This window comes from Anticarsia gemmatalis, chromosome 23, assembly GCF_050436995.1.
Source record: "Anticarsia gemmatalis isolate Benzon Research Colony breed Stoneville strain chromosome 23, ilAntGemm2 primary, whole genome shotgun sequence".
Lineage (NCBI taxonomy): Eukaryota > Metazoa > Arthropoda > Insecta > Lepidoptera > Erebidae > Anticarsia > Anticarsia gemmatalis.
Window position 1 is genome coordinate 5,767,393 of NC_134767.1, and position 144,179 is coordinate 5,911,571.

The 144,179-nt window shown below is 32.8% G+C and overlaps 1 protein-coding gene across 1 annotated transcript; it reads right to left on the bottom strand.

Moving 5' to 3' along the window:
- Positions 1–10,930: 10,930 nt before the first annotated feature.
- On the bottom strand, positions 10,931–115,490 carry LOC142983241 (uncharacterized). Its single transcript, XM_076130153.1, has 8 exons — positions 115,252–115,490; positions 52,881–53,223; positions 44,308–44,774; positions 40,558–40,659; positions 30,302–30,410; positions 29,200–29,346; positions 19,444–19,578; positions 10,931–14,047 (listed from the first exon to the last, which is right to left on the bottom strand). The coding sequence occupies exons 2-8, from the start codon at positions 53,095–53,097 to the stop codon at positions 13,914–13,916; spliced, it is 1,311 nt and encodes a 436-aa protein (XP_075986268.1). The 5' UTR covers positions 53,098–53,223; positions 115,252–115,490; the 3' UTR covers positions 10,931–13,913.
- Positions 115,491–144,179: the final 28,689 nt, after the last annotated feature.

Here is a 144,179-nt window from a genome sequence, read left to right on the forward strand (position 1 = left end):
CGTATTCGCTCTACTAGGTTAGTGGTAAAAAAAGTAACTGGGGCTTAATAAAAATGATAGGTATATAAGACAAAATCCGAAACGAACAGGCGAAAGTTATCTGTGTCTCCTTGCCACTAAAGATATTTTTATGAAGTTCATCTTCACGTGTTCCACACACTACTGCCTACACCTTTGGTTATAACTGGCATGATATATGTAAGTCAAGAGACAAAATATAAACAGATTTACTTAACAAGATCCGATACCGCAATTCCCTCGAGTCGTTAGGTCTATAAAACCTATTTCTAAGAATCTGTCGTATCTATAATGTCAGCTACTCTTTGACAATTAATCTGTCAGTGATTGTTACCCACGGCTTGAGGTGTTAAATATTAGTCGGCACTTTGATTAATATTCGCAATCAAGTTAAGAAACGAACCGTATTATTACTAGGTTTATTTGTTATGAATATTAATATTATATTTTATTAGACTATTGCTGGGTATGGGACTCCAGTAGATGGGTCATGAACGCGTTTAGCAATTATGTTAATTGCATTTTTAGTAGTATTATATAACTACTAACAAATCAAGAGATAAATCGGGTCGTTGGTACTGTTTGAGATATGTCCTTTTTCAAGAACTCAAGCATATTATGTGGTTTCATCAGCGTAAGCATATCATGTATTAGCAATTCACTAATAAGGTGTAAAACTTGGACTTTGTGACAAAAGGAAACAATCTTTATATATATAATTCTTCTGTAAGTGTGTATGTCACTGAACTTCTCTTAAACGACTGGTCCGATTTTGATGAATTTTTTTGGGTGTGTTCAAGGGGATCTGATAATGGTTTAGATTCACAATTTTGTCCGCTGGACAATGTTTTTTTAATTAATTTTTAATTTATTAGACAGGACAACGTCTGTCGGGTCCGCTAGTCTCCTATAATAATACACATTTGTATAGTAACATACTCGTTGCTGATTTGCATCGATCTTTGTTGAAACTAGCATAATATATGTGTTAAGCCTAAAATGTTATGTTACTTCGTAATTCAAAAAAGATTTTTAGCTTAGTATTGGTACTAGTATGTATAATTACTCAATTTACTCAATATTGAAGGAAAATGCTGACTAGTTATCGCATTTACTAGGTATATTTTTTGCTATTGACCATAGAAAGCCTTCATACATATTAACGTAGTGATTAATTACAGGTGACTTAAGTGCTAAGTAGTAGGTACAGTTTTTTTATCGGCGGCGTGACGTTTTAGTCGTACTTTTTGCTGTAGGTACTCAAAGTGTTTGATCTATGAATACTCAGTATTTACATTGGAAAAGTACTTAATACCAGAGTATCAGATAAGTGTCTATATACATTTTACGTCTTAATAATTAATTAAATATAAATGTTTAATTATGAAAAAAAATAGACATGTATTTAAAATTACACAATGATGATGATAATCTCGACAAACATAATTTGATAAAACGTTGTACAGTTGTAGCCAAACATAAAAAAATATTCGCTGCAAGTACTTTTACATCCACCTAAACCTACAGTAATTGTGTACCTCTCGTACTCAACTTAAAGTTTTTGTCTAAAATTGTTTTAGTGCATACATAATTTTGTCCCAATTATATAACACTAATAAAGATCTTTACATAAACAAGAGAATCAACCTCACATTATATTTTATCTATTTCAATTATCAAGAGTTGTCAGCCAAAAGGGTTTTAGTGCGCATTAATTAGAACTGTATGAATTTACGCTCGGAATATTTCCATAGAGAGAACCCTACGACCTGCGGCCAAACATCTCAGGTGGGTTGATAATGTACTCAATTTATACGTAATAGTGAGAGACCCTGAGAACGAGCTGTGTTAGGCGTAGATGATTTATGTTGGTAAGCCGGTATATATTTGTATTTTAATATAGTTGCTTTTGTATTTCTGTTTCAAGTGTGTGTGTATTACTATTTATAGTCTTGGTACTGCTTAAAATTAAATCGTTAAGAAGTAAATATATTATATAAAAGAAGTCTACTTGTTTTTATGAACTTTATAAGAATGTAAAATTAAGTTTTAAACCCAATTATGTTTTGCTAAATGAGCCCCATTAGCAGCATAGCCTAGGTTACAATTAGATTATAAGCTAGGCTATGCTGCCATATGTATCAAAGACTATTGGGAAATAATATATATTTCCCATTGCAATCGTCTTTATAAAAACATAACAGGCAATATTCATCTACCCTTAAATTAGGTATACTTAACATGTTTTTGCATCAAACAAAAACACGGTTTACGAAAAATCTTATCTCACGCCCTAAAAACACCAAAAACCTATTCAAAAATCTCCGTTTATTAACAAAATACGAATCAAACCACTCCATGTACCGCAGAGTGAAAAAGAAAATAGACGAGTCAAACTGGTAGTGACAAATTGCTCGCTCATCACGGGCGGTCTAACAAGTCATTTCCCACAATCAAGACTACAGCCTCTACGGAATATAAAGTAACTGGTACACTAGCTTTACTGTTTATTATTTTACTGTGGCACAGTTTCTGTGGTAAAACGGGTTGATGGTTTAAGTTTGGTGGGAAGATTTGACACGAGTGGCACAGTGATGGGTAAATTGATACTAGTGCAAATATGAATATTTTAGATATCACTTTCTTTAATGTCTAGAGGAGTTTAAGAAACTGCTAGTTCTACTTGCTTTAACAATGACAACCAGATATCTTAACTCATATATCAATCATATATTTTAATGTTCTGAAGTTAAACCTTACAACAAAGATGTTATGAGAAGAAAATTTCTTAATTTTTTTTTATTATTTGTCATGTTCAACAATAAAGGATACATTTTCAAAAAAATTGCTAAACTGCGTAACAGTTTGTTGACGGCATCAGCGCTCTACTTCAATTCTCAAATATTTTTGTTATATATTATTGTAACTATTAAATAATTGTTTAATATGGAACTTCCATATTCCAAGCATATAAAACCACAGGAGGAGTAAGTCCTTCATAAATGAGTTTGTTTTGTTCTGCTTCCACAATGTAATGGATCCAACAATTTCCATAAGATTTTGCATAAGCTGTGCGTATGTGTGATGGTGTATGGTTTTTCTTTTTTATTACATCGAGGCTTCATTTACAAACATACCTACACATACGTAGAGGGATTTTAATAGATTTCTTGATGCCTTATTTTGTGCTCTATGTTATGTTTTTTACATAAGTGAAAATTTGTTTTAGTACAGAAATTTTAAAATGAATTGATTCAAACGAACGTGTTCTCGTAGGAACATAACATATATTTGAATTATTAAAATTATACATTCTACTATTAAAAAGGTGATATTGACTTATTACCTAATCAATAAACGCAGAATAATCACTTTCGACTAAGATCGAAATTTTCTACGAATGAAAAAGATATAACGTGTCACAATTAAATCAAGCTTACACAACGTTTTTACAGTAACTCTCTGCTAATGTAAAAGGGTCTTAACTCGAACTAAGTTAAGTTGCCGTAGGTGGGATAAGACGAATACTAAGTTTGTCGCATCTTCTTGTAGGCTTGAATGTACTTGTAAATCGTAAAGACGTATTTACAATCGGAAAATTGAAATATTCATTCCAATTTCGGATTTCAATAGTTAACTGCTGGTAAGCGCGACATAATTTTATTACGATAAAACTGGAAAGTGAAAACTGTATTTAATTTAAATATGTCGTTTTATATGGCTTTTGTTAATTCGTTTTTTTGTAATCATGAAATTCGAACATGGAATCTTTATTTTTCTATCTTTACACACATTTACAATGCAATGATCTCCTTAAAAGAAACAAACAAAGGAGACTTAGATTTTTTATTTTATCGTATGGTTGGTGGTTGACCTAGTGTCATAGTCGTTTAAGCCGCCTAAACGGAATTTAACAACTTTTATCTTCATAAATAACCACCGGGATTAATTTTTACGTGCGTTACGTTTAGTTTTACCTCCGACGCACGGATCGCTCAGGTCAAATACCAACAACCATCTATAGAATTACCGCGTCAAGGGTTGCTTACCAGCCTGCTTACCCACAGATTATTTATTGTGCAGCGAACGCAACTGGCTATAAAGCCTATTTGAATGATATATACCCATATTACTAACTATAACGGTAGTACAGAAATGTGTGCATTCAAGCAATTTAAAAGCAAAATCCCATCTTCAGCGGGAAAACAAGTTAAACGTCTTCAAAACTTCGTCACCATACTTTATTTATGTTTCTCCTTGCAATAAAACGTTAGTATCTATCTTTTCCGCCACATCGTCAGTCGTTTTACGATATTTAAGAGTACTTAAATTAAACGAACCGAACCGACTTCAACTCCGACTTAGATTGTCTTTTTATGGTTTTGTAATAAATTTAACCCGTAGCGATTAAGTTGTAAAAAGTTTCAACACGCCCGCGCCCGTACGTCGTAACCTTGTATCGTCGACTTGCCAATAAATTGAATGGAGAAGTTATAAAATAAATTGCTTGAATAAGCCGATCTGACAAGCTATCTGTATACAAGTTTAGACACATTAGTGCCTTAAAATTATGTGTATTGAGATTAAAGTTGAATGCAGCTATGAATACTGTATATTTATTTTATCTGTTTAATGTAGTTGAACTTTAAATGGTATGTTACATTTAGAAAATATATCGAATATTATCAGATATGCATAAAAGTTGAACACACTCAACTGAACACGTTTTAACCGATTATCTAAAAAACGTACGCCTCCTATAATAAGCATTTAAAATCCATAAAATTTACTTTAAAAACATACTTCACAATGTTATAAAAAATATAAAATTAATTGCTAAAACAATAATGTGCAAAAGTTCAAAATAATATTTTGAATGAAACGTGATACCAATTCCGAAAATTATGTTTTACATTCAGCTTATTAAATAACCTATGGTGGCGAGTAAATAAAGGTGATTAATTTAACTAATTTTCCAACACCCTCGTAAATTTCAAAATAATATTTATTTAAATTAGCAATATAACATGGTACTAATGAACCGACTACTGTATTCGTAGCACATGCTACAACGGCTACGAAAGGCTACGAGCGCTATGGACTGCTACGTACCGTAGCTATTGCAGTTATAAAATATTAAATATTACTTTTTACAGTGTATTGTGTATTGTTTTTATCTGTTATCTTTAGATTTGAGTTTAACAATATAAATGGAGTTTATCTGATACAGTTTAGAATATTTATATATCAATTTAGTCTAGACAAACCTCCTCCATTCAAATTATAGAATAATTTAATCAATACTAGCTTCTTCCTCTAATTTATAAAAAAACCTGGAGTTGAACAATAATAATATTGAGAGAACTGACAATAGATTAAATAAGATTACATGAGAAAATCACTTGATACGTTGACCCATGCGACGTACTTAAAAATCTTACCAAAACTGACAAAACAAATCAAAACATTCTACAGACAACTCGTATGGGCACAAAATCCCTGCACTTGGAATACTCGAAATGTAGTTACTTTATTTTTGGTTTGTTTAATGGATACAGGCCGACACAACATAATAATCATTAGATAATATGAGGCAACGTCACTCAATACGTAGACCGATATGACGTCATGTCAAAACAAATCAAAGCATTCTACAGACAACTCATACGGGCACAAAATCACTGCACTTGGAATACTCGATCCTCAAAGAAACAAACGAGGCGTCAGTCAATCATAGCATACGTCGGTGACAGAGGACTGGTGGACACTGGACATCGCTCTAACGTTCCATCGTCCGTTCCTTCATCTGTTGGAAAATATTGCGTTTGTCTTTTTTTTTATGTGTCTGAGTTGATTGTTGGTTGATGTGAGTAGTTAATTTTGTGGCTACAATTTATGAGTGAGAGGAGCGGGTGTTTGAGTATGTGAATGAAGAATTAAGAATTATGTTCGGGTAGAATGTAGTTACTTTATCGTTGGTTTAATTAATGTATACAGGCCGACACAACATAATAATCATTAGAATATATGAAGCAATTTCAGTCAATACGTAGACCGATATGACGTCATGTCAAAACAAATCAAAGCATTCTACAGACAACTCGTATGGGCACAAAATCACTGCACTTGGAATACTCGATCCTCAAAGAAACAAACGAGGCGTCAGTCAATCAAAGCATACGTCGGTGACAGGGGACTGGTGGACACTGGACATCGCTCTGACGTGCTATCGTCCGTTCCTTCATCTGTTGGAAAACATTGCGTTTTGTTCACGAAACAAATGACTGTCAATCTGTTTGTGTTCGTATTACTTTATGGTGTTTTAGTTGATGGTTGATTTCGAGTAGTTATTTTTGTGTTTAAACTTAATAAGTGAGAGTAGAGATTGTTTGACTATGTGAGTAAAAAAAATAGTTTTTGACAATTTATAAGAAATGGCTGATTGCGTGGCTATAGGTTTGCCACTTAGTAGAGAGTCTTGCATGCAAAGTTTGCGGCTGACTGACATATGCAAAATTTAGATTTAAAAACATTTGTAGTGGTTAATTTGATACAAGTAATTTATATAAAATAACACCGATTTATTTATTGTAAATTAAAATAAGTCCTGCACGTCAAAGCTTTCTTCAAATCAGTTGTCAGACGATAATAATCAAACCTCCTTATTTTAAGCCCGAATCTCCCATTAGGCAAAAAACTCACCCACCACTTTCGAGTATATAAACAAAAACTAGTTCTTATTTTGTAACTAATCGCTATTTACTTAACTTCACACTCACAATAGTCCAATTACTTGGTACACAACTAAACCGTTAATTACTTCAAATTATGTGATTGTCACGTTACGCTTAAATCAACAACTGAGTAGATACAACATATTATAATTATTTGTACCGTCAACGTTTCGTGTAAAACGTTAATTAATCTTAATTAAATTAATTGTTATATCCGTGTACATTATGTGGTTGTTACACAGTTGTTACATTAGTAGAATGTTTTCTATTTTGTGTTCGAACTAACTCCATCTCGCTGTTCTACCTGTTTGATTCAAAAAAAGAGAATAAATTGTTAAAAATGTGTAATATTTTAAAAGTTTAATCCCTTTTATCTATATAGAAACTCGTATTAAAAAATGTGTAATATTTTAAAAATTTAATCGCTTTAACTATTAAACTTCCTCAATACCATGGATTCTTTGCCAAAATACAAAAAAGAGAAAAATCTGCCGCTTCCCACGATCCTTTTAAACTTATTTTGCCTTATTTATACTTTTTCATCGTTTTACTCTCACGCGATTTAATGTATATATGATTGGAAAAAAATATAACTTTCCGATAATAGAATATAGTGTACAATTCAAAGAGATTGAGTAAAATTCGTGAACAAACTGACAGACAGAGTAACATTCATGTATGACTGGGCCGCGTACGTGATGTTCATCCCATAAACGTAGTCCTGTCATCGCTTGTCAGCTTGTGTCCACAGCCATTGCAACCTAGTGTAAGCAAACCTAGACACATAATACATGATCGGGTTAATTTGTTTATAATGCTCGATACTGTAGCGCAATTCTCTACAGTCGGTACATGTTAAATATCAAGAGCTTGACATTTAAAATGTACAGCCAAAATAGTTCTTACGGAACCCGGTAGAGGCGCTTAACAGATTTTCGTGCTAAATTTCTCGGTAGCTAGCCGGTTGTCGGTAGTCGATAGTAATGTAGAATCGGGCTACAGCACAGCTGGCTACACCGAGCATCCTAAATTGCATTTAAAAAAAGAAGTATAATGTGCTTGATTCCAGGTTTTTTACTGTATCTATGCTTTCATCGAAACCAGTTCACCAGTTTAGCCGACAAAACCATGATAAACAAACTTTCACATTAATTAATAGTATAAATACGAATAATAATATGAAACCAAAGCTTCCATGAGAAGGAAACATTTCGACAACGGAGCGCATTCGAGCGCAGTAGAACGTAACGTTAACGAGTGTTGGATTACAGATGAACGCTAATTGTTCCTTGTCTGAAGAGCTATTGAAACGGCTTGGTGTCCCGTTTCTACGGATTTGTAATTAAAAATGGTTGAAGGAATTTTTAATTGTTTATCGAGTAGATAGATAGGGATTCACTACCTTTGTAGCGCGTATACTACGGCCACGTGGATATCTCGAATTTGAGATAGTCAAAATATTTAATTTAAATATATTTTTCTGTCAAAAATCTTTCAGTGAAATCTTGGTATTAGCAAGTTGAGGCGATAGATTCCCGTGGCTAAAATAGCACGTAAAGCGCATTGGTCCTGCGCCTGACCTATCACCGTCCCACCGGGTTTTGGCAGTAAGCAAATAAAGAATGTATATTGTAGACACTCTTGGAAATAATACCACGCAGACTGCTGTAGCCTAACATTGGCTAGAAAACATAACTTATTGTAATTCTAAGCATTCAGTCAAGTGTAAAGACCTACAAAGTGTAGTAAAGCACTCAATAAAGCAATAACAGCATTCAATAAACGAACATTATCACCGAGAACGGTGACGTAAAATGGATCTATCGTAGTGCAATAAAGGTTCTACGTGAATTTGATTGCAGGCAATATTCGATAATTACGGAGTTTCCCCACAAATGCAACTGTAGCGGTTGTACAATGCCGGTTGTTACTCGTGCAATTGTGAACTTTATGTACATTGGCTGGCAATAAAATTGATATTCCGAAATACTCGGAAAAATTGTATTGTTATTTTATTTTGTAATTACCAGTTTTGTTAAATAAATTAAATTGTTTTTCTTTTTTATTGTGTACAAAGAGACAGACTAAAGCTTGATTTTGTGTTAATTGATTTTAAAAATTGTTCTTTCTGTGAATTGAAAAGCTTGTTATTGAGTAATTATAGAGCTCATGCACTGGTGCATCATGCGCTCCATCAAAATAAATCGTTTATAAAATAGCTCAAACATTTTTATACACATTAACTTAAAATTTCGTGTGAATTCGCTGTACTTTACAATACTGGGATTTATTTAGCAATTATTTTTTATAGCATATAATATTTCATTAACTTTAAAATAAGCTAAAATTATATACTAAAATGTTTAGTGGCATTTTAAAAGTTTAAGTTTAACATAATGTATTCAACGCGATGCTCCCTAATCAATACAATATGTATTTGTGGCTAATTGACTATCAAACTATATCTAACAATAATACCCTTCATGGTTCTATTGACTTGAATACAGTGACAAACTGGAGTCAATGATTCCTTTGTTCATTTGTTTCTGTCGGAAATCTGGCTCAAGTCAAAGGTGAAATAACCAATTGTCTTAGTAACCTATAAAATTGACTCAAAATACTGTCTTTCATAGATTTTTAATACATGTGCTTTAACACACTGCATACGTTGTAATTTCGCTTATTCAGTTGTTAGTGTAGAATCTGAATTTAGTTACAAACAAATTAAGATCAACAGCTCTATTATCTACTACAATCTACTACAGCTATCGAGAATTATAATACGAAAATCTGTTAAGCGCCTCTACCGGGCTCCGTAAGAACTTATGGCACTATATTTTAAATGTCAAACTCTCGGTACTCGACAGTACCGACTGTAGAGAATTGCGCTACAAAAGTGTAAATGACCTAGATTTACCTCATAATATTAAAACTGAATGTCTGACCGCCATTATTACAAACGCAACGATGATACATTCATTCCTCTCAGAAGTACAGTCCACCCACTCTTTCCAACTAAAGTTTGGTGACAAAACGCGTAGGAATCACGACAAAGGCTACCCGTAGATTAATTATTAATCTATTTTTGGACAAAGCTGTGGGGCAGGTGGTCTGATGTTTCTTTGATGAAGCAAAGTATGTGCCTATATTATAATAAAACAAGAGAGATAATAACTGAGTGTTTTATACTTGTTAATGTTCTTCCTTCTGGCGAGTAAAGAAAGGAGAGTTTTAATTTAAAAATATATAAAATCGGTACACCATTGGATTTCCTATCCTAAAAGTCACCATTTTAATGCGTATGGAATGCATATATTATAATACTTTAGCTAAACCAAAAACGTCATAGTTTTTTGTCTAATTTTGAACTACCTGAAAATAGATTTGTGTCAAAATGAATGGGTTTATAAAATTATAATATTCTTTGACATATTATTACATTAGAATAAGTTCTTACAGATCAACCTTTCTGGTTACACAAGTGACTAAAAATCTGCTAAACTACAGCACAACAACACCCGTTAACTATAATTTGTGGTATCAAATCTTCGCAGACCACCAGCGACAAGGCACCAATTTCAATCATCTTCCAAGCGTAAATCCTTTGAACAATCCCCTATATTATGGATATTCGAAGCTTATTGCTCCAATATGCAGCGATTGCTTAAACCTACTCATGAGACAAAAGGCTAACTAACACTCCACCTGTCTTCAACAGACGCGGTCACCTAGAAATTTGCACAACACAGATTAATTGGGACATACCGTGTATATTTGGGACTTGATTTTCGATTTGCATTTAAACCTTATTATAATAAGAAAATAGGTAAGAATTTATAACTATATAATAATATATTTTATACAAAAGGCAAAAAATACTGTGAAGAAGGAAATACTAAAAAAATGAGTACAGTTAGAACAAAAATACTACTTATTTTTTTATTTTGACACCAACATTCCTAAATCTTTTTCCTTCAAAAAAATATTACAGTATATATTATTATGAAATGTGAAAAAGAAGTATAGTATGATGGCTAAACTATATTTTTTTTTATCAATCTGTACCTTACAGTAAAATCCCTTTGGTATTTTTTCTTTTATTATTGTGGTGACCTAATGATAACCTGTGAATGAAAAAGCAACTGGGTAAATAAAACAAGTAGACTTGGCACGTTAAATTCAAAATCGTTATTTATTCTTAAACCCAAATGACAGATAATTACAATTTCTTATACATCACTTACATATGAATATATTTCACATTATATTTATTTACAATTAACATTATTGTACTCGATTGGTATACTTTTTATTTTAATTTTATCAACTGTGATAAATTTCAACTTTTAAATCAGTATTTTCAGCTGTAGACAGAGAATTATGGATGTGACTGTACATTGTTGAAATGAATAATATATTAGTATGCCATAGATTATAATTATAATAGTTCTTTTAACAAGCACATAAATCTTATAAAGTAGACATTTATATCAACACAACATTTTACAAAAAAAATATGGCAATACCTTTAGACTTCAGTTTTACAATTTATAAACTAAGAATATATGTACGTAATTTAAGACTTCGTACAGTAGCTCAATTCTCTGTTACTACCGACTACCGACAACCGACCTGTCATCGAAAAATTTTGTATGAAAATCTGATCAGCGCCTCTAACGGGTGTCGTAGGAAATATTTCGCCAGTACATTTTAAATGTCAAAATTTCGATAGCTAGCCGGTTGTCGGTAGTCGATAGTGGTAGAGAATCGAGGTACAGGACATTATGACATGTTATAATAAAATATTAGAGCCAGTTCACACTAGCGTTTGTCCAGGGTACACCAAACATGCGTCATGTGGTCATGGCATCGTGCATTCATTCAGCAATCGCCTACATCGCACAAGCGCTAGTCTGAAAGTGTCTCTAACTATATTTATAACTTCAGAATATATGCGTATATAGACAACAATTCATCCATAAAATGTTTATTATTAAAAATAAACTTCTTTGCAGTTGTTTTAAACAATAAACTCGAACGTGGTTGCGTATTTCCCTCGAGTACCAATGCATAAAGAATATGCATCAACAAAAAATACCTGCTGTATTTTGCATAAAACATTCGAGAAAATTATGAGAGAAATACGCAAAGAGATAAAGAACCGTTTGCGACTTTATGATTAAGGTTTTAACGTGAGATGTCGGTGTGTGTTTGAAGAAAACAATACGTTTTAAAGAATCTTAAAATAATATCGTTACTTACGATTGAATAAGATATATAATTGAGTCATGTTGACTCAATTATATTTGTTTGTAGCACTAGCAATTTCGTCCACATGAAAAGATTTTGCTGGGTAAAAAATATCACGATTATGTGTTAATCCACCTGCAATAACACATAATTATTGTACAACCTTGTAAGCTGTCAGTGTACCAAATTTCATTAAAATCCGTCCAGTAGTTCGTCCGGAAAAAGTAACAAACGAACATATATACATCTTCCGTCATCATCCTTCTTTACAAACTTTCGCATTTACTTAATTAGTAGCATAGGACAATACAAGTTTTTGTCAATTTCAAATACATTAAGGTGATAGAAACAACTTTAAGTATTCATTTATATACGACGTTGAAGTACTCGCGTATTGAGCGAACGAAAAATGGCGCATAGTCGTGTACAGTAAAGTTCACACACAATACATTTAAAAAAACATCGAGTGCGTTACGCTTTGACAAAACGCCGCGTCAAAATTGGGCCGTGTGCGGATTAATCAGTAGCTGTTCCAACATTCTGTACTAACACAGGTACAGCCATATAACTATTTGCGAAGATTATTTGAAATTTTGAAGTACTTGATTCATAAGTTCTGTCATTATTATGTTATCGACACTTTTCGCAGCGCGATTTCCTAGCACTATCGACTATCGACAATTGGCTGGCTATCGAAAAACTATGTATACAAATTTGTATCTCGATTCTCTACCACTATCGACTACCGACTACCGGCTAGCTATAGACATTTTGACATTTAGAATGTACTGCCAAAAATGTTTCTACGACGCACGTCAGACGCGCTGATCAGATTTTCATACAAAATTTCTCGATGACAGGTCGGTTGTCGGCAGTCGATAGTAGAAGAGAATCGAGATACTGATCAGGCAGCGCTTCTAGCTGCGGCTGTAGGGATTATATTTGAAGTACATTTTTTATGTCATACTCTCTCTATTCTCGATAGTACTGACTATCTGAAATCGTGCTATAGTATTGCAGTAAAAAATATCAGCGCCCCAATAGTCAAATTTTGTCGTAGAAAATCTCGCTACAGTGAGAAAGAATGAGTTCAAATTATTCTACATATTTCTCAATTTGAAGTTCTTCAATCATGAACATATTTGTATTCATTCACATTTTCAGAATACAAGAATAAACTTCCTCCACAGCAATATGAAATAGATTTCGCAACTTTTTTATTTGAATGAAAAGTTATAACTGTGTATTTTAAGACCGTAATAACTTGGTCCAATGAAGTTGGTTCAAACTTTCAGATAGCTGGAACTAGTTTAATACACGAACAAACTTGAAGTTCCCGTGGTCACTTACTTAAAGAGAATGACATGGTCTAAGATGTTTTGCAGACGAAGTTTCTGCTTTATCTATTAGATAAAGGATCTTTTGTGAGGAACTTAGTAAGGAGTAAATTAACAATCATAGCTAATTATGAATTTATTATTATTTACTTCAATTTTGCATTAATTCAAAGATATATTAATTATCAAAGCTAACTCCATTTCCAAAAGGGCACGCCTCATGTTACAAAGATTGAAATATGTGCCTTTTTCGAAATGTCGTTGTTTGATCGTCGATTGAAGTTGACTGATAGCGTCAATAGATGATCGACAATTGACATATTTTATCAAAATTACTATTTGACATACACAAAATTTAAGTTCCCTTGTACAGTATATGGACTCTACAAGTTTACAGTTTACTAACAAAATTTTCTTTTAACAGTTTGGAACCACAGAATGACTTAATATCCAAGAAACATAAATCTTAAAAGATATTGCTTCTCTATCTACAGCTGAAAACCAAAATTAACATCAGAGAGTATTGTTTACACAGATTTAATTACAACAATAGAAAATATACTTATGAACAACGTTATCCGAATTCTTGATGATGGGTGATGAGCATCCGAAGTGATACGAGAACGATGAGAGCGTAGATAAACGCGTGGGTTTGTTGTGAGGCCGCTGATGAATTGTTGCCGTGCTGCATTGCTGCGGGAGTCTCACCTGGGAACAAGAAAAGGATGGGTTAGATCATGTTAAGGCGATTTTTTCCTGCTTGAATTTTAGTGATAGTGTACGCGTAGCTGATTACGATAGCTTATGTTGATGACATGCACAAAGTATATCAACGGCTTTTGTACTGCAGTTTATTTTAATAAATACACTTTTGTCTATACATTATGTTATTGCAAGCAGGAAGTTTGAAAAATGTTCATGTAATGTTGTTTCGCGACTTAATGGCGATTAATTATTATTTTTTAACCGCTATATAAAGAAGCCAAAGAACCAAATATATTTTTAGATTGAAAATTCAGAAAATGAAGTCCCAATTAATATTTTCAGAAGCAAAACATTTTTGAGTTCCAAAGACGTTCTCAGTACGTAACTATTCTGTAACAGTCTTATAAGCATACGAGTCAAACTTATACAGTCGAAGTTATCAGTCACGTTTCATCTTTATTTAGCATGTTGAATTTCAATTCAGGTGATGAAAGGAAACTTATCGATTTCTTTATAGAGATAAATAAATTTTAACTTTCATCCCAAATTTTGAGGCATTTTGGGAGTTTGCTTAAGGAATTTGATAGATATTATTCTGTTTAAAAAGAAAAACCCTGTTATTCATGAACTAAAGTCAGCGGAATATCAAAATACTAATAATACTATGTAAAAATATTATTTTGAATTTTGTGCAATGTCATTAGTCGTCAACACTTAATCGGTTTGCAACCGTTTGATAGTAACTCTACTTTCTTGGGGTCAAATAATTTGAAATTTGGTATTTACTTAAGAATTTCTATGAAATCGAGTACAATTTCATAGTTACTCTATCGTCCATATATTCTTTAGTCCCCGTTTAAATATTACCAGTAACTTTATTGGTAATAACTTTACGGTGGTGTATAAGAAATAGTGATTGATCCTCAACAAATTTTCCTTCTGATGAATCAGGCTTAAAGTTATGAAAAATATGCAAAATATATTGCTAATATACTAAACCTCTATTTATTTTTCTTTATAAAATTGAGCAACGGGCTCTCAAGGGCTCTTAGTTTTTGCATAAAAGTATATTACCGATACATCAATATCTAAGTAAAGAGATTTTTGAGTACTTTAATCTCCAGGGTAGTAAAGTAGCTGAAAGGATTTTAGTAAAGCTTTCTACGTGAAGTAATCCATTTCAAACTTCAGTAAGTCTGTTAATACTAACTGATACTTTGGAACTAAACGAAATATCTTGATTGTATTTCCTTCGAAACTAAATTAAGCTTAAAGCAGATTTATTTATTCGGCACTAAGTTTTTGAAGTTCTCTGTTCAATAATTTATTAACGCTATAGTCTCCAAGCGAATTATTTTCTAGCCTAAACTTTTTACAAGAAAATATACAAGTGTGCATATAAAAATCGTTTATGAATATGATAGGACTCAGTATACAGGAACAAACAATTTATTGTGTACCTAAAATACGAAGTTTGCTGTCTCATAATAATTAAATTAATTGCGCCTGTCACACTAAACACTTAAATAACAAATGCTCAAAGAAATTACACGGTTAGAATAACAAACAAAAACTTTGTAATCATTAAGTATCTAATTTGTCTTTCTAAGAATTGAGTGTACGTTAAAATTGGCTAATTTTTTACCTTTTTACGAGTTCCCTCAAAGAATTAAGGCCTTACATAAAATCCAATTACAGAGGGAAAGGACTTGTTTCTGTGGATGTATTCTATCTCGAAAATGTCATTTTACCTTTTGTCTATTACATTATATTCATTAGCCTTTGTCGCGACGTCGGCTAAATCTCGTAAAGTACTTCTAGCAGAAACAGAATTATGTTTATAAGATGAATTTTCTAATTTATCATTTATGCCAAGTATTTAATCAAGTTTGCCAAGACCCGGGTTGAGGGTTATTCAATAAATTCTTGATGGTTGGACTTTTCGGGTGGATTTTTTACTTGGTTGTTATTTTTAGGGCGGATAATTAAATCAATCGTGCACATTCTTAAGATTTTCGGCTCAAAGGGTTCGGAATAAGTGGGAAATTTTGTTTCGACAATAAAAATAACTGTTCTCTTTAATCTTTTGAAGGCTTGCAAAAGTTTTGTATCTGTGAAGTTGAGGATTTATTGTATAAAATATTTTTGAATTTGTAATTTTGCGAAGTAAAATTATTGTAGACATGAAAATTTGAACTTATAATTATTAAATCTGTTACGTTAGATAGGTCAGTATAAAATAGTTTAAGTACCAATAAGGCCCCACACTAAGAATTGCTCTTGTGTCGCGGGGACTTTTACAAACATACAAACAACGGACACAATGTACAACCAGATCCGAAACTACTATTTGTGGATCGCACAAAACATTGTACCGTATGGGAATCGAGCCCACGACCTTTCAACACAATGGTAGTGGCGTGGCGACCACTTTAACCACTACATTACGGAGACCGTCAATTGAAAACCTCTATCACATTTCAATTTTTTCCTTCAATTTACAGTATCTAACGAAAAAATAACCAGAATTTTCTTTCAATCATACTCTACAGCAAAACTGGAGCAGATAAATAAAAATTCTAAGAAGTGCATCAACTATATTTCAAGGAAGCTCTTTTCAATACTATAATCTTTAAACCTGTTACGTTAATACCTATTTACGTGAATCCAATCCCAGCTTACTTCAGGGCAGAAAATTGAATCGAATCTATAAAGTCTACTTTAGTATCTTCTATAGAATTGATTATACCATCTCCGGGATACTAGATCGTATTTTGTCCGTTTCCTGATGATACGAGCTTGATTAAAACGGTATTTTTCGTTGTTTTTCAATTATTTTGACTTCTATGCAGACCATACCTACGCTGAAACTATTTTCTTTTATTTTATTTTATTTAAAAAAAGACAACTCCCGCACTAAGAATTGCTCTTGTGTCGCGGGGACTTTTACAAACACACAAACAACGGACACAAAGCACAACCAGACCCGAAACGTGCGTGTGCGATCCACAAATAATTTGTGGATCGCACAAATAATTGCTCCGTGTGGGAATCGAACCCACGACCTCCCGACGCAGTAGTGTTGGCGTGGTGACCTAAACCACTGCGCCACGGAGGCAGTCAAATTTTAAATATACACTATTATATAAGTACTCTTACTATTTCAGATAGTATAATTATTTTCAGTGAAAGTTAAGCTGCATTGCATAAATTGATTATAAAATTTCGAAACTCTTATTTCAGATTTGTAACATATTTGTTTCTATAATTAGCGTATAAAGAAAGAGGCTTACACTTGCAGTAGGTCAAACAAAGCTCTACTACTGTGCTTATAAAAATGATTGACAAAAAACTCTTTAAATAATTTGGTAACTCGGCTATACGTCTATCAATGTCAGAATGTTAGTACCTAAAAACTAAAAAATATTAGCTTAAAGTATGAATTTTCAACATACTAGACAGACCAGAGCCAGAAAGGTTATTTCTGCAAAGTGTTTTTAAATAAACACCTCCCACGTACAAAAGTGAGTTTCGTGACACAATTTCACAAACAAATAACGAACCAAAAGACAATGAGGCCAGGAATTTGTATAAAGTATATGATATAAGGACCATTTTAATTACAATTTCAATTGTATATACTTTGACCTTTTCAAAACAACCGTCTTGTAGGTTATATTAAATTAGAAGCAGAAAAATAATACGGGAATTCGCTTTGTATATGTTTTCGTTTATAAAGAGGGAAGTACGTTTGATTCTTTTGAGCGTGCTGATAAGTAGCTACCAGCGATCTTTTAAGTACTCAATAGCGTTTAAATTCATAAGCCCTATATTAGCTGAAACGCAATGTACGTACTTTTTTTTACATACACATACAATTTCACGCCTGTTGTACCCGAAGGTTTAGGCAGAGATGTAGAGGTACATAATACACCCACGTTTTGCCAATTACAATGTTAGTCACATGTAATAGGAGGCGAGCGTTTCCCTATATACTAGGCATATTACCCACTTTCGGGTTACTTTTGAAGATACCAAAAGCACTATGTCCTATACGGGAATTGAACCCGAAACATTATAGTCAGCGGTCGTATGTACTACCACCCAGACCGCTAATTATGCTTAAATACAATGAATACTACTAATTGTTACTTACAGTACCTACCTCGTTTTAAGAATGTTGAGAAATTAGGTCATTGTGTCATAAGAAGCCCTTCGGCCAGTTGAAAGTCTTTGCGAGTTTCAACAACTTTGATACAAGGTTCACCACAAAGCGTACAAAAACTTATTCAACTGTTCAATTCTAAATTTGCTTATCTTCGTGACTGGTGTTTGAAAACAATAGATTTCATGCTTTAACAATTATTTTAAATGAGACCTTTAGTCAAATGTAGTATTGGGATTAAGGTTTTTGATACTAATATGAGTACAAAACTCAAGGATACGAATTATAAGGATACAGATCCTTACAATTCAAACACAGTGACATGAAAATCATAATAATATGAAAATTTTAACAATATATTTGTCCGCAAATTTATTAGCAGTAGTTAGAAAAGCAATTTAGTCATTTTATAATACAACTTTCGTTATAGATGTGACGCTAACGTATCTGTTGCGGAACTATAAAGATTGTTCAAGCGTTATTAATGCTACTTGTGCAATTTATTCCTCACGCGTTTTAAACTCTTGATTACCTATACTAGCTTTTGCCCGTGACTTTGTCCACGTAGTTTGTGACTTAGGACCGAATTTCCATATAAATTTTAATCTCCTTGGGATAGAATTGATCAAAATCCACCCATCGTACCAAAGTTCTTCTTAGCGGATGCCTACGTCAGATCATCATCACATCGCAAAATTTCAGCCTAATCCGTCGAGTGGTTTGGGCTGTGCGTTCATAGATCTCTATGTCAGTCAGTCAGTCACCTTTGAGCTATATATATTTTGTTTCTAAAAATAATATCCGACTGTATCCCATCTGGCCCGGTGACTTGGCCCGGCACCGGGCCAAATATTGTTATTATGTTTAAATTAAAAAAAAACTACTTATAATAGTCTATTTTAGGTTGAGATTTATGACACAAGTTGATATCGCGTCATTCACAATAAAATCTGATTATTTTATACTAAACAGTTTGATTTATAAGTTCAATCCCTTTCATAGATGCATGTAGTTAGTATTTCACAAATTACGAGGCGTATCCTCTATTCTCCCCTTACCGGGGACGATGGCACTCGATTTGTGTCAACTGGCCCGGTATACATAGCACCGGGCCAGTTAAAACTTTTTTTTCCCATGTGGCCCGGTGCCGGGCCAAGTCACCGGGCCAGATGGGATACAGTCTAATATCCACACAACATAAAGCCTATCCACATAACAAGGTCAATGAACTCACTCTGTACAACATGCACGGTGACTGAAGCAGCTTTAGCGTTAGCAGGCACGCAGGTGTAGTTGCCGGCGTGACGTGGCTCCGCCTTGCCGATCACCAGCTCGCTCGTCTGACGTCCGTTGTGGACGCTCACTCCATCTGTTAAAGGAAATAAACAATTTAGCGTTCTGTTCTTGACAGACAGGTTTGAAGCAGGTAAACTTTATATCGAGACAGTGTGATCTAAAAAGACTGCGAGTATCGTCAGCTAATTATGGGGCATTGTTTTTATATTGATATATGATTAAACAGAGGAAAATCTCTATGAAGTATTTTTTCTCGTAAAATATAATATATTTGATGGATTAAAAAAAAACAGGACGATTCAAAATCGGGGCCACAGTTTTGTTATAAGTTCAAATTATGTACGTATACAGCAAATTATTGCAATCTACATAGTCGTTTCGAGTCTGACAGTACTGTTTAAATATTCAAGTATGCTCTAAAAATTCGTTCTTTGTATTTCTATAAATTAAAAGCACTAGAAGAATATGATGTTTTTATAAGTGAGAAATGGTAGAAAAGTATATGACAGTGGGCTCCGACGCGAGACGGGATAAACGGTGTAAATAAAACATACTCAAAGCAGGTCTTTGTTTTCCACGTATATTATGGGATATTTTCATTCCCTTGTACGGTAATCGAGAAAAGGTGTAGAAGGATTCGTCTCGTCCCCGAGAGTGACATAGGATATGATGTGAAGTGACAGCGAATTCAATATGGAGGACCTTATTTTTAGATCCCAACATTAGCTGGCTTTTGTGATCGTCGTTCCAGATTCTTCTTGTGATAAGATTATAAACATAGATAGCTGGGGTTAGATAGTAACTGCAATAATAACTTTTGCATTAAAGTACTTTGAATTAAGGCTTCTATCATTTATTTTAATGTTCTAATCGTAAAAATACGTAGTATGTATAAATCCAAAATATCGTGTCATTTTCCTGGAGAGGTAGACAGAGCCCAAAAAAACCTCTTGGTAACTACCTATTTGAAATTTCTGATTGTACCTATATAGTGAAGAACGTTTTTCATTAATTTCTGATATTAAATAGAGTAGTCTTTTCAGATTAAAAATGCTTATGAATACGAGTTTTCTATATATTGTGCTGTTTTGAGTGTCATAGGCTGTAAACAATAATATTAATTTACACCTAAAACGAAGGCCGCTTGGTAACCGCCATAACCACATGCGTCTTTGTTTACATACTCAATGTGTAATTATATTAATAGTCTCTAATTATTATGGCTTTAGTTATTCCTGGTCTGAATTCACGATCGTTTCGTGGAATTGTTTGATAACTATTAATGCATGGTATTATAATAATAATATTATATATACATGTGCGTGTTATAAAAAAACAATTGAAGTTATACCTAAGAATCAACCTACTGTTTGTAACCCATACACATCAATTAATTGGTAGTAAAAGCTTGTACTAACAAAAATAATTTTATTTACTTTTCGAAAACGAATTTCAGAAAACATACCTAGAATTGCGTCTCAAAACACATTTGAACATATGTTCAACAGTTAGAACGTGGGAAAAACAGCAGTTGACAACATTTTTATAACCTCTCCTTTATAAAAGAAACCTAGCCGTTTATTTATTTACTCTCTTTATTCTTTCAAACGCAATAAATGTTACAACAGACGTACGGAGCGAATTCTCCGTATTGAACTGAAATATTTACTGAGTAACACAAGGTGAAGTGAAAAACATCCATTAAGTGTTGCTGTATTAGTGCTGTGTAATGTTTGATGAAAGTATTGCTTCGTTTTTAGTTTATTATGAAGGTAATTTTAGTAGAAATGTGTGTTAGGTTCACACATTTTATGTTACGTTAAGAATTTAAACTAAGTTAAATCGTTATTCAATCAATTATGTAGTACTAGCTGACCCGCGCAATTTCGCTTGCGTCACATAAGAGAGAATGGGTCAAAATGTTCCCCGTTTTTGAAACATTTTTTATTGCTACTCTGCTCCTATTGGTTGTAGTGTGATGATATACAGCCTACATAAAACCTTCCTTTATAAATGGGCTATCTAACGGTGAAAGAATTTTTCAAATCGGACCAGTAGTTCCTGAGATTAGCGCGTTCAAACAAACAAACAAACAAACTCTTCAGCTTTATAATATTAGTATAGAGTAGCACGATAAAACGGGCCAGTTTTACAGTTAAGTCATAGGTGCTAGTAATCATTTTGTCTTTTGTTTCTGCTAGACACCATGGTAGAACTCATCTATCATTGATTTGGTACTGACTAAATTCGGTGTTCTAAAAAAATCTAAATTTGGAGGATGCAATAGTACGATCCATACAAACTTCCCTTGCCTCAATCACATCCATACATCTTGTCATACAGGACCGGTTACGACTACTACGCACGTCACATATGTTAATTTTTTTAATATTATTGGTATTAATACTTAATATTGCACACATTTTATTCTCCTTAAAAAACCATTAACTTTTCTTAAAAAAAAATGTCGTAAAAGTGCGTACATTCTTTATTTATTTTCTACCTGTTATGGGATGTGACACATGATCTTGTATATAAATAGGCTATCACAAGGTGTCTCTAAATGAAAGGTCAAATCAGATGGATGAGCGATCTCATCAAAATTACATTACGTGTAGGTGTTAAGATATATTTGTAAGCGTCGTTTTGTTATATAAAAGTGACAAAATATGTGTATTTTGGGAACATTGTTACGTCCTTAGTAACAAATACGATTGTTATTTTTTGATATTGTATAAATGATGTGTTTTTGTTGTTTGTTTATTTTTAGTTCAAGGCTTGTTTTGTTTATATTTAAGCTTTTTGTATGCTCCTGAAAGTTCAATGTCAATTATATTATAATGCTTTTTTAGTTATTATTAGTCTCAATGCAACAGTACAAGTGATTTAGATAGAAAAAGAAAGGCAGATAGTAATCCAAATGCAGGAAAATTATGCCCTGGGGAGAGTAAAGAAAATTTTATAAGAAAGTGAAGTAAGTTTACGCTTGGAAATACAAAGTGAAGAAAATTTTACACATCTTTCATATTTATTAAGACCTATAATCTTAAAAGATTACTCAAATCGCGACCTTACATTCCAAGCGATCTTTTACAGTAAATAAAAAGAAAAACTAAAAATATTTTGACTGAAACGATAACTTTCTATAAAAAGACGTTTTTGCCAGTTATACACAAACATTTTTGTTATTCAAAGTTGAATGGAATCCCCCGGCCCTACAACCTAAATTCTAAAAATAAAAATATCAATGAAAGTTATACTTTATTACAATTACGTAAAACCTTTTAGTCGTACTAATATTTCGTTTTGAAACTGATACGATCTACAAGTACAGTCGCGATCAAAAATATGTATACAATATACATTATCATATTTACAAAAATACTTTTAGTAGGAAAGTAACATCTACGTAAAGCCCTTTAAGTTCTTACAATAAGGCGTTTTTTTATGCAAAATATAGTAAACTATAAAATCGCTGTATTACACGGTGATCTACGGTCCTGATCACAACAAAGGTGGCAATTTTGCTATTTTTGTTTCCAAATGTTGAGTCAAAAACATAACAATGCGCACGTATTTTTCCATCATACTGTACCTTACACAAGGAAAACAAAAAGCTATTCAAACGAATATCTCGAAATGTACAGAAAATAATTTATTTATTTCGAAATAAAATAAAATGGAATACGGTACTCGGTCATCTCAAGATTTCCTTATCTAGGTCACCAGTTTTTGTTTACATTTACTTCTAGGAAACTGTTCAGAATTCTCTACATTGATATAGTCCAACGACTTAGTTGAGAGACAACAATTTGAAAGCAACTATGCTATACATTGTTTGATCCCTTAGATAATAATGATAAACACGTTAAGTTAAAGCAGTAATGTACTGAATAGTGGCTATCAATTTGACGTAGGTACACTAGTTGTCAACTGAGATACGCATACATACATATAAGGAATGGATTGCGGCTGGCAAAACTATGTATACAAAGTTTTGAAATTATAACACCAGTAACTCGCATGCTTATGCAGCTTGCGGCGGCCTGTTTGTTACAGCTATCTTATTTTGGAAATATACAGAATTGATTACACTTTTAATTATAATCTAGATAAATCGTGCATGCTAAGCCTATCTACAAAGTAGTCGAACTATAGTAAAACACGAAGTAGAATAAATAGCTGGGGACTGCAAATCAGATGGCTAGTAATATTTCACTTCAGAGAACAGCTTATTAATATAAATTTCTATAATAAGACAGTTGAGTTATTAAGAGTCATTGCAGTTGAATAAATTAAATTCGTAGTTTATCTATTAAATAGCTTTTTCTATATGAGTTTTAACGCTATTGAATAGATAAACTACCGCTAAGTGTGCCTCAGAAACCGGGAGTTAGACTATCAAGAGCAGAGCGGGTGTGATTTGGAGTTGGAAAGAGTATTTTAACAGGTTTGGGCCCGAATCTTCAACTGTTTTCGTGCTTAATTCATCAAAAGTATTCTGTGGTTTTGCCGTGAAAGCTTAGACTTTACATCAGCATGAGTATAATAACTGGGTATAAAACACTTCAAATATACTTATCACCCCAGTAACACCAGTAAAACCACCAAAAATATGTAGGAAAAAATATGAAGCATGAGAATATTCTAAATTTTAGGTAAGAGGAAAATCATAAAAGTCCGTTACTACAGTCTACATTTAAAAGAGGAATACGTTCACTAGTTTTATAAGTTTTTTATATGTACAGTAAGTTAAAAAAAAAATTCACTTTTGTCACAAGTCTTATTTACGTTTACCGCAAATATCCAACTATTTTTGCTTACATCACTTGGGAAATGAAACACTATATTACTTTTTACTTCTACCTACCTGACTACTAACGAACTACGATGCTCTAGGGATTACTAGAGCTAGCTTTGAAGACTTTGGCGAAATACTAAACTAAAAGGAATAGTTTTTGCTCACATTTATTTATACTGTATCTTGACAGTATTACGTGACTACTATTACTATGCAGAATAATGCTCATAAAATGTATAACAATTAATGCTTGTTTTAAAAGATGATTTACACCTAAAGAATTGCACAAACTAAATACATAATATCGCGTTATACCCGAAGGTGTAGGCAGAATCATACGATATATTAGGTCGGGGAAAAAGTCTTTTCGCATTATAGTATGTATAAACTAGTGATAAAATCTCTTTGGCTTCAAGAATCACAAATGAGTACACGGTTCATTAGGTTTTTTTCAGTGAGCTCGTGAGGTACCCAAATATCGAGCTTTTTTGTGTAGAGAAAGGATTTTATTACAAGTTTATACATACTATAATGCGAAAAGACTGTTTCCCCGACTTAATATTATTATGTACGTTTCGTCATTAACAATGTTTGTCCCATGTAATAGGGGGCGAGCCTGTTGTCATATACCCGTCGTTACCAAACCGGAGTACTATTGAGAATAATCTAATACCATATAAATTAGAAAAAGATCAATAGCACTTTGTGATAATCTTTATATATATAATTCTTCTGTAAGTGTGTATGTCACTGAACTTCTTTTAAACGACTGGACCGATTTTGATGAAATTTTTTGTGTGTGTTCATCTGAGAATGGTTTAGATTATTAAAAAAAGTTTTAAATTTTCAAATTAAAGACGTGTAGACAGGAAAAAGTCTGTCGGGTCCGTTAGTATGTATATAAAACCTGTTTTAAAGGGATTTTCTCCACCATGCTGGGTACTTTAAAAAATACACATTTGTTCAGTAATTGTCGCGCTGTAAGGTAATTATTGCCCGACAATTTATTAACAAACTGACAAATACTGCGTCAATTGAAATGTAAATAATGATTACGCATTTTCCTTTTATTGAATAAATATTTAGCCATAAAATCTCTTATAATTAAAATCAGTGACCAATTTGGTGTGCAATAATATCAGCAAATTATCGTGATGACTAAATATTATAATGATATTGAATGTAATTGTAAAATTTGCACTGTTATATGATAATGGTTTTAAGCAATTTCTGTTAAAATGTTAGTTTCAGTTAAGTATTTATGTAATATAACGTCTTTATTATATCCTATGGTGTAGGCAACTTACTATTAACCATTAAAAATATTAATCGTAAATTACAAGTGGCGAGCTTATTGCCATAAAGCGGGCACGAAACCATGTTCAAAACTCAAATAGGATTTGTGCAATCTCAACCGATCAAACCTTAGACCTCGCGGTTAGCAGTTGCATATTGTATTACTTAAAGCACAGTCGAATCCATAATTTTATATAATTGTATATAATTTGATCAAAAGTTATTGGTCATCGGAATAGCATAAAATCAATTGATAGAGTATAAATGAACTAACATCATGAATGAAACACTAATTAGGACAGGTAATTAACGCAATGTGAAAACATTGTGTCAAGGCATTCTATACAATATAGTATTTGGTTCATCACGTTTTGATTTATTTTTGTCTCACAAATATATACTATTAAATTGTGTATTTTATTAATTTAGTTTTTTTTTTTATTGATTTAGTGAGGCGCTCATAGCCAGTTGTTTTCACCGGTCGGTAAACGATCTGTGGGTTAAGCAACCGTTGGCGCGGTCATTCTTTACATGGGTGTCCGCATAGTGGTATTTGAATCGAGCGTCTCCGTGCTTCAGAGGACACGTAAAAAATCGGTCCCGGTTATTGTCAAATAAGTTATCAATCATTAAGCCATGTCAAAGGCCTTTCGGGCGGCTTGAAAAGCTTTGACACCAGGTTGACTACTAAACATACGATATAATAGAATAGAATATAATTAATTTTAGTAAACAAAGAAGTACTAATTTTGATCGTCATAATATATATCTCATTGGTCCGAATGTATTCGGTTTTGTGTGTAGCATTTACATTAGAATCTCCATTTGGCAAAGTGACTTTTCTGAGATGCCCAACTGGCCAAATGTCACAATTAAGTTGTGTGTTAATTATTTGTTTATGCGTGCATCACTGCGTGATTTGCGGCTATCAATAGGTACTTCCATATCGAGCATTTAGCATTGAAAAAGTTCTATGGAGCATCGTTACTAACGCATTACATTTCGGAAGCTGGCTCGTTACATGGGTAATTAAATACATTTGTATTTATAAGTCCCTGCATAACACTTTATCACGAAAAGCAACATTGTTATCGATATCAAATCAAAATATTCTATACAAGCTTGTTTTGTAATCAACCGACAAATTATTATAGCCGTAATTAATCTCTTTGTTACGTTAGCTCGTGACGTCAGCTGTCATAAATATTTGAATTGTTAGCGTTTGATTGGTCGGCTGTTTGCGTAACGATTTAGTTTGTTGGTGGGCTTTTAAGATATATTTTATACAGCAGTGATTATGAATAAACTAGTGAATCAGTAACTGACTGAATATTTTTGTTTGATATACGAAAGCGCCTCTACCGGATATAAAGGGAACTAATTTTGTATTTTCGTATTATTGACAATTTGTGATTCGAATGTGACAATGTAAAATACATATTAAACGTACATAAGTTGTGAAAGCTCTGAATTTTAAAATAAATACAAGTTCTTCAAAGTAACCTAAACCAAGCATAAAGCTAAAATTTATTGTGCTTCGATTGACTATCTTATTTGCTAAGTAATATTATTCTCATCTTAAAGAAAAAATCTCTTCATTCCACGGATATTCGAGCGCAGTTTAGTTGCAGTCCAATCAAGAATCTCACCTCCGAATACCCGGTTAAATAGGTTAGACCTATCTTGATTATACAACAAATTGAAACAAACCTCACAACGTACCCTAAACAACAGTTTCAGTGCACCACAATACACTATTACGTAAGCCCTCGAGCGATGTACACAATTAACTGAAAGGAGTATCTATTACAGGCCAACAACTTATTAGATAGCCTTGCATGGATTTCGCGGCCCATATGCTTATTTAACAGACAGTTGATACAGTTATTTTATTTTAAAATTACAAAGAAATCTATATAAATAAAAACGAATCACCGATATGTATGTACGCTTATAATTTTTGAACAACTGTACTTAATTGGATAATTCTTTTTTCAATATGTTTGTGACGGTCGGGATGGTTTGTGGGATCGATGGGATCAAAATTCCCACGGGATCGGTTTAAAATTGTAGTATACCTGGATGAACTCGGTACAATCAACGCACAGGCAAAACACTGCACGGAATGGGCTGATATTTCGCATTCAGGTATATGTTATAACGTAGGCATCAGCTAAGAAAGGATTTTAATAAATTTTACGCCCAAGGAAAGAAGGGAAAAATAGGAGAATAATAATTCTTGTATCAGAATTCTGTCTTAAGTCACAAATCTCGCGGACGGAGTTGCAGGCAAAAGCTAGTTCATCGCGAGCCAGATAAATTGTTAATGCTGAGGCTCGCTACTAAGTTGTTGGACTATACATACTCGTGTTAAAATCCCTAGTGACGTGAACTCCGACTGCACACAAATCTTATTAGCTTCTTATGTACAGAACTTAGCTAGGTCTCTAGAGATTTATTAATGAGCCTAAGGAAGACTTACCCTCTTATTCATAAACACACTATAAACCTATTTTAGTTAAAAAGCTGCTATAATATGTTTTCTCGTTTTAATTTCGCTAAGGAGTGAAAGAAACAAAACACTTTATAAGCCTTTCATAACTTCATATATCTTTATGAATAAGAGGGTTAAGATACAATAGTTAGTGAAGAACTGTATTTTTATGTGATCACATGGAAATAACGAAATTATTTTTTTCTGTTTACTGTCCTGTTTCTAAGCACGTATCTCCAATAGTATGATAGGATTTAGTAAATCAAGTGCTAAGAACTAGAATATAATGTACTTCTGTAAATTGGTCAAACAAACAATGTGAAGTGACTTATTTCGTTTCCGACAAAAAGAAACAGTTTTGTGTTCAAGAAATCTAGAATTAAACTCCAAAGTACACTAAGTGTGAGGCACAATTGAAAATTCTCGTAATCAGCTGTAATACTCGTATTTCTTCGAAAAATAATTTGCAACAAATACTTGGCGTATTTTACTTATCCTTATAGCTATACTAACGGATACCTACAGGTCAAGGAAAATGCGACAAAACTGAAAATTCCTTGAAAAACTCTTACCCCAAGTAACAGTTTTTCAAGGAAATGTAAAATACTTTTAAAAAGTAGCGCATTCGCTCTTCAACCTTAAAGTGCTTCTTAAGAATATAAAAACAAATTAAACTTTAATGCATATTTTAAATTCTTGAAACATTTTATTTGGAACGTTTTTAAAGAATACTTTAAGAGCGCTTATGGACTTGCTAATTTATAGTGGAAACTTGGGAGGAAGATGAAAACCGCACTAGTGAATGTTAATTACAGAGAAACTTCATTACTAAAATTGTAAGGAAAGAAACTGAAATTCCACTGAGAAAAGAACAAAAAATATAAAATGATTGAACATTACAATCGAGAGTACGTAACGACTGTTAGTGTACGCCGACTATTCCAAATCAACTGGATTGACTTGAAAAACAGAGCAAATCTGTAAAAAAAATCTGTCACTGAAAAAATTGGGCCAAAACCGTCAATAGGACATTTTTTCTTTAGGATTTGTATCTGTTTCCAACACAGGTTGAGAATGAAATAAGTTAATAAAACAGTACTCACTCAAATCATAGTTGATCATCCTGTTCTCGAAATACCAGAACACGTATGATGGTGGTTCCGTGGACCTCTTCACGACGCAGACCAATCTTAGCATGGAACCCTCGTGGATTATCTTCTCTGATTCACCCACTATTTCTGCGTAGGCCGCTGTTGGAAGAAAAACAAAATGTATCACAGATGTAACATACTTATATAGATAAAAGTACATTAAGTATAAAAATATTAGAGTTTTCCATCATGATTGCTAACCTAGTTGCTTCAATTTTGTTTAAATTAATAATCTCTCATCTCGTCATGTCAAAGCAGAATTTCTGTTTCTAATAGTAACACAAAAATCTTATGCAAACTAGAATTTGGTATTTTATTAAGTAGTTTATTTGACATACCTAATGTTCTGTTCAGTAAATTTTTTATGATATTGTATCAAGCAATCAATTGATGATTTTACAATACTTATAACTGTTGTTAATTGTATTATAATACAGAAAACTCTTTATTATTGTTTAATGAAATATCAACATCCCCTAAAGGTATTTTTGCGCTTCAAATTGTCGTTTATACCTCAGAAATTAATTCCGTTGTATGTTTCGTAATTTGGTAGCTCAAACAATGAATTTATAATAGTTAATACGGAAGGCAATTTAAATTGACAATTTTAACTTCCAAAATAAAGTTTTGTAATTATAAACTGATAGGACGGTACACGATGGTCACGAATTAATTACTGCAGAATACAATACCGAGCCATCATTAAGGTTGTATGGTGGAGGAAATGAACAGAATTATCGTAAATGGTTATTATAGAATAACAACAAGCAATTATTTATAATTGTTTAATGCTCATTTTAAATCATTATCCTCGCCAATATCAATATTGATATTACGAAATTTATAACATTGTGATCTTTTGCATGCCGAACTATATCAGGAATGAATAGCATTCTTCCTACTTTCCGATTTTGCGGCGAGATATTAATATGTATATGATCTTTTTAATCATAACTCTATTAAACTTAATAAAACTTTACCTGAAGATTATAAGATTGTTATTAAACATACTATTTCTAAAGAATCAGATATAAATAAAGCTGTAGATACATACCAACAAGAACAAGCTTGAAGAAAATACTGGTAGGCGGGTGCGTGGGGACCTGACACTCGTAGTAGCCGGCGTCCGCTGACGTGGCGAAACGTATGTGTAACGCCCAGTCCTGGTTATAATAAATCACATTAAAAGATTTCCAAAAACCCTAAGACCCGTTAAGAAAAGAAAGACAGGGAAGGAAATTTTGGCAACAGCGATTTTTGAGAATTGTATAATATTAATTGATCTTTCAAATATTATTTCAAACATTATAGCACCACTTAACGATGAACTACATAATATGAATAATGAAACAACAATTCATAAATATAAGGATCAAAAACAGTTAGTGACATTTCACCTTTTTGGTACAAACAAATAACTTTGAGGCGTAAATCAATTGTTAAATGATGATAAATTGTTATACTATCAGCCACTTAAAGACCAGAAATCGAAACAAATTGTCCGATAAGGCAAAGAAAAACAAACAACACCAAACACCAATAATTCTTAGATACAATTCCGAAAGATTTAACCAAACAAATCCAAAACAATTTTCGATTTCAATCCGAATCCAGTGAACTGTGTTGTAATCAGTAAATTAAACAGTACAAACAAGTATAGAAGACTTGAAAACAAACCGCGAGGAACAATTCAAAGGAATTTGACAATAATGGGTCTTCTTAAAGTAGAATTCGTTTCTAATGTTGAATCTACAGCGTTGTTGACTTTGTACAGTTCATGTGTCTTTTTGCGGTACCTGAACAAATATTGAGCACTTTCTTTAATAGTGGAACGTTTGTCTTTCACGAATCTTTGCCTTTCGTAGTTGATGTTCGAACTCGATTGTCTTTTAGGGTTTCAACTTCATGTTCGGGCACTTGTTACTGTTCGACTTTAAGTATATTAGTTCCAATAACAATATTACATGTATGTATGACTTTCACAAAATCGATAAGAATTTGTTTTTGCGAAACAAGTGATAAAATTTCACAAGTTTTTCTATAAAAATGAAATCCAGCACCAGACTTTACAATTAGAACGGCTTTGTTTATACTATACAGAAACAAACAAAGAAAAACACAAACGTGAATACTGTAGAATAATGTATGTTAGCTAAAGTCCTAACGGATTTGCCGTGTATAAAATGAGAATTTCTCGTACACAATCAGTCCACATTTTCCTTACTTATTTACCCAGTAATATTTCAACATGTACTTTAATTTTCGCACACTCTGTAACTAAAACTTCATGCATATTATCTTTAATTTCATAATCTCGTTTATCACAAACAACATTGCATACATTTAAATTTCAACCAACATTTTTAAACTAAAACGGGAAACAAAGACTTTGTGTAAATCCCGGCTCCTCATTATTTTGGTGGAAAGAATGGAGAGGTGGAAAACTCAAATGTGTAGGTAACTTTTGAAATGGCTGGAGCGAGATCGACGTATGAAGATTAATTTAATCGCGAGTACTTCACTCCGGTTGTTGAGTGTGCTTGTACCTACGTTTATGACACGAGATGTTTGAATATAAAAAGTGTGTGTGTAAAAGGATCCGTGTTGATGATTTTAATCAGGGTGAATGGGGTTGGGTGTGCGTAATTATGTACGCGGACGACAATGGCGTTGTCGGTGTTGAGTTCCGAATTGTTTGTTTTATGTACTTCAGTTTGTTTATATTGAAGCAGTAAAATTCCGGAATCATTAGTTTTAAACACACATTCATGGAAGTATATAAAATTTCAGAACGGGATAAAACGGTTTGAATAAGAATCGCAAAATAAGGAGAACGCTTTTGCCCTGCAGTGAGTAAAAGAAGAGAAAGTAATCGCCATTTTTATTTTATTTTATCTTAAGTGTTTGACTTATTTCTTCAACAATGTAATTCCTGAGCTACAATATTGCATAAAACAGGTACTTTTATCGCAGTATTTTATACATCATGATCGTCTCTTTAAGTTCAGCATAGTTCTTAGAATATAGCCTTTGTAAGTTAATAAGTTTAAGTATTTGTATTACAAACATAATATAAAAAGCTAAGCCAGTGCACTTTTGCTATTCTATTCCATGTTTATGCACAAAGGAAACATGGATAAGTTTTATATTTTAATCCATGCGAAAACAATTTTTTGTATATCTATTTTCATTCTAACAAAATCAATTCTTGTCACTTCACATTCCAATCACAATTCTGCAACTAGGTGGTTTCAAATGTTTATTATCTCTCAAAAAGTACTAAATGTCTCATAGCGTAAATTTAAAGAGTAAGCCTAGCGATATGATTCCTTTTTCTTTGTTCTGGGTTTATTTTGTATTCTAAAATAAGTAAAGTTATATGTTTCTGTGTTTTAACATCGCTATCTAAGTTCTCAAAGTTCTTACAATCTGTTAAGTAAGCGTCTTATTTCAATTGTAAACTTACTGAAAGGAGGATTTTGTACATCAAGGTATATCATATTATAACAAAAAAATAAAGATTCCATCTTCGGTATTTTCGCTTGTGACTTCTCCAATAACAATCCATCCAACCAGAAAAGTATCGCAAAAACCTGCCTCATAAGGTTTCACTAGAGAAAGCCTGTCAAAGCTAAAGTAGACATCCTAACGCAATTTCCTATCCATAATTTATACAAAAGCCCGTAATACAGCATTTTATTAGACCAGATAGACTTCAGTACAAGCTAGCAGAAAATTGAATCAGTCGCAAGCGGATCATCGGAGATAGACAAAGACACTCTATAATGTTCATGCACAAAGGACGTACCGTTTTATACCGGTAAATAAAACAGATAGACTTAAACTCGGGTTTATTATGGAAGGTTTAGATGCTGTGTCGTATTTGTATATTGTGTAAAATGTACAGTTTATTTTATGATGTTGAGGTTGGTAACAAATTTCACTGTATATTTTGTTGTCAAAATTTTGTATTTCTGCTTAGGTATGCCGTTTTTAATACTCCTATCTTTGTTTAAAGATAGATATTAAAATTAACTACCGTTTTTTTCCTAATGTTACAAATTACCACATAGGTATAGAATCTTTTAAAGTTAATTATCTAATTTTTTTTTTGTTATAAAAACCCTATAACGAATTCTTGCCCATAACACTTATCGATTGCACTGATCTACAAGAGAGGCAATGAGTATTTCTCTATTAAAACTTAAAACAATTGACTACGAGTGTCACCGTTATGTCGTTTTCTGTGAATTGAATGAAATGCATATTAAAGTTCAATAATATAGCATTAAAAAAACTATTTTTAGTTCAACGCAAAACTTGACTGTATTCATAATTAGTCGGTAAAGTATTTATACTGAATAACAAACAGCCTCGTTGAGAACCACAAGTGTATCAATATCAATTTGAAATGCACACTATGTGTTTGTTCAGTTAACTTAGTAGTGGTTTAAACAATCGATTGTTCGGTTAGAAATTCTATTCTGTTTGTGAAGCAGTGTTAATTTTATAACGGCATATGCTACTGAAATATTTATTCGTTTCCACATTTAGTATTTGAAAGTTTTCATTGGTTGTTTGTTAGAAATGTTTGATGAGTATGATTGGTATCCTACTCATATTATAAATGCGAAAGTTTGTGGGTATGTATGTATGGATGTTTATTACTCTTTCACGCAAATATTACTGAACCGATTAAAATGAAATTTGGTATGTAGGTAGCTGAAGACTTAGAATAACACATAGGCTACTTTTTATCCCGAAGTTTTTGAGGGATCGGAATTTACACGGGAAGGGTTTTCACGCAAACGAAGTCGCGGGCGGCCTGTTGTCTTATTATAAGTCACTTACTCACTTAGACTTTTATTCGCGACGGCGTCCACGAGTGAACATTTCCCGGGGTAAATAGTCTTATGTATTGCCAAGGATTCTAAAGTATCTATGTACCATCATTAAAATCCCTTCACTTCACACAGTCTTCTTTTTTGGCTATAATAGACGTGCTATTATGTGTGTTTTTAAACTATGTTTAATAGTCTATGTTTAAGGTAAAATAAACAATTAATTATACAAAACGGGACAAAGATATAAACATTTCAAAATTCTAATACAATTTTCCCTCACATAGCATGGAATGTTCGCATTAATTTCATATTCAGCATATTATACATTATACAAATATTTTTGTGTCGTGAACACGAGGAAACGCGTTGAATTTAAACTACAGTTTTAAACAAAACATACAATTAAGGCTTATCTACGCAAAGATATTCTCTACTAAGTTTCAAAGTGAATGTAACTAAGGTAAGCAAAGCGAAGAGTGAAAAGCATAGAAGTCTAAGCGAAACAAATGTTTTCAGTTTTTTTTTATGAAATGAACTTGATTTGATTTTGGTTCTGTATAACAAGATGTATGGATATGAATGAGGCAAGGAAAGTTTGTAAGGCTCGTGCTGAGTTGTGTCCTTCGATCAGTGCGTATCCCTTTAGGAAAAAGGCGTTATATGTATATGTATATTTGAATGTATGTATGTAGCTATGTTTGTATACATGTTTGTCTGTATGCTTGAATGCATATCCATATGTATGTTTGCATATATGTTTGAACGAAGGTGTTTTTTCAACTAACAAAGTCACTAGCTTTGTGGCTTTATTAAGATTACACCATTAAAACAGTGCGCGTGGGGATTTGAAGTCATCGGTATCTGAATGTACATTTTTGTGTCATATTTGTCTACTTGATAAAAAATGATTTTAAAGTGATGCAGTGTAAACAAAAAAGCCTTTACCTAGAATTTTATTAGAAAATCTACCACTTTATATAATTAGTAACAGTAATAAAACCAATTAATTTACGATGCATTGTAAACAACACGTCGTTTCACGAGCATATTAGAATCACATTACGTCTTGCCACTCTTGTCCGTATAATTCGAATGAGTGATCCAATTAAGCGTGACGTATCATTGCACGTGTGACGTGACGTCATGACGTATCATTGCTGGCATGAGTGACGTAAAGCACGCGTCAAGTTTATGAAAGCGTCGCGTTTTTCACCTGCATTAAGTTATACAATACTTTTGAAGAAATACTTGGAGCATTTATATAGGTATTATATATGACAGCTGCTCAGTGGTCTACCAAAAAATGTAAGCTAGGTTCTCAATTAAGAAATTCTACTTAATTTCTAGAATACGGAAGCAGTTAGAGTTAAGTCGGTCCTGTGGTTGATCTTTTAACAGTTCTGACAGCCACAGTCTTACCAGGTCATGAGAGCTTAATTATATCTGTGCATTGTGGACACCACAAACAAATAACTATAGAGTAGCTTTGTATCCATAAGGTTGGCCGCCGTATCCGACTATGGACTGGGATTATTTTTTACCATTTTTAATGTGAAGAATGTATCTGCGTAGACGAAGTCGCAAGCAGTAGCGCGATTTACCATCGACTATCGACAACTGGCTAGCTATCAAGAACTGTTGCATGAAAAATTTATCAACCTCTAGCGAGAGCCGTAGGAAGTATTTTTGCAATACATTTTATGAGTCAAACTCTTGATTCTCAACAGTGTTGACTATAGAAAATCAGGCTACAAAAGCTGTGACTATACAGATAAAATGTTATCACTCAACTTGTTTCATATTTCTACACTTTTCTATTTCAAGCACAGTGAAAATGGCTATGCCATTCACTTTTGCTTCCATTCTTAGGCAACGAGACGGTGTAAAATTGTATATCACTAGTCTTTGGCATGAATATTTTATACACTACCGTTCAGCTAAAGTGAACACCGGTTTTTGCTTTAAAATAACAGGAAAATATCAAAAGAGAAGAATAAGTACAGTCAAAAAGCTGGAATATGAACATTTGTAAAAGTATTTTGATCACTGAAAATAATAAAATTAGATACTACTTCCTTATTAAATCTATACTAATATTATAAACCTGAAGAGTTTGTTTGTTTTTTTGAACGCTCAGGAACTACGGGTTTGAAAAATATTTTTTTTTTGTTGAATATACCATGTATTGAGGAAGGCTTTAGGCTATATAACATCACGCTACGGCCATTCGGAGCGGAGTAGTAACGAAATATGTTACAAAAACGGAGAAAATTATGATCCATTCTTTCTTATGTGACGCAAGCGATAAGCAAAATATCACATTTTCATACAAAGAACGTGATTGAAAATTTAATACTTCACATTAAAAACAATACATCAACTGTCGTTAATATGACTTTGATACCACGTAAATAAAGCTTTATAAATAAGCCAGTAAGCGGAAATCGAACACTCGACACTTGATAGAGAAATAATGACCACCTGTGATTATTTACACATGAGAACAATAAATATTTGAAAACGCAATGGTTTAATATTTTCGAAATTTGAACGCTTTTGTCACATTATAATTTTAAACCGACTTATACTATAAAAATGCAGGCTTTGTAAGGCTGGATGTATTATTGTACCGTTTTACTCAAAACCTACAGAATGAATGTTGATAAAATTTGGCAAACCTATAATTTAAAACCTGAATTATTACATACATATAGAATACTTTTTACCACGAGATATAGTTGCGGACATAGTTGTAGAGAGAAGCTAGTCATATATAAATAGAAATCATCACCTTCGTTTTGCATTTACGTATTTCTATTACCATCAAAACTACAAAATATTTTCAACAACAGTATAAACAAGCCTTTACAAGTCAGAAACAAAACTAGGCTATTCGAAGTTTACCTGACATTACATAACGTTTCGTGCCGACTTCGCGTTAGGTGTCTGCGACAATTTTTATTATTTTGACGTCTATCGATTTGTTAGTCCCGGCCATTTAGGGACACGTGTAACTGTCTTGTTGGAGCTACTATGGAATTATTTGCGAGGATTTTTGTTGCGTATTTTGTGCTTCGTTGTTGAAGTAAGACGATGAATGATTTGAGATTTGAAATTTGATAACAGAAGTATGAAATTTTAAGCGTAAGGTACTACTTCTTATATAATGAAACTGAAACTGATAAACGCAAAAAATATATATTTAAAGAATAATTTGTAGAATAACTTCAATTCAAATTAAATTAGTTAAGCTCTTAGGTTGCAGCCTAAATAAGATTAATATAAGTATGTAGTATTGACACAGAATGTACAACTGCCACAAATACTTGCAGCGAATTATTATTAAGTTATTTAACCGTTGAGAGCTTCATAATTATAATAGATACTAAATATAAACTCCAGTAGTAAATTAAAAATCATGTTTCATAGAACAACGCCTTATCGTCTTTACAGCACGCAGTAATTTGACGCCTACGAAAAACCTATAACAACTATCAAGAAATTCCTTCAATGACGTAACCTATTAACAAAAATGACTCGTCCAACTAAACAAGGTTACATTTCCTCTATTTCTGGCATTCCGTGTCACAATTCTAATAGTTGGTGTAAAACTTCGACACTTAAACAAGTTTCAAACAGTTTTCAACTTGTCCCCATTTCTTATTATAAAGTACTAGCTGACCCGCGCAACTTCGCTTGCGTCACATAAAAGAGAGAATGGGTCAGAATTTTCCACGTTATTGTAACACTTTTTTACTGTTACTCTGCTCCTATTGGTCGTAGCGTGATGATATAAAATATGCTTTTTTTTCACGAAAAATATTCTTAAAATTATTTATATCTCTTAATATAACGAAGTCGCGCTAAGGCATATCCGCCATTAAAACAGTTGCCATGACAACGGAATTTTGTTAATTTAATGTCATTATAATATTGATTATTCGCGACTTCGGTGGCGAAACCTGAATTTTCCGGGAGATGCGTCATTTTCCCGCGGTAAAAAGTAGCCTATGTCCTTTCTCGGGTATCAAACTATCTCCATACCAAATTTCATGCAAATTGGTTCTGTAGTTTAGGCGTGATTGAGTAGCAGACAGACAGACAGACAGAGTTACTTTCGCATTTATAATATTAGTATGGATTGATTCCTGCTACCACTGAACAGACAACTGAACGATTCTCGTGATTGAAACTACTTGGAATAAAATATTACGCGGTATTCGTAGTTCTATGTATTGACAGATTGTTAAAAGTTTTAAACGTTTACGCTGAATAGGTCTGTTTGATTTTCTTCCAATCTTTTACTGTGTATGTTAGTACGATCCTAACGCAATATCGCAAAACTGATTGGACATCTTCTGCTGCAATCAAGCCAGCTGCAAAATAGTAACACAAAATAAGTCAGTACTACTAGTAGAAGTAACGAGAAATACTAAACTAAAGTTTACTAGCATTTATTATTTATTATGAGAGAAATAATGTTTGTCAAGTAATTTGAAATGTCAATTACTCGATACAAGGCGATACGTAGAGCAAAATAGTAATATTGGACATCACGCTGATGATTAGATATTGTCAGTCCTATTATTAATTTTGATATCAAATGGTAGCTTACAGTTCTTAGCAATAATTCTTACAAAAATAATATATTTCAAAGCAACACGACACTTTTCTAACACTATGAAATTAAATTATGACTATAATCAATTTATACAACAGTAGGAAGCAGGAAAAAATAAAACATAAAATTGGCCCAGCAAATAAAATCTCATAAGGTAACAAACATGAAAAAAATATCTTGTCCTCCTTTTTTTGAAAGTCGGTTAAAAATTATATTTATTTTACATTTCTGAATGTAATTTTTCATTACTATAATAGATTTTATTACACGTGTTAAAATTCAAATCCTCTATTTTATTCGCGTACCTTTAATTCTATAGTTCATTCTCAAACAATTGAACATTTTTCAGTCTACGATGGGAATTGGATTCATTGACCTGTAGTGAATCCATTTATTTGATTTATTTAATATTGACGTTGAGAACTTTTTATTTTAGATTGAAGATCGATTGAGAGTTATTCGTAAGTTTAGCTGTTTTGATTTGAAAATTGTATTGTTTTTGGAACTGTCAAATGTATTGGATAGATTGAATGCTCTTTAAACTAACAAGCTCAAGCAATGACAGAGAAAGGCTCCAAGTTTTTTTATTTATTTAACTTGAAAATAACAGTTGGGTACGTTGACTTAACAATGACAGAGGTTTTAAGTTTCAAGTATTATTTATTTATTTAGCTTGATAATAACAGTTGGTACGGTGTCTGGCTTCTTACTCATTTGCTTTTTTTTCGTATTAAGTCAAACTTTTTAGTCTATAAGTTTTAAATGTTCGACTACTTCAATATAAGTTGCATCATGTAGAAATGTAGGCTTCTAAAGTATTAAATATCATTTGTATAGAAGACATCGTAATCAAAACTCTTATGAACGGTAAATTGTCAAACAAAACCAGGAACTGTACGTTGTCAATAGAAAGATGAAAGTGTCCACTTTTGTCCGCGAGATTCAAGAGTCCTCCAAATTATCTAGACCGGACATTCCCCAAACAACAACCTACTCAAAGAAAAGCCACAATCCTAAATAATAAAACAGACAATAAACAACCATAATTTCTTCCTTTGCGTCCATCCGTAAAAAAAGAATAATAAAGTCGTTTTCACCCATTATTTTGGCGTATTCGACCACAAACGACCATTGCTAATGAATACCACGCCCTCTAGCGATGCATTCGGTCATTAACAAGTAATTATCATACATTTATAACCACGTAATTGTTTTACATACACAGGAAGTGATTAAGAGGCTTACGTTAAGCTTTTTTCTGTGAAAATGTGGCCTTTTGTTTTGATGTAGGGCACTGGATCAATTCGAACGAGGGTGGAAAACGAATATGAGAGTATTAAAAACCAATATTGAATGAGAAACAATGCATTGTATTGCTTTAAATACCGCAAAGAGCATTCAAAAAGCTGATACTGACCAGTTTTTGGTGCAAAAATTGCATTATTTTTGTATTAAAAAAGCGGAAGCTTTGATAGATGGATGTGCTAAGTACCTACATATAATCCCTATTGAAATAACTTAGAGACGTCAACTATGCCTGGGTTTTGCAAACAAAGAAATGTAAATATCGGGAGAGACTCTTAGAGAAGACATATTACACAGTAAATGGAATGAACATGATTACTCAGTCGAACAAGACGTTGAAATAGAAGCACGTTGAAAATAAAGCCTTAGCTGATTATGAAATCAGTTCAGGAGAATCTGCACTACAAATGAAAGGCAATGAAATGCAAATGTAAAGTACCCATTACACGTTCAATGTTTATAGTTGTAAACGCATAGCACTTGTCATATGAAGCTGCTTTTATTAATTGTAATTAATATGTATCAGGTACAAGGTCTTACCTTCACATGTCTTCCGTGTGCTGAGAAGAATCTGCTATCAGCGCTATACGTGACCAGACCGACTGATAACAGCGAGTAGTCCTTTCTTCTTATCCATGTCACCTGGGAAACAGAAATACCATGTTAGTATATTATATAAGCGTAAGTATGTACATGTAACATATTTATCATAATAAACATTTTTGTTGCAACTTCCTCATACTATCGACTGCCAACAACCGGTTATATATCGACAAATTTTGTATGGAAAACTGAGGGGCGATTTCCTACGACTACGACTGTAGAGAAGTATATTTAAAATCTCAAACTCGCGATAGTTGAGTTAAATAATACGTGATACATGTGGTTCGGTTAGATGTGTATATTAATATCTATCATAAGATGAGTAAATAAATTTTATCCATTACTGTCTCCTTGGGTAAAAGTCATCTCCTGAAATGAGGGAGGAGTAGGCCTTGCATCCACCACGCTAGCCAAGTGCAGGTTGGAGACTTAGCATGTCAAGAAAAGTGTTTTAGGCATGGAAGGATTCACGATATTTTTCGTTCACCGTTAGAACAATTCACAATTATCTATCATACGTCATTAATTACAAAAATACTAACAAACAACTTTACACCTAAATATATAACGATACTTAAACCAGTACTTATTTTCACAACACAAAGACATCCTTGATACATTGCTCGGAATTACAGTGTTTGACGGCACGTGTTTACAACAAATCAAAGTGTAATCGAACTATTCAATTTGTAACTTTTATTGTCTAGGGCCGTTGTTAATGTGACGGCCACGTGTATGACCGTTGAAGAAATAAGGCAATGTTTGTTGTTTTTCTAGTCCCTTGAGTATCCTAATCACTATTTAATTGATATAAATTTAAAAGGTTATAGACAGGTAGTTTACATTCCAATTGTTCATCATTATCATTGCTTATGGCATTTTCCTGTGTAAATCACATCCGCACATCTTTTGTAACAAAACCAAGAAAAGTATTGGACAGCTTTTGAATCTGATAAGTTGACTTAAAGTGATTTTTTAGGTTATTTTCAATTTAATTTGTATCTGAATTAAATTTATTTATGGATTGATAAAATTATGTCTTATAAAATAACACAAAACGTATTTTGAAACTTGACTTACTGAAATAGGTAGAACAGAAAGATACGAAAGCTTTACTTATATATTTCTAGTAGGCGGAAACATTTTTACAACATAGATATAGCAGTTTCTACTCCAAATACATTCCTTGAGTTTTATGCGATTTTAATACTCACAGCATAGTGAGTGTAGCAAACAAAAATACGGATACGGTAGGTTTGAATTTCATTGTGTATTCATACTTTGCGAGTTCAAAGCATATCAAAAGCAACAGTCCAGACTACAGATAGTGGTTTGAACGTATGCCAAAATGCCTAACTATTATATGCCTAAAAGGCGAAGCTTGAAATCTCGTGTATAGTAGAAAGGAAGCAATGGTAGTGTGTGGCCTGAGTGTGAGTTAGCATTGAGCGTACTGCGGTAAGAAAAAATAGATATTTGTTGATCTCAGCTCATCATAGTTGCCAGCAAATGGTCGGCGCAATTTGATTCAAATGCAACACAGGTAATGATTTATTTGTGATTTAGTTAATTCTCGTTTATTATGAGGTTACTGGCAGAGCAAAAAAAATAAGTTTCTATTTTTACAGACAGAAGTTTTGTGAGAAGTTTTTCCGACCCTACAATATTGATGTGGTCCATACAAACTTAATGGTATTAGGTGAATGCTTTGCAGAACTCATAAAATAACAGCCAATTCAACTCATTCCTGCACTTGGCCATAAATGAGGAGTGGGCCAGACTTTGAGCTCATCATGGTGGCCAAGCGGGGACTTTGCTTTCATCAGGAAATTTTGTATTCAAAAATACTCGGTTGTGGTTTGTATCAAAGACGACTATTCTTTACCGCAAGCTGAAAACTCGCTTTCAGTCAGGCCATGCGTTTAGGCTATACGCTTGAAATGTTTAGAGTAAACACACATGTCATATGCCTGTGTGGGTTCGGTTGGAATACAACCTCTTGCTTTGATATTATGTATATTAAAGTCAGTGATCTTGACAACTCTTGCGAAATATAAACTCGTATGTTATTTTGAAATAAATGAATTTATTAATATACAAAGTTCGCAGTTTATAGAGTTCGTGTTTTAATTGCTTATCAAAATATTGAGGCTTGGTACAATAGAAAATTTATACCAAATATGTATATCAAAACATTGCTAATACAACGAGAGTGGTTTAGAATTTTTTGTCGTTATCACATGTATTGTAATGTGTTGTCACCTAGAGTATTTTTTTACTTCAATTATTAATGGAAAGTTTTTTTTGTCGTTAAAGTTAGACTGAATTTACTGTAAAACAAAACATGAAATTCAACATTAAACAGTTTCACTATCCGAAAACACCAATTCACGATCAATTTGAAACCACAAACAACTTCACCCTGCATATACAGCGAAAGAGCAATTCTCCATAAAGGCTCAAACTCGAACACATATTTGTACCGGTTATGAATTTTCCGAAACAAATTTTTGTAATTTCCACGGCAACCGTAAATGGAACAACAAACATTTTGGCCGGAGTTTTAGAAGTCATTTGACAAAGTTACGACTCAAGTTCCATGTGTTTGTACGCGGTTTTGTTCTAAATAACTTATTAAGGAATTTCTCTTACGGTGTAAAGTATTGTGTGATAAATGAATGGGGGAAACATTCACGCTTAATAACATTTCTGCCTTACCAACTCGTAGTAGTATTTTTTTTTTAATCAGCTTTCTCGCGTATGTTTTGAACGGCCAGTTTCAATATTCTATCAAAGATTACAGATAGGTTGTTACCTTACATAATTACGTCAAAGTCATCGAATATATAGTTTGATATTTAAAATGTACTGCCAAATTAGTTCTTACTGAGCACGGTAGAGGAGCTAAATAGATTTAAGTGTAAAATTTCTCCATAGCTAACGGGTTGTCGGTAACCAATAGTAGTAGAGAATCGAACTACAGATCAGAAAGATTTATATTCTCAATCATAAAACTGGTTCGGTAGTTTACAAGTAACAATATACAGAACAAACTTTTGCATTCGTAATTTCGTAAAGATGATTATTGTGTATCAAGATTCTTAAGTGAAAAGTTTTGCTCAATTTGCAAAAAGAAATCATTAAGCGAAATTAATAGTAAAAAGCTTTTAGTTTTATTATAAAAATGTTATTAGATTCCAATGTTGAAATAAATTGTTGCACCTGTCAATGTTCTAGTGTAATTGAATTTTCCAAATGCTTGTTTGCCGCAATAAATTAATTATCTAATATTTTCTTGTGCAAAACATGTTATTATTGTTTTCTAGTATTTATTTTATTTCATATTTAATTAAATAAGACAATTTACGAGTTGCTTGGTTCGCTATTAACGTTTTGTTTCCATCAGTGCTGATAACGTTATTAATTGTCATTGTAATCTTATATTCACGTATCTATTTAAAATATAGATTGAAAATTTTCATATTGTAATTGATACTGGCTTTCGTCGATATCGTTCTGCTGTTGTTTAATGGTTTTTGCAAAGACACAAAGTGAATTACAGCACTCATAACCACTATTTGTAGATCACACATCTTCATATTGCACTTCGCTGCCCTATTACACATTAAAATTTAAAACCCTTATTTTAACTTAGAGCTAAAACTAAGTAACAAAACTTCCACTTACCGTATTCTCGGTGATATCACTGACTTCACAATGTAGTATCGCCGTAGTCCCTATTTGAGCTATAACCGTAGTGCAGTTTTCAGTCAAAAATATACCAACTTTCCCGCCCTTCCCACTTAACTTATTAACGGTTGAAGCCGCTGAATCTCTGTACATTTTCTTAACTTTATTCATAGACTTAGCTAGTGACGTTTCTTCTATTTCATGTATTATTTCTTTGTCTGTAATTCTATCGTGTTTGGAGTGTCTCCCTCTACCTATGATAACTTGATCAATAATATTATCTACGTTATGTACATTGTCGTATTCTTTATCTAGTGTGAGGCGAAGTGGTTTGGGTAGTTTGGGATATGTTGTTAGAACATAGTCTGTTGTTGTGTACGCTTCCGTTGTTTCTTCTGCTTTTAGTGTTGTGAAGGTTACTGTGGTGGGACTCGGTGATGTGGTTGTCGTTCTTCTTCTGTGACCTGTAAAAGAAAGAGTCTTTTAGTTATTTGTAACATTAATAACAATTTTAGTGTATATTTGTCAGCATTATGAAATATCATTCCCTATATTTTTATACGTCTACAAATAATGCCTCTTGGTGAACTTTTACTGATACTTTTCATTGATATATGGGTAATTAATGATAAATACATAAATGAAGGTTTCAAACATTATTGGTGGGAAGTTTTCTATCTATATCTGAACAAAAATATTTTGCTATACACGAACCATCAATGATAATACATGTTTTATATAGTGATGAAATAGCCTACAATCGTTCGAGATATAGGTACCCACTATCTACTCAAACCTTGCTCCAAACGATATTCATTTGCCGTAACAGTATCTCATACTTGAGATGAACTAAAACGACTATCATAAACGTCGTAGCACCGTGCTCAAAAGCTTACAGACACGAACAAGACTACACCTAGTATAACGGTTATTTGTTAGGCACTAGTCACATTGTGGACGGTCTAGCCGTCAGATTGCGAGTTCGGTATTCCCTGTTCACTAAAATGTATGTGGTGCCTTAGAATCCAAATTAGAAACAGGGCCTCTTTGGGTAAGGAACCCAAATGACACATATGTATATGTTACTGTAAAAGCCCGAACGGTGGTAAATCCTAAGATTTTCCAGTATAACCTAAGATTTTCCAGTATAACCTAAGATTTACCAACTGGCAATGGTAAAAGTCCGAACAATTCTTTTATTTCGAACTTTTACCTATATTCACTTGATGATGTCGAGATGTCACCGGCTCCTCCTTCTGGGTGGTTAAAAAAAAATAACCACGAAGGCTAAGGTGGGAGCTTCGCTTCGCTCGCTCCCACCTTAGCCTTCTAACCTAACCTACCCATGTCGCTTTGCCCAAAACTCCTTCTTTATAACTATGTCACAGTATATAATTATACCGTGAAATAGTTATAAACATAGTTATGAAGAAGGATTTTTTTATATATCGTAACATAGTTTTTAAACTCTGGCTTGTTCGGACTTTCACCATTGAGAGTTGGTAAACCTTAGGTTTTACCAGAAAATTTTAGGATTTACCACCGTTCGGGCTTTTACAGTAACATATATGCTCTTCAGATGCAAAATATTTTAATACAGAACTGAACCAACCGCCTAGCATCAATGAAAATCAAGTCGTATAAAAAAAATCTCAAATAAAAATACTTGACAAATCTGAATGAAATTTTATGGGATTACATAGAAAACTCCACTTTTCAAAATAAAAAGAGGTTATTCAAAGTATAAGAAATGCATTAAAAAATCTAACGAATTGTAAACATCCACTTTTTCCAAGTCGGTCAAAAGCGGTCCAACTGCGACGGACATCATGAACGCGTGATTAACTATAAACTCAAGAAGTCCACCGTAGAATGCAGAATGCAGTACCTCGATTCTCTACCACTATCGACTACCGACAACCGGCTAGCTATCGAATTTTGACATTTAGAATGTACTGTCAAAATGTTTCCTACGACACCCGTCAGAGGCGCTGATCAGATTTTCATACAAAATTTCTCGATGATAGTTCGGTTGTCGATAGTCGATAGTAGTACAGAATCGAGGTACAGATCGCCCCGGGACAATGTGTTCGACACCTAAAGAAGTGCACGTACAGCTTGAAGCCAGAGCTATTCGATATGCAAGTTTATTGAGTTTATAGGTTTATCTGGTTTTGTGAGAGTGAAATGTAGACTTGAATGTGTTTGTCTTTTATATTTTGAAATATAGAATTGTTGGTTGTATTTTTTTATCGCTATGTAAACTACATTGTATTTTTTTCAGTTCCTTTTAATTTTTTTCAATTCGAAGAAATCAAACATTACATAACCACTTCTGACTTTAATTCTCCACTATTTTATAAGGTGCTTATTAAAGCCGAAACTATATACAGAGGAACCGATAATAAACCACTATCAATTTACCTTGAAGAATTTTAAAGCACGTTTAAGAGAACTAAATTCTTCAACGCTCTATACAAAGGCATATAAAAATAGCACAAGAATTTGAGGTACAGATTCTAAGTTTAAACCAGTACAAACCAAGAAAAATATCATATCTGTCTATAGGTTTCTAAATCGGGACAGATAGATCAATATTTGCAGCGGCTATCTAACCTCGGACACCTGAAATAGGCTGCTCATACCGTGGTGATAAGTAATTGCAGCAGTTTTAGCATTCTTCTTCTTCTTATCGTATGGTCAGTGGTCAACCTAGTGTCAAAGTTGTTCAAGTCACCCGAAGGCCTTTGACGTGACTTAACGACTTATCTTAATTAACAACAACCGGGACCGACTTTTTAAATACGGAGACGCCCCGTTCAAATACTACTATGCGGTCACCCATCTATTAAATGACCGCGCCAAGGTTTGCTTAACCCACACTTTACCAATCGGTGAGCGCAACTGGCTATGAGTCTCATGTAGGTACTGTTAAGTAATTATGTACTTGATTGTTATTTGTGCTACTGTTGTTTTGAAACTGTTATACCCAATTAAACCTACACTGTCACGTGGTTAAGTGCGTTTTATAGCAGTAAAGTTAGATTATACTGATCCAGGCTAATAGAGTTGAACCTATTGTAAACATTAGACATATTTCAACCAAATTTGTTGGAATCCAATTGAACTGCGACTTTGGCGCGGTTGGTAGTGTATCCGACTGATAATCATGAGATTTCGGGTTCGAAATACGGGTCGATAAATTATCAAATTTGGTCTTTTCTAACTCATGTTAGATTTTATTAATAATAGCTCGCAGTTTGGTACCGTGCTCAATAAGCTCTCCCCCATATTACATGAGACTAACTAACATAGCAAACACCTTTGCCAATACCTTTGGTTGTAACAGGCGTGATGCTATGTATGTATGCATACTTGGATACCATGCTTGGATTTCATTTGTGGAAGCAAATTTCGATACCACTATTGCTTATATTTTATTTCATTCCTAACACTCGAATTAAAATCCACACAATACAATAAAAGCACAATATCGATAAATCACCAAAACAAACTCTGATCGCAATTTTATTACAAATATATTTATTTCGTAATTAAATATCAGCTTTGATAGCAATTACTTTATAATGATTTCTTACCTGCTTTTAATTAATCGCCCATACTGCCGAGCTTTTCATGTAATTGGATATAAGATACGGCTAATTAAATACAAATGAGCATTCTATAGGAAACAATGTTGATTGAGAGTATTCATTTTAATTCGTTTCATTTTAAAATTTTGTGAGTTCATTAGTACTTCTGTTAGTAAATCGATATTTTGCTTTAAGTCACTTTTGAAAAAGTATTTGCGAATGCCTGATTACATTTGCAGGTAATTCAATGTTATTGTGGTTTGGTATGTTGCTTAGAAAGAGAACAAAGACCCCTTGCATAAATATAATTTTGTATCGACAGTGTATGTACGTATATGCCGCGCAGAGAATTCCGGTTGGAATCGCGAGTGGGGCCTTTAAGTTGTTCCTAAGATTATGAGTGATAAAATACAAAGTGTGCCATTGTATTGTGTACACATTTGGAGTTTAGACACTATAAGTGCTGGATAGTTAGCCAGTTTAATAAAACTGGCAGCCCAAAAACCGAATACACAACGACAAGTCTTCTAACCAACTATGTCTGAAAATTACTGAATCCTGTATTATTAGAATATTCTTAATCTTGAAATAGTAGGTATTGCAAATAGCAACAACCTCTATTTCGAGATGACAAAATAATCCATCATACTCTGTTTATTACAACAATCCTAAACTTCAAATAAATAATTAGATTTATAATATTAGATGTTTCATTCTCAAATTCAGCATTGTCTTTCAAGTGCTTTGTACCCAAAGGGCTTAACAAAGCCTTAGACATTGAATCAGAATATTACCTTCTCTCATTCACGTGACGGGTGTCCGTCCTTCTATTAGACAGTGCCTTGTTACTTGTAAGATGTTATCAGTTTATCATTTCTTAAGTTATAAGATGATGTATTATTCTATGATTATGCTCACTATCATTGTTTCGTCTTTGATTTAAGAATTTGACATTCGATGGATTTTTTAATTGTTACGACATACCTACGGCTTCGCATCTCCTGAATTTTTAATAAGTCTTTAGTCAAGAAATTAGACTCATGTACGTGTATTTCTACTTTAACATCAAAATTGCCGTATAGTTACATACGTATAGTTTAAACTATAACGGACAGAGTCTATAGCAGACGCCTATTAAACAAAATCATTTTACACATAAAAAATAAATATGTATAAAATAATTGTACATAGTACCTATTACGGCAACCACTTCTTTAAATGTCATTTTGTACATCAGATAGGTTATCTGGCACTTACTTGGCCTTAAGACTGTTAAATATTATCAAGAAGTTCACTAAAAGCGAATGTATACATGCACACGAGTCAACCAAAATTGACAAAGCAACGTCAACTCTCCCGAAACTAAAACTACAACCAATTTACACGGCATAGTAATAGATTATAATCTCGGGGGCGGACAGGCTAATCCATGCGAACGAAGCCGCGGGGAAAGGCTATTAGCCCAATCCGTTATTCCCATATAACCTAAGGCTCATCTGTACCCGCTAATAGAGCTGTCGGGAGCCAGTAATGCGCTAAAGCATACCACTGGAACATCATTATCGTTATTACGTAATCCCCTGAATTACTAAGCTTGATCTAGATTTAGGACAGAGACAATAATGCGAGTCTTGGAAACAATTTTGCTGGTGATAACATAAATTAATGAGGATTTCAGACCTAATTTTCCCTTCCAGTTCAGTTGCAGAAGAATTTGAACTTGTTTTACTTAATATTTTTTAAAGTAAAGAATATTTTTTATTTTCGAATATACTGCAAAGCTTCTCCTCATGGTCGTGATGAGGAAACAAACGTATTGAGATATTAATCAGCTTAAATTGTCACTTTCATTAGACCTGTAAAATAGCCAAAATGATTACGGTAGACGTGTCAATAAAGAAACGATCCCTGTCATCAACTTTCTTACATCTACTTAATTCTAAGAAGATGTTAATAGCAGACTATTCAACAAAATGAAGAAGAATTGCCCTAACGACAACACTCATCAAAAAACTAAACATACATCAGAGAGCCATTGTTGACGGAGATTCCGTCACGACCTTTCCAAATGACGTCACTATACCCTAATATCAGGGCTTAATGGCATAACAGCATACAAAGCTACGTTCTCAGGTAAATCCGCCTACCAATTGGACCCGGATTACCGAAAGCTACGGTTGTATACGATTTAGACGTAGGTTATTCGATCCAAATTATTTGGACATGTTCAGGATCCTAAGGTTTATTTTCGAATTGAGAAATGATAGTTGTATTTGAATGTGAAAGAAATCGTTTTGGTGTCAAAGGATTTTGTGCTTTGTATCTTATTTTTATTTGTCGAAGATTTCCTTTCCTTTGGAGGATTGTTGAAGATATTTCGTCTTTATTTGTTTTTTTAGAGCTACAACCAGACATTTCTAGGCCTTTATCTTCTTATTTTAAAAAAAGACTTATACCTTTCAAGATTACGCGTGTACCAAAATTCATCAAAATCCGTTTATTATTTTTTACGTGCATAAGTAACAAATGCACTTCTATCCTCACAAACTTATGTATTTTTAATATATATTTGAACAATTGTTTATTTTATAAAAGTCCCACGCTACAACAGTTCTAAAGTTTTAATCCCAATCACACAGAAACCGTTTTGAAGCTCGTTCAATATATATGAGAAGACTCAATGAAAAGAAAACATAAATGTCTTGATAGATGACAGCCATTTGTTTTCATTTCATACGCTCCTTCAAACAAAATACTTTGGATGTGAATCGAGTTACGAAATTGGGACATTTGAGTGTTTTGTGGTTAGAAGGTAGGATGAAAACATACAATGACACCTACTCATTAATTGAACTAGAGTATAATTCAATGAAAATGCTATATTAAGAAAATAAAATTTATTTCTATGGAACTATTAAATTTTTTGTCGTCGCAAACTAAACAATAACAATTATTCAACTTAAAAAAAAAAATCGTCAAGACTCCAAACTACTATTGAACACTTTACATAACTTGGGAATAAAACCCGAGACCTCAAGATCAGCAGTCGTATACACTACCGGCCGCGTCGCAGGAGCAATCCAAATCAAATTTAGCGCGTGTATAGCTGTTGTTCTTTAACGGCCACTAGTAAAATAGTTAAAGCATTCTTCTTAAACATTTACAAATAGTTATAGCTTAACAAAGTTGTAAGTTCTAAGCACTTTACTGCACTTGGCTAATTTATAACTTTTATCTTAGATCGCTATAAACTTTGAAACTATGCAGCCTGTAAATTCCGTTCTTCCATTATAGCCTGGTATACGCAGTGTGGCGTTTTCAAACAAATTGCGACCTTATTGCTAAGGAGTTATGGATCATTTTTACATAGAGTCGTTGAGGTAGGCTTTGGCGTATGTTTAAAGGACTAATTGTTATGTACTAACTATTAGGTAAATCTAAAAGTCTATCGCTGTGGTGCATTATCATAATAGTTTTGAATCGCAGTCACTACATTTCTAATGTTGCAATCTTCTTCTAAAAAGTAATCTTCTTTAATTCTTTGTAAATGTTCACCAGTATTAAAGGTTATTTTAAAATATAAATGTTTAAAATTTTAAGTATTTTGGTAGTCAAAGGCGTAATTTTGTACCCAGAGCTTTGATTTATTTGGATTTTTAATGCTTATAATTATGTAGTGGTAGAGTTTTGTAAACGTTTAAAACTCTACAAAATAATAAAACGATAGTATTCAGGCTACTAATTATTAATGTGACAGACTTAGGCTTATGTAACTTTCAAAGACTTCAAACTATAATATCAAAGGTATAATATAATCTCTATTAATCATTACAAGTAGAAATGTTTATTTTATTCTCTATTTGTCTTTATATTTTGATAGTCCCTTAAAATATAACGCAAAAGATTTATTCGTCCAAACATTTACACTTTTTATTATTTCCCTGGAAAATATAATGAATGTACAAAAAGTAAAAGGCCTCCTCTAATCTTATTCCCTTTGCGGGTTTGAGTTACCTTTCCACCTTTTAAACAGAATCTCCTTAGCGTAGAACATTTTACTTGATTCTGACGATCAATATTGCTAATTAATAGTGTACTAATTTCGTGTAAGTCATCTTTTTTATATGTTTTGGTTAGTTTAATTAGAGGTATATTAAGGTAAAATTATAAAACATTGCCCCTATGCGCGATTATTGGTGTATGTGACTACCGCGTAGAAGTTTTGGGTTCGTTTCTCGGGTCGACCTAAGTACTAAACATATTTTTAACCCCCGACGCAAAAAGAGGGGTGTTGCATTAAAAAAATTCTCAATAGTATCCCGAAGTTTCGTCGCGTGCCCGGTAGATGGCAATAGGCTCGCCTAATATAAGTTAGGACTTAAAATGTTAATAGCGAAACGGGAGTGTGTATTTTAAACATATGAGTATCTGCTTTTATACCTTTGATATAAATAAACGCTGCGTAAAGGTTATTTGTTAAATTAAAGATTACGTAATTTACATTGTTTATTTAGCTAGATGTTTTTGTATATTCCTTTTCCTCACAGTCTTATTTTTAGACAGATAATAAAAATACAAATGTTTTAGTTATGTGAAAATAAACAATACTTGTTTTTTATTTAAGAAATTAAATTTATTTTATGTTTCGTCTTTGCCGTATTTTATTTACTTTTCAAGTTTTATTTTGATTGAAATTTGTTTGTTTCTTCCAAAAGTTAATCCATACTAATATAATAAATGCGAAAGTAACTTTGTCTGTCTGTCTGATACTCAATCACGCCTAAACTACTGAACCAATTTGCATGAAATTGGTATGGACATATTTTGATACCCGAGAAAGGACACAGGCTACTTTTTACCCCGGGAAATGACGCATTTCCATGGGCAAATTCAGGTGGCAGACGAAGTCGCGGGTACGAGCTAGTAGTATATATTATAATATAGCCCTTAAATAGATTAAAAGTAAAAACAATGTACCTTTTTTATGATGCCTCGTGAAGTTTCCAAACACACTGCCGAGCCTCTGTTGATTCCTCGTCGTACACAACTCTAAAGACTTCAAATCGTCCGCGTTCTGCGCAACCAAAATGGAAGACCTCTTCGACTCCATAGCACCTGTGTTCACTAACAACTCGGCTTCAAGTAATAGAACAATTGTGGCGTAGAGTAGTTTGAGTTCTCTACAGCAAAGCATTGTTTTGGCACTGGTATTGTTGATGGTCACATTTGGTATATTTCACTAATCGCACTTAAGTTAATAGTCATTGTTTACTGTTATCTTCTTTTGTTTTCTTCACGGTTGAAAGGGTGATGTCGCATTCTGGAAAAGAGGAAAAAAATATATGATTTTTTTATATTTTGATACTCTCTCGCTCTGCATCAAAATATTCGAAATAAACACTGAATTAATGAGTTGCAACTACAAAGACGTGAAATTATGTCAAGGTTATATCAACTAGTTTTCTCCGTCTTGTTAGCGCTGCCATTAATATAACGTTATCAATGCAATCAGTTTCCGTAACTGAAATAGGATTTTTTTTTATTAAAGTAACCACAGCTCCGCTATCATATCATTTAATTACTCTCTTAGAATCAAAGCGCAAATCGCATCAGCGCAAACTATCTTACAAACACTATCAATAGACTCAAATTGTATCTCAATCATAATACGTCCTTCAAGTCACCCATAAAATGTTCAACAACAGTATGGCGACAAAATTGCAGTAAAAAGTCGCAGTATGTCGCACTCTTAGCACACACTCATTAAGATCTTGAATGTTTGTACTACCCTTTGTCGCTGGAGTCGGCGTTTAATGAAAACGTAGAGCATCTCATGTTGTTTAGACGTCTGTTTTTATGGAAATAAGGAAGTAAGTGAGGTTATTTTGTTTCACCGAAGACGAGATTAATGTTTTGTTTAGTAGTATCTTGTTACGAAAGTTTATTGGAAGCAATCGGAATAGAGTTGGAAACGCGTTTGCTACTTTTCTGAATACGCTCTTTATTGGGAACAGCAGTAACAATACGAAGTTTAATAAGTGGTGTGGTAACTATTAACAGGTTAAGTGCTACATAACACTACGCATTTGTATCTGAAGGCACAGTCAGTTATCGTGACTTACAATGTTAGTGCCATATGTGTAATGCTTTACCATATATCGGGCACGTTACAGTAACACGAATATTGTAACATAAATAAAAACTATGAATAGCACTTTGCTTGACCCGGGAATTGAACCCATGACCTCGGGATTAGCAATCGTATATTCTAACCCTAGAGGCAGTCAAAACCAACAATACTTCAGTATAAATCGATACAAGCCAGTATTTAGGTATTCAGGCCAATCTCTACACCGTTTGTGGAGGCGAAGAAACCCTTAAATAATTTAAAAACAAAGTTTCTAAGAACTGTTAACAATGTTAGGTGTCCGTACGAAAGTGGGGTGTTCAAATTGAAATTGAATTGTTCCTTTGTGAAGTGAAGTCCTATTTACATGCTTTCGGTGTGAGATTTGTTTATTAATGTAAATAGAAATTAAATATTTATGACCTTCGAATATTCATTTTTGACGCAAAAAGATTTTTGACGCTTTACTTTTGATCATATCCTCTGAAATTTGATGTTCAAAAATAATTACATTCCATAATATAGTACCTACACACTCTACACTCACAAAAAAGCAACTGATTAAGTTGATACAAGATAAAAAAGTGTAAATATAAAAATATTTATTTGGCGTCAAGTAAAAGCCATTAAAGAAACAATAAGTTAGGCTTTGGAAGACTCATTTAGAAGCAATAAAACAAAGAAATATTTAAACAGTAACTAATACCAAAGAGTATAATATTTCAGTTAAAACCAATAAAATAGAAAGTAGTGAAGCAAAACCTTGGTGAATAACTTAATGTTTAATTTATACACGCCTTGCCCTTGAGATAAGCCAAGAAATAAACCAACTTAAAATAGTGCCTATCTTTGAGAAACGCTATAAATTTTGTAGACAGATACCTTAATTACTACTTTACAAAACAATCTGAATTTTCTTCGCAGTTAGTATTGATTCGAGCTGTTTATTTTGAACTTTGTCAGGCAAAGACCTTGGGATCAGATTTTAGAATAAATCAAGAAGTAAATTGTTATAAACAATTGTGTTTACGGATAAGAAATCTCAAATTATACAATCCCAGAATTTTCAAAATCAGGATCTCGTGGATAGGCATATAACATCTTTTGGTTCATTATCACTTATCAGGTTAAATAGAAGACAAATTTCTCGTCCAATATGAAAAAGAAGCATTACATGAATGGTGAAAATGACACTTTTTATAAATGGAAATTATTTATAATGTGACTAACAAACAATAAAACACATTTAATAGGTAACACAACTAACTCACCAACTCATAAATTAAACCAACTTCTTCTAGAAACTACATTTGTTGTTAAAGAACTAGAGAACAATTAAAATCAATATTCTCGTAGTATTCTATTTTAATGTCACAGATTAATTATTGAAAATAAATAAGAAACGAATGACCTTTCAAACCAATAACACACTTTCATTTTCTAAAAATAAACACACAATCTGACGTGAAAGGAGTACAATTTTATTTATACAATAGAAGACCAGGTGCAACTCTCAGGCGGGAACAGATAAAAACATTATTGCGACAATCGTATTTTTGTAATATCGTTATAAAACGTTGATAACCGTAAAAATAACGGTTGGGGATTTATTTGAAAAATCCTTTCGTAGAAACCTTTTGATATTGTGATTTACTCACGAATCGTAAATAATTTTAAGCTTTGGCTTTCGCGATGTTGATATATTGTCAAAGGTAACAATGACCTTATTTTGATGTCTCATGCTTTTTATATTTTAGAGTAGCTGTGAAATAAATAATGGTAGCAATGTGGAATAAAATTTACAGCGTAGCTAATATATCACATGTCTGAATGTCGTGATTATCAAAATATTGTATTTAAAAAAACGACTATGAATAAATATGCAACATTAAAAATATACGACCTTAATAAAATTATAGCCTTCAAAGTACAGAACAACAGCTGCTGTATCGATCAATAAATCTAGCTTTGCTTTCCCAGTGACGTCACACATCTCTGCACTCTGTCACTGCATTGTTTGAGCATCGCCATATTTCTATCACCGACCGCTATGACGCAATACTTCAACGTTCATACCTCCTACTCCAATTTCAGTCCAACCATCTCATTCGTCATCACAATTGCCTCCTATTTCACCGTTATCTTCTATTACACTATTCTTATCATTCATTCCATTCGTATCATCAAATTTTTCCACGCGAATAACAGCTTGCTTTTATTCCAATACCACTCATTTCGGTATTCCCATCACACGTCCATATAACGCCCCATTTAGACACCATTACGTGACGCATAAACACAAACATTAGTTCGAAAAACAGAAAAAAATTGATGCCGGTCTAGATTGCTTGACGTTGTCATAAAAATATGCGTGTGGAATAAAAATCTCTTGTTGGAGTTGTGAAAGAACACAATCTAGATTTGTATCAAGGTCGGAAACAACATCTTCGTACAAAAAATTGTCGGTTCTTGCGAATATCATGTTTTATTCATGCGCGGTAGTAAGATGAGGAAATATGAGTCAAACATATTCGAGTACCATTTTGTGCGTGGTACTAGTTGGGTCTCGGTACAGCCGGGGAAATATTGAAAGTGCCGGCGTTTTCCTTTTTCCATAATATAATTTGCCTTTTGTTGCAGCAATGACAAATTGCGTAGTTTAACAGCTGAATTAAGAATATCTTAAGCAAAGTTTTTATTTCAAAATATAAATCAATGTTATTGCTTATAAAACTTTCTACTAACTTCGCAAGTTGTATTACTTTAACAAAACCTTGTAATTTTCGAAAATTTCTCAAAATGTTTTCAGATTTGAAGCATTAATCTCATTAAGTGTGGCGTAAAGCCTGCAAAGTTGTAAAACTTAGTGTCAAAATCTTATTATAAGCTCGTCGATTCAAAGCAGCGACAGTAAGTAGACAATCCAGAACTTTTATCTCAACGAAATGAAGATAAAATTGCACAAAAGTGTGGATAGTTATATTTAATCTCCTAATTGCTAACACGTCGTAATTCTTCTAGCTAAAGGGATGAGCTTTTAGCGAAGAAAGCAATTTATCTAAGACGTTTTTTTAAAAGAAAACTTGGCTTTGCTTGCTGATTAGTTTTCTAGAATAACTGCTTTAGAAATGGGATTCTTTAGTAAATTTCTAACTTACCTGCGGCTCTCTCGCCTTATTGTTTAATACAAAAATTGTTTTGTTAAATTCGGAATGTAATACTTATTATTACGTAACAAATCTGAATAAAAGTTACTGGGTCGGCAATTACTTAAACGTTACTTAGATAAGGGAAAATATCTATCATCTTTTGGCCTGAAATAAACTTCGTATTTTTTGTTAAAAAAGCTGATAAGCAAACTAATAATAAACAGACGTTTTTAGAGATAAGCTAGAAAAATAGAATCGTAAAATGAATTTAATAATTTCAGAATAAATTCGCCTCTGTTTTATGTAATGAATATTATTTTGAACTTGTTTTGCGTTCGTTGTTCTAGTATCTGAACAAAGGCTAGGACAATGTGTCATTGAGACTTTGTTGCTAACATTTTATAGTTGAGACCGTTACACAGCTGCTAAAACTTGTAAATGGTGGGTTAAAATGTCAGTAAAACAAATAGTTTTGTTTATTTGAAAACATATATTTTAAATGTCAGTGAGCTTCAAATGATAGCGAGGTATTTGATGCGGGTATACGGTTCTTATCTCATCGTTTTACATGAGCGTTTAATGAAACGCAATCTGACATGACGCAACGCGACGACGTTTTACAAAAATGCGCCGAAAATATGGATCCTGTTGTTTTGATGGCGTTTGTTGCATTCGTAGTGTAGCGTTCATTACTCATGTAGGACACTCTTATATACATTAGAAACAGTTCTGTAAAGCGTGGTAAGTGCCGAAAACAAACCGTATAGCACAAGTTATTACCTTAATGTGCTGTGTGCGTTTCAATTATTAACTTGGTTACCAAAAACCTTCGCTTTTTACACGATTTTAGGCATAGCGGCCGGAACGACTTTGACACTAGGTTGATAACTAACCATACGATTGATCAATTTTATTCGATATAGTCTTTTTCTATAGGTAATAAGCAGACGAATCTTAGGATAAGAATATTGTCGCGTTTGGGAATAGTTGTAGTCATCTGGACTTAATCTGCACTAAGCTTGACCTACTAAAACTAACCTGCTGCCTGCTTTAACAAGAGCAGTGAGAAGTAAGAATTGTTTATTTAGAGAATACGTCTGACCTTATTTCGAATTCAAGTAAATATACAGACAGACACAATACACAAAAGGGTTAGCCAAAGGTGTATGAATACGCACATAACAATATTATACCGTGGTTGTTGATTTAGACTGAAATAGGTATAGTTCATTCTTTGAGCCCTAACGACTACTGTTAGTATTCACATTTATATTTTTCGGCTGGGTTCTTTGTTTAAGGTACAGTTATAAGTTTCATTGCGTAAGTAAATATGTACACTCTGAAGACTAGTTTTCACCGAGTAAAAATTAAACGTACTACGTGTTAACGAGTTAACTGCATAGAAACTCGCGCCTTATTACGTGTTACCTTGTAAACTGCATCAAAATTTGCGCCACAAGAAGACGACTTGGTAACTATATCAGTCGGCCCGCGACTACGATCGATACAACTCGGTCGAAACGTCGGATTATAATAAGGTACGGTTACATTTTAAAAAATCCATTGCGCATAATACACGATGTGCAACGTAGTATACGGTTCTCACCATCTACCAATATATTATCGGATAGATAAAGAGTCTGGAAAACTCTAAAATATCCAAAATATTCATGAAACTTGTTTACACCCAATGACTCAGAAAATCAATTTACTTTGGATAAAAATAGTCAAGGCTGAAAATAACTCCAAAACTCTTTTCCCAATTTAATTTATAAAACCAGGTCACTTCTATAAAACATTTCAAACTAGAAACAACCTTATTAAAAAGTTTGAAAAATCCAATAAATCCAAAGTTTAAAGTAGGCCTCACTGACGCACGGAATTTAAAAATAGATTAATTTAATAAACAACGTCACAAATATACGTGGGTAGATAAGCCTTTTCATAAATAAATCATAACTGCCTCTATTTGAAAGGTGAGTGTACAGTTTAAAATCTAAGCACTTACATTCAATCCAGATTCCGCAGAATCGCAGATTTCCTAGTACTATCGGATATCGACAACCGGCTTGCTATCAACAATATTTGTGTGAAGAACTAATCAGCGCCCCTAGTGTGTGCTGTAGGAACTAATTTGCAAGTTCATTTTAAATGTCAAACTCTCGACACAGAACAGCTATACAAATATTGAGTATAGAAAATAGGTATGCAAAATCGTATTTCAGATTTTTAAAAACATCTGAATCCTACTCAATCAGGGATAAACCAAAACAAAAATTAATCCGAAATCACGCAGTAAATTCTACATCAAAATTCAAAACAAACGGATCCGTTCATTTTATTTTTTATGCCGTATTAAAATCTGATGTGAACCGGAGCAAAAGCCAAACCTAATCCCGACGGTGGATGATAAATCGAAGTGAAGCGAAAAATATGCAGACTGGCGGATCTCATTGCAGAAGCTGTAATCCCAACGGCCTTATTCGGATATCGGGACACTGAATCAAACTAGGCTTGAAAGGGGTGACTAACGAATTTTGAAGTCAGTGGGTTACATTTTTGGTTTGTATTTAAGTGTAAAGTAATTAACGTACTACTGTTGCTGTGTTCACTTTTCTTTTTGTCAAGGAAATATAAATTTATTATATTAGTTACGTATAAAGTTTCTGTTTTTTTGCTTTGCTTTCTGCTTATTGATAACATAGGTAATATCTATATCATTTTATGTATACGATTAAAGGAAGAACCTAGTCAGGTATTCTTATACCTAAAATGAGCTGGAATTATCTCTAAACATTCTCAGTGATGCGACTTAAATTTCTGTGCCATATTATAATATTATAAAACTATTTTAACTAATCTAACACACTCAACTCAGATGAACGTATGAAATAAAACTAATTTTAAAATTTGTTGGAATTTCAGCGTTTATTTTATAACGGGTGCAGGAAATAAATCGTCTATTAAAATTAAGAGTATCCTTAACATTATATAAGTTCAGCGAATGTGTTCTGCGAAAAACTTCTATTTTAAATAGCCCACATTTACAATGACTGTTACAGTATGAGTTCTTAGAAAATAACATTATAGAAGATTTAATAAAAAAACCATGTATAGAATAGGTGCTGCATTCTCTCTAGGAATTCATTAAAATTGTTCTAAACCGCAAACAAAAGTTTCATGTTCCGTTCTAAGAAATGTGTGAAGTTTTGTTATCATACACTTTAGAAGAGAGGAAGCTATGATTTGTTTTCCTGACTTTGCGAAATCTCAAAACAGGTAGAACTCAGGTTATAATAAATATGTTGTTACAATATGCTGTGTTTTTCGCAGATGGCGCAGTGGTTAAGGTGATCGTCACGCCACTACCACACCACACGAGACAATTTTTTGTGCGATCCACAAATTGTTTTTGGGTCTGGTTGTCCTTTCTATCCGTTGTTTGTATGTTTGTAAAAGTCCCCGCTACACAAGAGAAATTCTTAGTGCGTGAATAGTCTAAAAAAACAAAGAAACCGTCTCATAGCAGTTAACGGTAAAGCTAACTAACAAAATAACTAAGTAAACATCAAGCGCATCGATATAACATCAGTATTTTGATCTACCGTGCCGCTGGTACATCCCTAATACGCATAAAGGAAACACGAACACAAAAGTATCGTGTTCCAAATTGTACCTTCTCTCTTACATTCACCAATAAACATTTTGTTTCTCCAATATAAATACTAATACCACGATGTTATTGACGTAATTCCTTGCCGATATCTCGCGATAAGCCCAGAATATGATTGTTCGACGTAAACGCTTACAAAAAAATGAATTCTTACCAAGTCCCCGGCTTGGATTCAATTTTTATATTCATTGATGCAAAAATTTCTTGTTCCGATTTCTATATCGAAAACTTATCGGACGTCCCTTCTTGTATTTTGCCAAGAGTTTTAACGGGCGCTTAGGATAGAACGCTTTGTTAAATGAGAATTCTTGGGAGTTTTCTTTCGTATTTCTTTGCGTTTTCCGTATTTTTTTGTATAGGTTTCTGTATGGCAACATTTTTTAAGCATTGTAGAGTGTCGTGCTATAGACTCTATAGTCGATTTTAAAGCTGTCATCACTAGACTACACACTAGATTATAACCTTGCTCTGACTATAAAGAGATTAATGTTATCTTACATTTAAGTCATCACCTTATTTATAGTATGTAAGTCCAAATATAAGCCTGAGCTGTTGTCGAATTACTCGCAAGAGATATCTATTAGATCAAAAAATCTTATATTTAATTACAATCTTTATCTCTATTACAGATTGCATCTTGAAGATGGTTATACAAGCCTTAGAGTAAAAAAATACAAAAGATACATTTGGAAATATTTACAAGATGGTATAAAATAAAGTCCTCATTTAACAAAAGTATTCACTTATAGTATAAGAGTACGGTTCATTAAATTTATCTTCAGAGATAAATCTATTGAAATGAATGTTGAAAATGTGTGTCAAAAAGTTCTTCGGCTCAAGGGTTAAGGGTACAAAATAATCTTATTAGTGTTACATTACTTTTGAACTAAATCTTGAATAATGATTTAGGGACTTTATTTAAGGATGAAATATGGGTTAGAGCGTTATTCGATATTTTTGAAAATATTGTTATGATTTTTGTTAAAGTAAATTAAGTGAATATTCGACATTTAAATATTATTGTAAAGTCAAATATTATCGACCGATGACTTTACTCCTGGTTGTAAAAGTTTTAAACTTTTTGCTTAACTCCGGAATCCGAACTTGAGATTTTATCGCAGAAATCACAATTAGCAGCCACTGAGGCAATCAATTAATTTGTACAATCAAGAGACACGACCTATCTACCTACTATTCTTGCCATAGTATATGTAAGAAATTAGAATAACAAAGTTCAGTACTGTTTCGAATCACTATGTTAATCCGAATCGTATTCAAAGCACTACATGAATATTGCAACCGGGCCCAATAGATGGAATTTCAGATAGATGCAAAAAGATGACTGTCAGACTCAGATATTCCCTTGCTTTCTGATACGAAATATCGAATTTTAATTGAAAATTTTCAAACACATTCGACGTGGAAATGGATGGCATATTTTTGCAGAGATCTGCTCGAAGGTACGAAATGTTCTGCAGATTTTTGTCGTTTGCTTTGATGTTGCATTAATCGAAGGTTTAAAAAACCCGGTTTGGGTCTTCGTTATCACTCCAATATATTTTAGACTGAGAGAATTTGTTGAAATAATACAATTATTTAGTTTTCTACTGACTTTGTTACGTTAAGATGAGTTAGCAAGTATGAACAATCGTGAATCACATTTTTGTTGTTAATTTTTTTCAATCATATTTCTGCGTATTCTATTTGATAAAAGTTTATTGAATATGGGCACTTTAAACACACAATAAATACTTTCAATAACCTCATATTTCCCTGTCTTTTATATTCTTAGAACAATTGCCAGGAAAATTTACAAAGACGAGTATAAGTAAGCAAAAATTAAGCTTTCAGTGTGAAAAGTCTAACGGTTAAGGTAGTGGTGCATCCTAAATAATCCTATCAGTTAGATAGATACATAACTAGATTTGTAAAGTGGAAATTCCATTCCATTAGATTTTTGTCCGCTCATGTATGCTTTGATGGGATCACAGTGGGCATGACCTTAATATTCTAAGTTTGTTCGATATTTGCGGAAAAGTCGCGATGGACGCAACGGTCCAGTACAAAAATATAGGTCAGGAATGCAAGAAATCAGTAATCTACATTAGCATTAAGGATTCTAAATGTTACAATTCCCTTCTATCCATATCCCAGATATCTTTTGTGGCCGTCTGTTATACCCGTTCGTTCAGGAGAGGTGTACAAAATAGCCTTTTATCATTATACCACTTAGTAAGCTCTGGGCCACCCAAAAAAAATCCAACATGAATTAGAAAACTCCAACAGCAAATACGTTATACACAATGGGTAATATGCCTAGGTAATATGCGTGGTCCGTTAATTCCCGTATTCTATTATATATTAAACATGCAACGCGAACGTTTAAAAGTTATGTAACTTAGGTATGATGAGTGACGAATGCAAAGCACTATTTTCTAAAACAGTATATTGTACCAACATTCTAGAAACAGTAACAATATTCAACATCATTACGCATTACTATCACGCACACTTTATTGATCAGTATCGAAACATAATCATAATTCCTCTCACATATCCTAATTTTACGCAAGTATTTGTCTATTATCCGTATACATTTCTTTCCATTAGATATTTGATACTAATATTGAAACAAGGATATTATGTCTGATTGTATTTGTGGCCTAATTTTTGTGTTACAGATGGTATTTTTTGTGGCATTACCATCTATTTCTTTGAATACTAGCACAAAATGATACCGCTAATAAGAAAGTCGGAATACTAGTGAGACTTATGAAAGTTATAGAAACAATCGAATGTTGCAAGGACTTAAATAACAGATTTAGATCAATACGGACATTTAATTTTAATGATAGTCAATAGATATAGTTAATATACCAGTTTTGAAAGTAGGGTTAATAAAAAGAGCCGGCCGCCAAAAATGTACAAAAATTGGTGACAAAGTACAACCATACACAAAATTATTACTTAAATGATTACGCCCAAATGTCGTCATTTTATAATGTACGAAAGGAGATTATAATATGTGTATTCTAAATTGGAAACTAAGCTGCCTTTGAGGACACATAAATGTTATATTAAATCCATTTGCCCGTCACTAACAGAATGTTCAATTTCAAGAAGTTTCTCCATCAAACAGTTCCTAGAAAAAAAGCTTTAATAAAGAAGGCAGGCATACGCAAAAGCGATCTTATATAGTACCCCTCTTATCCCTTTGGGGACCAAAACCCTTCAAAAGATATCGAACATTTTAGGTCACAATTTAAGACCTTAAATCTATTACAAATTCAAAGGCAAAATATAAAATATTGAACCTATTGAATCAATATTGAAACAGATTAAATTGAGGAGAAATATTAAAGGGAGAGTTGCGCAATATATTTATTTTAGAGTGGCCTGAAAAGGTCTGAAGACTAACGAATTCTAAGAGGTTTCTGCTCTGAAATGTAGCCTACATATCTTGAAGGGCTAATACTATAAATTGGAGTCTCCAAATAGCTTGGTTTTAGGTTTTCCTAGGTGCTTTATACTAATGAATTTTTAAGTTATCAATTCGCAAGTAGATACCTAGTGCTTTCAGTAGACTAAATGCTAAAAGGCTAAGAGAAAAAGAAATGACTTGCAAAATAAATTGCGATAAGAGTCATTAGTGGGACCATGACTTGAAGTTTTTTTTTCTTTATCGCTTTAAAGCTATGTACAAACTGCGTAGTTAGTTCATCAGTGTTAAACCCTTTGACCCAAATTTATCATACCTTAATGTTATAATGCTCGTCCATCTCATTGTTTGTTATGGCTATTAGATAAAAGTATAAGCCTTTTTTTATAAATTTCAGTATACTTTTCGATCGAATCGTTTTTTATCAATTCTTCTATGCTACACTTTTACGGCAATTATGCTTATCTTACTTAATTATTATATTAGCAGAGGCGCGTAACAACCAGTAAATCAATAATGAAATCTATTCCACAGAAATGCGAGAACCTAGAAGAGGACAGTTTAAAATTATCACATCATTGGCCTGTGTCCATCTATTACAGATGATTCAGATGGCGTCAGATAGAGGAATAGTAGAGGAATAGATAATAAAAAAGTATCATGTTTTTAGGAATCCAAACATACTATGGAACGTGCGTACTCTAAACATATTCAAATATTAGGCCTAGTTTTCATTCGGCAGTCAGCTCATTTACGGTACGTATTTTCATGAACAATCCTTCATAAAGTTTCATCGAGAGTAATGAAAGCAGTCCACACGTTTTAAGTTTGAGCTATAACATTAACCTCAAGGCAGTATTGTAATAATTGTATAAGACAAGATTATCCAGACATGACTTGCGTAGAGTTATTCAAGATAACATCTATTACTATTAATCATTATTATTTGAGCAAACAAAAGGCCACTATTGCTGAGATTATTGTTATCATTTACAGACGATGAATTATGAACTAGGCACGATAGAATTTACGACGGGGATTTTCTTCTAGCTATTTGTTCTTGAAAGCTATGATTGCGGGTTGTTGACCTCTGATGTGTGTGATTGGTTAATATTGTATTTTACTCCGGTAGCAGTCTGAAGGTAGATGCCATTACAACGACGCTGTCAGGAAAAACGTTTTAACGTTATCGATTCGAGAGATTTCGTAACTGTTAGGGCTTAGATTCTGGGTCGGACTGTAAAGCCAATTCAGTGTTTTCTGTTCCCATGAGATTACTAGAGTATAAACACACTTCTACGCTTGTTCCAATTAAACTAGACTCCTTTCCAGGCAAGAATATTTTATATAATTCATCATACAATATACACACATATATGTGAGTTATACTTAAATAAAAATTAATGCTAAGTAAATAAAAACTAAACAACTACTAAAATATTTAATTTCCTTTCCACCTTTACTGTCAAAGCGGCCTCATTTCTTATAATAGGACAAACTAATTATACTTCTAATTCTCGTTCATTAGTCACCCCCAAATTACTAAGGAAAACAACATTCTTTTTCTTCACCAAATTAAATGTACAGAAAATGTACTCTTATTATTGAAGCACCTTTGATAGAGCACGTAATTAATTAAGTAGGTTCTGTTAAAGCACGTACTTACACCTTTTTTGAAGGACCTACGATTGCCCTTGACCTTAGTCTAAAGGCGAAAGCAGGGGTTAATGGATAAGTTATTCACACGTCAAAATTCGTGACTTATTCAACAGTCCGAATGGTACCAAAGAGATGGCATGCCGTTTTATTTATTAACACATTTAGTTCTGTACTTACATGACCTGTGTGTTCAATTATTCAAAATCCCAACTGAATTACTTCTGTAATACGTTCTAATCCTACAATGTTGCCAATAAGAGCTCTCTGTATCTAGACTTAAAGGTATTTGCTGAGACGGTTCATATTTCTGACCTTTAAAAGTACGTGAGGTGTTTTGAGGCTGCCCAGAGATATTCAAGTAGATGTAAAATAGTGTTATTTATTTTATTATACGGTTTTAGTTAGCCGAGCTTATTTTAAGTATATTATGAGTACCCAAAGAATTAAAGAATACAGAGGAATAAAGTAGTTTAACATGATCCTTCTTTGATCTTGTATTAATCAACAATTCAAATACCTAAAGATCTATAATTGATGAAAAAATAGCGACACTTCTTCATACTTCTATAATTGTATGCACAACTAGTTACAACTCAATTTCTGAGAGAGCTCAAACGCGGTGCAGAGTTGAGAAAAAAACCGTAATAGTAATTTGATACCAATAGTATCTGAAGTTGTTCATGATGTATTATAAAATGTGTATTTCTAAGCCTACAGTTCGAATAATGTAAGTATTAAACAGTGACAATAAAAACATGAAAAAAGTAATAGAAACAGAACGTCTCCAAGCTGAATAATTAAGAATATAATAATAAAATCACAAAGGATTCTACGAAATTCATGCAAAACAAGACCAAGTCGAGTCATTAAAATATCAACACAGAATTTGGAGTCAAATTTCGTCTACTCCAATTACGCACCATGTAAGGAAACATGTATGAGTAAGCAATTATATTTTAATTTGTGTGTACCTTGTCGCAGAATATTATAAACTCTTCGTACGAACGCGAAAGTGGATCAGTTAACCCAGCTGATTTTCGGTTGAAACGTTTTATTTATAAATCGTTAGGGTAAAGGCAAATATATATCGAAAGGGTCAGACTTGTAGCAGACTGAAAGGATTTTGGGAAAGGTTTTAATATTTAAATGTAGATTTCAGCACTTTTTTCTATTATCAAGATTTATTCCGATTGATTTCACAATTTAATAAGTTAAAAGTTAATTTGTCGACTGTTCAATAACTGAATTATATAAATCAGACAGTAGAGAGATTTTTTATCACCGTCGACTATGGACAACCAGCACTATTGACACATTATGTATAAAAATCTGAAAGCTTCTAGCGAGCACCGTAGGAACTATTTTTGCAGCACATTTTAAATGTCAAATCTGTATTTGATAGTACATACTAAAAAAATTGCGCCACAGCTAAGCTTTCGACAATGACCACTTAAATCAAGAACTCATCAATATCTACATACATACATACAAAATAAAAGGATGCCTTCGTCCCATAGGCAGTAGTCACAGACCAGAACACACCATTTAGTACGATCCTCACAATTATTGCTTCATTTTAGTATATAAATATCTATTGAGTACTATTGACGTAAAATATGAGTTAGTCCATATTATATCCAATATTAAACGCCTTGAGCTTTTTGAATATATTTTGTTTGCTTTCATAATATTATATTATTTCAGAAAACTTTTTATTGAAGTTCTTCTAGTATATGAATGTAATATAAAATGTATGACTTTTGATGGTCAATATTTAGTATCAACAAACATTCGTAAATGTATTTTTGGTTTATTACATGTAAATATTATTTGTATGTATTCAAATATGCATTGTTTATTTCGATTGATTAATTTAATTCGTTCGTTTAATTCGTTGGCAGTCGATAGAAGTAGAAAATCGAGCTATTGGTTCAAAGTTGAATATTAAGTCATAGTTTTATTTCTACACGTCATGTCATCTAAGTTCTATCACCACTTAAGTAATTTTTCGACAATTTTGACATTTGATGTTATTGGCTAGAGAATGGAAAGACGAAATTGAAATTTATTTCTCCTAAAAGTTGCTAAAAACGACTTACGATTGTGATAGAACTTAAACGACGATATGTATAATATCAAAATTCCACAACATATTACGCACTAACACAAAACTAGACCGAATGACTCATGAATCGCAAACCTACATAGTTTTATTACAAACTTTGCATGCATTTAAGTGATGACATTTGGCATGAGTTATAAGTTAGGCATGTAATAAGACAACCTAACTGCAGAGCGGACGAAGTTGCCACGTTCTAGCAAAATATGTTCTAGTTTTTTATTTTAGCCTGATTTCCTTAGACTAGAATAGATGTATTAAGTTTAAAGCAATAAAAAGTCACATTATCTAATATAATTATATATATAAAATTCTCGCGTCACAGTTTTCGTTACCGTACTCCTCCAAAACGGCTTTACCGATTCTCATGAAACTTTGTGAGCATATTGAGTAGGTCTGAGAATCGGCCAACATCTATTTTTCATGCCCCTATGTGACACTTTTTTTTAATTTTTTATGGCAAAACAACGTTTGCCGGGTCAGCTAGTATAAGTATATTATTATATCATTCTCACTCTTTTTATTTAAAACTTGCATTGCTTCTCGAAAACTAGTATGTTAGTGTTAATACAGTATTCTTGCATGAAAGTGTTAAGTATTTGTTTTATGAAGTGTTATTTGTAGTAAACATTACCATCAATATCTACGCACATAAATCAGAAATCCCACAAAAACATCCTAAATTAAACTCCGCAAAAAGATAAAATGTAAATAAAGGGAAATTCGGAGATAACCTATCACGATCAAATCGGACGTGCACCGAAGATGTTGGAATCAGAAGTCTCCAATACTCCGTGCTTGGAATTCATTATCAGCGTTCACTTGATTCAGCTTCCTTCGGCCTTCCTTCAGTGACACAACGTCTCACTTTACCCGCGATAATTTCAAATGCGTATATCCGTGATATCTTTTGACAGATGTATTTTACGTAGAGGTTACGCTTATTGCTTTTTCAACTTGGGTTTTTTATTAAATTCGTATGTTTGTGTGTTATTACTTTGGAAATGTTTTAGGAGGATTATTTTTGTGGCGCAGGTTAAGATATTATACATCATATATTTAGAGATTGTCCTCGTTATTATTTGTATCGTTCTAATAAAAATAATGTTTATGAACTATAGATTGGTAGTTACAACTTATTTGAATGTTTTTAAAGCTGTATCATAGTTAAATATTAGAACTAAGCATACATTTCCCTACCATTGGACTTGTGTAACTTACTTGTGTAACATGTTACATGAAGTAGTTAGTTAGCTAGTCACATAAAAGCATTTTCTTTTAGGAAGTACCAATCTAAATCTATCATCTCGGACATTTTTATCATAGCATCGTCCCAAAATAACCATAAAACAAACCGCACAACCTTAAAATACCTATCAATTATCTGTTCTTTCTTTGAAAAGAACAGCTATTTCTTTTCCTCTATTTCGACTTTATTTATAAGTCGTCTGGTACTAAAATAACAATGTATTTATTTATTGAACTGAACAACCTTTACACGAGTTTTGTTAAAAAAACAATCGTGGCACAGTTTTCCTTTCAATTGAGCTTCTTTGGTGTGTGTTTGAGCATGTATATTAAAGGTAATGGGAGCGATGACAGTGTCGCAGAGGAATTCTAACATATCTGTCAATTAGGCGATCAGTATTTATAACGACTAGATTTTGCTATTTCAATAAAAAAAATACTACTCAACAATCGTTTAAGTTAAAAAATCGGCAATGAAGTCGTCGTGTTTATATTATTCTCATGATCATGGTCTCCTCCCGAACGACGGAGGGGTCCGGCTTTAAGTCCTTGAGGCCTAGCTTTGACTCAAAGCCTTACTCAATCATACTGGGAGCGAAACCATTGCCCAACAGTGAGACAATATTGAGATGTTTTTTTATAATCTATTTTTTTTATTTCATAATTCTAAACATGTTGTTTTTCTTTTATTTTTAATAAGTAAGTTATAGTAACTTAGTATATATTATCATAAAGTCTCTTGCATAAATTTTATAAAAAATAGAAGCTATAAACGTCAATGTTTTTATCTTTTAGATACACAAAAAATAAGAATTACTGAACAATCTCTATTGTGGTAGTTTTCTTTTCAATTGAGCTGTTTCTTTGGTGTGTGTTTGAGCGCAAATATAAGGGTAATTCCACACGGCGGTTGCTGGCTAAGTGATTAGATGGTTGAATGGGTCCTAGCAAAGGAATATACGTGGTGTTTGCTTGTATTGTTAGCGAACGTTCCAGTGCGTTAGTTCTCGCTTTGATACTGAAGGTGTGGTGAATAGTTTTTAGATTTATTTTTGTAGAAATAGTGCTAGCAGGATAGACTTTAAAGTTTGATTGGATGATGAATTTATTCCGCTATTAAAATACTTCTTACACCTTTTAGTTAGGATAGATTTCGACAATTTTTAGAACGATTATTTTTAATGTTTTATAACATTTTAAATAGCTAATTTTCTTTTTAAAATACATACAGGATCCAGTCAAAGATGCAATTAATAAAACTTTTTTTTGTACCCATGACTGTAACACTTCTTGGCAAAAGTTTCCTCCACCCGAACGAGGGAGGGGTAAGGCTTTATTAAACTCAAATATCAAAAATCTCTTCCAGAGATATGTGGGTGGATTTGTACCGTCTTTTATCGCAGTAATAAGACCTAGAACTACCCAAAAGCAAAACCCTTATTGCTTATTTGTATAGAATGGGTATAATACCCGTATTTCTATAAATATCTTCATGTAATCTGTAAAAGATTTAGCCTAAGCTTCCTCACGAGGTTCCGTTAAATTAATCCAAGCATTAGCGTAGACATACTCAGACAAATCGAGGAACGTAATCTGTTTCAAACAGGTGACACGTGTAATGACATTAGAACATTGCTAATTACAAGGTTTACGTCTTGGTTTAAGGTTCATTGAACTTTGATTGGATTTGTTTAACGGATTTAGAAAATAAAATGAAGAGCTTTGACAAATTCGGATAATAATAAAATTGAATTGTATTTCTTTTGAGTTAATTCTTGTTCACAGGATTATATTTATTGAAAAACAAAGGGTACGAAGTGCAACTAGATAATCATATAAAACAATTATTTCGGTATCATACTGTATGTTGTTTCTGGTATGAAAATCTAACCAGTTCAAGCTTAGCTAGGGACGGATTACTAATATTATGTATTTATTGTATTTATGTATTTTTCAGAATTAAAGGTTGATATTGTTTTATTACCATCGCATTGATTGCATTTTCTTTTAGGTTTAATCCTTTAGTTTTTAGGGTTTCCAAAAATAGGGTCTAAACATATCACGTCGAAAAGACCTTCATATAACTTTTACTTTTTTATTTAGCACTTATAAATCATGTTGTCGCATTTACTCATTCCAATAAATGGTAGTACGGGTAAGATGCTAAAGGAATGGTGAAATAAATAAGTAATCATTTTGTACGTGGCGCAATACATCAGCCATGAATCAGAAACACGTGTGGATACTGTGAATGTGTAAATGGTTTCTTATTGCTTTACTTTTAAAGCAATTTCAGGAGAATAAGGAAGGTTTTTGCAAATAAGATTGTAATTTAAAGAATGTAAGTTGAAGAAGAAGCTTTCAGTTTTGGATTAGACAAATGATGACATTACATGATCTAGACGCGAAGATCACGAAAAGCAGTAACTGACAGATAACCTTAGAATAAATGAAGATCGCAGGAAAAGCCTTTCAGTAAATGGTCAGTAATGGTCGATGTTCCTCAGTAAAATAAGCTAGGTGTGAATTTAATAAATAGATCAAAACTTGTTGTTAAATTACCCAACCTATCGTACCTTACACTTCCACAAAAGTTTCAAGCAAACAAACTTAACTAAGAATTTAATTCTAGATTAGTGTTAGATAAATTCTCAGACAAATCGTGGCGGAATGTAATCAGTATCATGTACGTAACACATTACAGTGTGTAACACACGGAGAGCGGGAGCGTGACGCTATCTTTCTTACTGCGTGAGTATTACCGCCGCTACTATTAGTACCGCATTTCTCTACCACTATCGACTAGCGGCAACCGGCTAGCTATCAAAAAATGTTGCAAATTCGGTTCAGCGCCTCTAGCGGACGTTGTAGAAACTATTTTGGCAGTATATTTTAATTGTCAAACTCTCAATACACGATGGTTTGGATTGCAGAGCCGAACAGAGTCGCAAGCGCGTGTGTAGTGCAGGCATACAATGTGATCGCATCTTTTTAGTAGTCCCTGCAAATATCAAAACTACGCGTGTCTTAATATTAAACCTAGCCTTTGCAGTGAAGGTAATAAATTAAAAAAAAAAAACTATGATAGGAGTGCCCCTGATGAAAACACAACAACGACGGCGTCCATCCGTACCGTCTACACTGGTTTTTTACTAGTTTTTTGCCTTTCTTGCAAATAAATTCTGCTATAATCAAACAGATACTATTATATTTGGCTAAAAATCTCTTTGCGTACCTCTTCATTAATGCAACTACTTTAGTTCAATACAAAATATTATTTATTCGGAAAATTAGTACAAAGTATTTGAAACTACATAATAATATGTACTTTCATATTTTGTTATAATTTTTTGGCTGTTTTAGAATATCTGGTTGCTCGTAAGAAGAAACGGCTCACGGCTTACTCTTTTAAAACTTGCAATGACAACCTCTGTACTGCCGCTCCATCCCGCACTCGCCCCGCACTCGTCCCGCAACCGCGCTGCGTGTGTGACACATATAAGTCAGGATGTTAGAACGCGACTAATTAGAGAGTTTCGTTTCAAAGCTTGTGAAGTACGTCGGTATTTTATGCGTCAGTGTAATTCAATATTGAGGACGTACGAGGAACACGCGTTGGTTGTTTTGTGATATGTTACGCATTTATGTTTTGTTAGGAAAATAATTTCGATTGTAGTTTAGAAAATTGTAGTTTTACTATGGAACTTTGTTCTATTGTAATATATAGTTTTATAATATGAAACGACAAATTTTCGTTGTTTTATGGCCTGGTGGTTAGATAAATGTTAGGTGTAATTATTTATTTCTTCATTTGTCGCTTTAAGGATATTTGATATTTCAAAAGTTTGATTATGCTCGTTCATATTTCGGTCGGAATATATTCTACAATCATACTGCTTACAACAAAGTTCGTAATTTTAATTTCTCTATCAACCTTGTTGTAAATAGAGCCTACCAATCCAAGCTTAAGAAAACAATATAAAAAACTTTCAACATAGTTTAGTTATCCTTCCCCAAAGCAATATAACCGAGTTACTTACTAATCTACCGGAGTAGCTCCAACTTTACAAAACTTAGTTATTATCGCAAAAACTTGAATAAAACTACGTGATAAATTTACTGAATATATTCCAATGAGAGTTTTGCATATGCAAGTCTTAAGCATTAAAAGTTTACGAGAATATTATGTAGTAGTTTAAACTAAGTGTGTAGTTGTTTAAGAAACATACAAGCATAATATCTAGCTTGTTATATCCGAAGATGTAGGTGGAATGAAATACACCCACGGTTCGCCATTAACAATGTTAGACCCATGTAATAGAGGCGAGCTAATTGCCATAATTATATCGGGCACTACTGAACCCCGGTCCCTTTTGACGGGTCAGAGCCCATTCGTCCCCTAAAATTCGTCCCCTGGTATAAAAGTTGTAGATTCGGCCCCTACATAGGTGCCCATTGGTCTCCTGGTAGGGGACCAATTAATATTTTAATAAAAAATATTATTTTTAAGGTACCCATTCGTCCCCTCTAATATATATACAATATAAGTTAAGGATTCGGCACCTATTCAGGTGCCTATTGGTCCCCTGAGATAAAATTGGCTATATTAAAATATAGCCAATTTTATCTCAGGGATAAGAAACGGTTAACATTATACACTTGTGAACAGTTAATTAACGGAATTAAATTGACTATATTTCATTTTACGTGAACGTAAGTTCTAAACGTAAACTTTATTTTACGATTAAAAAAAAATAAGAAGTAATTATTTACTGTTGATATGTGTTCTATTTTTTTCTGCATATTTTATATTTAATGTTGATTTATATGATGGTCAATCAAGACTGATTTTTGTAAAAGAGTTATATTTTGTTAGTTTCTAGGACATTGTGATTTTGTATGTGTTAATCTTATTTGAAATAAACATGATATCTACCGAAATACAATATTTTTTATTATAGCCTTTTCTGCGCGACTGTACCCGGACTACCAAGCTGCAGTATACACATATACATGTACTTATATTAGAAGAATGAATAAAAATAAATATTCTTCAGGGGACGAATAGGCCCCTCAAAAGTTCCAGGGGACGAGTGGGCACAGGGTGCGAATCTTAGGGGACGAATGGGCTCTGACCCCTTTTGACAGATATTTTAGATAATAAATTAGAGATTGCATTGTATTCTATATTAGGGAAACTAATAGCACTTTACTTATCCCGGAATTAAACTCAAGACCTATGTACAGCTAATATACACTACCGACTGCGCTGCAGAGGCATTCAAAAGTAGTGTAAAGATTTACGATGAGCAGCACATAAACAAACAATTGAGTTGGCATCACATAGCATCAGTAGCGCGATCTTTTACTCCTATCGCCTACCTACAACTGGTCAGCTATCGAGAAATATTGTATGTAAATCTGATATGCGCCTCTAGCGGGCTTCATAGGAACTATTATTGCAGTACATTTTAAACGTTAAAGGCAAACGGCAGGTTTATATGAAGAATTCGTACAGCTTATAAAATGTCATGTTTAGGTTTACTTTTTGTTTTAATTGGTAGCTAATATGATAGACAAGCTTATTTTTAAATTCTTATATTTTTAAAAGTTGGGAGGTAAAAGTTATGTCCATTTTTAGAAGCCCCGATAGTTCGCTAAATTGCTCAGATGCTGTCAAAACCACAATCCAAAACAACAGCAATTTAGCGGATGCGTAGACGTCAGACGAAAAGTGACGTCTCATGAGATTTTCTTTTTCTTTAGTTGTCAACAAATATAAGCCATAGAGCAAAAATTATTATTTAAATATACAAATACTTTCTAATTAATCCGGACTTCTAAAAATAATACTCCCAAATAAAAATAAGTGACTTAGTCCCCTTAATAAGTGGTACAAATTCTGTTACGAAACAACACAAACTTTAAGCTGTACGAAATCTGCCGATCTCTTTTCGATATTCGTTAGTACCGTCTGTAGAGAATCGCGCTACATGTGAAATTAAATAACGAATTGTATCGTCGATTTTTTTCAAAAATATCTGTGCAAGCAAAGCCATACATAGTTTTTATTTGAAGCCTATCTGACGTCTCAATTGTCAATAGAACCTTTGATATTCAACTCAAGTGATGAAAACGTGATCCACAAAGAGCGTTCACGTTTCATTGTTGATTGAAATATTGCATGTTGCGTGTGAAATATCAATTGAGGTCTATGAAACTGTTTTTGTAAATTGATTCTGGAAATATTTTTGATATTTACAATATAATTAGTTGTTTACTTTATTGTGAAATGTAGAATGTATGTGGCTTGCGTTATCAAAACAGATTTCTTTTTCAGATTTAAATACGTTCATAAAATTATTCCTGTAACAAACATTTAGTAATATTTATTAATTACAAACATAAAAGTAAACTCACTTCTATCTCACTTTTGGGGAATCGTCACCTTCTGGGGTGAGAGAGATGTTAAATCTAGAGTCCAATCAAAAGCGGCCATTGACTTGCAAGCAAGTTCCCATCACGACATTTTATTCCACCTCCAAAAACGCGCCATTCATGTATAATTTAACAAAGTCCCTACTACATAGCAACTACAAAATTAAATCTTAAATTACCCAACGAAAAATATATTACTTTAATTCAGACTAACGTTATCGTTCAATTTGCATATCTCGAACCAAACTTCAATTTCTCTTCGGTGTAGTCAAATAGCCTGGGGCTAAACACTTTGATTGCCCTTTATTCCAACCTACAGTATATTTTGTTTACATTCTACTAGTTTCTATGTCAATAAATGTCGTTAGATTGAAAAATATACAGAGCTGTAATTCATTGTTTAGTGGTTTTAAACCATTTCACAAAAGCATTTTTTATGTGTTAGGTACTTTATTACCAAAACGATCATGTTACAGCAACATTTATTTTTGACAGCAATTAAAAATGTACAAACATTACTCTAGTGCGATTTTCTACATTCGTACCAACAAAACTGTAGAGCGATTTTCTGTACTCGCTACTTTCGAGTATCTAGTGTTAGACGAGAAAAATGTACATAACCATTGGTTCTTATGCCATCGTTGGGGGCACTAATTTCATCTTTTTTATAGCTAACCGATTATTGATAGTCGATAGTTATAGAAAATTGCGCTACTGTTTACTAGTAAACATATTTTTTACATATTATTATGACGTGTGTACATAGACATAGTGTGAACAAGACGCTTATGAAACACAGTCTTACACATTTTTTTCATTTCTATACATGTCACATAAATACTCGATCGAGACACAGAACTACTAAGTGAAATTACCAGTAAAACAATATACTTCAGTCCCAAATAAGTATAAAAAACTCACGTTACTTCTACTTCTTTTACCACCTAACACTTCAAAATTATTTACTCCCCAATTCCTTTGAAATTACCTACACCCGTATATTCAAAGCTAAACAACGACAGCTGGCACTATCACAAACCGCGGAATAAAAAGCGACTAGTTGGAACAAATAAAAATGCTCCACTACTCGTCTCGACCGCAAAGTTTGAAAATCGTGAGGCCTTTGTCCAATGTGGAACTGCGAAACAATGAGAACTGACATTTAAGTGAACACCTGTACCACGTATGTCAGTTGACAACTAGAGTACGTCGCACTGGTGTTCATCACTTTAATCTTAGGGAGAAAACAATGTACAGCATAATGGCTTTTAAATAGTTGACAACTATATAACAAAAAGGTTGATAAACAACCTGAATCTAGAAATATCTCTGATTAATTGCGGTTCATACTTCTCTTCGAGGTATTTAGAACATGTTTAGATTCTTTGACTTTATGAGACGGTTAAACTTTTACATTATGAGATAAATAAACCCTGACATTTGCAAGACATAAACCTCCAAAACAGTTAGAAAATACTTGTAAAGTAAAATGTCAATATTTGTTTTACGACCAATAATATTAATAATTATAAATTAAATACCTTAAAATGTCAAACTCATTCACTATGGTAAGTGAAGTATACAAACACCCACATAGTACTAAAAAATTCCCACATAACCAGTACTAAGGATTCCTACTCAACAGGAAAATTCCTTGAAAAAATTATCCGGCCCGAAGCATAACTTTTACATCCCTATAAAAAGTCCATTCGAGTGTAAATCTGAACGACTCAATCAACTTTACACGTTGACTTTACACTCGAGCCGATGAAGTTCGCCTTAAGACTTTGTACGTAAACATAACTTATGTATATTATGTATGGGCCTTAATAAATTGTAAGCGGATTTCGCTCGTGTAATGTATGTAAGCTCATTATGGGATTACTGCGTGTGTACGCATTTGTTTTTAATTTGACACTGATTTGTGGGAACTACAATATGTGGTGTTGGAATTAGTTTGGTTGTAGGAATGTTAGTTGATTATTTTGTATGAAAAATGTTCAGGTTAATTGAACTTCAGTCTTTGTGTGATGCCTTTATTCCTTCACACAAAGACTAGACTGTAAGTAGACTTTTTTATGAAAAAGGCTGTGATAAAAATGAAGAGATTTAATGAAATTCGGTCTTAAATAATGTGTAAATTTTGTCATCATTTGACTTAAATGAAACAATTTGAAAGCTATTTTTCTAGTTGATAAATGATTACTCTTATTTTACTACAGAAACCATCAATTTAATACACATTTTATTTGTGTATGTTCAATGCATTACTAATGTTTGAAGTCAGCATATCCGACATCATTTAATAAACAACTATCGAAAGCAAATCAAAACCCTAATCAAAAATAAATTGTCCAATAATAATCTTAACCATTGAAGGGTTGACTCCGAATATCAAAACCCAATAAAACAATCATAAACGATAATTCGCTTTACAACCTTTAACCAATACATAATACAGTAAAACCTTCTTTAAATCAAGTCCACCTCAGCCAGCATTAAGGATACATACATAATTGACATATAAATCTCTCGAACATCGTAAAAGTCGTACAAGGAAAAGGGTTATGCTTCTTAAGGGCTAAGGGACGTAATAAACTGGGACCCGAGACCATTATTGTAAACTTTAAGTTAAAGGTTCCGAAGTCAAGTAGTACTTGTTTATTTCGGAGAAGTTTTTGGATGTTTGCTGTTAGTCTTACTGTCACTATCTGCGAAGGTTTGTTTGTATTAGGGAGTTTTAGTCAATATACAGTAAATGCAATATATTATATTAAGTTTTGGTTTTACGATTAATATTAGCAAAGATAACTTGAAGACCAGTTATCAAGTAGGCAATGATAAGTAAAAAAAAACAATTTTTTAGGTAACAAAATAATCAGAATAACTAATGAAATAATAAAAACTACGCCATTGAAAGCTTACACTAACAAGATGCTGATATTCTTAGGGATTTTAGCGAAATAATTGAATATAATACTTTTCTTCAAATTACCTTACGTGTACGGCGCTTAAGTTCTGAAGGTCCAAGAGAAAAGAATATTTCTACTAAGAAAAATGATGAAAAGACCATAAAAGGATAATACCATTAGTTTAATCACGCAGTAAATTACACAAAGAATAAAAAGCGCTCAAAATTATCATAATGTTTTCATTCCACGGAGGTATCTAGATAAAAGCCAGAATTCCTGGGAAAACAGCTTTATTACGCTAGAAAATAACGAGCTAAAACATTATTAGGAGGAGATTGAATAGCAACATTTTTTAGTGCATAATAAAATGGAAATTCTGATATTTTTTTAATTAATCGTGTAAAAATAAAGCTAACTTAATAGAACAATATTGTAATTACAACACCTTTATTGCTGTAATAAACTACAGCAGTATGTTTTAAACATAAGTAACTAAACAACTAAAATAATGTTCTTGAACCAACATCTTTGGATTCTCACAAAATATCATTTGTTGATAATAAGATCAAAGGCCTAATAACAAGTAAAATAATAGTAGAAATAACCAAAAAATATTTGCTTTTGAAAATTTATACGACAGCAAAAATGTCGACAAAACATAAACCATTCATTGTACACCATAAAGCTCGCAAAGTAAAAATAAAGGCTTTATGGCACTGAAGTTCCCGCACCTTATTTATGCCAACATACATGTTTAATGTGAGTACCCGACTTTTACAAACTACCCACTGTTTTATCTACACCTCTATTAATTTTAATGAAAATGTCAACTGACTCGAGACCTGAAATATTGCCGGCGAAGCCCCGAATTATAGCGGAAAGCGATAAGAAAAGGACCTAATGTTTACGCCTGGTTTTTGCTGAGCAAAATCACTACGGACTAACGAACTAGATAAGACCTAATACCAAAAGGGAAGGTTAGAATTTTCTCGTATTTTCGACGGTCTAATATAGATAACTAAATATCCAATGGTCAGATGACTTTGGTAGATTTTTGCCACATCATTTTTGTGACGTTGTCATTTAATACCTTTGAAATAACTGGTTATTTATCTTGCTATGCCTAAACACGTAAGTATGAAAAATAATAGACATTTTTCCTCATAAACAGACGCGGAGAAAAATGATTTAATATTTCACATGTTTATCTATACATTCGCAGTCTGGCAAAATTCGTGCCGCATTTCGAAATTTACTTGAAAATTATAAAACTGTTCCGGAGAGTGTTTCATCCAAAATTTCAGATATGATAGAATTATCACCTAATTGGATGTTGCACGAGTATATCGAATTACCTTCTGCTAACAAACTTAACTAAGGTGAAGTTAGCTTCGTGTGGTCGACGTATGAAGCCTGCACATTTTAATACGCTTCTAATCACCCGTATTGTTGAAAAATACTGTTAGAATTTAATACAGTTATTGCCAACTAAAAGTACAGAATATATGCAATTCACCGTTTTCATAGAGTTATTAGTGTTCATCTGTAGAACAATTGGGTATAGTAAATTAAGGATAGCGTAAGAAATTATATTATCATCTTTCATTATGAAGAATTATTATCATAACTTTTAAACTCTCGCGTTGCATGTTTAATGTATAATAGAATACGGGAATTAACGCGAACACGCATTCATTTTAAGGTAAAAATGCGTGTTTGCGTTAATTCCCGTATTCTATTATACATTAAAGAATTATTATCTTCTTTGTTTGTGTATTCTATTATAAGCTTTATTATTCAACCAATTTGAAAGTTGCAGTGTCCGAATAATATTCAAATAAACAAAGAACAAAAGGAAATCCATTTGAAATAGCAAAGCATGTGTCGCAAAACACAGTGCCGTAGTTTTAACATTAACTACAGCGGAAAATTCATGGTAGGAACATGTTCTGCCTAAGGTACATTACTTACTTAGTGAAATTTAAGACCGTTAAGTCGGCCCAAACTGTTTCAGAGTTTTGAGAACTCAAGTAACTGCCAACTTGGCTAACTATGTAAGAAACTTGAGCCTAATTTCTAAGAAGGTTTTCACCGTAATTTTCAGATTGTAAATGGTCATCTTGTCGAATCACCTTTTGTATGAAAACTGAACTAACAAAATTTTGTATGTTAAAGTTTTTGAAACAAAATATTTTGCATCCATTCCTCCATTTGGAAGCGTAGGCATTTTTTTGTTGAAAAATATGACGCAAATGAAAATTTGAATACCTACGATTTTCAGTTAGAAATAACTGCACATTTTAAAAACAAACCTTTTGATATTCGTGTAACAATTTTTTTTATTTAATATTTTTAGTTTTATAGTCAAATATGCTTGTATTTTACTTTGAACAAACATTTTTACGGAGTTGTTACGGTGACATGACATTTCAATAATGAACGATGATGTCTATAGCTATTAAAATGCATTAATGCCTGTGCAACATTTCAATGGAAAAGTAGCCCTTGTCTTTCCTAAAACACAATGAAACTTTCACTTCCATAATTGATAGAATAGTATAGCAACTAACGTGTACAAAGATCTCCTTTGTAATATTTGTATAAATAGGTAACTTTAACTTTATCGAAAGCAATCACCCTTTCCGTTCACTATCAAGCAAAGCTTTCATGTAATACAAGCATATTTTATTTTCGTTGGATAAATCCTTAAAGCCCGTGTGTTATCGTTTGACCCGAGCCACGTTTTACAAAACGTGATCCAACTAAATGGGACATAACTCCTCGTACTAAAATCTGTTCAGCATCCCTTGAACGATTCTACTGTACAGTCAGCTTCGAAAGAATCAGAACAGAATCAAATTTAGAAAACACCTGTACACAATAAATTGCCATAACTCATAGACGCGGTTAAGAAACAAAATAACCTTATCCTTTATTTAATAACTGCGCGTTTGGCGCAGTGGTTAAAGTGGTCCCCTCGCCACAATAACCGTAGCGTCGCGTGTGGTGGGTTCGAATCCCACCCGGGACAAATATTTGTGTGATGAGCACGAGTATCTGTTCTAAGCCTGGATGTCAATTTATCTGTATAAGTATGTATTAAGAAGAATAAAAGTATATTTATCAGTTATTTTATTAACAAAGTACAAGCTTTGCTTAGTTTGGAATCAAATTACCGTGTGTGAGTTGTCCAGTGATAATTATTTATTTACTTCCACCAGAAAGTTACAAAATTCATTGTACACTAGTTTCCCAAAAGTCGCTGTACACTCATTTTCCAAAAGTGTGTAAAGGTTATTTTGCTTCTTAGTCGCGACTATAACTTAGGGAATTTTATAGTGTCCAGGTATTTTGTAAATTTAATCTGTTCAGCGTCTTTTGGAGCTGACTGTACATACCTTAGAGCGAGATTCAGAATGTTGTACACTTGTACTTCACAATTTCATAGTTCGCTTCGGACCATTTGTATAGATAAATCGGATCATTATTTCGCTTTTCAACTTGAAAGGTTAGCATGTTTACTATTTGAGTAGATGTCGTCATTTTTATAAACTTTCGAGACGTTGACTCATCATAAGTTGAACCTAGTATTTGGATAACATTTTCAGTAGCGCAATTCTGTATAATCTGTGCTATCGAGTATTGAGAGTTTGACATTTAAAATGTACAGCCAAAATAGTTCCTACGACGCCCTTTAGAGGCGCTGATCATATTTTCTTACTCCCTAGAACAACAGCATCTACCGATATTAAAAAACTATAAATTGTTATTTATTTATGGTCTATGAGGTCAACTAATGTTAACCCAGAATTAATTTTCGATTTAATTTTCAACAGTTCAATCATAACTCACGTTGGAAACGACATTTAAGTTCGAATGAAACTTAAACGCTCTCAATAATTTTATAATTAAATAATTGATGTTTAGAAATAGTATTTCGGTAAAATCAAATTTCAGCTCTTGAAATAATTTTGTAGGTTTCATAATTAATTATATTTTAACAAGCTATTCACGTTTCGGGTATATTGGGCCTAGGTATACGTTTTTACATTCACGTTAGAACATATAAAACATCTGTATTATAAATTCTTTAAAACATTATTTAGTTTCAAATTATATTTAACTTGTGATATTTTATTTTTCTGCTTCATTAATATTATTCCTTCACGTAAAATGATTGAAAAATAAGAGAAGTAATTATGCAATAAAGTAAATCATATACCTAACCACCTCTTAAAATTTCCAAAGATGTACTAAGACCAAAATTACAAGCCCCACAATCGAAAATTAACTCATAAATCAAATTTGAAAGACAAAACACAAACAATGACGTGCATTCAAAATTGTAGCAAGACTTCCAAACATCCAGTTCTCAAGAGAAGCTATTAATCAAAAAGTTTGCAAGTACATTGAAAATGAAACGTCCAAATTAATTTGTAATATCACTTCGTAAAGACAAAAGGTGGGCACAATACTGTCTCAATCCCGTTTGTAAACTTTATTGAGTCACTTGCGAACTTTGCTATCTGAAGTTTTGCTGACAACTTTATATTCACTATTTTTGAAAGACTCAATAAATGTCAATATTGCAGTTAAGATTTTTTAAATTATTTTTTGGGATGACAGAGACATTTTATTTTACGCTATTTCAATAGAATATTGACTGCTGCAAGATGAAAAGGGTTTACAATATTGAGACATTCATAATAATATTATACATATGTATTTATAATGTACATAAACATACCTTTGTGTTTTCATAATATATTTGTTTGCAGATAATCTATATGTCTGTAAAACAAACAAGAATATTGGCACATACATAGAATTACTGTTCATAAATACAATACTAAATCTTTAAAAATAAATATAATTGGAATGTAGCTACGCAGAGTTTAGAATAAGAATTATTAACAAAAATGAATTTAATTTTTCATTATAATTATTTGGCTAATGCTCCCAAAATATTAAAATATTATTTTTTACATTTAAAAATCACAAGAACGATAAATTTAATTTTGCAACATTAATCATTCCACGAAAATGTTGATCACAAATGATTAAAATTCAATCATGATTTTCGTAAAAATAATTAATGAAACATGTCTAATGTAAAACTCATTAAGGTTTTAATTTTTACTTGAATGAAATTTCGCACACACGAGAGAACGTTGGAAGCCTTTTCAAAGCCGCTTCGGTTATATATTTTATATTAATTTGGAAATGTATTGTAACGGTAAACGAACGTATAATGTTTAAAACTGGCTTTGTTCCTAATTTAAAGCTTTGGGCAAAATTTATTATAATAAAGGTATTATTTTTGTTATTTGCTCTACTTGAAACGTTGAAGGATATTTAACATTAGAAATCATTCTTCCATAATTTTACTATTGTATTTACTTTATTGATTGGAGCAGTGATAGCCGAGTGGTATAAGTTGATACCTCCCACGCAAGTGGTCGCAGGTTCGAACCCGAGGCAACACACCAATGACTTTTAGAAGTTATGTGTGCATTAGAAATAATTATCACATGCTCCAACGGTGAAGGAAAACATCGTGAGGAAACCTTGCATGCCTAAAAATTTGTTTAATACATTTATTGAGGGCATGTAAAGTCGCAACCCGCACTTGGCCAGCGTGGTGGACTCAAGACCTAACCCCTACCTCATTACGGGAGGAGACCCTTGCCCAGCAGTGGGACATTAATGGGTTAAATTTATTTATATTTACTTTATTAAACGCTTTTATTTCATTTGTTTTTAATTAGACGCTTCTACGTATCGCTTAAGCAATTAAAGAGGTAGGTTTTCTGTGACCTGCGGTTGTTATACTTATAAAGTATTAGTGTATTTATAAAAAAGTTTTAATACGAGAATGATGCTCAAAGAATAAAATTACACACAATATTCAAAACCAAAAATATCTTCCCGAACTCAATATTAATATGAACCTCTAAAGGTTACTACTAAGCAATCAAAATCATTAAGCAATTAACATTTAAACCCTCACAATCCCTAACCTACATTTCTCTTGAAAGGAATATCAGAAACATGAATACGTGTATAAATTTCGTATAAAACGATTGAACTACAATATTTACTTCAAACGAAACCATATATCATTTGAGGCTCGCATTGATTCGAAGGCGAGGCATTGAGAATACTTTTGTATAGAGTCACGTGTTTCGAGCATCTGCGAAGGAATTCAAGGTATGTGTAGCGATAAAGGTTGTCTTACATCGAAATGTAAGTTTTTAGGTAGTCATTTCTTGTTAAATAGTTCCCTGTATGGAAATAGAGGGTCCTTTTTGAAGAACTTCTATAAAATTTAAAGGTTTTCATAAGATAAGTTGTGCTAAAAAATATTGTTTTACTCACTCGCGCTGATTTTTAATAAATAGTGGCCGTTCATAAAGATTCAACTATTATTGTACTTATGTATGTTAATAAATAAAAGGTCATTAAATAATGATATTTTAGTATTGCTCATACAACGTTTTTAATCAATTCAATAGTAATTATTACTCAAAAACCCTTGTCAAATCTTAAGGATAGAGAATAATATTTATGTTCGATCAACAAACTGTTTACGGTGAACTAAATCCTTTTAAAGCACTTTAGTACCTTTTAATTTATTTTATTGCTTAAAACTACGGCTGAACACTTCGCTACAACAAAATTGTTTTAGGTTCATTAAAGATAGGTGTCTAAGATCGTTTGAACAACTAAGTCTTTTTTCGTTACACTTACACCGTTTTTCTATATTTAGTACTCTATCACTACTTCTAGTGGACTAGGCAATCAATAGTTTGCTGTTTCTTAATCCGATCATCGTGCCATTCCCCATTTTCAACAATATTAGCCATATTTTTGCCTATTTACGCAATATCTAACACAAATATGTAATATGTATGTCTTTCTCAAAAAAAAGCATAGTTGCGCATTAGTTGAAATAAAACCTACCTGAAGAACCTTCTAGAAGCTGGTGCTTATAAACAGTGATTAAACTTGAGTTTCATTATCGAAGTGTGTTTTATATTCTCAAAACACGTTACTAAAGTGTAAATAATCTATGACAAGTGCAGATCTTCTCACGCTTTTTGACCTTTAAAGCATTCATAATTCATAGTTTCTAATAAGTAATTTTGTATGTACGTCCAAGGTGTACGGAAAGTCATTAATTTAAATATAGCGCAATCAATGGTTTTGTTTGTTTTTAAGTCTAAATAAAAATATCCTGGACACTTTGGGATAGCGCAACTTTTTACAACTAAGGGATTTTTAAAATCAGTATTGTAAATTTCTGGTAGGACCGATTTTTTCGGGACATTATAAAGCACTCGAGGCTCAAAACTCCCGATTCTAAAATAAGCAAAGCAATGCTTTAAGATAACCTGCTTCTGATATAACCAGCAGAGAAACACACAGTACAAAAGTAAAATTAGGAACATTTCAATCTATTTCAGTGTGGTAAAATTAAGTTATTGCAACGTTAAATATCACAATCTGTTGTTCACTGCACTATATCATGTAGAATACTTCATAAGTATAATTATAGAAATTGGACCTGTAGTTTTCATATAAATATTTCCAGTGCTAGTGTGTCAGTATCCTTAGGTAAGCGAGGCATGTTTTACGTGTCATTCCGTTTGTCTTTTATCCGCTCAGTGTTTTTTGTAACAAATAATTTACTTTGCGAAAAGGAATGTTTTTGTACTACCCAAGTTCAGTTCAGATGCCTCGAAATAGGTTGAAACAATTTCTGTAGAAAAAGATGCGGAGCTTTGAAATGGAGCAAGATAAATATCAGAACGATTAAAGTGAGCTTGAATTTCGAAGGAATGAAAATATTGTAGGTATAATTCGTCCGTCTAGTTTGTAAAGTATAGATGAATATTGTTTAGGTTTCTGTCTACGTAGGAAAGTTTTTGAAGATCTGGCTTGGGTATAAACAATGGTTCAGACACTTTTATTAAATATTTATAAGTCGGAAAATTTAGGTTAGGAAATTGTGAAGCTGGGATAGAAATATTGTAGCTCAAGGTCGGCTGTCTGTTCAAATAAATTTAATTTAATAAAAGTTGCTTGTCATATTGTACTTAAGGCATTTTGGTAAATAATACTAGTACCTTAATTTGATTAACATAAGAAAAAGACGGCTGTTCTTACTAGTCACACAACAAACTTCGCTAATATGTGTGACATATGGCTCATATTACACGTAAACAAATATTAGGCAGCGGAATTAACTTAACATCAATGAAGCACATTTAATCATAATGTAACCTAAAAACATAGAACTGTAGTTCTTTAATTACCCATTTCTATTTCAGAATAAAGATGTCACGCAAATTGAACTTAGAAGCGCCCAAAGTCAAGGTAACTAAGATAAAATCTTAAGAAAGATTGCAATCTCCAAGGTTCCGTCAACTTTTGCTAGAGGGTCCCCGGTCAAAGACCCTTGAAGCCGATTTATCTCCCAATTCGATTGTTTCTCGGACCTTTTGATTACAAAACTGTCAAAATCGTTCACCAAAATAGTGAAGGAATTGTAGATAGAATTCTTTGTACAAAATGTGAATGATTCTTTGATAGATTAAACTTCTTTGAAACGTGTGATCGAAGTTCAGTGGCTGTTCAATGGTTTGGAATTAAACAAATATTTTATTTGTTTTTGTGTCTGAATGTTATGGTAATTACACGAGACATCGATTGTCTACTACTGTACATATTCATTGCGTAGTATAATAACAACTTCAATAATTCATTTCAGCATTTCTGCTAAATGATTTTATTGATTTTTACTTCTAAAGCGTAAAATTTGGTTGACACACTAACCAAATAAGTTATCATAAACTACCACTTTGGCACGTAAAAATCTCGATTTTTAAACACCATGCTTGATTTTTGCTATTTTGGTTCGCTGAAATAATTTTGTTAACAGAAAAATATTTTAGCACGCTCACGACGTCTTTGTTTACTTCCAAGAACCTTTACGTTTAAAAGAAAAATAAAAGAGCCTAATTCTAAATTTAAGTTTCCATAAGTTTCCATAAATAATTATCTAAACGACCATTTACGTTTAACCTAAAAAAAGACTATCAACATAATGTTTTTAATAACCGCTGATAACAAAAGAGTACTTAATTAGTGGATAAGTAAAAATTAAAAAGGTTCGTGAAACAAAGGCATTATAATTATATTTATCTAGTATGAGCGAGGTCACGCGATTATCGCAGTTCATTTGACCTTTCCACTTTTATTTTTTAGGCTTTAGGGCGAAGGGTTTACCGGAACTCCATTAAAGATGTAGCCTAAAAGTTTTGCTATCAAAGTTGTATCCCTGTTTTCTGAATTCGTTATAAAGAGGTAACATTTATCTTTAAGAATGTAAAGTGGAAAATTTTGTTGTTGTTTGTTTAGTATTATTATTTGGCAGATAAATTACATATTAGTTAGATTACTGTCAGACAAAAATAATTTCTTATAATAAGTTCTTCTTTTTAAGAAAATAAAATAGAAATGAAGAAATATTATCATTTCTAATAGTGTTCAAAATAAAGAAGAATGACACAATTACCGAAAACAAACAGAATAAAACTTAAGCTTACCAAAAAAGGTATTCATATTTAAGTGTTTTTGTATTTACTGTGTGACTGTTTATTACACCACTGCTGGGCAAGGGTCTCCGCCCGTAATGAGTGAGGGGTTAGGCCTTGAGTCCACCACGCTGTCCAATTGCGGGTTGGGGACTTTAAATAGGTACCTTCAAGAACTGTTCTAAAGAACTCTCAGGCATGCAAGGTTGCATCACGATGTTTTCCTTCACACAACAAGTGATAATTATTTCTAATACACACATAACTTCGAAAAGTCATTGGTGTATTGCTTTGGGTTTGAACCTGCGACCACTAACTTGCGTGGGAAGTACCAACTTATACCACTTGGCTATCACTACACCTGCTCGTCTCATTATTTAGTAACTAGCTGACCAGCACAATTTCGCTTGCGTCACATAAGAGAGAACGGGTCAAGATTTTCCCCGTTTTTGTTACATTTTTTATTGCTACTCTGCTCCTATTGGTCGTTATGATATATAGCCTATAGCCTTTTTGATTCTCGATAAATGGACTATCTAACACTGAAAGAATTTTTCAAATTGTAGTAGATCCTGAGATTAGCGCGTTCAAATAAACAAACGAACAAACAAACTCCTCAGCTTTATAATATTAGTACAGATAGATCATCCTCGAATTAAAACAAAATGATTTCAAACAAGACAGTTCAACAACCTTTGTCTGAGTTAAATAAATACTACTATTAACATAAAGCCCCAATGTAACGCACGGATAAACACTACACGTGTATTTAGTCATAGATTGTCTTTAGCTAGATTATACATACATATTGAGGAAACTAGGTATTTCGTTTAAACCTAATTTTACGGTAATAAGAATGGAACTAATTGTACCTAATTTAGATGTTTATTATACTATTGTGTTCTAAGAGAATGTAACATAATTGTATAAGATATTGTGATAGCTTATTTGAAGAACTGTACAACAAAATCTTAATTATGCAATCAGCTTACCACCACGACCACTGTAGCCTGCGCCGAAACGCCACATTCCAAGGTAGAATGCGTGTTCGCGATAATACCTGTATAAGGTTGTTTCTAATTCACACATAACTTTGAATAGTAAAACCTTAGGTTTAAACCCTCTTCCAATTTCATAACTGGCAATTACCTCGATAGCTGGGTTATAAACATAATTGTTTGTTATACTGCTATACTGTTAAAAAAAACCATACGAAAGCTGTAATCTTCTTCAATATTCCACGATATTTCTATTGCAAGTCAATAACGACAATTATCAACCATTACATGATCGCACTAACATTTAATTCTATCCAAATTGAGTCTGGAATCTGAAACCGTTGTAATAACTGCTGCTAAATGGACAATTATCCTAGTCTAGACATTAGGCGTAGCTTAGTAATAGGTAATAGCATGTTTGCTTAGTCTAATGGAACCGTTTGGGCTTAGAGCGGATGTACAGAAGTCGATAGGAAAGCAAAATGTCGTTAGTGTTAAGACTGTATATAAAATACTTTAACAGTTTAGCACAATAAGTATATTGACTGCCTCTTTGGTTTGGCAGAAGTTTATATGAATTCTAATCATGAGTTGTCACCAATCTCCGGGTCAAACAAAAAACTAGAAATGTTGGTGTTTTTCATACACCTCTCTCTACATCTTTGAGTATAATAGGCGTGATGTTACACAAGTGTAATAGTTATAGTTGGTTTGCAGAAACTCGATCAAAAAATTTGTAACCATGTGTTGTAATCGAGTAAAAAAGGTTTATCGTTACTATACAAGTTTTGAAATTGAATTTGATTATTTCATTTTCTAAGTGGAATTTCAATATTCATCATTATTGTCGGAAACTAACTTGAACCAACCACTTGATTTGCGTCGAAACATTTCCTGCGATCGATAAGGTTTTGTGGTTTTCGAGTAACCTCTACAAATAAGCAAACAAAGCCTTTATAATATTACTATCGATTAACATCATCCTTCGGTTCGAAAACCTCAATTTTGTCACTTTCATGTCAGATTTCATGGGATTCTCTCAATGACTTACCTATCAAAGTGAAATCTTACATCACAATTATTTGAAGGCTATACATATACCTACGTACAGTCCGCGATAATTATACTCAAAGTGGAATAAAAATCAATTGGTGTCCAAATCGTTTCACTTAAATCTGTCTTTCCTTTACTCGATCGAGATCGAGAGACATCGTCGAGTAAAACTAGTGACATTATCGAGTAAAGAAAAGTCGAGAAACTGTGTAAAGACATTTTAGTAGTTTTCAATGCATAGGATCTGAATTGATATACTCTCGTACTGAATCGTTCAAGGAAGTCTTTTAGATGAAAAGTATGAACATTTCACTCATTCCCATTTATTTTCATACCAACGTAAGCGAACTTTTAAGAGTTGGAGCGATAACATTGAATTTCCTAATACACTCTATGGATACGACTGCTATCAACTCGAGTCATAACTCGATTATCGAGAAGGGAACAGTCCTTTGCATAATAAAGCGTTCGCATAGAAATTTATTTTTGTGAGAGTATAGAAGTTTATGCGTCTATAAACAATGCTGGATTTTGTGAAGGTGAGGTTGTAACCGTTTAGAATTTTATGTAACGGTTTTATTTATGTTGATGTTTGAGTAACGCTGTGTTATGTATTCTATGTTTGGGATTTGCTGAATAGAAAATGTTTTGTTTAGTTTACGTATGTTGTTAGCCAATGTCAAAAAATTATGCAGAAACATTATTTATTAAAAATTAAAATGTTTACGATTTTGTCAGTTCCATTATGACTAGAGTATACTACGAACAACAATAGGAAATAAATGGTTTATATGTATACATAATAGGTTTGTCGTTTTTTTTGAGCGTGATTTGCCATAGTCGGTACTATCGACAATTGACAAGTTGTCCACAATTTTTGTTAGGAAAACTGATGAGCGCTTCTAGTGTCTGTCGTAAGAACTATTTTATTTGAGTAATTGGAAATATAAATAGTTAATAGTGAATACCGACTGTAGCTGTGTGCTGCCTACCACATTAATAATTTGCCAATAGAAAACATGTTAGTGACTGATTTTTCAATAGTTTCAGGTAGAACATAGCAATTCTTAAGCTACTACAAAAAAATAAAAAATCATCACGACTTAAAAAATCTTAAGAAAAGCATACAATTTTCTTCTATTTATATTAATATTTTTTTCTTAGCAAAACATTTTTGTACCTTGCAATTTTAAATTCTCCCCTTGTTTAGGGTAGACAGTTGAAATTTCAGACGAGTCGGGATATTTCCGGACGTCTGGCAACTTTAATCGCGAGGGACTCTGCAGGCATATAAATCATGAACCCCAAACATACCCGGAAACAGTCTGCGAGTCACAATAATTTATTATTTATTTTTTGCGTGGATTGAATTTAGAAATGTGCTTTTAGGTCAACCACGGGATTATTATCATGGCAAGAATGTTTTGATCTACCTGCATCAAGGCGACCCAATTATTCATCTAAGACTTTTGTATAATGAGAGTGAGAGAGCGATAGTTTTCTGACTGTGTACTTTTAAGGGATTATTTAAGGGGGGAAGGGCTGTACTAAATTGCGTGATTACCAGTTATTTTCAGAGTTAGTTGCCTAAAAACGTTCCAAACAAATAAAATTGTAAACATTTCAGCAATGTATTTTTTTAAGTGTAGTTATTCATTTTCTATGGGTTCCAAAACAAAAGAACGCCTTTTGCTACGACCACTAAAATTTTCCTCCAATTTTCTTAAGTACCCAAATAAATGATAATATATTGACCAAGCAACAATCAGTACAAAGTATTCCGGCAACATAAGTAACTACAATTACGCAATCCCATTAACTGATACACGGCCTTCATAAATAACGACCACTACAATGATCATTGATCGGTTATACCAAGAAAACCCTCAACCCTCTATCAATGCAGTATTAGTTCGTGTAATGATATAAACGATGTGCCATTGAATTCAAGGAAAATATGGCTACTGTCTCAATAATTAAACGGTCATTAGTAAGTTTTGTTAACAAGATATAAAGTTGATTTTATTTTGCGAAATATTTCTTAAAATGTCTGAGCTACTGCAGTTAGTACCTAAAATAGATTTTTAAGGTTTTTGAACTATAAAGTAATCTATACAAATTACATGTTATTATTTCTCCATGCCGCGAATTTTGATACAACGAATAATAATTATGTACTTTGTTTTTACTGTGCATTACCTTCCAAGTAAGGATTATGATTCCTCTAACAAATATTATAATTATTGATAATGTAAAAATCAAGCGCTTACGGATCACATTGAATTCTTTTAAGGTGAACATTGGGTTAAAATAACACTTCTAAAATTCCCTATCAAATGAGCCTAACAATATCATCAATATTATGTTTTTAATAGCGAAAAATCTGGGTGTATTTCATGCAGCTTTCTTTACCTTTGAGTACAACTGCAGGCGTGATATTATGTATTTATATATGTAAAAAAAATGTTAGCTATTCGTATTGTAAGACACTACTTAAAATAGGTTCATAATAAAAACCGCCAAAATATTAACTCTATACTTAATCAACGCCAAAATGAACTCCATACAAAAAAAAATATCTTTAGAAAAGCTTTAAACTATTTGAACCAGGCTTCACGAATGAAAAACGAGTACACACAGTTGTTTTATTTCAACGCTTCCACACTTTTTACTCTCCTCAGAAACTCGGTATACGTAAATACCTTCCTTCGTGTTTTAAACGCGTTCGCGTATTTTAAAAGGCACGCAAGACATCTGAGAAATTTATAACTGCATATTTTTGTTTCAAAACTGGTGAAAATTCTTTTAGTGAATGACACAATTTTTGATGAATATTTGTTTGTCACTCTTTAACATTAAACCCAATGGACCGATTTGGATAATATTTGGCGGTGTGGAAGATTTTTTGGGAAAATATTGAGACTATTATATTGCTTAATTAATTGAGTAAAAGCTTAATCTTTAGCCATTACTCATTTATATTTTATAACTTACCCATAACTAAGTAAGTAAGTTTTAAAATAAGCTGTCATTCTCTTAAAATATAAAACGATCGAAAAAATGAGAAGGGAACCCTCTTGAAAACGCTGTGAGAAAATCTGTCTAGACACTACTTCCAGAACGTAATAAGCACACTTTTTTACCTATTAACATACAACTTTTCAGAGCAAATACGAAACAAAAAGTACAACACAATACAGCAATAAACACGTATCCTATACAAATTATGAACAAAGTTTTTACAAAAGTACAAAATGTCCGAGCATTTATTAGAAATATATTTTCATTTGCTTGTTTGTTAGACTTCTACTCCCACGGCCCTGCAAAGGTCACGAGAAGCATTATTTACTTCAAACAGGTCGTAATGTTCCTTTAAAATTGTAAGACTGTCGATTACTTTGACGGCACGTGTAAAACTACTGTTAAAATTGTTGCCACGTGTTACCCTTGTGTTATTTAAAACTAAAATATTTTTCGGATAATGTTAGTCTTAAAAAATCATTTTATACCTTCGAGGATTTGAATCTTCGGAGCAATTGAACCATGAAAATGTAGTAGACAAATAAAATGGTTGACTTTTACATTTGCGGTATTTTAACGCAAGTAAACTCAGTTTTGTCTTAAAAAGACGTAGACAAGCAAAGATATTTTTTAAGACTAAAATAAAGCCCGTTCATAACTACGTTTTATTATTTTTGATTAATTCAAAGTTTTCACAAATTTTGTTATATACTTAACATTATAAAGCTGAAGAGTTTGTTTGTTTGTTTGTTTGAACGCGCTAATCTCAGGAACTTCTGGTCCGATTTGAAAAATTATTTCAGTGTTAGATAGCCCATTTATCGAGGAAGGTTATAGGCTATATATTATCACGCTACGACCAATAGGAGCAGAGTACCAGTAAAAAAAATAACCAAATACCTTACCAATCCTTTACCTAAATCAATGACCGTACCAAAAATTGTTCAATCCAATGTAAAGTAAAAGGCCTTTGTAAATACAAGATCAAATCTCGGAGTGAATTAGCCTAGTTCATCTGAACGGCTAAGTCATCCGTAATCCAGCCTATCTATCCGTTTAAGCGAATCTTATTCAATTGTAGCTGTAATTCAGGTCGCAGATAACTTTATTATTTAGTGTAAGGGCTTCCATTCGATAAATTCTTATTGACTTCTATTTACTTATAACTTTTTTACTTATTTCAGGCAATTTTACGAGACAATTTTTTCTTCTTCTTATCTTGTGGTTAGGGGTCAACCGATCGAAGGCCTTGGACGTGGCTTTACGACTGTTATCCTAATTGACAACAACCGGGACCGACTTATTACGTGTCCGCCAAAGCACGGAGACGCCCTGCTCAAATACCACTATGCGGTCACCCATTTATTGAATGACCGCACCAAGGATTGCTTAACCCACAGATCGCTTACGAACCGGTGTTCGCAAGTGGCTATGGGCGCCTCAAGTTACCGCTAGTTAGCTAGTCTCTACATAGAAAATTAATCAGGTAATTTCTAGTACCTAATTTTAGATTGACGATCGATATGAAAAACAGACAATACAGTTTGTATTCATACAAAAGTAATGCGGTTATTAATAATCCTTCAATGATGACATAACGAGTGATTACACGCCCGCGTCTGTAGTAATTCCTAATTGGCACTCAAGATAATAAATTTATTTTATTTATAATATATTTATTTATACTGAAAAGTGTAGGCAGTGGTCTATGACATACACCCACTCGCAAAACTTTAAAGTAATCATTCCAAAAATATCACTGAAATATCTATTGTTATATCAGACAAATAATACCTACGTTATATTTCAGGACAATGGACGATAAGCCTGTACATTGAATACTTCGCACTGTAAAAGCTCACGAAATAAAAAATGCCGTAAAACAAACCAAAAAGTGCAGGGACGCATTTACCTAAGTAATAAACAATAAAAAACGCACAAAAGTAAAAATTGAACGCGGATATAAATTGAAAAAGTGGAAAAACTCAGTGATCCGTGATCGGACCGCAGGACGGTTCAATACACGGTTCGTCCGAACGAATGCGTCTAGATTATTCTTTTTTTCATGACGCAATAAATTTATAACAATTTCTGCGGTACGGCCCTGGCTACAAATGAATGGATGTATTGGACCGTGCAAAGCTGTGGCAACATGTATGTAATTTCGATGTTAGAAGGAATCATTTTTGTTTGGAATCAGTTCATAATTTATTTCTGACGTTTATTCCTCCGTGAGGGACTATTAGTGAACGGAGGTGTTAAATAAATCAATGAAATGGTTCTGGCGGTGAAAGTTTCTTTTTTGGTTTACCGGTTCAGCACTTTGTGGGCTTTAGGTTGAGTACCAGTAGCACGATTCTGTACAATTGGAACCATCGAGTATCGAGAGTTTGACATTTAGAATGTACTGCCAAAATTGTTTCTACAACGGCTGCTAGAGGCGCTGATTTTATTGTCATACAATTTTTTTAGACAGCTCGAATCGGAATCGAAGAATCGGGCTACAATAACATAACTTTTATTTAACCATGGAAAGATAACAAGAAGGTTTTTAGAAACTAACACTTCTACGCGGCAAAATATCGCGTATTTTGGACAACACTATCGAGTTCATCATTTAGATAGGAGTAACTTGATATTATTGTAAGGAAAGTTTGTCACAGCGCATAAAGGGCCATATTTTACGCGAACAATGAACAGTATGAACAAAATAAAGTTACGGAAGACAGGCAGACTTGTGTTCTAGGATGTAAAGCTGTTTGCAAAGAGACGCAACTATTCGTCACATTTTAACATATTGTATCGCATTGTAAATAAGACAAACCTAGATTTTTACGGATAAAATGAGACCTTATGACTAAGACTTTGCTGTCCGGCTATCTGTCACCGGACTTATGATAAACTATCTATCATAGTTAGGCATTTAATATTTCACAAGTAACGCATTCTTATTTCAGTTGCCACTATAGCGAAGTAATACTTATAACCAAATAAATATTTAAGTAGACTTTCACACAAAAAAGCGTTTTTAAGTTAAGACACTGATTTTATTTATATTTTAAACTACACAACAATTACAACCATTTTAAAAAAGAAACTGATCCGTAAAATTGTCACACTACCAGCAATAATAGTCTCGAGATCAAAAAGAATTCACGCCGAGGTTTTAATATGATTACTACGAAGCATCGTTCCATTTCAGACTCCCAGAATTTCTTCCTTCGCCGTTGAATTGTTGACGCTTTTTGTAATCCTCACTTCCACACCGAAATTACTAAGTGTCCCATTTAATTTGTCGCTAGGTATTCGTAAAAAATAGGACGTTTGTATTTTTTGCATTTTTTCGTATTATATTTCTCGTATTGTTGAGCATGAATAATAAATTTAAAGGCTTTTGTCAAATATTCAACGTCATTGTGTAAAAGATCTGTAGCACGATTGTCTTTCTAAATATTCTTTATTTTTACCACTATTTTCTATCGTCTTTCTCGCAACTTCATAAGCGCCCCTAGCGGCGGCGGCTGTAAAAACTACTTTTTAAGCACCAATAAATGTCAAAATATTAGTAGTTTATAGTACCGACTATAGAAAATTTGCGCTACAGTTAGTAGCCCTTGAGTAGGAAATGTTTAACAGTTCATATAAAATTTGACGGTAGTTACTTGGTTGTCTATGATAGCCGGAGGAAGAAAATCGCCAAATTGGAGTGAAGTGCGATGACTCTACTTCCACTCAACTACACTCTCATACTATCATGTCAAACGTTCATACATTTAAAACTCGAAAACGTTGTTCTTTTAGAATTTGCTAAAGATGCTGACGATATTACAATATTCTAAGAAAATGCTTCTCTGTTAACACAATATACATTTTGGTTTCAAAGTCCAAAGAGAAAGCGAGTGTCATACGGTACTCTAAGCTAAATACACATGGTGATACGAGTATCTTGCTTGGTAACATGAAACTTTAGATTACAGATTTAGACCAATCAATATACCTCTATTAAGTGTGTCGAACATACATTGTATCACATATTTGACATAACAACGATCGTTGTAACTTCTCTATTGAAATATCAACTATTTGTATTGGGGTTAGTACACATGTCAAGTTCAAGAAACATAGACAATTAATTTTGGCTAGTTCAAGGGCTTGAAATAACTTTCGTCTATTCCAACGAAGCAATTTTATAGTTTTATTATAAACATCGTGATGTTACCCTGTCCCCAACCTGGCTAGCGTAGTGGACTCGAGGCTTAACCGCTTCCTCATTCCGGGAGGAGACTCTTGCCCTGCAGTGGGACAGTAACGGGTTAAAATCAGTTAAAATGAGTGATAAAAACGTGGCATATAATTGATGACCCTATGTAATATGAGGCAAGCTTATTGCCATAAACTGGGCCCAATACCAAACCCTAGACTAGTACTTATTTAGAATTAGAATATTAAAAGACAATTCGGAAAAGAAACTATTAAAAATCCCAATACCTTGTAGCATGACATGTGAGTTGATTTTTGAGCCCATTATTGGTAGTGGAATAAAACAACTTGGACCACAGAAGCAAAGTTGACGAATTTTTGAATACTTTACTTTATGGGTCGTTAAGGCCCGGGAAGGGTGTGTCGCTGTAAACGGGTTAGGACCGACATTTCCACCGCCCGGTACCCGATATGCCTCTTTTATTATTGGGCACTTTTATAGGCGCGCACTTTTGTTTGTGACGATTAGGGTGTGCTTTCTATAAATGAAATTGATTTGGTGGAAATATGGATTTTTATGAAATTTGTTCATTCAACCTGTAAAAACTTATATTAGGTCGGGGAAAAAGTTTTTTCGCATTATAGTATGTATGAACTTGTAATAAAATCTCAAGCTTCAAGAATCACAAATGAGTACACGGTTCATTAGGTTTCTTTCAGTGAGCTCGTGAGGTACCCAAATATCGAGCTTTTTTGTATCGAGAAAAGATTTTGTTACAAGTTCATACATATTATAATGCGAAAAGACTTTTTCCCCGACCTAATATTTGTTGTTAATAATCTGTTTCAATAGTGTCTAAATTGTGGAGGGAATTTAAGAAAATGTTGTTTTAATCGACGTACTTTGTTCCAAATCGCTGTACTGATTAATCCCTAAAGTGTCTAGCTTTGTATTTTGTTGGTATTATATACTTGTACAAGCGTAACAACGGGTTTATAAAACACTACTAGATAATATCTAAAACAGGCAAAATTATATACCATATTATCTACCAAACTACACACCGTTGAGAGTATACCATTGAAAGATCTTAAATCCTCGATTACGAAATAAACGTGTCTGAAAATTAAATTCATTTTTGCATCAGTATAATCAACTGCAAGCAAATGTACTACAAAACAGTTTGCAATTCAAAAACAATGCACATTTCTTTCTCAGAATTTTTTAAACAAAAAGCTAAATAAACATCCACACTCACACTTTACAGCCACTTTGTCATATTTATCTTGACATTTTGCGAATTGTCTACTATAATGAATGTACAGTATGGAAGTTATTTTTTGTTCTCTCTTGCTTTTTTGGTGAAATTCACTGGGTTTATGAGTTTTTGTCGGTACGTTTTGCTATTAATGCTAGCTGAAATGACCAACTGCTTGTTATGAACTATTTCGTTCATAAATAGTGGGTAACGTTGGCTAGAGAAATACGCTCCTATTATTTTGAGGGCAAACGTACCAAGGCCTTTATAGAATACTGACTGACGCTACTAGGCTGGTAATATGTTGCGTGTAAAGTGAATTATAGAAGTTCATTATTTAAAAGGAATTATAGAAGTTCATTATTTAAAAGGACTAACTGAATTAAATCTAGCAGTAGTAGGTAATAACTTCGGTTCAAAAGACTCCTTCTCTTTAATAATGATGAAGCAAGTGAATGAATTTGATTTGACGGTTTGCAAATAGGGACATAAAGTAAGATCTAGCAAACATTGACAGAGTAATGGCCAGCTATGAAACTCTCTTCCACAAAACATAATCACTGAAGATCCAAACTAACGATGCTCAATAAATTATTGACCAGACTACTCTATAAAGTGCAACACTAAACTTTAACGAAGTTAGTCTGTCTTAGGAACAACTAAATCATCACAGCGTAACTATGCAGTCCTCTAGAGGGCTAAGGCTAACCAGATTGCAAGCGGATGGAGCCTCTAAGCAAATACTCGTTTAATAGTATTAGGTAAGTACATAACTAAGTCGTGGTCACTAATATTGTTATTGGAAATGCTGTTATAAAATAAATTTAACCCATTACTGTCCCACTGCTGGGCAAGGGTCTCCTTCCGTAATGAGGGAGGGGTTAGGCCTTGAGTCCATCAAGTTGCAATCATCATCTTAAGTTTTAAGTCTGAATTTTGAGATTGCATATTACGGCTTCTAGTTAGTTCTCGTTAATGTTTGATATATTGCCGCCAAAAACAGCATACACATACAGACAACACCAGTGCCAACATTTCGACCTGACCAGAGCTTTCATACAAGACCATCGCTTCTCACAAAAACAGTCATCTCAATATATAACAATACATTCAGGAAATGCAGCTACTATCGCCTCAAGCAAGGGCCAAGTAAACGTTCATACAAAGAGGGGCTTCCTAATACAGTTCGTTAATTGCTTCTTATAATGCCCTCGGGCAGTCATAGAGGGTCTATGAGAAAAGATTACGAGACACGCACTCCCCCTACACAAGATTAAGTAATACGTGACAACTGTACACAAAATGAGAAGCTCCCCTTGTCACCTCACATTAGCTTCTAGGCACGAATGTTTTGTTAGGGAAGGAAATTCTGACTACGTATGATGGGGTGTAATTTTGTTGTAGATTTATTTACAAAGGAACATCAAGCTAAAAGTTCTCATGTAGTATGATGTTCTCAAAACGTACATAAACCGTCATAAGTGTAGTAGACAACTAACTCTAAAACAGTTTTTTGAATCATACCGACATGATTTCCGTATACTATTCTAAGGTATTATGCGGTGACGCGTCTGGATTTGTACGGCGGTAGTCGCCTAAGACTGAAATCATTGAGTTAGGAAGACTGATGTAGCCTTGTATACGAAGGGACTTAGACTATGCTACGGATGTAATCTATTTCGTAGCATTTCTAATTTTCATTTTTGTAGGCACATAATAACTGGTGTATGACAGAAAAATATAACACGTAAGTTTGAAACTATTACCAAATCTAATATTTTATAGGTTTATCTTTTAGAGGCATTAAAACTGTGTTGCAAAATGATAAAGGACTAAAAGAGACTTCAATATTCTTGAGAGCACGCGCTCACAATGTTTGGTATTTTACAAAATCACGATAGTCATGCTTTTCAGCGCTCAAGTCCCGCGCTGCATGACGATGCGGATAAAACAAATAACTTACTGGAGAAATATGTTGCTAGATTACTAGGTAAGAATACAGATTAAAGTCGTAAATATTTTAAAGTATCGAGGTTTGTAAATATGATATTGCTAACAGGTCTTCAACGTGATAAGAATTTTAAGGTCTACGATATTTTATTTGCTCCCCGATCGATCTTTAACTGCATAAAATAACATTAAAATGAAGATGTATACAACCCTGCGTGCGACATTATATTTTGTTAACTTATTCTGTCTCATTGATGGGCGTTGTATTTTAAATTCTCAATCGATCGTTCTCTATCTATATATTTCTGATAAAGGTATTACACGTGTCAAGTATTATAGAAAAGATTTATGGTTAATTTGGAACCCCATAAGGTCACATAAGCTATTTTTTCATAGAGTAAGCAAAAAATTGCCAAAAAGATGGGGAAGAAAATTTTTACGCGAGTGAAACACGTATTGAGCGTTTAACAGCAATTCCATGCTTGGGATTTTCCTTAAAAAGCTTTTAGGAAAAAGTGAAAATTCACACATATGAAATACATAATATACCATGTTATTTTCCTGTTCTTATTGTTACATAAAGGAAAAAAGATTAAAGCTTAATTATTTTAGCACGCATTTATTGTTAATTAAATACGGACATAACTGTCGTCAGAAAACCACAACCTTGTACCAACTACCTATACAATACGAAAATTCAAAAGCCTAAAAAATATATTTTAATATTGAAACACTGCAGTGAAAATAAAATGCACACCAAATAAATAACAGTATAAAAATATAATTAATTCAACTACCACAATATCAAACCGTAGCAATTTAATCTCGGTCGATTAAACCCCCGAAATCCGACCATACTTTAAATCATTCTTTTATACTATGGAGTGGACGCACAAATAAAATGCAGGGTGGAAAATTAATGATCTCTGCCGACCTATCGGTGTGACGAACGTCCGTGACAGTTGTGCTATTACCGTGCAACCGTCGCTTGCAACTAGCTGTCAACGTTTTGAGTTACTGAGTTGACAAATAGATCCTGGTTTTTAAGAGTCTAATAATTGTAGTAGGTTTGGACTGTTTGTTGTATGGAGTCGTAGTTCTTTAAAAGAAAAGTAGACCCAAAATGACAGAACAACAAATTTAAAAAAAAACAAAATCAAAAATATTTTAGTGACATAAAATTTGTTACATGAACAACCATATAGGGATATTATGTTGTCCTATTGATAACTGTGTAAAACGAGTCATTTCTCTAGATATACTTAAAAGTCGTGTCAGAAACATTTAAGATCATAATTTGTTTTCGGCACTGGTTATTAAATCTGTTTAATAATAATGTTCTAAATCTGTTTTTTATCTACAACAAAATAAACTGTTAATCAGGATACCTTTCTTAGCAGGATGAATTTTGAAAAACGCTCTTAAAACAGCAAAAAATAATTTATTGCTTAAAATATAAACCAGAAAAAGTTATTCGCTATTTCAAATCAGCTTATAGATTATATTAAGCAATCTAGAATTATCTATATCATAATCTACAGCTGTATATTTTAGCAGAATTTGAGAGAAACCACTCAGCACTGATTCTATCGTAGCCTTAAGAATATAATATTGTCTCCTTGAAGCTTGTCTCGAGGGATACTTACGAGTATCTGCGCTAATATCTCCCGTGAGCGAAATTACACCTCGATCGAACATTGGTTAGGATCAAAGTAAACCTCTGTATAAAGATTTAAGATATTTTTGCCAAGTGAAAAATGAAGTAAATCTTTTTGCTATGGAACATTAGTTAACTAAAACTCACACAAGAGTTTTTGAAATGATGATAATTACAGTATTCAAACAACTGATAAAAATGGGAATGGGTATAAATAATGAATTACAAAATATACCCCGGTAGTCCCGTATAATTGAACATTTTAAAGGAAATATATTTTGCAGATGGTACCGTGAATAATACTGCTGGGCTGTGGTCTCTAAAATTTTAGTTCACTTTTTTTACTTTTTTTTTGTTTACAGGTAATAAGAGTTTTCTTTACAAAGCTAAATATCTCGTATTTTCAATTATTTTACATCAAAAATGAGTAAGCTACAGTTTTAAGGGTTCGGTTGAGCAAAGTGGGATAGCGGAAGACTTACGATATTGCCCGTGTGACTGTCTGTCACAGCAGTTTTCCTCGGGGAGCGTTCAACTAGAACATTTTGCGCTACTCTAAGGATATTGCTGGTAATATTTCTACGTGTTTTTCATTTTATATTAATGTAATTGTTTTTATGGATGAATATTAAATGGTTTACACGCTTACGGTCCGAAAATAGAATGGATACAATGGCGGCCGTACATATAAAAGATCCGATAAAATTCAATCATCATAGCGTATGTTTGTTGCTTTTTGGCTCAAAAACAATAACTAATTCTATTAGTATTATCAGATTTAAAGTGATTTCACTCTCAATTGTTCTCATTTGATGTGTACAGTCTGTTAAAAGTTAATTTTAGTAATCAATAATAACTTTTCTTACTCTTAAATTCGTAACAAAAATATACTTTGCCTAACAGACACACTACAAGAATAAACTGCTCATCAAGATTTTACTTTAAAGATTGCAAAGTAATCTGGGGGCACGGAAGTGCCCCCGCAAGTCGAGCAAAAAAAAGCGGCACGGCCGTACCATCCTTTTCTCGAAGCAATTCGGGCTATTTTCGACCCCCCTATAATGTCGTTGTGGATAAAACAAGAAGCCTGAATTTTCAGCAACTAATTATTCATTGTATAAACACGGTATATTTAAAATTTCAGTCAATTTGAACCAGTAGTTTAAGAATGACAACTTGTTAAAATTTTGAATTTTGTCACTCACTGATTCACTGACTCACTGACTCACCGATCATCAAAAGTCTAAGGTACTTCTAGCAGACTTAGAAGCTTCAAATTTAGAATACAAATAGGGTTTAGTGTCTTAATCATGGGAAAAATCCAATATTTTCTAATTTCAGTCCAGTTTTCTAAATACACTAACTGCAACATTAACTTTGTAATCCCATATAAATGTATAAGATTACAAGATTACATTTGCAGTTAAGAATAATTACTACTGTAGAAAATAATAAATAATATGTGTAGATAGGTTCATACTATACGAGGCATAACGGGAGGGGATATAGGGTGGGTAAGGGTGTTTAGCCCATGAAAATGAAAAACATTCCCATAGGAATATATGTTGAATTATAAGAAAAAACGTCTTTCCATACAAATTGGACTTATGTTCGTTCTACAAAAAGAAGTGAGATGCCACCAAAAACATTCTGTAAAAACCTCAAGTCTCGCAGCTCAGTCTTTCTGGCGTAAAAAGTGGTGAGATCTATATAATACCAAGTCGATTAATCTATTTCGTCTCTACTTAAAGGACCTTCTGTCTTAAGTTATTACATAAGTTATTATCATGCCAATATTAAAAATATTTTACGTTTAAAACAAATAGATCGACTTGGTCATCGCATGAAAACACAAATTCGCCATAAAAATTTCAGGAGCATTAACTTCTCGTCGTGCTGTGTAGTGTAATACATACAAATCATGCGATGGCCAGGGCGGTCTATTTGTTTGAAACGTAAAATATTCTTAATATTGGCATTATAATAACTTATGTAATAACTTAAGACAGAAGGTCCTTTAAGTAGAGACGAAATACATAGATTAATCGACTTGGTATTATATAGATCTCACCACTTTTTACGCCAGAAAGACTGAGCTGCGAGACTTGAGGTTTTTACAGAATGTTTTTGGTGGCATACATTTTATAGTAATCCATAAAGCTCAAGGTTCAATTACTTAATACTTTATCCAGCTTTATAATACTAGAACATCGAACATAGAACTCTTATACTAATACACTGATCGGTAAACAATGAGTCAAGTTACCAGAGCGATTATTGCGGTAAATCTCTAACAACGAGACTGCGAAACCGCGATGCGGTGGCAAGATCCGCTTGAGAAATGCCTTATTCGCAACTCTACCTGGAATACATCCTTGGATCTTTGAATTCGAACTGGTTGTATTAAAATATTTTAGGTGAATATCATTTTGTTTATATGACGTCGTTTTCGTAAAGAATAATATGGCTGTATAAAAATATTTTAGGTGAACGTAATTTTGTTTGGATTACATTGCTTTTGAATAAATTTTAGAAATAAGGTTGTTTCCCAATTTATACTCTTGTCGCAAAGATAGTTATAGTTATCAGTAATAACATTTAATGTTGCTCCATTTTAGATATTAACCTCAAATTGAACGTTTAAATTTCAGTTGATGATTTTCTCAAAATTGTTTTTATTTTTGGTGAAAAATTTAAATAACCCCTCATCCATTTATTTTCAAATCTCACCTAACCATAACTTCTTCTAGCGATTCAAAATCCTGAAAATCTAGCAAGACTAAATGTACCCTAAAAATTCAGCATTCTCTCTAGGCATTGTATTAAAAAATAGCGTGAGGGAGAGTGGCAATTTATAAGAATTAGTGTGCGATAATCGTAATTCAAGTTACCGTGTTAACCATCTCCTAAGGCTGTACTTACTCCCTTTATTGCGATAAAATATAATGAAAAACTTGTACACGGTGCTGTAATCTTTATTGTGTATGAATTATTAAGGATTGCCTTTTAAGTGTTTTTTTCTGGCCTATTTTAGAAGTTTGGTTCTGTCTGAAACTTTTATTGCGTAGATTTTGTAGTTAGAAAGTTTTTATTCAGGTTATAAGCTCTGAATGGATAGATTTAAAGCTTTTTATGCTAAAAGGATTTTTGCATTAGAAATTAGCAACTTTTTTCTTAAAGTAAAAATTCTTTCAGCCCATAGTCATTCAATTTAGTAACACAAATATTTACGCATTAAAGAAAATGTTAGATAGGGACGACAAACTACAACTTATGACTATTGCATAGGTTTTGTCCAAACTAGAGGTGAAACTTAATACTACTACAAATTAACGTCATCCAGCTAACTATCAGAATATTATAGAGATCTAATCAATGCCTCTAGCGGGCGTGGTTGGAACTATTTTGGCAGAACATTTTTAATGACAAACTTTCGATATACCACTAAGATCGACTGTACAGAATTGTGCTATGTATATCGAATTAGGAAACTAACAGCAACTTACGTGATCCTTATTTTCTTAAAACGGCCAGTTTTGTTCAAGCTAGGAATCAAAGCAATACAAACCACACTAAAAGTTCGTCACAAGCAATATACTTAATGATTATAACGTTGCTATCAAAACGTTATGAATAAGCGTTTTACCGTTTCATTATATTACGAACATAATTTAAATGGAATGAAATCGTTTACTGAAATTTATTTTTCATTAGTTATTGCTCGGAGCTTTTTCGGTGGAAAATTTCGGTTCACCATAATATTAATACGATGTTTGGTTCACTAGTTTTTCCAATGTTTTTGTATTCTCTTCCTTTTTATTGCCTTTGTTATATTTCTGGGTATGTACAATTATTCTCGGTAGAAACTAGCACTTTTTATTCGTATAGTTACGAGTACTAGTGTTCAAGTTTTTAAGCTATTTTGTGATACACGTATGATATATGCTATGCTGAGTAGCACAGCATAATAATATATTCGGTTTAAAATATGTATTTTACCAAAAATCGGTTTCGATACTACAGCATACAACCTATGACAATGAAATAGATAGATAGAAATATATAGAAGAAATAGCTTCTGTCCTCACAAAAAAAATTCAGCATAAAAATTATCTTGGGTGAAAAACTCTTGAGTCGTTTTTGTGTGAAATAGTAACAAACATTCATACATCCTTACAAACTTCCTTATTTATAATATTCGTACCATATACTTTAGCTATAAATTTAAATAAAAATTACATCCTCGTAACGCCTATAACGTTCATGTCGACACACTTAATACAAATTCTCGTAAACCAAAATTACATGACTAACCTCACATTAACACGTACCTAACATACTATGTACTACATAGTTATACAGCAAAATTATCGAAGGATATTGTTCCGTTCAACCCAATGTTATCAACCGGTATCTTGACAATAATTTGCCACTATATTGAGGGTGTCTGCGAGATGAAATCTAATGGATTTTAGACAGATTATTGTATCAGAACATGCATGTATGCAGGAGATACTAGGAGTTTGGAGGCTTTGTGTGGAGTTGTTTAAATAAGTTTAGTGAAATATTGAACAAACTAATTATTAAGTCGTTTAACGCATTTCTTAAGGACATAAAAAGTTCCCAACCAGCACATAGAGGAGACATAGATTGAGGGATTTTTGACCTTCGTGTTCGGCGTACAGCGAGTTTTACCCGCAATTTGAGGGGAGAGCTTTGACCAGCAGTGGGACAACAACGACTAGAAATGTATTTATATATTCTAACCTTGTTTCAAAGGTGATGCGTAGAGATTAGAGAAGACAACTTGTGACAATCCGTGAAAAAACTTATTTTGCTTTATTCACATTAGTGGATTTTATCACATATTACGACAGTGTATGTCAATTCATGCTTGCTAGTCACAATAAGTATCAACAATATTATTCGCCTAATAGTGATTTCAGAGAAATGTTTATCACATTAAAACAACTCGTACACAAAAGTAACATAAAAGATAACATCCAATAACATTCCTAATTAATTATAAATAATACTTCTGAGAACACATCAATAGGTACCCGAGAACCTCACATAAACACGGCGATACATAAATTGAAAGGAACATACATATAGAAGCTTTACCGAAAAATAATATTCATAACTTCGAGCTTGAGATATCAAATAATCAATCACTTTCTTATTTTTGATACGCGGGTTGAATTTTTGATGTTATGTGAAATTAAGGGAGACGGTGAACGTGTGTTTTGGTTTTATAGACGCTGTATAGGAGAGTATGGTGTGATCATCGTCACGTGGTTATAGATATACACATATTATATGTGTACATATAATCACACCAGTATTTTATATACCTCTGTCTCCACTTTCGAGTATAACAGGTGCGATACTATGTATATATATTATGTAAACATAATGCCATCAAAAACATTCTGTAAAAACCTCAAGTCTCGCCGTAAAAAGTTGTGAGATCTATATAATACCAAGTCGATTAATCTATTTAGTCTCTACTTAAAGGACCTTCTGTCTTAAGTTATTACGTATGTTATTATCATGCCAATTTAAAAAAAATACCTCTAAAACAAATAGACCGACCTGGCCATCGCATGATTTGATTATTAGTATGTATCACACTACACAGCACGACGAAAAGTTAATGCTCCTGAAATGTTAATGGCGAATTTGTGTTTTCTTGCGATGACCAAGTCGGTCTATTTGTTTTAAATGTATTTTTTTTAAATTGGCATGATAATAACATACGTAATAACTTAAGACAGAAGGTCCTTTAAGTAGAGACTAAATAGATTAATCGACTTGGTATTATATAGATCTCACAACTTTTTACGGCGAGACTTGAGGTTTTTACAGAATGTTTTTGATGGCATCTCACTTCTTTTTGTAGAGCGAATAGAGCAAACATAAGTCCAATTTGTATGGAAAGCCGTATTTTTTTCATAATTCAACATATTTTCCTATGGGAATGTTGTTCAGTTTCATGGGCTAAACACCCTTACCCACCCTATACCCCCTGCCGTTATGTCTCATATAGTAGATACATATTTACACCTATTTATTTTATTTTCTACAGAAATAATAATTTAATTCATTAACTGCAAATGTAACCTTGTAATCTTATACATTTATAATTCAACATATTTTCCTATGGGAATGTTGTTCAGTTTCATGGGCTAAACACCCTTACCCACCCTATACCCCCTGCCGTTATGTCTCATATAGTAGATACATATTTACACCTATTTATTTTATTTTCTACAGAAATAATAATTTAATTCATTAACTGCAAATGTAACCTTGTAATCTTATACATTTATATAGGATTACAAAGTTATTGTTGCAGTTAGTGTATTTAGAAAACTTGACCGAAATTAGAAAATATTGAATTTTTCCCATGATTAAGACACTAAACTCTATTTGTATTCTAAATTTTAAGCTTCTAAGTCTGCTAGAAGTACCTTAGACTTTTGATGATCGGTGAGTCAGTGAGTCAGTGAATCAGTGAGTGACAAAATTCAAAATTTTAACAAGTTGTCATTCTTAAACTACTGGTTCAAATTGACTGAAATTTTAAATATACCGTGTTTATACAATGACTGATTAGTTGCTGAAAATCCAGGCTTCTTGTTTTATCCACTACGAAATTATAGGGGTGTCAAAAACAGCCCGAATTGCTTCGAGAAAAGGATGTTACGGCCGTGCCGCTTTTTTTTTTGCTCGACTTGCGGGGGTACTTCCGTGCCCCCAGATTATAATTATAACATAATTATGTTTATGTTTCGCACAAACATAAATGATGATTGTTCAAACATAGTAATAGTTAGTACGTTCAACAACGATGAATAACTAGAACGAAAGTATCGCTCAATCTTTTTTTCATAAGAAATGGTTTATCAAATTGGTGACAGGCTTGATAATAATGATTATGGAACGTATAAACACATTTTGTATAACTAACTGTTAACTTTATAACTTTGTTTATAAGAATTCATCAGCATTTACACGTAAATGATTACTTATAACTTGTATTAAAGTAAATTTTCCACTATTGACCTATCAAAACTTTAGCTAGTTATTTTATTTTGTGTCACGATTATTCAGCACTATAGAATAGAATAGTACTCAGTAGTTCGGAATAAGTTCACTGAATACCAAAAGGGCTTAAAAATAATTAGTACAAAATCATTGGACTGGTACCTAATCAAGTATTAAAATAGTTGAAATGTATCTAAAACTTATCCGTGACGCAATTTCATACCACATTCGACAACTTACTAGCTATCGACATTTTTTGCATGAAAGCTTGATGAGCGCCCCTAGCAGATGCTATAGAAACTAATTTTAATTTAAATGTCAAACGCTTGCCATTGATTGTACCGAATTAAGAAAATCGCCATTCAGGTGGGCGATATTGTTGCTAAATCGATTATTGAAAACCGGCTATCTAAGAAATTTTGTATGAAGACATGATCAGCGCCCCTAGCGGATGCTGTAAAACAACATTTTGAATACATTTTAAATGTCAAACGCTCGCTAGTCGAAAGTACCGACTGTTAGAAAATGGTCCTACAGTACAACAGAAGCTCCAAACATTGAACAACACGTCTCTCTTAAGCCTCCCGGAAAATGTGTAATGTTTGTACATGAATATCCATTTAAATTACATTCTGCGCGATATCGACACAACCACAAGATTATGGAAATTGTTTTCCTTTAGGTTTAGGACCAACAAAATGTTGCTTACCCTTCAAAATTTGATTTTACGTAACAAAGGATGGTAGTTGTAAATTGCTTGATTATGAGTTTACAAGCTGGGTGGTAACGCTAACCGTATTACATGAGTTTGGTTTGAACAGTCGAAATTTATTGGTGAAATTTTTTCGAAAATAAAACGTTTCACTCTGAATAAGGGACAATTTGTTTGTAGAGAAGGTATCATAAAACTTATATTGCATTATCAAGTCGCATTCTTTGATCTCTGGCAAACTCCATGAGATAAAGACGCTTTGATGTATGTGCGTCTATTGTCTATGATATTATTCACAAAACATAATAGAAAAAAAAAACGAAGGTTTATATTCATTATAACGAATATAAACCTTCGTTTTTTTTCATAAAAAGTTTTTCCCGAAACGATTTCGCATCCAAAACACTAAAACCTAACAATACTAGGAAAAAACAAATTCATAGAACAGAAGGTACCTATTATTTTCTAGAACAACTACTATTCTAAAAACTCATACATATGTATTGTGTAATTCCATTGCAAGCCATTACTGCCGGTCGTAAATAGCGATTAAAGTCCCTATTCAATTTGCTAAGGGATCTATCGTGCAAGAGGCAATAGGCAGAATGCAGGCCGGACGTTTAGGCACACCTCTGCCGAAGGTTTGTATTTAATAGTAGGATTAAATTTATTGATTTGTTAATTCCTTTTGAGTATGATTGTGTCGAGAATTTTGTATGATTGTGTAAGTTAATGATATTAGAGAAAAATATACATAACAAAGAGGATTGGTGACTTTTGTTTCAAGATGGTTGCCTAGCAGTCGAAAAAATACGACTATAAAATATTGTTTGATATATTTTATTTAATACTGTGTTATTGACGGAATTAGGCATACACCTAGGATTGCCACGAAACTAAACAAAAATGAAGATTGGCGTACACGCGAGACGGACCATTATTTTCAGAGATTAGAAAAACGCTGACGATGATGATCTTAGATTGGTATTTTTAAGTCAGAGATTTCGAAGAAACAGTCACTTCAGTTTCCCATCTGTTTGTCATCGTGCGTATTGAAAATTTTAGTGCTTGTTTCCTACATCACTTATGAAATGTTAATATAGTCAACATTTTAATGTTTTAAAACCTAGAACTTTTCTTTTAACAAAAAATATACCTAGGAAAACAAACTCCCATTGTTTCAACAACAAAAAGAAGTAAAATTAAAGTAAAACTTTTAACAACTGTGTCGTGGTCTTGTTTGCCAACGTCCTAGTTCTCAATATGATACCAGAGTCCACAAACTGTTCGCTCAGTTTCAATCCCTTCTATAAGGCTTTGTAATACAGATAGCTCAAAAGCAGCTAAGGTTCTAGTAAACATGTGATCTAGCGATTGTTTGGTTATTGCTTGTAAATAGACTTGCAAGAGATGAGCTATAGTAAAATAAAGAAGTCACTTTGTATGACTTTATCTCATGGATAGTAGAAGTAAAATAGCTTTGGAATGGCATATCGGATTTAGAAAGATCATTCAGAAGTTATCGAATATTCAAGTGCGTGAATACATTGTTAAAAAATCTCTTTTAACGTTTTACGATGTGAGACGAACCAGTAATTTAAGGAATAAAATATTTACTAGAAATTTGTTAAGTAGAAATAATGTATCCAAAAATTTAAGAAAAAAGTGAAAATACCAAAAAAATCTATTGTTTTTTGAAGATAAACAAACTTGACATTTGGATCATACGGTTCGTTACGACTGTATCGAAAACTCGCGATTATTCCACATAAACACTTGTTCGACTACCTGCAAAAAAAGCAGGTAAAACAAAAGCTTCTAATATCCCTTAACTGCAACAAATGACCTACCTTACAAGAAATTACGGAACAGTTAATCCAAATTAAAAAGCGGTGACGTCATAAATAGCTCCCGCTTGACCGAAGAGAAACCGGAGTCTAATTTAAAAGAACGATATTGGTCAGTTGCTATGTATTTCTAACCTTCTATTTTTGGGTAAAGATACAATGAACAATCGTTTTATTTACTAGACTACTTATATTAACAAAACACAATAAAAGCCTAGTGTCAAGTTAATTTTAAAAACGAATGATAGCTAATTGAGACCTCAGCTCAAAATTGGTCGCAACGACACAACTTACAATCATTGTGATATTTAATATCTAAGAAAAAAACAATGTGTACTTAATATTTTTTCTTGAAGTACCGAACTTGTATGATATATTCTAAGACAGTCTCAACTAAACCAATATCTAGCAAAATTCGTAACAAAATCAAAACTTTATCTACCGAAATATATAACAAAAATCAATCATACACCATCACACAATCTAAGCCGCTTCGCAAAAATTACCAAAGGCCTTACCAAAATTATATCCAATTATAAACTGAATAAGACTAATTACAGACACGTCAATTTACAAAACCACTTCTGTTTCAACCAAAACCCCGAAGGCCCTTAAAAGCATTAACCTTTAGCGTTTAAACGAGAACATATCAATCTTCTTGATCAAAATAGCAATTCCTTTCATCTGATACATTAATAGCATAAAATTACGCCGGTGTTACAAATATTAAACGGTGTTTGTGCCTAATATGAATATGAAATCAGCTTTTTATAACGATATTTATTATGTAATTGAGTGGTGTTAGTCACGGAACGGTTATTTTGAATTTTCAGTCGTTGAGCGATTATTTTACATTAAATATGACCCTGAGAAATTTGACTGTAAGGTTTTAATCTTCTTCTTTTCGTATGGTTAGTGGTCAACCTAGTGTCAAAGTTGTTAAAGCCGCCCGAAGGCCTTTGACGTGGCTTAACGACTGTTATCTTAATTGACAACAACCGGGATCGACTTTTTACGTGCACTCCGAAGGTTTTAATGTAAGATGAAGACAACCATAATAGTCAATAACGATACCAATGCAAACGAAAAAAGTAAATAAAATCAATCGACAAAGCTATCTAAACGCTAAAAACTACTGGGCTATCGATGTTTCCAAGATAAAAGCTCTAAATAATTGTATCGATTTTCTTAAATCCTCAAAGTATTCGTAACATTCAAATTATTTAACTTCATACACAATGGAATATGAACCAACTAACTGTCATCGAAACCATTAACATAACTTCTATTATAAAGGTCTATCACAAAAATTACAATCACCCACAAAGTCTTTTATACAATGCTAATATCCAAAAAAAAATCTTATATCAGGCATAACGCGCAAACATACATAATGTAAGCATAGTAATATTTTACATGTCTCGCAAAAAGTTACTAGTGAATCCTTAGTTCTCCGCGCTGTATAATATACGCCATTTATTCTCACCCTGTATAATATTTCAACGTTCTCATTAAAACGCGCTGACTTCAGCTAAAATATATTTTATAATAAAGTTATCTTAATCATGGTAAGGTTTATGATTTGATTTCGAATAAATATAAGTTTGATGTAAAAATAAAAAAGGCGGCAAGGTATCAGGCTTAGAAGTGATGTCTATAAAACTGAGAGTCGTACCTCTCCATACATTTTCTAAGAACTATTCATGATCCTATGATATTACTATTAAGGTAATTAGTAACACCACAAAAAAATCAATGTTATTAAAAAAGTATGAATCACCCGCAATTGTAGGGTTAGGAAGAAATTTATTCCTAAACCTTTATAACATCGTTAAAATAGGCTATTGAAAAGCCAAAATTTCAAATAACGTAGTAAAACGACCAAAAACAAAATAAAAATTTCACAATCGACTTAAAAACTAAAATGCGGGACCGTTATTTTATTGTAAAACACTAAAGCGCAAAAACTACATGGCTAGTTTTTCACTAACTGTCGGAAAACTTATACTGTTAAATCCCTAATTATCTTTCATCAACATATTCTCAAATAAATTCCACTAACCTAAAGGAAAAACTGTAAGCAAATTCGAGTTTTAAATTACATTTTCTTTGGTGTATTCGTTAAAATTTGGAAGGCGAAACATTTGAGATAATTACTGCAGATAAAGTATATTTAAATTTATCTTGATGCGGCTTGTAGCTGACAGCCGAGGACATTGACCTATGTAATTAATGATTTAATTAAATTATGTAGGCATTCATTCAAATTATTTAACCTTAAGAATAATCTGTATAGTTTGCAACCTATGTTTAATCACTGCTTACGATTTAAAACAAATGGCATACGTATTAGTTTCCGATTATTTAGAAAAAAAATGTGTATTGCTATTTAGAAAATAAATAAATAATTATTATTACACGACACTCATCTATCTCTTAGATAGGAACGTTATCCTCATCTTTACAAACAAGTGCCTAATCCAATATTGAATTAAAAAAAAACTGTAATAAAAGAAAAAAATCTTTCAAAAGCAGAATATTCCAACCTAGCTTTTGAGAAGAGAACATTCATAGAAATAAGTCCCTACCGAGAAACATTTTAGAAAAAGCTTAAAATATATATGCACAGAGTATCACAAAAAATATATACACTGTCAAAAACTGAAGTAAAGCTCACCAATTATTATTAAAGCCAAAAATCCGTACAAAAATTGTTGCGATAAAATGTTACGCAATTATAAAAATACGTGATTTTCCGGCAGAGGAAGATAGCGTTAAAATAATTAGATTTTCATGACGCAGTCATTATAACTTGATTAACTTTGAACGTAAAAAAATATATTTAAGACTTATTTAATATCAAAATCATCATCATCATCATTATAATCATACCTAAATTAATTAACTAATTATTTAAAATACATTCTTGATAAATACTAAATTACGTTTTACACCGAAACACTAACCCTATAATTATTATTTCAAAGATATCTGCTTGTCTCTTATTTATTATTATAAGTATGTGTATTAAATATTCAAACGCCAATTAATATTTTAAATGTTATTTATAACATTAATATTATGACAGTAATTAAAGCATTAATTAATATTAAAATATAATTACACGTTTTAAAAACCAATAGTAAGAACACTATAAACAGTCACCTATTATAAAACAGCGAACTTAATTACTATTTATGACTAAAATAATAATTATATAATTTAAAAAAATATTTACCTCTAAAAATCCACAATTATTTTTTTCCCACTAAATCACAAAACAATTCTGTCTGTCACAATTCACACTTTTAATCTCTAAAAAAAGTTTCTAAGCAAACACCAAACACGACCAAAAAAAATTCATACAACCATCACATATTTTTGTTCCAAAGAAAATTGATTCCCACAGCGTTCGGGGTAAAAATTTAATCGCGATCTCTTATAGTTGGAAATATCGTCTATTAGCGACCGTCCGCAACGACGTACGAAAACGCACTGGGGTGTCTTTACGTGCGAGTGTGCGAGAGAGACGGCAACAGTAAAGCAGGAGGGGTTGCCAGTGAAATCTATATGGAGCTTATAAACTGGCCACGAAAATACTACGGAAGTCTCAGGCCATTCAGCTTGGACGTCAATAGGTTCTTGAAGAATATTTGGCCACCGTCAAGTGCTAATGGCATCCAACATTATGTAATACTTTCGTGACTTGTGAGTACGGCTAATGGAGCAAAAGGTTTCGTTTCTTACCATCATTGAACGTTCGACTTGGCGTTTTGTTATTTCTTATGAAAGTCTTTTTCAAAGCTGAGATTGCAATAAAATAAACTGAAAATAATTTTATGACTGTTAGTTCGATGAACTAGATAATACGTTTCGCAATTTTGCATAGATCTGCGGCTGCGTTTTAGAGAGCAGGAAAAAATAAGAGCCATTTCCCCAAATATCCGAAGCCACTCAAGTTTGGATATATTTGATTGAAGGAAATTGGAATTTGTGACTTACTGGATCATGTTGAGAACTTCAATCAAATGTGTTTACTTACTTCGAATATTATATTGAGAGAATTATTTTTTTCTGGATATAAATCACGACGACGTGATAGTAGTTTTGATTATAGTAAAAGCTTTGAAATTGTAAAAGAAGTTATTTTCTCCGTTTATTAGTTTGCTTATATTTTTAGTCATCACTTATCTGTTACTTAAAATTAGTTTATCTTTTCAAGATAAAAAGATTGGCTAAAAATTTGCGGTGTAACGTAGGCATAACTATTAATATTGTTATAACTACGAGTATGTTGACCATGAGCAACCACGAAAGAAAGTGTATCATAAAACTTTATTTAAGTAGGTACCTTCTTAACTTGGCGACGGATAAAGCAGTTGAGGTTGCCAGGTTCTGGTCAACAATTGTTTAGGCAATACCATGGTGAGTCGTTGACACGACAGAAGAAGAAGTAGGTACCTTAAAAACAAATTGAAGAATTCTTGGGTGTGTAAGTTTCCTTACAATGTTTTCCTTTATCGCAGCACTTTGCGTAGACTCTTTTAAAGTAGGTTTCGTTCTTGGAAAACTGATCTACGTCTCATTTATTATTATTTTGACATCGCAAAACATACATATATGATAGGCGTGACAACATTCTTTAAATTTTGGCAGTCGACGAGGTTATTTTTAACTATTTGCGTTATTTGACCATTTACTGATGTATATGAAATCTTAAACTTTATGTGTAACAATAAAGTTTTCTTTCGCTATGGATATCAAAGACTAGATTTCAGCCACTTTATATTAAGGTTTACAAGTCGCCTACACCGAGCTGGCGACATAATAATATCATTCTTTGACGAGTCGGCTACTTCGTTTATTATTTTCAATGATGATTATTTCTCTTTCCTCAGTTATAAAGAAACGTAAATCCCATCCCACGCTTTAGTTTTTACCCCATACAATGAAACTCGTTTATCCGTCACTAATCTCTAGGGTCGCCATTGTGCTGACAGATTCAACCAAACATAATACGTTATTGCATTCTACTCGTATGTTATTTTGTTTAAATGACGGCGAAATACTCGTAAGGTTCCGAAATTTTTATGTAGTTGTAATAGTAAGTATTTTTTTAATTATCGCAATTTTCTCAAGTCAGTAGCTGTAGTATAGATAGTTTGACGCCTAAAATATCCTTAAAAAATTAGTTACCCACTAATCGCGCTGATTAGGTTTTCATCAAACATTTCTCAATAACTATTCGGATGTTGACAGTCAATAGAGATAGAGATTCGCGCAAAAAAAAATTGTTTTCGTTTACTCATTCCTGACATAAGATAAGTAAAATTTGTATGTCCTTAAAATCAAGACTTAAATATTTAACTTTGTATATCATAATAACGTGATTCCAAGAGCTGATTGTAGTCTGCGAAAGCTATAATTTAATCTTACTTAAGCCCTAAGAAATATCTTTTTACGGGTACTAAGAATTGTATTAATAAAGAAATATTTACTGGAACACAATATTTACAGAAAATATTATAGTCTGGGTAGCCTTGAGAAATGCTATAAGAAGCTGTTAAGAAATAGTAAGGATTGTGCTACACGTGATTTTTGACAACAGATTTTTGATAGTTGACAACTAGTTAGTGTAAGTGCAATTTGATAGTCACTATGCAGTACATTACTTTTCTGACGTACCGTGTAAATCACAATAATCGAAGAAAGAAAACAATCTATAGCATAGTGGAGGTGTGGTGGTTAGGTCACTTATAAGTTTAAGAAAAATAGTATAGTTTCTACGTGGCCATAGATTCGTTCATTAGTAAATTGGCTCCAAAATTGTTGTACAAATGCTTTTAAATTCGCTATTTTATTCTGTTTGCACTGATTTTGACTTTGAACCCGCGTGTTGATAAAGTTCCACTCGTTTCGTAGATGGCTTAGAAATACACATACATATACAACATTTTGCACCGAAATTCCGGAACGCTATGGTTCATTAGAGCCTTTAGTAAAATCTTGAACAAAGTTTCGCTCGCGATTTTTTCTGGCCCCGAGCCGGAACTCAAAAAAGCTCTCGTACCTACAATTACTCGAAAGCGGGTCTTCTGATGCAATTACTTTTTTATTGTACTAAAGGAGAACGTTTTTATGTCTTGTTTTCGAAGTTTGGTCTGCTTCGAACTCCGAATTTCTCGGGTCAAAATTTTCTGCTGTGCTGGATGTGTTTTTTACTCCGCTGCGTATATTTTTACCGTTAGCTGACGTTTTCTAAGCAGTATTTTAAAATGTTTTTTATTACATTCAACATTAAATGTCAAGCCTTAACTAGCGTTTCAAGTGTCGGGAGGATGTGGATTTGATTCCAACATAGAACAAATATGAGTGTAATCCTCAAACTTATGTAAGCGGTGTTAAGAAATTACGTGTTCATTTCAATTTCCTCAGAAGAAATGCTGGCTTTTGAGGAGGTATTCTACCTTTACCTTTTCTTTGAAATATTGCACACTACAGAAACACAAAAGAAGCATTTTTAGACCTACTTAATTTTTTAAATCAAACTGCTAATCAACAATGTTTTTCACACAACATAGCAACAACAGCTTCAGTCACTTAGATTAGTTTCGACTTAGTTCAACAGACGAGTTGGTGTTCTATAATTGGATGAACAATATGGAGCAAGTTGAATACGTCGAGACATGAACGTGTTCAAATTAGGTCGGCGGTTATTGCATTGGATAATGTTTCAATATTATGTACCGTCTGAGGCTATTATCAACGCCTATATTGTCTACATACATTGTTTAAATAGGAGTACGATAACTGACTGACTGTCTCTGCGAGGCATCGTTAGTATATTATTACGCCACTGCCACGTAGAGGTTCTAACACATTCACAAAGATGAATCGTACCCGTTACAGTGCCAAATAACTTCGTGTATCTAAATCGAAGATATTGAAGTAAAAAATCAGACTGAGAATAGAATCGTAGTAATGTAGACGCAACAACGATGGAGCCCATCCATTCCGTTAACTATAATCCTTTCCTACATATTTCGTTTGTATTTTAACATCCTTGCAGCGGCTTGCGGCTGTCTTTTGATAAGATATTTGACTCGTGTTGCATATAACGACATAGTCATAAAACTACTCATTATCGGTGTAGCGATGGATACCGGCGCTGCTTGTAGATGATAACAATATTTGTTTTATTGGATCACATTAAAGTATTTTGCGAATAGCAAATTTATCAACCTAAAAATGTTTTCGATGGAGGTCTTAACAACACATTTTTAAGATCCTTGCTTTTATATTACACAATATAAGCAAGCCTGCTAACCCCTGCAGCTTACATCGATGGCTTCTGTGAGTGCGCTGATGTTCGTAGAGCATCGGATTATAACCCTCGAGGGGTTTAAAAGTAATAACCTTTTGGTTCAAGTATAGTTAAATCATTTGTCTTGCTTTGGATTGCTTAGATTTTATACTACTACTCGTGACTTTACAGTGGGATATAGTACAGCACTTTTTTAGCTAAGATACAAACTTCCACTCTAATATTGTCTGTAACTAAACTGCTGAACCTATTTTATCGAAATTAGTTTGGAATAGATCTCTGGTGACTGCCTACCGTCATGGGAAAATGACGTATTTTATGTTTGTACGTATGTATAAGGATCACACCCGAAAACCCGGGCCAAATATAAGATAATTCATAAGTCGCCTAAATAGGGAACCTTTGAACGTATTCGTAACCACGCGTGTAGGTTGCTGTACTATAAAAAAACATTTAATTGGACTAATAACTTGATAACAATTTCAAACTCGCACAATACCGTTTCGATAGTTTTATTTGAATATTTGCATCATAACGTGAAATGATAACGAATTCTAACAGTTCGGTAATGTACGTAATACATATTTAAATTGGAATTTGTGGAAACAATATTTCAGAATTACATTTCTGAAAAGGATTTCAAATATATTTGTTTTTTTTTATAATCACTGGATCAATTTGCATTCAAAAAAATTAATATCAAATTCTACAAAATATATTTGCAATTTTTCGGTCGAGAATATACTGCTCTGATTTTGAAATTACATTTTATATGAAATCGCAACACATTGTTTTTAAAACTTCTCATTACTATGACTTGCAAACTATTTTATAAACCGTTAATTAACGCGCACGAAAAAAGCAATACAACATTAGACTGTTGTATTTCTTGTAGATTAAAAACATAGGTCGAGAGAAGGCGGGATGAAACATAGTCAAAAACTTGATATTAGGGCTAGACCACAATATCACTGCGTTGCGTCGACGCATCCCTAACATTCACGACACTTGCCTACGAATCTTGTATTGCTGTGTGACGTCGTTTTTGCGATGCGTCGACGCAACGCAGTGTTGTAGTTTCACACTTAGTTGTCCACGGATAATTAAAACATACATACTTTACGAAAAAAAGTAATATAACAAAGTTTAATCCGTATTTACCCTAAAATGTTCCATCCAGTTACAATTTTCTTGTACTTTGACTGTTTTTAAAGGGATCGACACTAATCTATAAGAAGAAAGCTAGCAATGTAAGTAATCTTGAACTAAATAGACTGCTACAGTAATAATCTGCGCAGTGTAATAGCTGTTTAGTTTATCAGATCAGGTCTAATTGTGTAAGTAGGTGGTCTAGCCGCCAGTAATTAGTTTGCAGAACTCAGGTGCTAGTTGATTTGAGTAAGAGCTAATCAAGACCACAAAGGGAAGCTGGAATGTAATAGGTAGGACGTCTTGAATAACTTAGATATAGATTAGTTAGAAGATACAATCTTTGAAATAAATATCAAACACCGGACTCCGATATAAGTATGGTGAAGGAATTCGTCAAACTCCGTCTTTTGAAAATAATTGTTTTGGTAATTAATTATAATTATCTACTAGTGATCTACATAGCTGATACTAGTTTGCAATACTAATGAAGAAGTTGCCATAGAGAGCAGACACCATATTGTTATGTTGGTAGATGCTAATCGATTTTAAGCGAACTTATAAATCAACGAACATATCTATAGACAGTATACTCACAGCATTTTTAGCTAGTCACATTACCTAATTCAAGTCACCAAAATACTGAACGAGAAGCAACATCCAAAAGTCTATTCAAGTTCCATTCAAAAGAAACGTAGAATAATGATGATGAAACTCGATTCAAACATATACAAGAGAAAAAAGTTAAGATAATGACTATCGTAATGGTACCTTATTGTATAGAAGAAAATTTATTACACCTACATAGACATCCGTATTACGATTCAGTACTTTAGCTCTGAAAAAGTCTAACGAAGTAAGAAGCACAATTGCTTTGAGTGAATTGTTCGAAAGTTCCGACAAACTTCTTTATTACCTTCGAGAAACTTTCCTCCTTTTATATTATTTTTTTCGATATTTTTGTAAATGATAAACTGATTGATGAAATCGGTCGGGCTTTCATCAATTAATTATCGCGAAAGTGGTTTTTCAGCTGAAATTTTATTTACTTTTTTCGAAGTACGCTTTTTTATTTTGATTGAGAAATTTTTATCGTACTTTTTAAAGTGATATTTTATTTCTTAGTAAGTCGATTTTCCAATCACGCTTTGTTTTAAAAGACTAAAATTTAATTTAATATTCTATTGATTCTAAATTTCACCAATTTAACCATGTTAATTATGGTAACAAATTTATTAAGATAGTATTATTAATCGCATTAGAACTAAAAGTAACAAAATTCTCAAGTAACTTTAACTAAATTCTTTGACTTTCGTATCAAGTCATTCGATTTCGTCTAATTCCAGTTCAACAGCTTGCAAAAACTTGCCTTTACTTTGTGTCGAGACAGGTACCAAGCGTGTTCCTTGGGGTACTCCCAATTTTTGTTCAAACCGGGGACATTAATTATTTAACATTGTTTCACGAATTTTTATAGACGAGGAAAGTAATTATAAAGTATTAATCTCAGTCGCTTACATTTCTTATTAGCACAGACAACAGAGTAACTATATTGAGAAAGACATGTGATAAGGATAAAGAAACTTAAATTATTTGATGATAGAATGTTATATTTGCAATAATTAATCAGTTTAAAGCTTCAGTATTTTTAACAATTTCAAATTCATCATCAAACAAAGCCATTATTCCATAACCTGAAGTTTACCCATACGAGAAACCTTTTCAGTTTTCAAATTTCAAGCGAATTCATAGAACACCTGGCTGAATTTCCTAGAAATTAGAGTAACGTTACCATCCAGTTTCACCTGAATCCAATAAAAAATAGTCGTACCTCATCTGCAGTAAATTGGCTCTTCGTGTGAACGTACCGTGAGTTCACGCTGTGTCCGACCGCAAATTCTGTTGAATGCAAATGCAATTACTAATGTTCCGAACTCTGAAGTCCATTTGCCTTAAAATCAAAGGGCTTTAGTCTCTCTTTGGCCTCCCAACCTCTTGGGAATGTAAACTCAATTAAATTATTAGAGAACTTTCATTGAAATTGTATGCGTTGGCACATACAACACTTTGGATATCAATTGATTAAGAGCGTGCAAACTTAGCTTTAGCATAATGGATTATTTGAAAACTTTGCCAATAGTCTGTGTATTAAACATCGTACCTATAGTTCGTTTGTTGATTAACAATCTTTGAAAACCATTTCGTGAGTTTGTCCGGATTACATTATTTGTACAAAAGCTCACTTTTTCTGGATAAGATGTTAATACAAAATAAATAAAACATTGTAAAAAAGTAATTTTAAAGCGGCGTATTTACCTGACTGTTTAGTAATAAAAATATAGAGAAGCGGATTATTTAGCACTCAGTGTTAAGCAAATAAAAGCTTAAGATCCTAAAGGGTCGAATAACACATGTTTCAGTAATAATTCTGAAGCCTAAATCCATTTCTACGAAGTAAACCCGGAAACAGTATCCAAAAGAAATCAATATCAGCGACCTTAATACCCTACCTTCTTATGTGAAGATAAGTCTTAGAAAATAGGCACGTACAATAAGATTTTATATAACAATACAAGTAAGGGAAATAATAGGAAAATATTTTAAATCAAATCCTCCCACTCGAGGAAACATCACGGAAGAAAGCAACGAAACGAATCCACTTGAAATGAAACCGAAAATAACAGACATGTCACCCGAAAATATACAATTATTATATTATTTTGTGTTCAGACATTGTTTGACTTTAATAAAAGATCATGTTCTTATATAATATTGTCAAGCGTTGTGCCCTAGTGCCTTCTGATTTGTGTTTTGATTTTCGACTAGGACTAAATTATTCTGAAATAATGTAAAATTTTTGTATAAACTACCCCTTCAATTGGTGAACCTAGAATTAAAGCATACTAAAAAGCATACAGACAGTCAAAATTCGAAAAATTGTTTTACTTTTAAAAATGTATGAATTACTTGGAAAACCTGACAGGTCTATTTATTTTTTATGAAAAAGCTATACGTGATTTAAAATAACTATATCAAATATAAAAAGAGCGGGAAGCTGTCACTATTACCAGGAAATGTCAATAACATAAGTTTGCCTGACAACAAAAACATTAGACAAAAAGCAGCAGTTTTGATAACATATTGAATAAGTTCTCGCCTTCGCTATCGATACTCCGCTAACGTAAACTAAAAGTTACTTTGGAGAAAACACAAACAGACATCTATTGGGTTTAGAATATTCTAGGAGTTTAGGTACCTTTTATAGTGCTTTCTACTGATACATTATTCCGTAGTTTCCTTTTAAACTAGAAGTGAGAAATCGTTGAATTTTAATTATATTGGATTATAATAGTAAAAGTACCTTTGTTACATTCAAGCTTTTTATAATAGGTTAAAGATTACAGCAGATTTTTAGTCTGATAACTTAGTAGACAGCCTTGGCATCGACGATTTATCTAGATTATAATGATTAATTTTGTATATTTAATAGTTGTAAAAATAAAGGAGGTTTATTCGAAAAGGCCACCCTCATCTGCAAAAGGAGGTGTGTTGATGTTCTAGAATTTGACTTTGGTATACTTCGGCCAACTGTGAGCCTTGTATACAAGTGCAAACAAGGCTCTCTACTAAATTGTTAGACTAAAGTAAGAAAATTTACTTGTTTTTATTATCATTTATTTTTATTTCTTGGTATCCCGTGCCTGTAAAGCCATCTGACTGTGGCTTGCGGCTTATGAGACTTACATAATATGCAGTCTTTTCCGGCCCACCAGAAAAAATACCCAGTGAGTCAAACCAAATACGGAAAGACATTAACGTATCCAAAAATATTTTTACAACTAATTACTACAATCATTTGCACTAATCTGTGAGTAGTGTGGAGAAAACATCGCACACATCTGTCGGTTCCGAAGAGATATTTGAGTGAAGATTAGGGTATATTTATGTTCGCGACTATCTTGATGGTGTGGCTCCGAAAAACGCGGAAAAGTTAAAATCGGGAGATAAGTTTCATCTATTTTGTTAATTCAGTAATTAATTACATTTATATGCGTTTGGAAAACCTAGATGACAAAATTACAAACAAAACGCATCCATATAATTTATTTGAAATTATACAAATCCCTGAATGTTTTATCCTTTGTTAAATTTCTTAATCCATTTGTCTTTCTTTAAGTTAACAAGTAATCAATAATACAGGCGTTAGTGCTATAAACTAAAGCACTAGCGCCTGTGTTATTGAACTTTGAATTATATTATATGTACAGTAATAGTAAACAATAGGACCAAGTACCCAAGACTTAGGAAAATATAGGAGCAACAGGAAAATATTTTTATTAGTAAACATTTTGTAAACAAAACTTCAATGTGTTAACATATCCATAAAGCGTAGAGTTTATCAAACTCATGTTAAACGAGAACATTACGTCATATTATACTGCCGTCTAACTCATAAAAAACTGTGATATAAAGTTTTCTCGCTAAATTTTCACCTTGCCAAATCTTTTTTTTTGTAATATTTTATTTAAGGTAAATCTTAGGTGAACATGTAAAAGTTGGGCCAAACACAGTCTAGTTAATGAGTTCAAGAGTTTCTGGCATAGAAATTTTATATTTTAATAGTATAAAAAAAATACTATATTGCATGAAAACCGTATCTGTTACTTGCGTAGAACATGCATTCTCCTGCCTTTGTTTTAAAATCTGTACAAGTGCCGGTTGAAGACTTCAAAGAAAATTAGTAGACAAAATCTTTCATGCTTTCAATGTTCACTTACGATACTTTTATGCAGTTAATACTGTGTTTGCTCTGACTGTTCTTTGACAAATTAAATTGTGTATTCTGAGCCTAGATTGGGATGGCCAAAGAAAAGGACGATTAATAGCGATATCCCTAATAAAGTATTATTTTAACTAAGCTGAATAAATACGCTGTTTTCAAAGCCCCACCACCATATCCCCTGCCAAAACAGTAAAAAGTAAACGCATCCAAATCTTCACCTACGTTTTATTGCCGTTGACCGCGAAAGCGTAAATCTACTTTATGTCCTTTTAAATTGCACAATCTATTTGTCCATATGTTTTAGTTTATAATATATTTTTATAGTTCGATGTATTTTTAGAGTGTAGTTTGGCGTTTAGTGGTTCGTGTTCAGGTTTAAAGTGTCTGTTTTATATGCAGTTGAAAATATTTTTGAAACACGGAAGTAGCTGTTTATGTGTGAATGAAATTTACTTCATTTTTATTATTTTTTGACCTTACTTTTTACGACTTCTAAATTTTAATATGTGTCAGATAGTTTATCAATAGGAATTATTTCGACGGTTATCTTTATACATTTTAGTCACTTTTTTCACAATTTGTTCTCGTGGATAAACAATATAAACAGTCGTACCGAATTTATTTTTTTACATCATTATAGGGGAAACAAATTACCGAGTGGTTTCTTTAGGTGTGCGAACGTAAGTAGAAATTCGACTATTTTATTTATCAAACTAAATTACTGACTTTGTACTATGTTCTATGCAATAAATATTTCTAAAACTTTCATTCTCATTTATTACTGCTGCATATTTCCCAAGCGTATTTCTGCAGAGTTATAGATAGCTGTTTTAAAACTTTGAACGTAAACATTCTAATGAACTAATAAATAAATAGATTCTAAAAACAACTCAAAAATATAAAACATTCGAAAATCTAAATAAAATTGTTATTCGATATCCAAATATTGGCTTAATACATATTATTTTATAAAATAACTCTACTTCTCATGCTATAACAACTTTTTATAGCTTCGCTGTCTCGTATTTTTATATTAGAATGAAATAACATCGGATTGCTAAATTTTAATAGTTACTTGATGCTTATATATTTGGTATCTACTTACTTTATTTTTTGAAATCATTAGTATTTAACTATAAGAACGTCTAACAAGCAAGAAAAATAGCATTATAATACATTTCAATTGCATGATAAGACGATTAATTTTAGTGTTTCGAAATACTAGCTTTTCTTTTTCTCAAGTCATTATGAGACTTGCCTGACTAAGACTAGCAAGTCATATACTGATCGTTCGCGTTGCCTTATTATTACAAAAAATACGATAATACACTGAAAACTAGTCGCGCAGAATTTTTGGAAATATGCTTTTTCTTTTCTTTTGAGGTTATGGTACTCACCAACGATTTTTAAGACAGCTTCCATGCTAATAATTTCTCTTATGTCGCGGGGACGTTTACAAACATACAAATAACGGACGCAAAGTACAACCAGACCCAAAACAATTATTTCTGGATCGCACAAATAATTGTTCCATATGGAAATCGAACCCACGACCTACCGAGGCAATGATAGCGGCATGGTGACCTAAACCACTGCGCCACGGAGGCAGTCAACCTTTTAAACAAACTAAACGCGAAGCGTGGGCATAGCCTGACAGGTCCAATAAGACTTATACAAATAAGCATGACCTTTAAGAAATAAAGTAATCCGACAATAAAAGTTCAAATAAAAATGTTTTATTGCAATAAAAAAATTATACAGCCCAATAAAAAACCTACTTAGCTCCCACTCTATCATATATTGCTAAACTGTGTAAACACACGACAAATTTCTTCATCCATCAAATTACGAGCACATCTGTTATTCATCTTTCATAATAACTTATGTGAGGGGTTCGCAATAGTGGGTCATATTCGATTATGCGTACTACCAGACTGTTGGGAATTTATTCCTACGAATTTCCCGAAAAACGTGAACGAATGTTATTTACATTTTCTTACTAAAATATAGTTCTTTGAATGTTTGTAAGAATTTTCTATGTTAAATATGTGTTCTTTATCCCAATAACTGTTATATATTACCTATCAAATGAATTACTGACTACCGATTGTGAGTATGAATGAAAATAACTTGTCTTTTAATCGAAAATATTTGAACAAAATGGGTAAAATAAAATGTGGAGCATTACTTCTCGATTTCTGAGAGTTACAATCTCAAGATGTTTATATCACCGGTAGGTGATTAGGTATTAAGATTTCTTAGTCTCAAACTTTGAACGCTATTATATTGTAACATTATTATTCTGTCTTACATTATGTTTCGTCATTCCTTAAATAGCTACAATAAATAGAATATTAAAAAAAATCGACACAAAACATACAAGTATTTTTTTATTAACGTCATAGCAATATCGAGTCCACAGAAATAACTTTTAAATAATCATTTGACAGAATTAAAGCGCTACAATTTGCTACAAGAATAAATAAACTGCAAAATTTCTAATTTTTTTAATCAAACAAACATTTTACAAATAATAGTCGTTTCGCCTGAAGTTTAAGACCTTGGAGTAAACAATATTATAATTATAGTGTCTGCAGACAGGTTAATTATAAGGCAGACATGATACTAATATCTAGACAATGTTTTAAAGACTAAATGTCAAGGTAAATGACGGACGGATTACAAGAATTCTTTGTTTTATTATAAAACCTTAAAGTCTGAATTTACTTGAAATGTTTTGTCACATTTCATATTTATCTATGTTTTAAGGCTTTTGTTATGTAAGTAGGTGGATCTTTATTACTTTGCTCTACCATCTGGCTTACTCGAGACAGACGAATTCAACTTAATGTCAAACCATTTTCGTGTCTTGCAAAATAGTGCATGAACAACCGCTGATTTTAAAGTAAACATATAAGATTTTTTTATACTTCAGATACTTTTATTCTAAAATTGTTTGCTATAATGTTAGAAGGTTTTTGGTGTCTGATGCTATTTCGTGAGTCGATTTACCTCCCATAATGACTTATTCTGTGGTAAGGGTTTGTTATTAAGAAGCACTAAGAATAAATTGTAAAAATCGCAGAATAAAAACTACCAGTTAAAGAATAATAAAAGACCTTTATACGGGCCCAGTAGTATTTTATACACATATTATGTATTCTAACACGAAAACAATGTACAACAAAATAGCAAAATCCAGTACATTGTGCACTTGCAAACTAATTCTTCAAATAGATTTTATCTTTTGAAAACTATGAAATATCTCACACAATGTCGCCTTCACCACTGTCTGATGTGTAACAGATTGCGAGATGAAATGGGGATATTTTGTACGAGATTCTGTTAGGAATTTTACAAAGAATTCATGCTGAGCCGCATTGTGTCTCGCTAAGGATTCTACTGAAAATGTAAGTTGATATGGTGTTAACATTTTTGTATAACAACTTGAAAATGTCGTATTTGTCAATTAGCACAAATACTGTCAGTAAATTGCCTAATATACTCCGAATGGTAGTGTTTTTTACGGTAAAATATAGTCTCAAATTCGGATTCCCGAGTTGGCATAATCTCGGGATTTGCTTATTTCTCTTGGAATATTTCGTAATAATCACATGGAGTATGGAGTGACGTATATATAGGAGTATTTAAAAAAAAATAAAAGGATCCTAGGGCCACAACTCACACTTGACCAGTATGGTGGATTTAACACCAAGCATTATTACAGCCAATCAACTAACAACAGTGTTATTAATAAGCTAGGTTCAATTTTTAAATCTTTTTTTTATACGTTTTTAAATGTTTATAATTTTGAACAAAAATTTAGGCGATTCTCTTTTCCTAAAGTGTAATGAAACCTTTCCATTTTTCTTCTAGGAACTGTTTAGCAGTTTTTACTAAAACTGACAACTGTTCAAAGTTCTTAAGCATTTAAAATGACTAGAGCACATGCATAATATCGAGCCTATTATATCTGGAGGTATATGCAGAGTTGTATGAAATTATTCAAGTATTTATAACAAAGTAAGAAACATATTATGTTCAGCAAACTACACAATGTGCGTGGAAATATATTTCGCCGTTTTAATACGAAAACACACTACGTCAATCAGAAATACTATTATATTCTATAGAACAATTATTTTTTTACTAATATTGAAAACCACCCCCAATAAAACCAAAGTTAATTTCCTCATACTGTTAGTACAGATACCGATCTAACAAATCAAATAGTCATATCAATCAAATATACGAATAAAATATTGTCATCAATATTTACTATTTCTATAGATGCTAAGTCACAATGACTTGCTGGAAAATACGTATTTCATGTTATTGTTCTAAAATATCTAGCTAAATATTAGATAGCTGAAACCTGTCACAGAACGTCTTGAAAGTTGATATGGTCGAAGTCGAATCGTACCTCAACTAGCAACCAAGGCTATCACAAAACAATAGGGTAGTTGACTTCGTTAACGAAAAATTCTTAAACTTGTACTCGATAAGGAGCTGCCTAAAAAGCTCTTGCTGTTTATTTTTTTTCGTAAATAATATTGAAATTTAAGTTATCTAACTATCACCAAGTGGCCATCTATTCACAGGACGATCGCGCCAAACGTTGCTTAACCCGACGACCCTTTACCGAGCAGTAAGCGCTGGCTACGAAACTGGCTACGAGCACCTCAAAGTGTAGCATCCTATAATTTTTACTAATAAGACTTGCGTCGTTCTGCACACAAACTAGATTGGAATTTCACATGAAAACCTTCACAAGTTTATATCATATTACCAAGTTATGAGTTTCCAATAGCAAAAGGCAACTCCTATCGATCTTGCCTGACCCACATTTGTTCAACACCAACTTGCTTATAGATCACACGAAATATCAAAAAGTTTAGAATTGACACTGGGATCTGTGTCAAAGCTTGTATACATATTTAAATAGGTTGTTTATTACTTGGACGGGTCTAAAGAGAAGTTGCGTCTGTTAGCTGTTTTGCGTCCAAAGGATATAACTGGCTAATTTTGTAGGGTCCGAATTTGTGGACATGGAAAACTGTTGGTCTTGTTTCACGTTTTATGTTTCGTTATAAATCCTCTACGGTTATGTCGTGGCGTTTTAATTACTTTGGTTTTAATATGTTGTGTTTTTGGTAAGCGTGTTTCATTTTTAATTTTGCAATCGATGTAATGTACCTAATGTTATTGTGTTTGAAATTCTATACCAATGAAAATATTTCGAATATTTAGTATCGTATGTTAAATATTGTAATCCTAATTTTAGCATGCATTGTAAAATAGTGATATTAACATTTATTAAATTCTGCATGATATGAAAAATATATAGCCATGTTTTTTAATAATTGTGCATCAGATTTTCATCTAATAATTAAAATTACTTGTTATTATTGTCAAAGTCATGCAAAAATCCATACTATCCATACTAATATTATAAATGCGAAAGTAACTCTGTCTGTCTGTCTGTCTGTCTGTCTGTCTGTCTGTCTGTCTGTCTGTCTGCTACTCAATCACGCCTAAACTACTGAACCAATTTGCATGAAATTTGGTATGGAGATATTTTGATACCCGGGAAAGGACATAGGCTACTTTTTACCCCGGGAAAATGACGCATTTCCCGGGAAAATTCTGGTGGCGAACGAAGTCGCGAATAATCAATATTTTAATGACATTAAATTAACAAAATTCCGTTGTCATGGCAACTGTTTTAATGGCGGATATGCCTTAGCGCAACTTCGTTATATTATGAGATATAAATAATTTTGAGAATATTTCTCGTGAAAAAAAAGCATATTTTATATCATCACGCTACGACCAACAGGAGCAGAGTAACAGTAAAAAGTGTTACAAAAACGTGGAAAATTCTGACCCATTCTCTCTTATGTGACGCAAGCGAAGTTGCGCGGGTCAGCTAGTTACTAATAAATTATCATACTCAACCATTTGATCTAAGCGATCTACCTCAAAGAAAATTCTTCAAATCGAAGATTCAATTATTCCCATTGAACGCTAAAGATATCCCGGGGCATTTCCTTACAGATTATAAAATATTTTTAAACGACTTCAATAAAACGGTAGGATGCTTTGACGTCTCAACCAGAGCCATTATTGCACGCCCAAGTAAGGGAGGCAGCTCAAAATTTAGTGTGAGCTGCATATCCAATAGGTCTGCGATACGATTAAAGAATACTAAAGTTTATTTTAATAAAGTACTATGATCCGAGTCTAAGTTGTTATTGTGAATACTGATTAGTTTGCTAGTTGCAGCAAAGTTAAGAATCTAATAAGAAAAGTTAGAGCAATCGAGTACTTTGATAGAATTTAATTAGGTTAGCAATTGAATACAGTGTAAGTTACTCGTCGTTTCGCTTCAATATCAATATAATCTGCTATTAATATAAACTAGTTGATGAATGAAAGGTGCCAAGCTTTTTAATTCCATCAAAAATTGTTTTAATTAGATAAAACGTAACCAATAATTCATTTTCAATTTTTAATAAAGGAAACATATATTATCATTGCACTTTGTGGTGATAAGAACTCTAAAAACAATTATACATTTCGTTAACACACAGAATCTGTTTACACCGTTACCAATATTTAGTGAACCAGATGGGCTCTCATGCCAGGCTACTGTGTAGTTCAATTGACAACTATTATAAAATTGATAATAATATTAAAAGCCACAATGCTGTACATTGTTTTCTCCCCTAGAGTAGTAATGTAATCAATAGTTACTATCGATTTAACCTATAAACACTGGTTGTCAACTGAGATGCGTAATACAAATACTGAACTACTTCTTATTCCATATGAGACCTGTATCCCGTCAGCATGTTTTCTTTATCAAGAGATGAACTCAGATCAGATATAATAAAACAGCACTTAGTTTTCTTGTAAGAAATTCTCGGCGTACGATTAAAGTTTCACCTGACCAATTTGGCAGCGAACCAAGTTTAGTATCGCTTACTGCAGTGGGCTTCGATTTTTACTTAATAGTCTTCTACGAATCAGGGGATCAGTTTGTTCATGCGGTTCGGTTTAACGATATTGGCGAAGTACATACATTTGTAAAGTTTACAAAATCGCTCTATGTTCTGTCGATATGATAATTGATCATGAAATGAATGCCCATGGTTGTCTCGCTGATATACCAGGATTTTTTTTCCAGAAAAACGTAGGGATAGGGACCCAAAAGTAATAAATTAGCATATAATTGAAGGATTTTTTTTTATAAACGCTCTATTTTAACAATGGTAAAGTTTGCCATAGTTCGAAGATAATTTTGTATGGGTCAACCCACTTTTTCAATCATGCATATTTTTAAGTTTTATATTAACTTTCCCATTCAATTTTCATACATATTATTTGCAATTATTAACACGAAAATCTAGTTGATTTTATTATAACAAAAAATAAACGATATGTTGACATGCTCGTTAGCTCATAGTTTTAGTAACGTTCACGATCGCTTCGTACGGAAATTGGTGCTTCGAGTGTGCCATAAAATACAGAATGCCATAGCAAAGTGTTTTATCTTCTTAAATAGGATATTTTACTACCAGTTAAATCAGCTATTCTTTATGAAACGTCGATAACACATTTAGTACAAAAAAAAATCACGTCATTATTTACTATTTTCGTTAAGAATAAAAGAGTTTTTTTTTTGTAATTTGCTTCCATCTGCTGCTATAAAAATGACAATATTTATCATATTGTAAAAATATATTGCGATAAAGCTTAGGCATTTGTTACGTACCTGCAATTATGACTACAAAAATTCGTTAACCAACGTAATATTTTGAAAACGGTGCAATTTACATTTAAATTTCATAGCTGACTAATAAAACGTCTATATATTTATAAATTTAGGCAAGTTTTAAATACGCTAGAACATTATAATATTTAAAAACATAGTTTTATAGCAAGTTTGCAACCCGTTATCGACGCAACTAATACGATTATGTGTTGACGACATGAGTACGCGATCTATTTGAGTATGCATATCTGAACAGTATCGGCGTCAAAGGCACGGCGCATTAAAATCAAAACGCGATGGAATAGCGTTGTGCAACGTCAAAATGTTCGTGTGTCTATATTGGGATTTTGTCTTGATGATAGCAGGTAGCGGAATCTAAATAAATCGATTAAAATGATTATGCTTTTGCATGTCCCTATGTTTTACAATAATAATATAAGATGACTAGTCTAATCACCAATCGTTTTGACTAGGCATTTTTTTAATGATTTCTGAAAACGAAAATTTTAAATGAACGAAAGCTCAGTTTATTTCCCTATATGTAATTGCATCCTCTCCTAACATTTTAAATTTATACTGTCCGTTTACTTTAATTTGCCATTTTACTCGAAAAACGTCTTCTCTTTTTCGAGATTCTTGTCTATCTTTTCATTACATTGTTGCATCAGTTCTACACTAAACTGCCCTGCACATACTTTTTAAGCCCATTTTCCATCAAGCCGTTTTGTCAACTCGCTTACAGTGAGACATACGCCTTCTATTAGTAGTATGAATATTAATATACCCTCTGTTGTCTAGTGCTTGAAGTGTATTCAACCTCCACTACTTTGAAATCGCTGTGGAATCGAAACTAATTTCAGGTCGAATAGGCAAAGTTATTAAAATTACCTACACAATAGGTGAAATTAACCTTTAACTAGATAAACACCTAAGTAGAAATCGAATTAGAACATAAGTATACGAGAATTAGATCCATGCATATCAAAGTATATCAATGAAAAGTATAAGTATATGCCATCAAAAACATTCTGTAAAAACCTCAAGTCTCGCCGTAAAAAGTTGTGAGATCAATATAATACCAAGTCGATTAATCTATTTAGTCTCTACTTAAAGGACCTTCTGTCTCAAGTTATTACGTATGTTTTATCATGCCAATTCTAAAAAAAATACCTTTAAAACAAATAGACCGACCTGGCCATCGCATGATTTGATTAGTTAATGCTCCTGAAATGTTAATGGCGAATTTGTGTTTTCTTGCGATGACCAAGTCGATCTATTTGTTTTAAAGGTATTTTTTTTAGAATTGGCATGATAATAACATACGTAATAACTTGAGACAGAAGGTCCTTTAAGTAGAGACTAAATAGATTAATCGACTTGGTATTATATTGATCTCACAACTTTTTACGGCGAGACTTGAGGTTTTTACAGAATGTTTTTGATGGCATCTCACTTCTTTTTGTAGAGCAAACATAAGTCCAATTTGTATGGAAAGACGTTTTTTTTTTCATAATTCAACATATTTTCCTATGGGAATGTTGTTCAGTTTCATGGGCTAAACACCCTTACCCACCCTATACCCCCTCCCGTTATGCCTCATATAGTAGGTACCTATTTACACCTATTTATTTTATTTTCTACAGTAATAATAATTCATTAACTGCAAATGTAACCTTGTAATCTTATACATTTATATGGGATTACAAAGTTATTGTTGCAGTTGGTGTATTTAGAAAACTGGACCGAAATTAGAAAATATTAAATTTTTCCCATGATTAAAACACTAAACCCTATTTGTATTCTAAATTTTAAGCTTCTAAGTCTGCTAGAAGTACCTTAGACTTTTGATGATCGGTGAGTCAGTGAGTCAGTGAGTCAGTGAATCAGTGAGTGACAAAATTCAAAATTTTAACAAGTTGTCATTCTTAAACTACTGGTTCAAATTGACTGAAATTTTAAATATACCGTGTTTATACAATGACTGATTAGTTGCTGAAAATCCAGGCTTCTTGTTTTATCCACAACGAAATTATAGGGGTGTCAAAAATAGCCCGAATTGCTTCGAGAAAAGGATGTTACGGCCGTGCCGCTTTTTTTTTGCTCGACTTGCGGGGGCACTTCCGTGCCCCCAGATCAAAGTATTAATAAATCATGGGGTGTAGATGTCAGGTACAGCTTGCTTTGTTTGTTTTTTATTTATTTTTTGATTCCCTACTTTGAATTTCGCAATACCTAATGTAACTTAGCAACATGATATTTTCAAGTGAGATACATAAGTATATTATTACATCAATCGAAATCTATGGCATTATTAAGCGGTATTTTACTTAGGTATGTTATACATAATTAATGGAACTCAAATTTGTACCTATATATTGTGACAAAACAACATAGGTTACTGAATACATATACGGGAACAACAAGACTGACTTTCTTTTTTAGAGCCACATTTTTTTAAATGTGCTATCTGAATGCGAGTTTGTAATTCAGTTGACTTATACGTTTTACAGGCTTAGTACTATAAAGCTCGAATACAATATCGATAATTATATTTGTTTAACAAAGTTAAACACACTTTGATTGATAACAGACTCACTTCTGTAAGTAGATTATCTTTTTGTAACGATGATTTAAAACTTGTTTAAATATTTACCTGATTGAATTAAAGCGCTTCGTCTGCGTACTGATAACAAGTTCGAAATTAAAGTTGATATGTTAATAAAATTCGCAAATATTATAAAAAAAAGCATTATAAATCTGTTATCAAAGAAATTCTATCTATTCTATAGTTTCTGCTTATGTTTACAGAAAAATGCGTGGTTTCGAGTAAATTATTTAAGTATGTGTAAAGGAAATGGTAACGGTAACAATCTATAGCAAACATAAAACGACAGCAAGGAAGCACAATTCCTAACATACTACGGACAAAACTAAATTTCAGCAAAAAAATACATGCAACTCACAAAAAAACGAGTATATAAAAAGGTTTTTCATCCCCCAAGAGACTCAATATGGACAAAGATGCGAGAGAAATTTGTCTAAACTTTTATAGGTTAGCAGGTCGCGAATGTGACATAATAGTTATGTGTATTATGCACGGTGATGGTCGAAAGTTTGCAACAGTACATGATGTGTGCATGCGTGTTTTTGAAGGTATGAATGAATAATGACTGCTTTTGTATAATATACAGCTTGAAGTAGATTATAAGTAAGAAATGTAATATGTATAAAAAATAGAGACTCAATCAGAGGGTACATTTTCTACTTCTATCGATAACTTATAGCGCGATTCTCTACCACTATCAAATATCGGCAACCGGCACTTTACTGAAAAATTTTGCATAACATCTTATAAACGCCTCTAGGGAGCGCCGTAGAAACTATTTTTGTAGTACTTTTTAAATGTCAAATTCATACTTCATAATATCAATTGTAGAAATTCGTGGTACTAATCGTCACTTTTTTATGTTTATCGACAATTTAGTAATGTTTCTGTTAAATAGTAATTTTATTATGCACGGTGATAATCGAAAGTTTGCGTCAGTACGTGGTGTATGCATGCGTGTTTTTGAAAGTCTGAATGAATAATGACTGCTGTTGTATAATGAACAGCTTGATTATAATTAAGAATAGTAAAACGTGTTAAAATAGAGATACCGACAATGGGCTAACTATCGAAAAATGTTGTATGTTAAAGTATGTTTATCTCATTAGCGCCTCTGGTGAGCGCCGTGGGAACTATTTTTGCAGTACACTTTAAATATAAAAATTCCCGATGCTCGATAATACCGACTGTAGAGAATCGTGTTCCTGAACTATGATTGAATAGCTTTTTTACAGTGCCTATTTTGTTTACAGGTCTGAAACTGTTCATACAAATATTTCTCCTCTAACCCATTACCGTCCCACTGCTGGGCAAGGGTCTCCTCCCGTAATGAGGGAGGGGTTAGGCCTTGAGTCCACCACGCTGGCCAAGTGCGGGTTGGGTCGGTACAAATATTTATTTAATAAAAATTAGTTTTATAGATTAGTCTCAAGAGTCAATCAGACAGACAGTTAAACATTTGCATATACATATTTTTAACTATGAATGTTACAATCTACGAATATCTTTTACTGCTCAAATAGATCCATCTCTCATTCAGTACGACACGTTTCTTTTACGATAAACGGTAGATATCTATCGTGCCACTTTAAGCGAGTGATACTTCACAGGCTTAAACCTAAGCTAAATAAAGTGTGTATTATTTTTCATTTTGATCTGTAAACAGCAAATACACAAAGATATATTATTAATAATGCTATAAAATAAAGACCAAAACATTTTGCCATTTATTTCTAAAGAGAAGCATATAATCTATGCCATGTGTAAATCCATCCATATTTTATTTTTATTTATTGCAATGCATATTTCTATTTACTGCACTGAATACCAATTTCTACCGTTTTCATTGAGAATATTAAATAAAAACATCGTCAAATTCCAAAACTATCATTCGTACGACAGAGACTGTCATGTGTACCAGTTGAAACCTATGTGTTTGTGAATATGCTTTATATTGCTTTTCTATAACAATTGTAGTGATTAATACGTTATATCAAAGCAGCAATGTACTGCATAGTGCCTATCAAGATGACGGATACTATAGAGAGCCATGTATGCAAAGCTAGTAGAGGTATACGAAATTCAGAATTTGGAAATTCAGTGACCCGTTGGCTTATGCAGTAAGCGGTGGCATGTTAGATACAGCACCTGTATTTTGGAAAAACCTAGAACTTATTTGTAATCTATATAATTTACTCAAGCCAAGGTTCTCTAGTAGTTGTCTGATACTGTCAAATCAGATACACAATACACATGGAAACATTCTGACAGAAGCTTCAGCCTTTAAAGGCACTAAAAATACTACGCTTCAGAACAATTATAAAAATAGAAAGGTCATAACCCAAATAGCCACTACATCCATCACACATGTAAGTACATTTCACAAAAAATAATGAAAAAAACTTCACTAAACTCCTATAGATTTCCCCAAAGTGCGATCGATGGGGGTATTATTATGAGTTACGATCGTCACCTTCCTCCCATCTGTCATAATAACCGCAAAATGGCGCGTTTATTATGCACAGACAATAAAACAATAAGGTGTGACCATTACTATAAATGGGACACTAAAAACTGTCACACATAGAAGTGTAACTTTGAACAAGAATGGGAATTATTTTTCAATTTATTTTTGTTCAATTTTACGTGCTTTCAAGTGATTGTGCTACACTACTACTATATACTATGTTCGGCCAGTATGTTAATGCAATTAAAGTTACTGTTATTTACAATTAAAAAGCCATCAAGAGTTTTTTCGTGACTTAAGTCAAACAAACGTTTAGTTTTTGAGCTAAGACTGTCGTATGTGTTTTACACAATACAATTTTTGAATCTTTTACAAACTATTTAATAATTCATAGTCCTTAATTGAATGTCTTTTAAATTTGTTAAACTCTTCCAACTACCGTATAAAAATAGATTACGAGATAAATATACAATTTTGATTTTTTAAATGGAACTTCTGACATTAATTACCTGTTTATTAACATCGTCGTTCAGACTCCATCGGTTAATAATTGGGCAATTGGTTTTTATATTTGATAGACCATTGACCTACTTCTTCGCGTTTGCTTCAATAGAGCCCTTTACGTGGTTTGGAAATAAATGCCGGATAGTTGCCCATTTTGCTATTAAAAACAGACTGAAGGGAAAAATATATTATATCATAACTTTTTACATACAATCTATCTATACTATACTCTGTTTGTTTGTTTGTTTGTTTGTTTGTTTGAACGCGCTAACCTCAGGAACTACTGGTCCGATTTGAAAAATTCTTTCAGTGTTATATAGCCCATTTATCGAGAAAGGTTATAGGCTACATATCATCACGCTACTACTAATAGGAGCAGAGTCCCAGCGAAAAATGTTACAAAAACGAGGAAAATTTTAACCCATTCCACTTATGTGACGCAAGCGAAGTTGCGGGGGTCAGCTAGTGTGTGAAATATAGAGTAATAAAATAAATTTATTTCTTCTTCTTCTTAGCGTGTCGATGGCAAACAAATTATAATATTAATTTAAAATAGTGTATAACACTTTCTGTCTTGCTATACACTGCCAGCCCAGTATTCAGCTACGTGTATAGCGTTTTCTGTTAGTAAATTTATTTAATTTCGAGTACCGACAACGGGCGAGCTATCCAATTATTTTATATGAAAATCTGAACAGCGCCTCTAGCGGGTGCCACAGGAACAATTTTTGAAGTACATTTAAAATGTCAAACTCTCGGGACTCGATAGTATCGACTTTACAGAATCGTGCTACAGTTAGTGGCATTCTGCCCCGCTATCGACCATCGACAACCGACTGGCTATCGATTAATTTTGTATGAAAATCTGACCAGCGCCTCTCACGTAGACCGTATGAACTACTTCTGGAGTACATTTTAAATGTCAAACTCTCGATAAAAACGACTTAAGAGAGAAACGCTTCTGCTTTCGCTACAACGAATACTCAGTATAGTAGTCATTGCGTGTCACTACAAAACGTCCAACTCATAATTTCCCATGTGTGTCATCAGAATCAATTAAGGCGCTGCTAGAATTTCAGTCTGTCTATGCATAGTGAGAAGCGTTGATTATAAATCCGCAGGGTACACTGGAATTATGACAGCACAATCGCTATGCTACTAATTTTAGCTGATTTCTTGCAAAATAGGTATCAGGCATCATCATCGTCCAAAATAAGCTTATGATCAAGGAGGTATACTTTTCATAATTTGGTTTCTTTGTTATTATAATATTGGCATCTCCCACGCAAGTGGTTGCTGGTTCGAACCTGAGGCAACGTGTTGGACTCAAGTCTCAAGGCCTAACCCCTCCCCCTCGTTTGGGAGGAGACCCTTGCCCTGCATTGGGTCAGAAAAGAGTTATTAAAAAAAATATTCAATCCCGTAGAAGTTTACTCAAATATTACGCAATTAAATCTGATATGTAAACTCAAACATTTATCTCACAAAATCTTGATAAAACGTGTTTTCTAGTCTTCCAACTCGTTTTAAGTCGAATACTTTCAAATAGTTTACAGCCGTAAAACAACTTGTAAGCATTTAAACGAAAACTGTAGTTAGCAAGTTTTTTAAATCACTACTCCGCACATTTAACGATAAAAGGCACTCGGTCGCAAAATTTCACGGGAACTGCAAACTGCGATATATAGGTCAAGGGGTAATCATCTTTCAAGCAACTTTCCAAACTACCTGAATGGCAAAAAACGTATTTTTGGAGTTAATTCATTACTTCGAAAGGGGAAATGTGTTTTCAGATTTATGAAGGACTCTGTTGGTTGAAAACTCACAAAATGTTTATTTATAGTTATCGTAGTAAGGTTGATGTATAACTACATAGTAGTTGCACTTATAGAAACATTTTTTTGTCTTATTTAGGACAACTACCGCTCAAAAATCAAACAGTGGCAGACTTTTAAGACCGTACAAACATCGGTCGAAAAGCGCATCAAGATCCAAAACAGCGAAGAAATAATATTTCTTATCTCACTATTTTGTCTTTACCCACTTTTATAGATCCATTTTCCCTGTCGTTAACACTCAGTACAACATCTCCCAAATATTGGGGAGATCGACACGCATACAAAAAATTCGGGACGTTTTATTGCATTCCGAAATTCCGTACCGTATCTAATCTAATGTTCCCCTTCTTCCTTCTTCTTTGAAGATCGTTAGCATCTGCACTTACCAATGACACTTTTACGTTTATCTCATATTTTCCTAAGTGCATGCATATTGGGGTCTTGAAATATTTTCAATCCCTACAAGAAATTGTAAAACATTTTTGAAGTGAAAAAGAGAAGTAGTCTTTTGCTGTTTGAAGAGGATATTGGTGGTTACACGGTTTAAGCAGGTTTCATTACGTGGTAAATAATAGAATAGAGCATAAAAAGAAAGTAATCCAGAAAAATAATTATTGCTAGACTTTTTAAATTGCTTTGCCGATAAAACAAAACTGTCAGCTCTAAAATAAATACCTAATACATTTCTGTCACACAAGAAAATACTGGCACATTTTTATTCACATTTTACTACATCGCAAGAACAAAAAAAACTGTCCAAAAATCCTTTGACCCTTTGCTTTATTATTCGGAAATCGTAAATATAGACCGCAGTTCGGTCGTAAATTGAGAACGATTAAGTACCGGATCAATGTTCGGTCAACGAAATCTATACTAATATTATAAAGCTGAAGAGTTTGTTTGTTTGTTTGTTTGAACGCGCTAATCTCGGGAACTACTGGTCCGATTTAAAAAAATTCTTTCAGTGTTAGATAGTCCATTTATCGAGGAAGGTTATAGGCTATATATCATCACGCTACGACCAATAGGAGCGGAGTACCAGTGAAAAATGATACAAAAACGGGGAAAAATGTTATGTGACGCAAGCGAAGTTGCGCGGGTCAGCTAGTGAAAAATATATTACGAATACCGACAATGTATCGGTTATTTAAATTAACTCCATCACGTGAAAGTGTACTCGTTATGAAAGAAACGATATCCCTTTGTCAAAATGTTATAATAGACCTCATTAAATTCATTTTAGAGTTAAACGTTGGAACGATTTTGTTGAAAAGTAATGAAACTCACAAACCGGGTTTGTGTTTGGAGAAATACATTACAATATGAGTTGGCATAAATTATTATGATGAGTATCAACTTTACAAAAAATCTGTGTATTACGTATCCCTGTTGACAACTAGTGTACGGCAATTGATGGTCACTATTCAGTACATTTCTGCTTTGACGTAACGTGTTAATCACTATAATCTAAGCGAGAAAACAGTCTACAGCATAGTTGCTTACAAATAGTTATCAACTGAGGTACATAACAGCCCCTTGTTTGTTATGATTTTCATAATTATCGTCAACTTATTTCTTAGCATATCCATGGGCTACTTAATAGCAAGTAATGATATCTATAAGACATAATCAAATTAAATATTCAATATCCATGACATGTACGCTTGTTTATCAAGCTGTAGATACTCGAAAAAGTAAGTTAAGTGTAGGTCGTTGTCGCCACAAAAATGAAAAAGAAACTTCGAAGAAACATCTAAATTTAGCTTCCAAATTCTTCAATAATAAACACCCTCAGAGCCTCAACCTTTCCTCGTACAAAAACAATAACCTAAAAACGTAAAGGAAACTTTTTCCCAAAATTAGCAATTCCAAAAACAAAGCCTATGAATTGGACTGTTATTCGCGACGTTTAATCATCGCAACTTTCACAATACCGAGTGGAACACGGCCTTAATATGACCAGGGGTCTACTATAATTCAACAGGAAACAAAACATTGATGATGATGTTTCTTACCATAATTTCATTCATTTTGGAACTTAGACCGAACGAAATACGTTTGCCTTTCAAACTTCCCAAGGGCCCAGGTGTTAAGTAGCGATTGGTTCTAGGTGAGCAAAGATTCCTACCTAATTCACGAAATAACAAAATCAAAAATTGATTAAGACACATGATATTCGATTAACAAAATTGTTGACAATATTTCGAATATAAAAAACATAGTAGGCCTACAGGTCGTAATACCCGTAACTGCCTTTGTACAGGCCTATTTATTAATTCCATTGGAGAACCGCGCCGGTTCGCCGAAACATGAATAGATTCGTGCGATCGGCGTACACTTGCACGTGACTGGGGAGACAGATAGATGCTATCTATCCCTAATCATGTTTCTGTCTGAAACCTTCAGTCAGTGTTCAGTTGTTACAATGTTTGCAGAGATTTTGATTGGGTTGTAATAATGTTTTAGGCATGTTTAGATTTTTCTGGCTCGATTAACCTACTGTGTTTTATTGATTGTGCTGATATATTTTGGCTATTAGCTGAAATTTTAATGTCGGGCCAAGTGAACACTTAAAAATCAATGACGAATTGCAAGCAAAAATATTTGCAACAAAATGAAAACCTCCCCCTTTGTAAGTCGGTTAAAAATTAAGTGTACTTAATCACAACATATTTTGTATTAGCAATAGGTTTAATAATTGTAGTAAACTCTACGAGACAAAATTGAAAGCCGGATGTCTGAAATAATTCGAAACTTTCAAAGAGTAAGTCATAAAGTTATGTCCAAAAACATAATCTTTACATAATAACCGTACTCCAAATTTCACAACTAACAAAACGAACACAATATTAGCTCACTCAAAAACTTACACACTACAAACATCCTCACGACATTCTATTACTACAGCTAACTAAGTTTCAAGTAGAAATGTTTGTAGCCGAGCTATTCCACTGATATTAACTTGGTGTTCCAGTTGGCTGATAACGAGTCAAATTTCTAGACAGTAATTACGATGCAAGCTAGTGTGGTATGTGAGGAAGTTTTGGTGTGTAATCGACGATTATGAGATATGGGAATATGTAGTGGCAATTTCACGGGTGTATTTTTGTTGAGCTTTCCCGAGAGTATTTTGCTGTGGTTATCCATTTTGCCTTTTTAGAATTCGTTTCTTTTCTTAGAAGTGTAAAAGAGTAATGGCTACTCAAAAAAAAATCTCGAATACCAATTTTGAGTTTGCATTTGTATTTTTACATGTACAAATGTTTTCTTTTTTATCTAGACCAGACTGTTATTTTTGTTTCTAATACTAAATGTCTGTCTGATAAATTCTGTTTATATTTCATGCACCAGTAGGTAAAAAAAACGAAACGTAAGAAAATAATATTAACGATTATTTTTAATGTCAATTTACTCGTTTATAATTCACAAATGAATGTGTATATCTTGGCAAGTAAAAAGTAAGCAAAAAAGATAATAGATAAAATCAAAGAGATTAAAATAGTACCAAACTTATTGTAGTTGGTCAACAAACCAAAATTAGTATCAATCAAAATTATATAGAAAACCGTCAATAATCACTACAACTACAAATCAGTACAACGTTTAATCAAATCCTTTCAACAGCACTAAACCTCCTAACAACGGGTACTGTAGAACCGAGCTTAAAAATCTATGGTCGCGAGTGAAGCCAGGATTACAGCGAGACAGCAGGTCGACAA

Bases quoted from the DNA above. Each gene is read 5' to 3' on its own strand.
- LOC142983241 (XM_076130153.1), bottom strand. From the start codon at position 53,097: ATGCTTTGCTGTAGAGAACTCAAACTACTCTACGCCACAATTGTTCTA. The intron at 29,347-30,301 runs GTATGTATCTAC...TTCTTCCAACAG, and splicing joins CTTCAAGCTTGTTCTTGTTG to CGGCCTACGCAGAAATAGTG. The intron at 19,579-29,199 runs GTGAGTACTGTT...TTCCTTTAACAG, and splicing joins GATGATCAACTATGATTTGA to ATGGAGTGAGCGTCCACAAC.